General features: G+C 42.0%; 2 protein-coding genes across 3 annotated transcripts in view; one reads left to right on the top strand and one right to left on the bottom strand.

The window, feature by feature from the left end:
* Positions 1–10778: 10778 nt before the first annotated feature.
* On the top strand, positions 10779–113467 carry ANKH (ANKH inorganic pyrophosphate transport regulator). 2 transcript variants are annotated; one of them, XM_082499673.1, is made up of 12 exons: positions 10779–11006; positions 70651–70867; positions 79126–79244; positions 80356–80439; positions 82964–83134; positions 83859–83993; positions 86337–86429; positions 90277–90372; positions 108585–108714; positions 109708–109831; positions 110402–110501; positions 112782–113467. In XM_082499673.1, the coding sequence occupies exons 1-12, from the start codon at positions 10911–10913 to the stop codon at positions 112896–112898; spliced, it is 1482 nt and encodes a 493-aa protein (XP_082355799.1). In that variant the 5' UTR covers positions 10779–10910; the 3' UTR covers positions 112899–113467. The 2 variants fall into 2 exon arrangements, with proteins under 2 accessions (XP_082355799.1, XP_082355800.1); XM_082499674.1 differs by lacking the exon at positions 10779–11006 and adding an exon at positions 38966–39056.
* Positions 113468–130372: 16905 nt separating this feature from the next.
* The window catches only part of OTULIN (OTU deubiquitinase with linear linkage specificity), an 18106-nt gene continuing 4299 nt past the window's right edge, over positions 130373–144179 (bottom strand). Inside the window, exons 3-8 of the mRNA XM_082479295.1 lie at positions 142568–142641; positions 141656–141750; positions 140255–140398; positions 134993–135118; positions 133621–133890; positions 130373–132327 (exon numbers count right to left, since the gene is read on the bottom strand). Of these exons, the coding sequence (XP_082335421.1) occupies positions 132133–132327; positions 133621–133890; positions 134993–135118; positions 140255–140398; positions 141656–141750; positions 142568–142641 (904 nt within the window). The 3' untranslated portion in view covers positions 130373–132132. The remainder of the gene's footprint in view (positions 132328–133620; positions 133891–134992; positions 135119–140254; positions 140399–141655; positions 141751–142567; positions 142642–144179) is intronic.

Here is a 144179-nt window from a genome sequence, read left to right on the forward strand (position 1 = left end):
CCCCTTTCAGCTGCTTTTCCCACCGATCCATAGCATGGATGCTGGATGGAGAATGGACAAAAGTTTGTGCTTTACTTTCACAGGTGAAAGCCCTGCCCTGTCCAGTCTGCTAAGAGACGCTGAGATGTCAGAAAGACCAGTGCGTGACCGAAACAGGACAACAGGTCTCCCCATCTTTCGTCCTCCCTCATACCTGCGGGACTGGGGCAACTTGGACCCCCCTCTTCTAGACTAGGCCTTGGCAGCTCAAACTTGTTAATTCTGGTTGGAGAAGCCCTGATTCACAGAGTTTATGTCATATTGTAGTACTTTAAACAGTGACTGTGATGTATTTTGGATGTGAGGGAGATTGAGTACCGCTACAGGATTTTATACATCAAAACAGTCTTTGTTCAAGACTGACCCAGGTCTAACACAGTTCTTCTCAAAATATTTATTTATTGCTGGAAGGCTCTTTTCTAGAAAGGAAAGAAAAATTCGGTGATCAGCTGCTGAATACATTGGTGAGTCTGGAGCTTGTCTACACCAAATTCCTTGTGGTTCATCACCAACAGCCAACACACTTGTTAGAAAGTTTTAGTAAGGCATCCATTCAGCACACAATTTTTACTTTCAGGAGTAACCAACTAGATAAATTCTGTTTTATTCCATTGGATATGACACATCTTTCTTGCAATTTAAGACAAAAAAAATGTTAATCTGAATTCCCATAGACAGAAAAGACTATGCTATAGTGCTCTTTTTTTAGGCTTATCTTAGCACAATGTGGTTCAGCAAATAAAGTCTCATTCCACCCGCATGCAAGAAACGATTCTTTGACTATATCCACATACAAATACTGGTTTAGACTGTAAGTATAAATCTGGAGTCTGAGAGTATTAGCAAACTGATTGCACTGCACCCGAAAATTAAGCAAACAATTGAAAAGTTTGCTAACCTAACTCAAAACATTTAGGTTTCCTTTTGGGAAGAATGTGAATCCTGTTAATGAAATCTCCAGAAGGGAAAGGAGGGGAATTTTGAGAGAATCCCACCTCAGATATTTCGTGTCCACATGCAAATGACAGCCAGTACTGTGCCTAGTCTCTTCTCTCCCTTCATAATACTGTTTTGAAACTAGAGAAAAAAAATTACAGCAAAAATTTTGGGAGAAGGGAAAATGCCAATAGTTATGTTATTCAACAACCTTTGTGAAATAATAGATTTCTGTACTCCTTTAACATGCTTACAGGTGCTCTCATACCAGATTTGAATGTAAGTGCAAGAAAGTACTTGAGATTTTTTTAAATCTCAAAGTCATTTTTCTATGTGGGAACGCATTTGATCAACATAACAAAATTTATCACTGAGTGATCGTCTGCTGAAATTTATCGGCTACTAAGCAATTCCAATATTAAAGGGCCATGCAAATGGAATTCTCTTTCATCTTTCCATCGCTATTTCCTTTTTCAAAGGACCTGACCGTCTTGCCTTTTTGTGTAGTTATAAATAGTATAAAAAGAAGAATTTTTGTACTGCTGAAGTTTAATTGCTTTTAGATTTTTACCATTTATTTTTCATCAATACAACTGTCTTCGTTTGGATAGGCCAATATTGACTTTGTCTCTCTAACCAGAGAATGAAAATTAGACTTCCTTCAATTATCCAGTATCTATCCTTCCCGTATTAGAAGAGATGAACATCTTGCAGGGACAGAGAGAGATGATCAAGGGCCAATCCTTTTTCCAGGGGTAAGCATTTTGAAAAGTCATGTATGATACTAATTAGGTTGTGAGAGCAGCTTACATTCTTCTACCAATTACATGGGCTGCTTTTTTTTTAAGAATCCAAAATATCCAGGCCTTGGAGGAAAGATTTTCAACTTTCAGATGAAGCTGGCTCTTTTTTCCTCTTTTAGTTCTTTTTAAGAGAAGACAACAGTACAACTTTATCTATAACAGAACAATAAATGTCTGAGACCTTGGATAAAGACATTATCCACCCACAAATAACAGACTATACTTGGCTTTAAAGTTCTGATTGTTCTCTAAACACTTATAAACTAACGTGGCAGATTAGACTCCCTGTCTGTGAACCATTTTTTCCCCTTTTTTCTTCATTTAGTTCAGCAGAAAAACTTGAATGAATCAGAAGATGCAAAAGGGTCAGTTGCAGGTCTGGCATACACGTCCCCCTGCCTAACCTGCACAAGTTATTTGTTTCTCTCTGTTTTGTCCATGTGTAAAATAGGGGTTTTCCTTGCCCTTGGTTACTCTGGGATTGCAGCATATATCACGAGGGCAACTCAGATTTCTAAAGCACTTTGGGTTTGGCAGGCAGCAAGGGCAATGAAAGTGTTGAAAAGTGTTTTTGTATAGTTTCATAAACTGGCTGCCCTGGCATCTAAACATTTCCTTGTATACTCTTGAATAACTTCCTTATCATAAAAGTATGCTCATTCCAAAAAGCAAATACTTCTTAAAAGCTCCCTGTGGGTAAAAAGAAGTTAGGAACAAAATCTCATTTCTCTAAAATAAGCAAATTTTATCATAGTTAGATGGCCAGACAGTAGCAGTGTCTTAAGATGTGAAAGTGCAGTACTGTACATTTTAAAGCTAAAACTTACTACTGCTTTTAAGTTCTAGAGTACTCTGGGAATACTGGCTTTAGGCATGCATATACTACAGAATTTTCAGTCACAGAAGCACTAATAAATAATGCTTATGCATTTGCATATTACTATCTTTTCACAAATACATTCGATTTCTCATTACTCTACTATAGGTGCTGTACGGAGGCTATTTTTATGATTCCTACAATAACACAGCAGCCGTATTTGGAAAGACAGATATTTAGGATAGACTGGCCCCCTTCTAAAGGAAACTGGAGAGGATGAAGTATCACAAGCTCATAAATGCATATTTCTGAAACATTTAAACATATTCTCAGCAATTAATCTAATTACTGAGCTCAACATCATAAAAGGACATAGAATATGAGAGTTTGGAACACAAATTCACGTCCTACAAGTTTTAGTTAAATGGTGTTCAACTACCCCAATTATATCTGCAGGCAGCTAAAGTCTAATATTGATTGCTGTTTTAATGACATACAAAGCCATAAAGATTGACCTTTGTAACATTACATTATTGGTAAGGTTGTGTGCTTATTACATTTCATATATAGCACAACAAGTGATATTACATGCAGATGTTTTAGTGAGAAGCAAACAGGCTGCAGAAAGCCCTAATATGCCCTAATGCTTGGAGCAAAGATGCCAAACGTACATAAAAATGAACTCTGAATTCAAGGCAAATCTAAGCTTATAAAGAATATAAATTCATTTTAGTTTATTAACTAGAAAAAAGTTTTGGAAAATATTTTATATTATTACTTGCATACCTTTCAAGATGTTTGAACGTATATGTTATAATCATTAAATAAACTGACATTTAGAAATTATGGGAGGTAAAACCCTGCATGCAATACAAAAAAAACCCACCCTGTGTTTAAAGACTTAATTTCTCCCATGCTGAGGAAACACAACATTTGTATATGTTTGCTTTGATGAGGAGTAAGCTTCTCTCCCTCTGATCATGAAACAATGCCAGAGCCTCAGGCCTGATGTGAGGACAATGCAAACCCCTCTGTAGCCCACACAGTTCATAAGCACTCAGGTCCCTCGGGACCGCAGATGCCACACTACAAGCACTTGAAAGAGAGAAATCTTTAGCTCGGGCAGTGCCTGGTCCAGTTAGCCTCCTGCAATGCCATATTCACATTTACGCAACGCCAACACCAAGGAAGGAGCTGTTGGGATTAATCTGCTGAGAAACAGCAGAGCATTGCCTTCAAGAGTGGAGCTGCAGCTGGACATCACTATGCCTCCTCACCAGCAGCCTGCAGCTTCAGACCAGATGCTCCCACCAACTCCCTCCTTTCCGAGCTGCCTCAGTCACATGCCCCATGTCTCCGAAGAAGAAGAAGAAGAAGAAGAAGAAGAAGAAGAAGAAGAAGAAGAAGAAGAAAGAAGAAGAAGAAGAAGAAGAAACAGTTTTGGACTCAGAACACAAGCCCAAAAGGTCAATTAACTCCAGGATCACAGATCGTGCATTCAGCTGGGATTATCCCAGACTGTGAGCTTGAGTGTGTGGTGGAGCAGACACAGTTGTGAAGATGGGGGGGTAAAGAGTCAACAACGGTCCCAGATGGCCTGTGGCAGAAGACACCCCTGCTGCAGGTGACCGGAGCCAGCACTTTAATTCCCACCTGAAAAATAAGTCAGGCACTTCTGACTGACCTGGGTCTCCTCGTGCCATTGAAATCCAACATTCTTTTTATCTTGGTTTATTAAGCATTAATAGGAAGCTTCTCCTACTTCATCAGCTGGGAAACAGTTGTGCCTGAAGCTGCCAGTGCACTTGTGCCAGTCAAAAAAGAAAGACATGGGCTTCCTGCAGGGGCACCGTCCTTATCATCTAACTTGACAAGCCAGCTGCGGCTGGAGCAGACTGGCCTTGGGGAGGGGACACAGGTCGATTGTAAAGACCATTTTTATTCTTCACACAGAGCTGTAGCTAAATTGGGATTGGATTAGTCAGGACACTTGCCTGACTGATCAACCCTGATTCCTTCAGCTGTTTTCTGATCTTTCCAATTCAGCTCTACCCATTCACAGAATAAAACGTTATATAAATAAACAGACTTTCCCTGCCGCATTTCTGTAGCCTTCCTGGTTATGGAGTGCAATAGCCCAGACGTCATGGCCAGGCACACAGCCCAAGGACATAGTGCCCCTGGATCCTAAGGCTGATGCATGAGGAGTAAGACGAGGAGAGTTCCACCAACCCTTTGAAATGAAGGCTTTCCACACAAGTCACAGTAATTGCAGTGACATAGGCTTAGTTTACAGCTAGGAAGAGAAAATGTTGTATGTACAGCTCTCCTTTGGCTGCAGGAAAAGAAGAGGCTGAGTGTACTTTTTTCCTAGGCCCATGTAACTGGCTTTCTGCAGAACTGGGGTCTCAGGGAAAGAAAGAGACCTTCAGCTGGGTCATGAAGATTACAACGGAGCTTGGTCTCTGGCCAGTCCTCTAAAAAAGTCAGTGGGTAGATGATTTTTGCTTTGTGTTCCTCAATACTAACTATGAATGCATATTTTCCCACTAAGTGCACAAGACCCACATTCTAAGCATTCCTGCAGTAACATTCAGTCATAGTTTGACAACATTTTCAAATGACAATCTTATTGTTTTAAATATTGTTATATAAAGAGCTGGAAATATGCATCAGACTCAGTTTCAACTTAAAAGTTGTGCCTGCAAGAGGCAGCTGTTGCAGCAGGAAGAGTAACTCAAGATAGACGCAGACTATGACTGTGGAGATGTTCTTCCACTTTGACAGAAAAAGACAGTCGTCATTTGCTCTCTCCCAGCCCAACGCCATACAGAGACCAGAATCATTTGACATCCTGTAGGCTGGGAAACCCAGTTCACCTGCCCTCTTATGGAGCAACTGGCTCACAAATTCTGTTGTCCGCTAGTTTGAATTCCTTATACAATGAGTGCTTCCCAATGGCTAGACTATAAGGAAAAAAAAAATCCTAGGTAGAAGATAAGGTTTGGAAGACAGCCAGTAGCTCCAAAAAGCAGGGGTGACAGCTAAATAGCCAATTGGGGATGGGAAGACCAAGCACAACGATTTAAAAAGAAAAAGGAAAAAAAAAAAAAAGACAACTCATTTTCTTTAGGAGGCAATTAGCAGCAACCTCAACAAGGAAACAGAGGCATCTTTCCAAAGCAAGACAATACCATATCAGGGTCCTCTCAAGTTTCCCATCTTGTAGTTGTGGTGAGGGGCCTGCTTTCAGTTCAGGAAAGGACTGGGACTCTAACACATATTAAAGCTCATGTGCTGATCTGCAAGTTGGGTTTCTGATTCTGTACGGAACGCTAATGTGCCCTGCCCTGATATGATCTGCTACTGGGGACACCTTCAGACTTTGATCCTGTTGCTTAAGCAGCAATTACAGACACATTTTGCTACCAGGCACTGGGGAGCTTTCTGATACTGGAGTACTGTGCCCAGTTCTGGGCTCCCCAGTTCAAGAAAGACAAGGAACTGGAGAGAGTCCAGCAGAGGGCTACAAAGATGATCAGGGAACTGGAGCACCTCTGTTATGAGGAAAGGCTGAGAGAACTGGGTCTGTTCAGCCTGGAGAAGAGAAGGCTGAGAGGGGATCTCACCAATGCTTACAAATATCTGAAGGGTGGGTAGCTAGAGGACGGGGACAGACTCTTTTCAGTGGTGCCCAGCGACAGGACAAGAGGCAACGAGCACAGACTGGAACACAGGAAATTCCATCTCAACATGAGGAAAAACTTCTTTATATTCAGGGTGACAGAGCACTGGCACAGATTGCCCAGAGAGGTTGTGGAGTCTCCTTCTCTGGAGATATTCAAAACCCGCCTGGATGCATTCCTGTCCAACCTGCTCGAGGTGAACCTGCTTTGGCAGGGGGGTTGGACTAGATGATCTCCAGAGGTCCCTTCCACCCCTGACCATTCTGTGATTCTGTGACACATTTCATTGTTTATACTGTAACACATTACAGCACTGTACTTGATTCTTACGAACCTCTCCAGTAAGATGCCTCCATTCGAGATACTTCTGGACCAGGCCATTTTTCTATCAAAAGCAGAGAGATTAATGCCTAATTATTTCCTGCTGTCCTCTCTGTGTCTCTTTTATTCCATTAAACAAACAGACAGTGTTTGGTATATGAGTAAGAAATGTAGTGTAACAGAAAATATGCTAGAAAGGAAATGATTACTAATCACTGCTTTTTTGCCCAAGACAGCGAAAATGACCCATTTCCTCATCTCATCAGCTGAGCAAACTACTGACTTCGAGATGTGGGAAACCATCCTTGTTCTTTGGTTCCAAACACAATTTTGTTTCTGTAATGAATTCGAGGAGTGAATGACCTGGGCTGAAAGAGAAGCACACAAGAACTACATTCATCCCATAAACAAAGACATGAATGGGAAGCAGACAGACAATCCTACAACATAGCCTAACAGTTTATTAGGTAAATTTAATGATTTTGATCTACAGGACTCAAGAGAGCATCAGTTAGGTTAACATCTGCCCAGGACATTCCACTACATGTTAGGAGGAAAAATGTAAACTACTCTTAAAAAAACCCCTACACTATTGCTTTGGGCAGCAGGAAGATAAAAAGTCAATCAGAGCTCTCAAGCGACCGATCAGATGGAAATAATTACAGATGTAAGGGACCTGATTCATAATCTACTGGAGTTAAAAAGTATCAACTACCTTATGAACACATAACAAATCCCCAAATGGGTATGCTTCTCTTATACTCCATTAAACTACTTGGGTGTCTCAGTATTTCCAGGATTGAACATAATTTTGTGACAAAGTAATTAATCACTATGTATGCTTTATAATTAGTACTGTGAGCAGTGTTCAAATGTTTTGACTCAGGAAGCTTTAATTTTGTGGTGGCTTGTTTTTGCCAGGAATGAGAGGAGGTAGTCCTCAAACATCAGCTCACCTGAAAATTTCAAATGGCAAGTTAAAATAATGTATTTACAAGGGCTTTGGGACTTCCCTTTTACTTTTCTCCTACTCAAGAACAGCACTAAATGTTTCCTTCCCCTAAAAAAAAAAATAATTCCTCCAAACTGAAACAAAATAGGGACACTTTACTGAGAAAATATGTAAAAATACAGAGTTGTAAACAATCTTCTTCCATATTTCCAGTTCTAAGTTGTTCTCAGACCTACGGCAAGGAGAAACAACCTCACTCCCTGTAAAATCTAGTCTTAGCAGAAAGAAATTAGTTACTGGCAAAACAGTTACCTAAAACAAAATACTGTCTTAGGAAAACAGAATTTAGTATCGATTAACACTTTGAAATATATGCAGACTTGTCTTCAAAAGCCATGAGACTTGCTTCAAAGAAAGGGACCTACTATGCAGATTTTCTACGACTTACACATAAGCGCACACACAGGCAATGTCTAAATTGGCAGGTAACGCAGCTCAATGCAAGCGAACAAGCAAAACAAGGCAGCTGGTGCTAAGATCCCTGCATCTATGTGAGGGTTTCTACTTCAATCCAACTTTAATCTGGTTGGTTGGAGACTGAATGTGCCCCATCATGCACATGTTTTGAAGCTGTCCGATGGACCAACCACGGGGCCATCTGGAGATGACTGGATGCATACCTAGAGCAGAACTTCCTGTTTACCTTCTTCAGAAAACAAGATACTTTGTGCTTTCCAACATCAGCCCGATAGATAACCGGACAGCATTCACATGGATGCAGCCATGAATTATGCTAGGGCCCCAAGCTCTGGGTTTCCTCTTGTTTATACTTCAGTTCACCAAGGGAAGAAGAGGAGGATCTTCCTTAGGATGACGAAGGTTTGGTGCTGTTAATTCAAAGACACACTTAGGCAATCACAAACAACTTCTGCTCCCCTTCTGCTTTATTGTCCTCTCCTGCTTTGCACTGCTCTGCTCCATCATCCCTAGGGCATCATGCCTGCAGGACAAAGGCAGGTTTGCACTCTTGTGTGACTCATAAGAGCTTGAGTTTGCTGCTGCATGCCCACAGGAAGGCTGTACCAGCATAAGGGCTGCTGGGTGAGCCAAACTCCAGCTGTAGGAGGGAAAAAACCTCCAGCAACAGCTGAGGCTGACTTTGCCAAGTCACCCCGGGAACCAGGGGCTCTCCCACTCCAACCCCACCCCACAGCCTGTCTGTCATCTGCCTGTGCAGGATTTTCAGACCTCAGCTCCTGTTCAGTTTCCAAAATATGTAGAATGGCTCTTGGTTACAGGAACATTTTAGTACAGGAGACTTCGGCTAAGGAAGGCTGTCCACCACTTCTCCACTGGCCACTGCTCCTCTGAGAATAAGATACAGACATCTGTATACATCACAGGGCTTCCACCTTCCTGAAATATTTTGTCAACCTTCCTTGAAAGTGACAAGGTGAAGGTGACACCACAAACCTAAATGCCACAGAGAAACTCAATTACAGCAACACCCCCACCCCCTGCTGTGAGTTTGAAAATGTTAAGAAATTTTCACAATGCATTCAGAAGGGGTTCGCTGTCTCTTCTTTATCCCCATCCCTGACGCTGACAGAGCCTCTCCATCTGTCAATCTGTGCTCCTGGCCAGCAGGGACCCTCCTGTGAGCCAGCTCGGGGCCACAGACACATTCCCTTGTGCAGGACTCGGGGAGAGACTTTGAAAAATAAAGCAGTTGTGTTGGCAAACCTTCACCATTTATTTATTTTGGGTGTTTGACCAGATTTGGGGGCAGTCATAGAATTGTCTAGGTTGAGAGGAACCTTTAAGATCATCGAGTCCAACCATCAACCTAACTGCCAAAACCACCACTGAACCATGTCCCTAAGCACCACATCTACCCGTCTTTTAAATACCTCCAGGGATGGCGACTCCGCCACTTCTCTGGGCCTCTTCCAATGCTTGATAACCCTTTTGGTGAAGTAATTTTTCTTAATATCCAATCTAAACCTCCCCTGGCACAACTTGAGGCCTTTTCCTCTTGTCCTATCGCCTGTTCCTTGGGCGAGGAGACCGACCCCCACCTGGCTACAACCTCCTTTCAGGCAGTTGTAGAGAGCGATAAGGTCTCCCCTCAGTCTCCCTTTCTCCAGGCTGAACAACCCCACTTCCCTCAGCCGCTCCTCGTAGGTACATCGGCGTTAATGCCTCATTAAGGGCCCCCACCCTCCCTGTACCCCGGCAAGCGCACCTGCCCGGGGCCCGAAGTCCACCGCCGGGAGACGCCTTCCCCTGCCCCCGGCTGCGTGAGGTGGGCGAGGGTCACGCACACGGGGGGGAGACCCCACTGCGCCCACCGGGACCCAGCGGGCGGCCGGACGGCCGGAGGGGGGGAAGGGGGTCGGACAGGTGCCCGGCCCGGCCGCTGCCCCCTCGGGACGAGGGGGGGGGGGGGGGGGGTGCGCAGCGCGGCCGCTCCGCCGTCGGGAGGAGCCGCTCGGTGCCGCTCTCTCCCCCGCCGCCGCCGCCGCCGCCGCCGGCCCGTCTGCCGAGCGTGTGTCAAACCCACGTGCTCCGGCAGCCCCGCGCCGGGGGAGCGGCGCCCAGTGGCCGGGCCCCGCCGCACCGCCGCCGGCCTCGACCCGCACCGCGCCTCGCCGGCCCTCACGGGCACCACCCGCCGGCGGCCGGACCCGCGGCCTGCGCCGGACCCGCAGCGGCGGCGGTGCAGAGGAGGAGGAGGAGGAGGAGGGCGGTGTTTTCCTGCGCGCCGCCGCCGGCGAGCGTCAGGCCGGGGCGGAGGGGGGGGGGGGGAACGGGCGAAGGGGGAGGCCCCGGCCCGGCCCTTCCCCTGGCCCCCGCGCCCCGAGGATGGCAGCGCTGCCCGCACGAGTGGCTGGCGGCGGTGTCCCTCCTCTTTTTTTTTCCGGCGGCGGTGGCGGCGGCTGCGGCGGCAGCAGCGGCGGATCATTGTTGTGTGGGAGGAGGGCGGCGGGGATGGACTTGATCTCTCGGGTCTGCTGCTGAGGCGGCAGCACAGCGCGCCCCGCCGCCCAGCCAGCACCCAGCCAGGGCCGAGCCGCGCCGGGCAGGGAGGGACCGACACCCCCCCTACCCCCGCCTGCTTTATTTTTGAGGGGGATCTGCTGCTCTGCTCCCTCGCCCCTTATCCACCACCACCCCCCACACTCACACACCTCCTCCCCGCTCGCACACACGCAGAGGGACACGCACGCACCCTCCTCCTTTGCCCTTTCATCCTCTTCTTCTCTCTCCCCCTTCCCCCCCCCCCCCAACCTTCCTCCTCGGCCCCGCCGTCCTCCCGCGGCAGATGCGCTGGGGGTCACGGCGCAGCTGGGACTATGGTGAAATTTCCAGCCCTCACGAACTACTGGCCCCTGATCCGGTTCCTGGTCCCCCTCGGCATCACCAACATCGCCATCGACTTCGGGGAGCAGGTAAGGCAGCGCCCTCACACCCCCTCCTACACCCCCCCACCCCCCATCCTTCACGGGGGTCTCAGCGCCTCAGCGGGGATGGGAGAGGCGGGCCGGGCCCTGCCGTGCCGGGGCCCCTTTCCCCTCTTCCCTTATATTTTACGATTATATAATCTCAAATGACATCATGCGTTTGCCGGGTGGGGGGGTGTGGTGTGGTGGTGGTGGGGTCGTTTTGGGGGTTTATTTCTTCTCACCCACCCCCACCCCCCCCATCCTCATCCAACGCTGACAGGGCTGCTCAGGTGCAGCAGCCCCTAGCGCACTGCAGCGCGGCGAGGAAGCCCACGGCGGGGGGGGGGGGGGACGGGACACGGACGACCGCGGTGCCCCTCGGCAGCGTCCGCTGCCGAGGGGCACCGCGGTCGTCCGTGTCCCCCCCCGTCCCCACTTTCACCTCCGGGCGTGCTGGCTCCCCTGCAGCATCCCTTACCCGCGTCCCCCACCCCAAAAAAAACCCAAACCACAAAACACCGTGTTTTGTGCTTGACGTGCCCACTCCTCCGAGCTTTCCACGCAGGGCTCGGCCGCGGCACTGTGTGTGTGTGGTGATGGTGGTGGTGGTGGTTGGGGGGGACGGACGGACACGACACCTTCTCTGCTCTCGTTTCGGGTGTTTATGACAGGTTGAGGCACCCCGGTTTTGTGTCGGGCTGCACCGTAACTGTCGTTACGTTTTATGTTATATTTGCATTACCTTACCTGTTGGAGCGGGTCCAGGGGAGGCCCACAAAGATGATCAGAGGGCTTGGGCACCTCTCCTATGAGGAGAGGCTGAAAGAGTTGGGGTTGTTCAGCCTGGAGAAGAGAAGGCTCTGGGGAGACATTATAGCGACCTTCCAGTACCTAAAAGGGGCCTACAGGAGAGCTGGAGAGCGACTTTTTACAAGGGCATGTAGTGGTAGGACGAGGGGTATGGCTTTAAACAGAAAGAGGTAAGTTTAGATTATATGTCAGGAGGGAATATTTCACTTTGAGGGTGGTGAGACACTAGAACAGGTTGCCCAGAGAAACTGTGGATGCCCCATCCCTGGAGGTGTTCAAGGCCAGGTTGGATGGGGCTTTGAGCAGCCTGGTCTGGTGGGAGGTGTCCCTACCCATGGCAGGGGGATTGGAACTAGATGATCTTTAAGGTTGCTTCCAGCCCAAACCGTTCTATGACTCTATGATTTTTAGTAGGACGGTATACACTACTACTTTTTCATGAATGTTAAAATGGGCAGCCACAGTAAGTATTGCATCTCAAATAGCTCTTACCCTTGTCATAAGTCAGTTTCGCTGAGAAGCTCTTGTTTTCTAAGCAGAATTGTTCCCATGCTCCTTGAGCAAAGATACCAAAAAATTAGTGAATACTTTCACCAGTTTGTAAAGGAGAAAGGGAAAAAATAGCTAACATTAATCATATGTTTGTCATGGCTGTGTTAATCACATTTTGCTTCCTAGTCCTTTAAATTTAAATAAGCTGTGATACTAAGAAATGCAATTCCATCCTTGTCTAACAACTACATACTTTCCTACTAAGTCAGTCTTCTATAAATCATACTTGGGGGGGGAGTGAAAACTGAAGACAGAAATGACAAGGGGAAAGTTGACTTAAATGCTAATAACTGTGCCACATTAATAACATACAGCGGAAGTTAAATTGAAAGCAGTTCATTCAGCAAACTGTGTGACAGGTGTGTATATACAGTTTGCTTCATACAAGGTTAGCGTGATGCAAAATCCGTGTCAGCCCATAAAAAACATCCCCTTGGCTTCAGTGTGCTCTGGACCAGGATTTCAAGAACTAGCAAGCGAGAGATTACAATTTTTTAAGTGAGGGGCCTTCTGTTTTTCTGGGTACCAGTGACATGGGAGGGATGTTAACATGTGGATGATACATGTAAACACTTAATCTAACCAACTTTGACAGTGTTAGGGACAAAATGTCTCAGAAAATGTGTTTTATTTGGTAGCCAAGTCATAGGATTGGCCCTCCAGGAGAGTCGGGCTCTCAGATGGCAGCCTGGGGAGGTGTTTAATTGAAATCTAGCGAGCAGAGAGACTCTTGCAGAAAACCCCAGCTCAGGAGTGGGAGCTGGTAAGATGCTTTTTGTACCAGCCTAGTGGGAGACTTGCCTACATGGAAATCAGGAAACCAAGGCAGGGACAAAGTTACTTCAGGTCTGACGAGATCCTCTTACAGACAAAAGGGCAGGGATTTTGTTTTCCTATGTATAGTACATGAAGTTATTTTTTACACTTGCAGGGCATTATTGTTGGACTTGTGTTGCTGAAAATATACTGTCTTGCTGAGCCAGTCACCTTTCTGCCCTCCAAAATTGTAATAATTTTAATAACAGGGGTGAATGGAATGAACGTAAAAGAATGGGTGTGCCAACAGATAGCTCTGAAGAGGCTGCCGTACGTCTTTCTGTGAATGTACGCTGCAGATAAAGATTTCTAAGAATGATAAGGGAAGTAAAATTTGTATGAAGTAATGTAAACCATAATACTGTAAAAGAGACAGGAGAACCATAGGTCAGGAATAAGAGATGATTGTAAAAAAAATAGGGAGAGAATGGACCTTGCCTGACCAGGGAAGAAGAGATGTTTAAGAAGGGCTGTGAGTCATAAACCCTTTTGATGCGTCGCATTCATGCATTGCTCTCTCAAGCAGGGAGAGCATTTGGAAGCAGCGTGTTCAAAGCAGAGCCTTTTTAACAAAACCTAATATTTTTAGGTACCTGAGATTGAAGAGTGAGAAACAAAGAGAATCTCACTTTTTTTTTTTTTTACCTTGAGAGACTTTTCTGGGTGTTGAATAGTTTTATTCAATAGCAAACATCACTAGGGAATTGCCAGGTCCTTGGTATGTGGCTGTCTCTAGATTCCTTGCTGCTTTAAGGGAAATTTACAGTAAGTTTAGAGAATACTTGCAGAACATAGTTTATGACTGTCACCATTGCCCCATATGAGATGTTTGCTATGGCAAGTCTGTTTAGTTTGTAGGAAGTAAAAAAACCCTGGAGCAATGCCCCTAAGAACTAACAAGCTCAGCTCCTGCAATCACTTCCAGAACCACTATAAGCCAGTGAAGAGCCTCCTGTCGACCCTTGAACCCTAATCCAATAATGCTATAGGATGAGGCTATATTACAGAGTTGTTCCAATCTAGTCAGCTAACCTCATCTGTTCACCTCATAAAATCTTCTTGGACAAATACCTGATTCGTTTCCCCCCCACACACACTAAAAAGGTAGTTCTGATGCATGACCAGGTAAATTATCAGAAGATTAGAGAAATAAACCATTTATAACCTATTTCCATTAATTCCTTCTGCAATCTATTTCCCTTACAGTATATTTACGGTACTACATAGTTTTTATGAAATTTTCTTCTTAGAGTAAGGCCTTCAGGAAAATAGTCCCAAATATTTTGACTCAATGTTCCTTCTTCGCACAAATATATGTGTATGTGTGTGTGAGTGCGTGGGTGTGCATGCATGTATTTGTTTATTTTTCTCTAGGTATACATACACACAAATATGCACAGCAGAGCATTTTCATCCGAAGAGCTTAGCACCTACCACCAGAAGAGAGATTCTCCCTTTCATTCTGCTGGTGAGAGCAGTCAGCTCTCAACATCTTATACTGAGATTCACAATAATTAGTGTTTTATTTAGAGCTCAGCTGTTGGAGAGCAGAGTTTGAATTAAAAATCCCAGCTCCTGTGAAGAAAATGTTGTTGCATGTACTTGCTTGGAAATAAGTAAATAAACTGCTCCCATGTGATGGAGCACAACACAATTTCAAACAGCTCACCCAGCAAATAATACCACTCTTACCCCCTGTGCTCAAAAATCCATCACCACCTATCTCAGTTTTCCTTTTAACACAGTTTTAGAGCTGCTCACATATGTTGTGGTGGCCTGATTGGCAATGTATGTGTACATTTGCATTATCATTATTATAAAGGAGGGAAAACTGAGGTGCACGTTAGTTCACTGACTTTCTCAGAAGTGCCAAATCAGCCCCGGGCAGCGTTAAATACAGTTTTGAAATGTGGCTGGTAACTCTCTCTGTTGCTCACGGGGTGGCAAAGGCCAGGCAGAGAGCAACATTTTGAACTCAGGACGTGTCTGCAGTAGTCCTTTAATTATCAACGGCAACAGTAGCAGGGTGGGTTTTTTTTCTCCTTTCTCACTATCATATAGCCCGCCCCTGAATCATTAGTTTCAATTGCTGTCACTGTTGGTTGGGCATATTTATTTGCCAACCTGTTAGGTATGCGGACCTAATGTTGTTCAGCGGCTGCGGGTCCTTGGAAACTAAAACCAAGCAAGCAGCGTCCTGCTGCCGCTTTCTCCCGAGGTCATTCGGGTGCTCTGGTACTGCAGAGAAATGGCCATACGTCACACGCAGTGTTGTAGTTGGGATCAAACAGACGAGCAGTAAAGGAAGTGCTAAACGTTTTTGGATTCTAAAATATTTTGCAATAATGGCTTCAAACCCCCCCCCCTTTTTTTTTTCTTGTATTTGAATGGGTTTGTGTTTTTTTTCCCTTAAGAAAAAAAGTGTTGCCAGAAAAGGAGAACAAGTCATGAATAACGTATCAAAAAGAATTAGTGAGCTTATCGGCCGCCCATGCTATTTGCAAACTTAGTAGGGGGTTAGACATTTTGATTAATGCTTTATGAAGCTCATTTTTGGGGTAAGCGTTATTGTCTGGACGTTCAGAACAAGTGCTGGGAGGGTTCACATTCCCAGCTGTTCCCTGGGGATTTGGGCCAAGTTGCGTAACCTTTCCGTGGCACAGTTCCCCTGCCTTTGAAGTGCGCCTAGACACCTACCTGTGTGTCACAGGGATGCAATGAAAATGCACGTCGGAAGCGCTCTGAGATGAAAGGTGCTGCATGAGAGCAAAGTACTCCAGTTATTGCTGTTGTGAGAGGTCAGGGACTCATTTAAATCGTGTAGGACTTTAGTACCATATAAACAAGAAAGCTAACAAGGTCATATAATTGCTGTAGACCATGGCTGTATGGTATTACCACAACCACATTATTAGTATGGTAGGTTGATGGAAGTGCTCTACTTGCATGTTACAAATTAATGTGAACCGTACAGCATTTTAAATTAAATTTAGATGAAATTGTGTTAAGAAGCAAACATCTACAGAGTATGCTATCAACAGATTTTTTTTATTTTTTTTTTTAAGTTTTTCTAAGTTTTAAGTAATATTTTGAAGGAATTAACTTCTGCAGGATTCACAAGCCAAATAGTCAGGGAAGCGGCTGGGAAAGATATCTAACTTCCTTGTTTGGAGTGAGAAAATCCAAGTGAGATCTTATATGAAGAATCAGAAACCAAACCTCACACACCTGAAGTAGTAATTTTCAGAATTTGTACCCCAGTACTGACTCCAGAGACTTTCTTCTAAGCAGCGCAGCTTTACTTCCTTTTATTCACCAGCCTGAGCCCTACAGCCTTAGCTCCTAAATAGTTGTCTGCCAAGCACTGGGGGTTTTCAAGACAGTGCTAAGTGCCCTGTAGACCACATGGACAATTCTTGAGACTACCAGAGTGATTAATTAGGCTTATATGTCTACGTTAGTTGCAGTGGGCGTTAGATACCAGGCATTGCATTCCCCAGTCATGCAGAACATTTGCTGGAGTTTCACAGCAAGCAATGCACACTGAGATCTGGGAAGAAATCAATGATCTCATAAAACATTTGCAGATAAAAGCCAAATCTCAGCAATGCATTAGTGTTCTTAAAGGTAACAAAGGCACGTGCTCCCAGCAGCTAAACCAATATATATTTGCATTTTATGGCACATAAGGTACAAAATAAACAGGTTATGAAGAGCAGTGAGGCTATCACTGCTGAAGATTTCAGATGATACTAGAAATTATGAGAATGAACCTACGAATGAGGAGTCCATTCCCTGCAGCGCTCCCATGTTGGTGGAGTGTAAAATATATAATTTAGAGCTAGGATCTGTGCTATACCTCATTTGTCAGTACCTTCTCTTTTTTCATCTTACCCTCTCCTTGCTTCACAAAACCCTCCAGGGCCCTGCTTCCCCCTCATTCCCTCCCACCTCCCATGGCTGTGTCAGCTCAGCTGTAAGGACTTCTCTGGACTTTTTTGTGCTTCACTGTTAGAAACTGGCAGGTTTTGTACTTGGCGATACCCATTAAGCATGTCTGAAGTAGAAAATACCCCGAGCCTAATTTTAAAACATGGGTTCAAAATTGAAATTTTGAAAGGGTTTTGAACCATCACATTCTGCATTGGGGAGAGAAACCCCCAAAGTAAAACTTCTGGTTTTGGGTTAAACTGACCATTTGATTTGTTTTAGGGCTTTTCTTGTTCATTTTTTTTTGGTTTCATTTTCACAAAAGCAAGATAGCTGCTTTCTCTTTGCATTTGATTTGGTCTGAACTGATTTCTTTTTAATCTTCACTCATTTTGCTGCTGCGTGGAGAACTTGGTTGTATACAAAGGCTTATATGACATGACCAATCTTATGACTGTTTGAAGATAAGTGACTTTTTATATGCAAAGAAGGCATATATGCAAGGCTCCAGCTCTGAAAGTGCAGATTGTAGCTATTAATTGACTTCCTATCTTGATCCTAGACAAGACATTTATCTCTCTCTTTGTGTGAGTTTTGTCAGTTCTAAAATAGTGCTGTGTTTCACAAGTCAGTTACAAAGTTTATTCCTTCATGTTTGTAAAACATGGGATGTAAGTTGCTGTATAAATAGAAAATTTAAATATATCTGCCAGCTCATGCAGAAACCTCCGTGCATAAAACTGAGCAATTCCAAACAGATTTTGCTTTGTAGCTACTTTCAGAAATCTGTGATGTTTTTAAATAACATATATATTACTGCTGAGCTCAATTCCAGTTTAAATGGCATATCAGAACATGTGTTTCTTTAAAAAAAATATGGAAAATTTGTAATGACCTTATATTTTTACAAGCTAATCTAACCTCATCCTGTTTGTACTTGGAAACCTGTGGATTTTGGGGAGAGGGAAACAGGAGTGTTAATATGCAATTAGATCATCAGATTACGCTTCCTCCTGCTTGCTTTATTTTCTACTGACGTGATATTGCAGTAGCTGTGGTTTTAGACACCGCTGTTGCCTTTTCAGATAACCATTAGCTGGAGAATTAAAAAAGAACAAGAGACCTAAATGACCCATGAACTTCAGTGTCTGAATCAGCAAAGCTCTGCAGTTCTCCATTTTCTGTCTCCTCTATGGTATCACTTCTCGTTCAGATTTCCCACAGAACTTTGCTACCCTGCTTTAGCGTTTGTCTGCATATGCAGTTTTTCTTGATTAGTTCCTTTCTGATGTCGTGCAGAATAAAAGTGCCTGCATGAAACAATAACTAAGAATAATTCCAGGTGTCTACACGCATTTGGTTCCAAAGAGGGCTGAAGTACAGCATTGTTACTTGCAAAAACACAATTGATTTCCATACCCTTTTCAAGAGCATTCTAGACAAGGACAAAGGAAAAATACTGGAGAGTTAAGAGCAGTTTGTTAAAAATTAAATGCTACAATGGCATGAAATCTCAAGTGCCAATTTAATTATTTTCCCCAAGATGATGCAAAAAATTCACTGTTTCTGATTTGGCAGGAGTGTTACTGTTGCCTAGCATGCCCAGTGTGCTTTACTGATGTAGTGGTTCAGCGAGAGTTCAGCTCTTAGCATGGGAAGCGAATAAACTGCAAGACGCAACTTATTTTCAAGTAATTTGCTTCACATAACTTTTTTGCATTGATATTGGATCACTGAGGCAATTGTTTCCAACCTTTTTTAATTTTCAGAGCCCAGAAAATATTCCAGTGGAGATGCAGAGAAAATTCACATCCATACAAGCTCGAAAGCGTATTTGTGTTTACTTCTTTTTTAGTTACCTGCCTCCGACTCCTTGTAAATGTTCCCTAAGGTACAGGGTTCTGTGGGGCTGAAAGCTCACCGCACCAAAGCACGTGTGAGTACGTTTGCTGACAAATACATTTGAAAGGCTTTTGGCAAGGAGACGATCTGCCTTCTTGGCTTCTTACCTGTGTTTCGTACTTAAATTAGTGAATGAAGTCAGATGCAGGCCATAACTAAGCTTTCACGTGCTGGCCTTAGATCTGTATGTCTGCACGGCTTTGACCTCCTCTGGCTGAAGAAAGTGTTGACACGTGCCAGCTGGGACTGATGTTTTTCCTTCATTGAGCCAATGATCAGCATGTGTAGGTATAAGGGGTGCAACCACACTGCACCCACTGTTCTTGCCCTGTTTTTTTTAATGGCAGTGTTTGACATTTACTTCCCTGAAATTTCAGGATTTATATTTAGGTTTTATTAGACTGTTTCCTGTTTGCTTCCTACTCACACTGTGTTACCCCTCTTTCATTCTGCTGCGTACTGGTGACCAATATCTTATTTTTATAACCTCTCCGTCTGTGAGCAGCAGCTGCTGCTCCAGCAGCCATGGCCAGCTAAGGTGAGGTAGCTCTGATCCACCTCCAGCAGCTCCCTCCTCATTGCGAAGGCTTTCCTTGCCCCAGCATACCAGCATGCTCCAAGAACTCAGCAGCCTTTGATCTCACATCTGCCATCCTGCAGATGAAAGACAGACCCTTGCACAAGTCCATTGCTACCATTTCCTCCCTCAGCATCCTACCAATTAAAAAGCGTTTAGCCCATTTGAAAAGAAAATGAATAGTTAGCAGCATTACAGGGCAGGAAGACACTTCACATTGTCAGTTCTGGTGAGAGGGGAAAAAATGTCAGTTACATAAGAGGAAGGATTATAGAAATGAAGCATTTATAGCTTGGACAAAAAAGGGAATTTTATAACTGGCTGCAGTTGTATGAACTGCAGTGTGGTCGTGAAGGAGAAGAAACAGGGTTAGCCAAGGAAAAAGCAGGAGTTGCTCCCTCTTACACGTTACTTCTTTATAAAATGTGACATGAAGAGTGCTGTGCTTTAGATGGTGTTAGGTGGTGCTGGTGTTTTATGTAAGCTCAAATTCAGTGAATCACCAAAAGCAGAGTGTTGTGATCATTGTGAAGTGCTGTACATGGCGGGTCAAACCTGAAGGCCACATCTTCTGGTGAGGGAGACAGGCAGCTTGGGAGCCACATACTCCTCAAAGACACTCAGTTCAATCTAGAAGGGTAATGTAGTTATGGGCTGTTAGCATGGCCTCTTCCTATTAAATTGTACACGCTAAGGTAAAATATACAAAAACTGCAACTCAGAGGTGCAGAATTTCCAGTATTAATGATCGTGATACAGTTGTCTTGTAGCCTTCTGCTTTTTACATGACACCTCCCAGGTTCAGCATACAGAGAGCACTTTCTAGGAAAAGAAACCAAGTTACCTAGTTAAAGTATTGACTGTGAAACCACTGTCTTATTCATTTTAGAAGTGTGTAACAGAAGCAGCATGCCTTTTGTTGCCTGAGTGAGCAATACACAGCACTGGGGTCTCCCCTGAAGAGCTGAGGAAGAAAAATCCAAACAATGTGAGCTTATCAAAAGACAGGGACCTTTCCAGTATGAGAGAAATGGAGTGTTGAGATGTGTGGAAGTAAGGGAGATCTTGAATCTGCTTTTAAACTGAGGCTTGCTGAGTTTTTTAAAGGGCTTAAAGGCATAGCTGCCTTGAGATGGGACTCAGGAAGCACAGGGGACGTTTCAGGTCCTGCGGTGACATAAAATGCATGCTCAGCCCTGCACCCTTACAGTTTGGTTCTGCAGGTCCTTTGCTTTGCTTGGTTGTCCTGCGGGTGCTGGAGTGGTTTGGTTACACAGACATCTGCATGGCTTTGTCACCAGGCTGGAACCTGCAGTGCAGCTCCTCACCCTAATTGCCACCAGGGAGCCCATCCATTTCACCCTCATCCTGTTATTAGCTTTGGTAACTTAGTCCATCAGTCCATCCCACTTCCTCCCCCACTGTGGCATTTTGGAGATCACTTTGAATGCTGGGATTATTTGCAACCCGCTGAGCCCAAGAAGCCAGCTAAGGAGATGAGTTCAAACTGCCCATCAATTCTGCCCAGCAGAAGTTGACATACCAGGTGATATACTTGGAAGGATAGCTGGTTTTCCCCATTTGCATGGCCTGTGATGGTGGGGAATAAACCATCCGATCTGAGTATTCGGATAATCCTCTTCATTACATTTTAATTTTTGCCCTTTCTTGCTCATAGGTTTTTGAAGCCTGTCAAAATAACCTCAGTTGTCCTTGGTTTTGTACAATCACAGAGACATTCTTCTTTGCACTTCAGTAGTACAAAACAACCGGTAATGTGGGGCTCCAAATTTAGTATGACAGCACTGTCAGCTTCCCCTGTGTTTATGTTGGGGCGTAACGATTTCACAATATCTTTAAGCATTTGCTTTAAAAGAGAAAGGAAGTCCAAACCACAAAACATTTTTCAGACCCTTAAGACACTGAAGGTAGTCGTCTACAGAAAGCTTTCTATTTACCACAGGTAAAAATGTTTTTCAAGTACTACTCTAATACAAAAGGTGCACCCATACACATGCACATGTATGTAGTGTGTCATGAGCAGGAGACTGCCTTTATAGGAGAATTACACACTGAGTGGTGCTAAAGTACTGTCTTCATTACTTTCTGGCTTATACACAAGGCAAAATGGTTAAGGTGATAAGGACAAGAGCTGGGCATGGAACTATCTAGGTAATTGCACATACACCTGATGTGTCCCTTATAGTTTGAGCTGTCTCTGATTACATGCTATTATGGTGGTTGCATGTGCAAACGCTGTTTTATTTCTGAATCAATGATCTTGTGCATGGATTTGATCTTTTCAAATTGTGACCTTGAGAGCACTCCTGATAACTGCACCACTGTTCTTTATATACTTGTGGGCAGTCATTTTGCTTCAGAGTGTTTTATTTCAAAGCATGAAAGCATGACGACCTTTCAGCATTCACCGTCTTGTTCTTATATGAGCTTTCTGAGATGCAGTCAACGGTCTACTGGTTAGGACATGCTCCAGCATTGTAATAGTCTTGGGAAGAGCTTTCGTCAGCAATGCCTTCTGGATCTAATATATAAGTAAGTAGTGTGCTTTTTTCTGCTAATACTGTGCAGAGGCCAGCGTTTCTCTCTTTAATAAATTCATGAGAAATCACAGCAGGTAATCTGCTTGACATTTTCGTATTGTAGGCTTGACCTGTTGGTGAGCTTTGAATCGCTGTCCGGAAAAGGCCAGTATAGTTGTGGGCTAGCTTTTCCAAATCAAGGCATGCCTTTTTTGTCAGCTGCAAGCACCTACTGCATTGTGGGTGGTTGCATCACTAAGGAGAAAATAGCTAGCAAAGGCACAATCATTGCCTCGGGACTTTGTCAAGGAAACCTCATGTTAAGTTGCATATTTGTGACTTGAGCTCCAAGGGTTCAGTTGTGCTTGCAGTAATCTGCAGATGTGGAGCCTGTTGTATTCTGTGTGCATCCATTGATTTTGAAAGGGGATATGAGTAGTAAGAGAGAGAATTTCAGATGAAGGGGGAAACTGCCTGCAAGGAAAAAGCCTGACAACTTTGACTTCAGAAGTACCAGCACATCCCAGAAGTCCCAATGTCCAGCAAATGCCTGTCTTGGGTCATGAAAGCTTTTCACCACAGTAGAAAGGCTGAGTTGCTTACGGACGAAGGGGATGTGGGCCGTAACTTCATCACTGATAACTTGCTGAATAACGAACTAGATATTTTTTCCTCCCTCATCCCACTAGAAGTCTGAAGTAGACAAAGGAGGCATGCCAGTGTAAATTTAGCTCAACGAGAAGGCAATCAGGTTCTCTATGACCAGCACCGAGAAGAATGTTAAAGCAATACTCATACAGCTGGTGATAAAGGATAACCTGTGCTGAACTATAGAAATAAATGGAGGAAAAAACATGACTCACTAATATCCTTGACCTTTTTTTAAGAGCAGATAAGAATAGTCACGGCACCTGAAACCATTAGATATGAATACAGTGATTTCTAGATGAGTTTGCCTTATCTCTTCAGAAGTCTGAGTATGGAGTGCTATGGCAAGAAATAAGCAAATTGGTTGGACAGGGAATATGTCCACAACCAGAAGAACAAAGGTTATTTGAATTTTTTTTTTTTTTATTCTTAACATGCTTGTAGCATTAGGGACCCTAAGCACTGTTTCACTTTGCTGTTGACACAGCATAGGGGTGACGGATGCATAGACAGCTTGGAACGGTGACAAAGAAGGATTAGGAGCTGTTTTGCAAGAGGTTATTATTGCAACTTCTGGGAGTTGGTTTCAAAGGAAACTACAAGCATGAGCATCTCTCATTTGCTCTCCGTAAAGAATAGTGCCTCTATAGTCTCATGACATTTAGCATCAAATACCTCTACACTTTTCTTCTTTCTGTTTTGGTCAGATAAGATTCTATAAACTCAAATCTTCTGTGTATATCCCTTTGTTTTGTGATTCCTTTGTGAAAGAAAGAAAACATTCCATTGAGAAAGAGAGAAATAGGCTATAAAAACAGGGAGCTGTGCACAATTCAATTCTTTTTTTCCCTTCCACCGAATCCCTACATGGCAGCGCACTGATGCAGCACCATAACCAAGAGTCTGGCTTCTGCAGCCTGCCAAGCTGAACCCAAAAGGATCGAGTGTCACCAATCTCATTTTTTGCCACCTTTTTTTGGCTCTTTGTCTATGCATATTTATTTAAAACTGGGGATTTTGGGAGTTCAGCCCTGGGCTGGGGCCTCCTGTGCACTGCTGTGGTTTGTGGCTCTGGACAGCTCCTGACCCTCCTCCCTGCCTCCTCCTGGTCACGCTGCCACCCGTTTGCTGCCCTTTTTTTCTCCAGAGTAGTCTATAATCTTCAAATATCTGCTTCCCTTCTGTCCTCTCTACTTTTCCTTTTCTGCGCCTGTCCAGGGGCTGCCTACAGAGTATGTCCCATTGCTATTTTGCAGGTGAGCAGCCCACCATCATCATGACAGCAAGGTTCCCACCACCCGCCCCCGGCAGATTCCTTCCCTGTAAATGAGAGGCCCGGTTCAGCAAGAGAAATGCCAAACTCAAAATCTTTTTGATGCTTGTGGGCTTTAAATTTATGCCTGAGTTAAGCTCATGTGCAGGTATTTATCTCATATGAGGCAGCCAGGCTTCAAGTGAAGAATGTGAGCTTTGTAAAGCTGCGAGACTTTATCTAGCAAAGGGTCCGTGCGCGCCTCTTCTTCATCCAGACACGCAGTTGCCGTACCAGGGAAAGTGCTGCCCAGCTAGCTGTACGCCTCCTTTCACATCCCACCGTGTCAGGGCCAGCTCTGGGTCAGTCTGGTTCGGATTTGTTTTCTCCAGGAGCAGGCATGTCGCAGTGCTGGCGAGACGTGGCTGTGACTGCTCTACCACTGCTGGTGACCTGTGGCTCCTTCTTGTCCTCACCCCAGTGGCTTGTTTTGAATTCCTGCTTAGCACGATGCTGTGTAGGAGAGGCAGTGAAATTTTTCTCCCTGCATGCCGGTGTCTGATGGCACGTGGTACATGCCTGCTGTCCTCACTGGTGTGGGTTTTTTAAAGATGTTGCAAGTGAAGGTCAGGGTGATTATTCTCTCACTAAGTCTTAAAGCCAATTTCTGGATCACAGACGAGAATAACATTGCCGGCATTCCTCACATGCCTGTTCATCCTGCCATAGAGGTCTCGTTGATGTAACTGACCGGTGATGTTTTCTTACCTGCAAGGTCAGAGATAAAGATGTTGGAGTGCTGAGAGAATCTAATCTCAGCAAAGCCTCTTTTGGATCAGAGGGTACTTCTGCTCTTTGGTGTATTCTTTCAGTCCTTTGAGGAAAGCTGGGAGAAGCATGTCAAGCTCAGTCATTTTACATGAGCATAAAAGCATTGTGCAGAGAGGTCCAGGTGTTGTGAAGTAGGTGTTCAGTGTAGGCTTCAGACAGGAATGTATCCATTGTGAACCTGTGCATCACTTGAGGGACTTTGGAGATGTTTGTAAACATTCTTAACATTATAAATATTTTTTAAATGCTATATATAATTTGGCTTCAGACATTTTCAGGTCATAACTAAACTGCTAGGCTTGTTCCAAATCAGGGACGGATGGCACGAATAGCACTGTGTGAGTCAGCCCCATCACATGTTCTAAATTAAACTTGCGCTGAGCCAACGTTGATCTTAAGGCTCTTTTTGAAAATCTCCCCGCCTTACAGAAATTGCCGATAGGATTTCTACAGAAATAATGAAGAAAAAAATAAAGCAGAAGAGGGGAGGAGAGTAAAGAAGCAACAAGCTGACTGGTGTAATGGGAAGAATCAAAACATGCAACTAGGAGAAAGCATTCTGAACAAACAAGTTAGTGAAATAACAGCTTCAGTAGCAGATAGCTTTTGGCTTGCCTAGCGCTCTCAAGAGTTCAGATTGCAAATCTCTAAGTTTATTGAAGCAGGGTCGTCTCCTAACGAATACAAATGGGTGTTTCCCTAGCTAGGTACTGCAAGCAGGCTGAAGTACTGCCACAAAGGGCTCCTGTTCTCTGGGGGGAAAAAACGGAGAATATGAAATGCGTGAGGATGACATAAAGATGAGAAGATTGGAGATCTTGGAGGATTTATCTGATTACCTGTCTTCCAGTAGAGATAATACATGCCTCAAATGAGATTTCACCTGGGATAGTTCTGGCCACACGTACTTAAGGCAGGTCAATTCAAGCTTGTTCAAAAGATTAGGCAAAAGAAACACTGGCTGTTAGTTGCTCCATTTTTCATCGTATTTGAGGAGAAACTGAAAGACCTTGATGTCTATATCCCAGCAAAAACAGGTAGAACATGAATAAATTTGCTGTCTGTACATAGGTAAGGGAAAATGTTAGCCTACCTGCAAAGAAGAGCTACCTGGGTAGCAACATTTGACTGTAAACAAACTGAGTACTTTTAAGCTGGAAATGAAGAAGGCTCCAGGCTACCATAAGAACAAGGCTCTGGAAGGAGTAGGGGCAGGAAAGCTGATTAATGAAAGTCATTCTATTGTACTCGTGCCTGGAGTACAGCAGAGGACTGAAGCCTACGTCTGTGGAAGTTTTTTCCATTCCCTGCAGGCTGGGAAGAAGAAGAGAATGCAGAACTTGGTACAGACAACTATTATGTCGTGTGTATATATATCTCTCTCTCTCCGATATATGATCCATATATACACAAAAAGGAATGGGAGGCCCTGAGTGGAGCTGCAAGAAAGCAGGTGCTACGTCTTCAGCTTATGCTTTCCAGTGATTACCTAAGAGAACCTGCTATTGATGTTTAAGCCCTAATTTTGAATGCTTTTCTGTTCTCAAAGCAAATTTTTCAGTCTCTCTGAATACATTGTCATTCAAAAATGCTCACTTTTGCATCTCTCTTCTTTTTTTTTTCTTTTAAATCGTTGCTTACTTGAGACCTCCACAAACCCTCTTCTCTCAGAGGAACAGCAGTTCATGGGGATGCACGATTCCCAAAAATGCGAGGTGTCCCCTCAGCATGGGCTGCGGAGGCAGGGCGGCTGCTTCTGCGGGGCTGACATTGCTGCTGCTGCTGGCACCAGCAAACAAACGAAGCTCTGTTCATTTTCTGCTCCAGCAGAATGAGCGGGGGGTGGGGGGCGGGACAGCAGAAGGATGAGCTTGGGGATGGAGGTTGCTCAATCGAATGAGGAAAAATATAATGAGAGAAGACAATGTATATTCAGGTTTATAAAGAAGTGCTTTCAGTGATAACATGTTAAACAAAATTTGGAAGGGTTTGGCAATGCCCTTTTATTGCTGTTCACAGGACAGCTTATCTGTTCATTTTTTCTGTTTTACATGCTAATGTTAAATCAAAGCCAAGCATTAGTGTTTGCTTTGTCGTTGCCATTGACCCTGATTTAGCACAATCTCAAAACATGAAATACCTTCCCATTTTCTCATTGCTTATGCCTTCTCCCAGCATTCCAAATAGCAGGCTGGCGTTGTGATTTGAAAATCCTTTTAAACATAAAACGCTGTAGCGTATTCTTAGTAAAAGACAAGAGTGCCAAAAGTACGCCAGAGAGGGAAGCATCCAGACTGCGATGAGGGTACCAGAAAAGAAATGCTTAACCCCCATCAGCCACTTTGAAAATCTCAGTCTGTATATTTCCATCCATTTGAATTAGGCTGCTTTGGTCCTTCTGAAAGCAAAGCAAGCATTATTACAGTAATGAGATATTAAAAGAAAAAATCTATCACAAGTTTTCAAAGACACAGCACCTTCAGAAATGTGGCATTTTAGAAGTGCAGGTATTAAATTTGTTGGCCACTGTCTAAATGCAGTGACTAAGAAGCCATATTGGTGTTGCTCTAGTTAATTAAAAATGTGATTTTAAAATGTTTTCATGATGTGACTGGAACGGTGCATCCTGTAAGGAGAACAAATGCTGAAACATGAGAGGATGGTTTCTGCATCTCAGAGATTGAACATTTTCATCTGATTGAGTTGAGGTTGAGGGAAAAGGGAGGTTTTTTTGACTCGAGGGCTTCTGTATTCTCTTTAGTTACACCACATACATACGAGTGTCTGAGCGCTGATTGAGCACGGTCTAATTACTCTGCTGACAGCAGATGGAAGCAAACGGCCAGACCATCAGGTGTGTCGTACCCACTTTGACCTGCAGCCATCATCTGCCCCTACTCCTTGTTCAACTGTGCTGAGGGGGAATAGCGTGCAAGAGGGGGAGGCAAAAGGTTTGTCTCACTCAGCCCACTGCTGTATGTGCAGAGGGGTGAATCCTCCTGCCACCCTTCTTCTCAAGGACTTTTTTGCAATCCCGTGCTTTTATTGCTGGGAAGGGACACTTGTATGGTGGGATTGGCCACAGACCCTGGCCTGGGTGCAAGGGGGCTGGGATGTGTGGCAAGAAGATTCCTGTTCCCTGAATGCATTGGGATTAATTACTGTTGGCACTTAAAAGATTTTTGCAAAGTAGCCGTTGTTGTCTCCGGCCATGCCCATCCCTGGGTGCCTCAGGAGCAAGTAAGATTTCCCACAGTGCACTCAGTTGTGCGGACTGTCTCCCACGGGCAGACGTACCTGCATCCAGCTGCATTCAGCTTGCGTCCTCATGAGACATGAAGGCTGTTGACCTTTATTTTTTTTTTTAAATCAGGACAGAGTTCATTCTTCCACAAATAAAGTGTCAGATCTGTTTACTTTATACTTGCATCCTAGACTCGGAAAGGTTAAAAACTTTCTGCAGTGTAGCTATTCCCTCTTCATCTCTCATGATAGCTTTTCATTGCTAGACTACTGCATAGGGAAATGGGTCCCTGAATATGTTCCCTCCTTGAAGAGTCATTATGCTCCCCATAGCCATAGGTAGGTAGCAATGTCCTGAGAAAGTGGAAAACTGTTTTTTTTTTTCTTCCCCAGTCTTTTCAAAAGGCTGATCTTTTTCATTCACTGTTGGTAGTGAATTAGAAATTTGCTGTATCATTGTTAACTGAGCAAAATAAAGACAGTCTGGAAATAGAAATTGCTGCAGCCGGTGCAGAGAGATGTCAGCCGTTGCTCAATGTCATTATGAAACTGTGAAGTCATCATAAATAGTCCTCACTGGGAACGTGAATATTGGGCACAGTGGTTGATTTCCAAACTGAAAATATAGATGGAAATCTGGGAAAAAGAAAGATGAGGAATATCACATGACTAAAAGCAACTTCAGTTCTTTTTGGCTCACTGGAAGTTTTTGGCTGTCTGTAATATCTGATACCCACAGAAAAGATACCTGAAGATCCATGACAAATAAACGCACTCTTAATCCAAGACGGTCTGTAGAGTTTCCATAGGCTGGGTGGGAACTTTCTGCACATTGACACTAAAGCCATGCAAAAACATGACCCTTGAAAGCGAACAGGAGGAGGAGATTCAGGAAAGGATAACTTATCTTGTTCATGACACCAAAGAATAAGACACTCAGGAGAAACCCAATAGCATCAGTGGTAAAGGTCCCATTACCATTAACAAGGATGAAAAGGAACGCCTTTAAGAAAAAGAGGCAATAAATTTGCTTTCCAACTCCTTTATCACCCATTACATAAAAAGCCTGAGGGAACGAGATCTTACAATTGGAAAGAGTCTTAATGGCCCAAAACTCAGCCCAGACCTTGGAACAAAAGCTATAGTCATCACATTTCTTTGCTTTCTGGACAAAGAACGTATTATGTAAAAAGCAGAATAAAACTCAAGACCCTGGGATATGCCAATAAGCAAATCTCCCTTTACTTGGACAATAAAAGAAAAGATCAGGAGAGAGGAACAAATGCAAGGCTTCAAACAGCAGTCTGTTAACCCATCAGGCCAATGTGGATTTAAGATGAAGATCCACCAGTTTTTAACATACAGGGACTGACACTGCCTGTGCCCTTGCAGTTCCTCTTTAACATCAGAGCCGATGGCTCTAATGACTCCACAGCTTCTGTCAGAAGTTAGTGCTGATGTAAAAGTGGGGGTATGTGCTTCTTCATATAGCATGATTCAGCTTTTTTTTGTTTCCAATAATGTACAGCTGAAATCACTGCTGAGTGCTTATTGTGTATTAGTGATGTTTCAGAAGAGAAAGAGAGGAAAGAATAGAGAAACTAGTAGTTGAAACACTTCTTATTGTATTATTGTCTCAAAAATGCCTTTGTTTTGTATTAAATGTATCACCAGGACTTGTTTGCCATAGACCGAGAAGTCAGTGATGAAGGAGAAGGTAGCTGGCACTCATCATTGACAGAGAAAGAGACAGCAGGAGTGTGTGAAAAGGCACCATTACTTATGAACTATTACCAGATAATCCTTATGAGGCTGCAGGATGTCAATTGTAGAAAGCAATAGCCAAATCTCACAGATTTTAAAGAAACTAACAAAATGAGGCAAAGGATGTTCTTTCTTTTTACTGCTCTGATAGCCTGGTCTTTATTTGTAACTGAAGGCTACTTCTGTGGAGAAATCATTATCTTATGGTAAGATACAGAGCTCCCAGAAGAGATGAGGAAACCACTGCACCTGCCTTCAGCGGGTACCTGAGGAGTGCTGTCTGCGATGCCTCTGTCGGAAGAGGTCATTTTGGCCCACTGGTAGAGCTGGACAGCGGCTGCTGGGAAGAGCAAGCACACACCTGAACAAGCAAAAAGTTGATTTTCACTATCAAGAAGTGTGAGGTATTTGCTGGAAATAAAGCTCAGATAAAGTTGATCCCTCATAACTTAAATGCCATGAAAATGGAATGTAAAGAAGTGATTCAGGCAAGCGCGTAGTTTCTGTTTGAAACTCTAAATTGAGAACTACTCTATGTGTATAGTTCTATTTTTCACATTTTTCTGTACAGATAAATGTTTATATTACTTACAGAAGAGCAACAAAACATACAGCTGACTATATCTGTTCTTAAGACAGTTAAGCAAAGGAGGAAGGCTCGTTAGAGCCATGAAAAAGACTGCTCTGAAGCTATAGCCAATACATTTCACTCCTTTTTTGAAGACGAATAAAGAAACAGTGTTTCAATATTGTATTGTCTCAATTATATTTATAAAACTCATAGCAGGAACAGAAAACAGCATTAGTCTACCCAAATTCAGTAACAGGTAGTGAGCAAACCTCAGACAGCTCAAAATTGGTAAGGCTACACAACAGCTGTGGAGAGCAAGCAGCATCATTTGCAGTATTACGTTTCAGGAAAAAAGGAGAGAAAAACATTGCAGATTATGAGAATCCTGCACAAATGTACAGTCATACTCCAAAAAAAAAAAAGAAAAAATCCCCTACAATACAATCCAAGTGATTTACTAGATCCATCTACATTTAGGGAGTCTGTGTTTCAGCTTTTTACTATAGAATTTCAGTATCTCCTAAGAAACAAACATACAGACTTACAGATACTAGAGCAAAGCTTAACACAAAAATTAAGTGTGCTTATGCAGCAAAAGGGATTTTTTCGTTACGATATCTTGACTGACTTACTGCGTCTGTGTCCAGAGAATTTAGACTTTGAAGACAGGACAGTTTTTGTGTTTAAATAAGCATTGCTATAGTTCAGTTACAGTATTTTGTATTTTAATACCATGATTTATTGTAGATCACCTAGACTGTAGTTTCTTAGTGTCTGAACACCCAGCATCTTCCGTTTAAAAAGAACCACAGAAAGTACTAATATTTTTCTTCTAATGTTCTTTCTAGTTCATATAATGCTGCAACTGTAATCTCTTATTTGCTGTTACAGCAATAGTCAAAAAAGTTTCCTCCAGAAACCTGAAGACCCACCTTTTCAATGGAGCTCATTGCTTCTAAAGTTCACGCTTTGCCTGCTAGCAAACATCTGCCTCCAATTTCTATGCAGATAGTCTTGATCACATGTCTCTGAGTCATGCTTCTTTTGCAAACATGTAATGAATTCTCTAAATATCAAGCTGACCTGATGTCACACTGAACAGCCACCTATTCACTCCTTCTTTTGCTGAAGTATCACTGATGTCAGCAATGCTGCTGTAGTCTCAGCCTAGATGTCAGCACTGGGGTAATTCATAGCCCTGCAGTCAGTATCCTTTAAGATGAAAAATGAATAAAATACATGCCTGAGAGAACTTCATAATCCTAAAGAAATTTCCTCTCTTCCACAAAAAAACACCTCCCCCTTTCACCAGATCTCAGGAGTTCTTACTCAGAAGGCGCCTAAGTTTCTTTCCTTCCCTTCCCCAGACATCACCGGGAACCACTGATGGATGTTTACACTGCTGACACCTGGGTCCCAAAGCTATCTCTGGCAACTTCAGCATAAGTGTGCAGCTAATCAAGCCAGAACTTGGATCACTTTGAACTGGGGACTAATGACAAACAAGAGGACTTGGTGACAGCACAGTCCCCTGCAGCTACTTCCTTGTAGAAAAAAGCTCATTAGCGTTAAAACTAACTTTTGCTTAAATAATTGGTTTACTTGTTAGGTCATCAGCTGAGGAAGTAGAAGTTAGGGGCAGGAGTGCTGTAAACAAATAAAATGTTAATTATAGTTCACTGCTGAACAGTTGTCACAAGAACTCTGCTTTCAGATTTTTCTTCACTGTTAGTGACTGTCAGCGTTTCACCTGTCTTGTCTAATACGTGGAGTTGTGTGATGCAAGTCACTCGCTGCTTTGCTCAATTTCTTCCTCCCTGTTCAATAAATACTTACCTGATCTAAAAATAAATGCAAATTAGTTTGTAAATACTATCCTTGGACTGCAGTCTGTTAGGTAGAGGCAAACTCAGCCAATCGTTGCGTATGTATGATAAAATGAAATCTGTGCATTGATTTTTTCCTGCTTTTTGGGAAATTTTGAAATTAGTCCATTTTGTATTTCTGGCTGCTGCTAGCAGAATGAGGCTGTATCTGACAACAGAAGTGGACTTTAAAAGGCAGAATGCAAATAAGGTATTTGGAATGTGCCCTAGGAGATGAATCTTGGTTCCTCCTTTTTCCCCTCAAGTTTCACTTTATGGTTTGTGACAGTCAGCCTCCTGCTCTTCACTGAAACAGTGAGAACTGTCCTTTGCCAAAATTCAACTCGGTGTTTTTGAACTGAAGAAATAAAGCACATTGAGAAAATGTGCCACCTTAAAAAAAAAAAAAAACAGATCTCCTGCTGTGGATGTGACAGTTCAGTAGCAGACACTTGGTCCTGACCATCCTGTGGTGGGCCGGAGGGTGGAACCTCCCATGGAGCCTGGGAGCTGTGCATCCAAGGCTGCAGAGATACCTACACATAAGGCATACCAGACCTGGTACAATGAGGTAGCTCTGAAGCAGTCATCCAGCACCCGCTGTTACTGTTGAGGATCTGATTGAGACTAAAGAGAAAACTTGCAAAGTAATAGGTGAGGTTAAAATGCTGCCTTTCCCCCTTTCCCACCATGCTAAAAAGAAAGGTTGGTGTTTCCATTGGTGAGGCTGACTGTGCCAGGTGAGTGTGGTGTTGCACCACTGCTCATTCCTTGCTTTCCTCGTGACGAACGTGAGTGCTGGTCACTGCGGAGTGGAGAAAGGATTTCTCACTTGTGGCTGTTTGGGGACAGTGCAACTTGTGAGCTGCATTTTGGGGATTATGAACTCTGTCTAATCGCCTTTATCGTACAGCAAGCTCCATTTTGTTTGTAAGCCCAGTCTCTCCTGCTATCTTAATTGCCTCCACAGTCCACATTTGGATGCAGTTGCAAGCAGTGGTGTCACAAGGTTGTCCACAGAAGGTTGCTAAACCTCAATGACCCTTGGTTATCAGGAAGAACTTATCTTGCCAGCCATTTTCAAGAGAAGAGATGCAGAAGGCAAAGCTATGTCAGTGAAGGTCCCTGAATACTTTAAAGGCCCCCAAATTCCATAGAAAACAATGATCAAAAGGAAAAATTTCCAAAGCTGGGAAACGCAAACAGCAACTTTTGTTTTGTCTAATTCTGTTTATTTGTTGTGCAGCTGTAACAGAATCTTTTGCAAAATCTTCGTGCTGTATCTCAGCCATATCTGCTCCTGCATTTACTAACCACCAACTGGCAAATGCACAGAAAATGAAAAGTCCAGTGCTCCAACAAATGAGGATGGTTGTGCATGTGTGTGTATGTAAAGGCAGGCATGTGGGGTCCGAGGAGGATAGGAATAGCTCTGACTGGACACTTGGACCATGAAGTTCTACTTTCTTCTATGTCAACAGACTGAATTTGTGTGAAAGAAATAAGTCTTGGGGCTACTGGGGAGAGGGAAAAAGGTTCACCCCTAGAGCTACCCCAGGCCAAGGGAAAATAAAATATACAGGTCCACATCCAAACTCAGTTTTCTGGTGAGCATAAAACTCTGGAAACTTTTTAAGTCTGTATCATCATCTAATAAAAAATTTTGATACACTAAAGTTGGCTGGACACAGAGGAGCTCAGAGGTAGCAGCAAGCAAATCCAAATTTGAAAGCCTGTTCGTTCATTTGTTCTTTCTTTCACATGCTGATGTTATCAGTGATGGCTGATACTTCAGAGTCAGATTTTAGGTTAGTATTTCTTAATATGTAAACCTACATGTTCAAATAACAAGTAATTCTCAACAGTTAACTAATTATTAGCATGGCATGACTTATGCAGTGTTAACATCACTTAAGGATGATCTCCTCCACTCCCTCTTGTGAAATTTTGTTTCAGGAGATAGAGACGTTATCTACACTATTTCTTCCATTTTACCTTAATTCCAATTCCATCGTGGCTTAAGCTGATCTTCATAAGACCCTAGTTTGTCTCTTCGGACAACCTACAGCTGAGTTAGTGTCTGTCAGGCAAGGTTATGCAATTTTACATGTTGTTTTAGGGCTCTGGAAACTCAGTTATTCAGCATAAAAATAAGAGTTTCAGTTCCAGGAATCTGGAAGCTTTCTCATTTGTGAGGTGCTTTGATTCCTGCCTCAAAGCCACCAGCAGATTTGATACCATTGGGCGTCTCCATTCAAGTGAGGAAAAACACTTGCAGTTGTAGAAATATAACAATATTCAGCTAGAACCTCTTAATGTTGCCAAGAAAGTCTAATCCAATAAATTATGTGACATTTCTGCCTTTAACTCCTAAGCATCTAGTCCATCCTGCCCCATGTCTCCTTCTGGAGTGTTTTTTCCTGCCTTTCTCATGGACAGTTTCCTGTGGCCTCACCTATTTCTTGACAATTCGGTCTTTCCCTTCAGAAGAATTTGTGTATTTTCCATTTACAAGCAGGAGAAAGCTCTCTCTTCCATGCTACCCACTTACTTCCTACCTCATAGTAGCTAAATTTGTAGACCTTGTTGTTGTATGTCACGTTTCCATCTAAAGCTGCGAGGAAGACGGGAAAAGTATTAAAGATGGAATATGGTCCTTGCCTTGCTTCAGTTCTGGGGTGAGCCAGACATTATTATTGTTTTTAGAAGACACCAAGTCCTCATTATTGATACTTAAGGGGAATGTGCGTAGAAATGGCTATATGTGACTAGCACACTTGAAAGTATGCAATGGGATAAAAGTGGCTTCCTAATCCTTCCAAACATTTTGTACCTCTTCAGTGATTTCGGTGAACAGTGGATTAGGCAAATATGTTGAGTTGCGTAACAGAACAAGGGAAATACAAAGATCTTTTGCTTGTGTGATTGCCAAACTGATTGTGAGTGACAGCACAAGTTGAGATAAACATACAGACTTCATCATTTGTAAGCATGGATGTTTTAGTTAACTTTTTCACTTCCACAGTAGTTTAGAAAGGCAATGTTACTGCTTTTCATATGGAGGGAAGGAGGAAAGCAAGGTTCATAATTTCACAGTCCAGGAATAAGCATTCTCTGTAGTCTTAATATTTATTTTTTGTTGCCATTTAAAAAACACCTATGGAGCCAATTTTATCTCTTTTACCCCAGCTAATAACCAGCTCACTGTTGATTTCAGCATCAGCCATGAAGTGAAAATGATACCATAAATAATTCTAAAAGGAGAATCAAGTCCACTGAGTCCACAACTTTCTCCACACAATGCAATAACCATAAATTTCACAAATTATTTCGATTTGCCATATATTGAATTAAAAATAGAAAGCAAAAATGCACCATGTGCTTGAGCAGCTTCTTACAAGTAGTCTGCAAGTAATATTGTCATGGTCAGTGTCAATGTGGTCCTGGCACATGATGCATATGAGCAGATGCTTGTAGTGCTCCTCTGACTTCAAAACAGCTTTGTACACCCCTCAAGAGATTGTTTCATGGTCAGGCTTGAAGACACTCAGTTCCAATCAAGTTTGATTGAATGTGGCTCAGAGGTAGAATAGCAAAAGGCACTGAGGGTGGTTTACGGATCCAGTCCCAGGTGAGCGTGTCCTTGCGTCACAGCCCGGGATGCCAAAATGCGTATTTTGTCCAACTTGATCTGGGGTGAGTTTTGCTAAAGTCATCTTTCCTTTTTCCATGCAGTCTTTCCCACAGTACTTCCTACTCATCTGTGTTTCTGTTCACCTTCCTTCAGCACCTTTACCTACCTCTCTCCCCCTTTCCTGGTGTCCCTTGAGTATCAGCTGTTTGACAAGCTGCTGGCCTGCCAGTGCTCTGAACTGCTCATTTGCAAGAGTTGACTTGTCTAATGTCTTCAGTTCATGAATAATCTTTTGAATTCACTATGGACATCTGTTTCATTTCAGTGAAATTAATTTCATCATCTGCAGTGACTCTCCCTGGCAAAGTCTTAAGGCTTTTGCTTTCCTCTTACCTTTTTCTTTCCTTTAGTCTGTATTGCAGTTCACCACTCTTTACTGCATATCCTGTCCCTTTTTAGTCTCCTTCACAACTTTTGTTTATTCATTTTCTGTTTTATTGTAACCATCTGTTATCTCGGACTCCTCTTTTAACATTTTCCTTTGTAATTGTACCTGTTTTCATGGACTTTCTTATTGGTACTGTGCATCTGACCTGCCAGCCTGCTATGCAAGACACCCAGCATCTGCTCGTTCAAATCTATGGCGAAGCCATATTTATTACCCCCCCCCCCAAATGACAAATTCTTTCCTCGAAACAAATATTGTTAAAGGAGAAACGAGACTGAGTGGGACAGTCGGTAGGAAAAAAACACATCCAAATGAACATATGTTATTTTGCAGCATGTCCCGTATATCATTCAAATACTTTTTGGCGTATGCAAAAACTGCCCAGGACACATGGCTCTGCTACCTTGCCTTCTGTCCAGCTTGACTGCCTCTCTGGCCCTGCTGGCTGTTCTCCTTCCCCTAGCGACAGTATTTGTGTTGACGTTGCAATGACAGTGCCTGGTAACAGGATCCCATATTTACATGTACAGCAGTACATGGCTCTTGCCCTGGCCCTGCTCTAGGAGTAAGGTCTCATGCTCTGCACACTGAACCTCTGCAATTATTTATATGATTGATAAAGAGAGTTAAAACCCCATTGGAAACAGGGTAAGCCACTGTTGATTTGAATTTTGTTAAGTTTATACTATTCCCAAGTTTCTTTTTGTTGGTAAAAAAACATTCGCTCTACTAGTCTGGGTAAAATTCATGGGGATAATCAGCAATTACAAGCAGATCACTATTACTAATTCACTGCAGCATTCTTGGAACATACTGTTTCCATTCCTGGATTGTTACATTGGCATTTAAATTATTAAAGCTGCATAATAACAAGTCATAAATTCCCCCTGGAGGACCTGAAACATTCTGACATTTTTATTAATGGAAATACTTCAAAAAGATTAAAAAAAAAGTTTTAATGAAGTACCGTAGGAGCATGCAACCATGCTAATGGGTTAACTACATGTCCACTCAATTTAGGAAAAGATTAGTAAATTTAAAGTAGAGAGAGCTTGTTGGGATGCCTTTGAGTGCATTTTTCATTTCTTCATTCAGATACGTATATATTTATGTAGGCTTCTCAAGCCAAATTCAGTCCTCTTGAGTCACTATTTTTAAGGAGCGTGTTAGGATTGATTTAGTACAAATTCTTTACAGCACAGCTCTGCAATGTGTGTTTCCAGTCTTGCTCTTTTACCCCCATACACATGACTCGGTTTGGACCAAAATCGATTACTGCGTCCACATTACGGTGTTTTATCCCAGACTGCTTCCTCTCCTCCTCCGTGTGCGCGAGGTGGTTGTGCTCAGCCACCTCTTGTGCGGGCCAAGCGGTGTGGAGGGCCAGCGTGTTCCCCTGGGTTTGTGCTGCTGGTGCCAGGGGGAGGCAGCTCCCTGTCACCTGCAGCTGACAGGGCATGAGCGCATGCTTCTTATGACTTTTTTCTGCCTGAATTTAGGTTTATTGCCATCACTTTTTCTGCAAATGCAGAAGCTGCTCCAGAAGAAAACAAACAAGTTCACTCAGTGATAAAGGCTGAGGGAATTGGGTCTTTGTAGTCTGGAGAAGAGAAGACTGAGGGGGGATCTTATCAATGCTTATAAATACTTAAAGGGAGGGTGCCAGGTAGATGGGAACAGTCTTTTTTCAGTGGTGCCCAGTGATAGAACAAGAGGTAACGGGCACAAACTTGAAGATAGGAAATTTCATCTCAACGTGAGGAGGAACTGCTTTACTTTGAGGGTGGCAGAGCACTGGCACAGGCTGCCCAGAGAGGTTGTGGAGTCTCTCACTCTGGAGACATTCAAAACCCGCCTGGACGCCATCCTGTGCAACCTGCTGGAGGTGATCCTGCTCTGTCAGGGGGTTGGACTAGATGATCTCCAGAGGTCCCTTCAAACCCCGACCATTCTGTGATTCTGTGATAGAGGACCTGGTCCAGTATTGATGAAAGCCAAAGAAATGTTTCCATTGACTTAAGTGGAGGCTGGGCTGTCGGAGGAGGAAGCTGACACGGCAGAGGCTGTGTCAGGCAGCTGCCTTGCCTTTGGCCGTGCATCCGATGAGACCAGCCTCTTGATGGGCAGCTTCCAGCATCTCCACAACCAACGTTGGGGATTTTAATCTGTATTTTAAAGAAAAGAGCAAGGGTTGTTCATATATGATAAAGCACTTTGCCAAAAAAGCTATTGAGCAAGACATTACTTTTATTTCACTGTGAGATTTCTCGTCACGTGCTGTCCTGATATGGTACACAGCAAAACATAATCCACCAGTGAAGACCTTGCACTTGGGACACAAAGACTGTGAGATGTCTCTTCTTCCCTTGGGATGTGGGTTATTTTTAAGCTTACTCCTATCAGGCAGTTCCTTGTCCTGAACTTTCTGGACTACTTACCCATGTAGTATTTTTAGCTGGTGTGCCTTCTGCTCCTCCCAAGGGAAACCACTTAAGATTTACACTGGGAGCTGAAGGGTGGAATGGTTCCTGCTGTTGAATGACAAAACACACCTGAGGTGAGAAGCAGCTTTTTAGGAGAGACCAAAAGGCGCCGGGTGCTCCTGCCTGCTGAAGGAGAACAACCCACCACGCTTGGGTTCAACAGCGTAGCGATAAGGAGAAGGTTGGAAAGGTAACAAATACCCTGACCCTGCATCAGCTGAGGGATTTAGGCTGCCTGCTGCTGCTGAGAGCCCGTAGCAGCTGGGTGCCTCATTCTCTGGAGGGTTTTTGGAAAAAAACCCTTGTTCTCCTAATTGCACTGAGGAAAAATAAAAGACTGGAGTGTCAGCTTGAGTATACATTAAAAAAACAGATCAATTAGTGCGATTTGTTTGATGTCAATTTATTAATTTCTATATGCATAATGTAGATATCAGAAAGTATCTGAAAGTATCTGAAAATTTACAGATGTAAGAGTGTGACTTGATGTCATTTTTCCAAAAAATTAACCCTGCAAATGCTGAATGATCGGGGCTTGTCATTTTTCTTGTCACCATTGTTTTTAAGCAGACCGGCTTATATGTCTTCTTCTTTCAAATACCTTCACAGACAGATTACTTCCCATAAACATAGGTGCATATTTTGTGCATGTGACTCTTACCTCAAAGCACACCTCAAATATCAGTAAATACCTCTGAGGTAGGTTAGTAGTATTTCAAGTGGTGTGAATAAGGAGTAAATTTATATCATTAACAATGGAGCAGCCAGTGTCTCTCTAGTTGTCCATCAGTGTCCACTCAGTTGTCCATCTAGTCTAGCAACTCCTTCTGACAGTTGTGAACGTTGTGAGAAGCTGGCACTGAAGGACGTTTGCGTAATAACTTGTCCACTGGGGAGGTGTTGTCTGTCTTCGTTAGCGCCACTGCAGTGGACGTGGGGGCTCACATGCACCCATATTGACAAGAAAGATCATCATATTTGTGTAAAAGATCTCATACTGCTCAGCATCAGTTTCCTTTTACTCTGTAAAATAAAAAAAATAATTTAGGATTCAGATCTGAATTTTATGAACTCCAGTTTTGTTTAACTTGTATAGTGCAGAGAATTGCACAGACTTTGTTTTTTGTAGTCTTTCCTCATGAACATGCCTTATTCCTCCCGCCAGGGTGCAAAGCCTCCTGTCATTCTCTAAAAATCACAGCTTTTGCATATAGAAATCGGATATCCAAATCCACACAGTGAAGGTCAGCATGGGGTGTTATTTATTTCTTTATTACTATTGCATTTTCCACTATGTGGTTTCTACATACTTAAATTCTCAATGCTCATTGTAAAGACACTATTATAATGAAGGTCATAAGTCCATGGCCAGACAAGAAATGGGACCCACTGTCTTCACTTCAGACCACATCCTTAGAAACCCTGGGCCATGTTTTTTCTCCATTAATCAGCTCATTCTTCAGCAAGGTATTGTTACTTGTTGATCTTTCTTTTTAATACAGTCTGTGGTTCTTCCTGCTGCCGACTGAATGTGCGCATCCCTACAAATATGCATGTCTTTATTACACCTGTGTTATCTGCAGGCCTCTATTTGAGTCTGCTATTTTTCTCAGAGTGAAAAAGCTACAAAGTCCTTTAACTATTAAAATAGTATTTAAATTAAATTTAAGAGAAGCTGATGTCACTTTCCGGTGAACAGTCCTTAGGTACAGAGATTGACAGAGCTCTTCTTTTGCACATGGGGCTGACTTCGGTTTATATGATGGTTCCCCTTGTGATATTCAGGATTCAGATGAGTAACCTGGGGACACATCACGCTAAAGCTTTTAGTTGTGACAACCACCACTAGTATCTTACTCTGTGCTTTTCATATAATGTTATGCTTCTAAGCTGTTGCGGAGTATGCAGAAGTGATTTAAGATGCTTGGCTGAAAGGTGCAGCTCTTTCCTCCAGGCCAGCTATGTCACGGTTGTTGTCATTTATTTGCTCTCCTCATATAATCATAGAATCATAGGGTTGGAAGAGACCTCTGGAGATCATCTAGTCCAATCCCCCTGCCAGAGCAGGGACACCATAGAGCAGCTTGCACAGGAACACGTCCAGGCGGGTTTTGAATGTCTCCAGAGATGGAGACTCCACCACCTCCCTGGGCAGCCTGTTCCAGTGCTCTACCACCCTCAAGGTAAAGAAGTTCCTCCTCATGTTTAGGTGGAACTTCCTATACTCAAGTTTGTGCCCATTACCTCTTGTCCTGTCACTGGGCACCACCGAAAAGAGCCTGGCCCCATCCTCCTGGCACCCACACTTTAAGTATTTATAAGCATGGATCAGGTCCCCCCTCATCCGTCTTTTTTCCAGACTAAAGAGACCCAATTCTCTCAGTCTTTCTTCATAAGAGAGGTGTTCCAGTCCCCTAATCATCTTGGTAGCCCTATGCTGCACCCTCTCCAGCAGTTCCCTGTCCTTCTTGAGCTGGGGAGCCCAGAACTGGACACAGTACTTCAGGTGTGGCCTCACCAAGGCAGAGTAGAGGGGGAGGATGACCTCCCTTGACCTGCTGGCCACACTCTTCTTGATGCACCCCAGGATGCCATTGGCCTTCTTGGCCACAAGGGCACATTGCTGGCTCATGGTCATCCTGTTGTCCACCAGGACTCCCAGGTCTCTTTCTACAGAGCTGCTCTCCAGCAGGTCAGCCCCCAACCTGTACTGCTGCATGGGGTTATTCCTCCCCAGGTGCAGCACCCTACACTTGCCCTTATTGAATTTCATAAGATTCCTCTCCGCCCAACTCTCCAGCCTGCCCAGGTCTCTCTGTATGGCGGCACAGCCTTCTGGTGTGTCAGCCACCCCTCCCAGCTTTGTATCATCTGCAAACTTGCTAAGGGTGCACTCTATCCCCTCATCCAAGTCATTGATGAATATATTGAACAGGACTGGACCCAGTACTGACCCCTGGGGAACACCACTCGTCACTGACCTCCAACTAGACTCTGCGCCCCTAACCACAACCCTCTGAGCTCTGTCTTGCAACCAGTTTTCTATCCACCTTACTGTCCATTCATCTAACCCACTCTTCCTAAGCTTCCCTATGAGGATGCTGTGGGAGACTGTGTCGAACGCCTTGCTGAAGTCAAGGTAGACCACATCTACCGCTCTTCCCTCATCTATCCATCCAGTCACACCATCATAGAAGGCTATCAGATTAGTCAGATCAGTCGTCCTTTGTCATGTCCCCAGTAATGAGGCTTAGTTAGCCGGCAGCCACAATCTGACTGCACAGAAATGCTGGCTGAGGAATATTGATTCTTACCTCCACTGTTGTCAAAGGTTGTTCCTGTTAAGCTAGGTATAACGTTATAAATCACAGCAGCAGCTATTTCTACATGTAGCTACCTTTATGTAGCTCCACACTCTGAGCAGCTCGCATGGAAGGTGCTGTTGGTTTTTTCCATTGTAAATTGCATTTCAGCAGCTGATGCAGGCAGATCAATTTTGGCTCCTGATTTTCTTTTTCTTTTTTTTTTTTTTTCTGTTGTGCCACTGCACTGCTCTCTGTTTTTCAGACATTGTGCCAAACTCATAATTAATCCAGTGTCAGATGAGAGCAGTAAGAATTACCAACAAGGGAGACTAAAGCAAGGTACAGTTTGAATACTGGCAGCAGAGGAAGGAAATTCGCTTCTCCCACTTCAATCTAGCAAGTCTCCCGGGTGAATTATTCATGCCATTTCCCCCCCAGCTGTATTAGAAAAGGTGCAGTAACTGCACAGCCTTGCCTGAGAGTCACTTTCTTCCCATAGCCTTTCACACACACTCCAAGGGATGGCTTTTTAGGAATGACCCTTTTTTAATATTGTGACCTCCTTTTAGGCAGCTCAGTCCCTGCAGCTGCAACACACATCCGACAGAATAACCACCGTAATAAATGTAACCCCATCTCTCTTGTTGTTGTTATGTACAGTATTCCCTCCATTTGCTTTATTTTTTTACCCCTCAGAAGGAAAGCGAAGGATAAGACTAGCTGGGAAGACTCTTATCATTTCATGTAATTTTTCTAATTAGTCCTTAGGATCCTTCCAGGAGTCTCCATGGGGCTGAGCCTAATCAAAGACTGGAGATGCCGTAGGGAAGCAGTGCGTTCATTCAGAGAGCGTGCTTTCCTCCTGACACTGCTGATACTTCCTTTCAAACCCTTTTAAGTATCCTTTTAAGTCCTTTTCAAGTATCACTGCTCTTTTAACCTCCCTGTTCTCCTGCTGCTGTCAAGCAGCAAAGGAATAGGAATTCTCAGCAGTTCCTGCAGAAATTGCAATACCAAGGGGAAAAGACTGAGAAGTAACAGGACTTTTAAAGAATATCCTCCTGCAGCCCAAGGATGAAACATCTGCCTTCAGAAGCAAGCTCCAAAATGACAAGCCAAGTCACCAGCAGATTCCACATATTTAATTTTAAGATTTATCTCTTCAAGTATATGCGTTCGGTGTAACGCCAGTGGTATATTTTAGCTGTGTCATTTTGTATCACTTTAATTAGATATTTTTAAACAATCAGTCTCTGGTAGGAAACAGCAGTAAAGGGAGGAAAGTGTCTTCTTTTGAACAAAATATGGTAAGATTAAGGCTTAGGAATGGCACATAGAATTAAAGACAAGAATCCTATGTGGACATTAATAGTAGTAGTATTAACTTTATAAGTATTTGTATGTAATAAGCCTGTATTGGTCAGCATAGTGAACATCTCTCAGTGGAAATCAGCACAGATGGTCTTATAGAACAACCCAGAAAGGAGCAGGCACTCACCTTTCTTTGAGAAGTCATTTATATGAATAAGCTCGTGTATGTCTTTCTGGGCCTGCTACTGTAGCTTAGTGAGACTTTAATTATGATATGAAGAAGAGAGATTTAATGGCAACTTTTTAATGTATTTTATTTAGGAAAAAAGTTCCTAAAATGGAGCTTTATCCTCCTACAAAACCGATCTGGGTCATTTCTCAGCATGCATTGAAAGCGAAATATGATGGGGCTGTCAGTCAAGGAGCACAACCTCTTTAAAAGCAGACACCACTTACCAAACTTCAGCAGGAAGGAGTGATGAGCCTAAGTGTCTAAGCAAGAAGAACCACCCAGACATGGTTCTCATGCCAGTTCAGTCATGAATTCTGAAAGAGATCAGTCCTCTCTTAAAACATAAAGTAAAAACATTAGGTTTTCTAACTAAAAAAAAAAAACTAAGCTAAAAATCACGGCAGTTCATTTCAGTAGTAGAGGCTGGGTGTCCATTCCCTGATCTAGTCTCTTCTCTACAAGCAGTTTTCCTGCTTTGGTTTCCATCCCACTTGCTCTATTTGTACTTTGTGACTTGGCAGGGGCAAGGTATAGGAGCAGAAGACTTTTTAATAACAGTCCTCTCTGACTTCCCACTTTTGTAGTACTCTCTGTTTTCTGAATTTAAGAGAACTAATGAGAACTTCGAAAGAAAGGAGGCAGCAGCATGCACTGCAGCTCTTTGCAGAAAATCAAGTTTTGCAACAGTAGAGCGGTGTGTGCTTTGGTAATCTTTACCTAGAGGCTGTCATCTTTTTATCAGTGTGATCCTTATGAAATGACTCGCTGGCATTACTTATTTATCAAATTAATTTTGTTGTTTTGCTTTCTCTGAAAGTCTGCAGCCCGTGAGAAGGATATGACATAAGTCTTTCGTCTTCCAAAGCTTTTGTCTTCCCAGGACAGCCGCAGGCTCTTCTGCAATAGGTGCCAACTTTCCTTCAGCAACAGTAGCAATTCAGTTCCATATTTTCCCCACAGTTCGCTGCATCACAAATTTGCATGCTGGTACTTAATTTCTTTCTCCCTGCCTATAACCTCACTCCCATCTCCACTAGTGATTTTTGTTAGCTAATAAGATGCTCCGGTGTTTAGTTAGTGCCAGTTCCCTGTTTTGTGCTGTTAGCTTGCTGCAGGAGCCCTTGTTTAAGGTGTCAGCTTGTGTAAGATGCAGTTTTTCTGCTGCTGAAAGACAGATTTGCTGTTACTACAGTTACAGTTTTAAACACAAGAATTCCCAAAAGAAATTCTGACTTTATTCTTATAAAGCCCTGCTGTGCTTTTGCACAAAGAATATACCCTGTATGCTTTCATACTTTTTCTAGATAAACATGAATCAGCAAAGCCACATATGCTTTCAATGCAACAGAAGGTTGTTGACAATATTTTTCTTTTTTTTATCAAAAAAAGGCCCAAACCCAAGTTTTGGCAGGAGCAGCGAGAGAGTTTTTTAAATTACCATTTTGGGGCATCCTGCCATCTTTCTCAGTGTACGCTGCCTTCCTGTTTATGCCCTTCACTCCCCCAGAACCCACAGGGGGAAAAAAGGCTACAACTAATTTCAAGCCAGCCTATGGAGAAAGGTGGGAGATTGAAAGGAGTTTCGTGGTAAATACACACGTCCTGTTTAAAAATAAATAATTTTTCTCAGCAATGCCTTTTCAGCTTACTGAGCTTTCAGAGAGCGTTAAGGGCTATGACAAGTTGGCATTGCTGCTGCGGTATCGTAGCAACTCCAGCAAATCAAGACGGCGCCCTCCAACAATGAATCATTCATTTAGAAACCATATCTCCTCTTTCCCTTACTTGTGAAAGATTTATTCCTTTCAGGAGGAAAATTTATATCCACCATACAGATGTGGGCTGCGCAATACCTCGTGGAGCGTGTACAATAGCTTTGGAGGGATTGCTCAGGGCATTGCCTTCTGCCAAGGCAGTAGTTTGGAAGAAGTCTGAACAAGGCAGCAGTGGTAGCTGTTTGGATATCTGCCACTTCCCAAAGCAGCTCCCCTTCAACCTCTGCATTTTACCTGTCTCACTGAAGGGAATGAACATCACATCATTATAACCTTTGGTTTGTCTTCTTCTGGTAAGGTGGGTGAATCACTTAGTGAGCCAGCAGCAGAAAGTAATGATACTGCCAAGTTAGTTATTAATGATCTGCCTCTAAAAAGCATCTAAGCTATAAGCAGGAAAAAAAGAAGTAATTATTTTCTTACTAGGAAATCCCAGCTGAGCACATGGCTAAGAAGCACATCAGAAGAGTCTGCTTAAAGCAGACTAAGTCAGATTTCCTAAACACTGTTAGACACGTTTGAAATCAATTAGATGGCTGAGAACCTTCGTAAGAAGCCATCCAAACATGAAGCCTGTGAAGAAGAAAAGTGCCTTTCCAGACCTATGCCTAATTGATGGAGTTAATAACAGCATCGGAACACATCCTTTCTTTTTCATTTCATGTGCAGATTGGAAGCCAGGACTTGGGTTAGGACTAGTAAGCCAATTCAGTTAAATACAAATAGAGAAGTAAAATGTCTTTGCACAGTAAGAAGGTATAAAGTTATTCTAGCACTAGAGTTCAGCACTTAAAGGAAGTAATATAGTGAAGTAATTTGATTAGATTAATAAGTAAAGGGATATGTCATAATTAGGCTTGTTGACAAAAAAAGTAAACAATAAAAAAAATTGCGTGGGCATTCAGTGTAATCAAATTTTATTACATTTGGGATTTCCTAGAATGCTATTTCTTCAATTTTGTGATTTTACCAACAGTTCAGCTTTCCAAATTTGACAGCAATCCAGATTCAAAAATCAAAACCAGGCACTTCAAGGGGTTAAAATATACAAACTTTAATTTTTTAAGCTAATCAACATATATTTTTATATCAGATGTAGATTTTTTTTTCTTATTGCATCAGTGGTTTTAAAGCATTAGGACTGGTATGTTTTGGTTTTTTACTTTTAACTTGGGTATGGCAAGTTTTTGAGTAATGCTGGTTGAAAGAATTTACTAGATTTGAAAGAGAAGGTGAAAGAAAATTTAGCAAAACCATTTCTTCCATGCATGGCTGAGCTTGTCAATAAAAACCCCCTCATGTCACCTTTCTCTGCCTCCAGCTTTCTTACCAGAACTGCACAGGAGAACAACGATGAGGGAATAAAAGGGTAGTTTCATTGGCAAGTTCTCTCTTTTCCATTGGGCACAGAAAGCCTGATAATTCAATTAAGGTACTTTACATGGAAGGGCTTGATATCTGCTTCATCACAGTGTGCTAAACTTTAAACATAGCAACTCTTTGTGCTTTGTTTAAGCCGTGCAGTAGTGGAGAAATAAAATGAGTTCAATCGTTCATTGCTGCCTTAAGGAATCATCAGGTTATCTGTTACACTTCACCCTAGAATAGGATAGTAGACAAGTGACAGATAAGCTTTTTTGAAAAAGCACGTGGAGATACCTTTCAAAGATATAGTGTCCCAGGTTTTTTTATCTGAGGGCTTTTTGCTCCTATTTCAAGGTGAGGGAAGTATTAAATGCTGAAAAAGTCATGATCGGGGTTGAACCTACAAATGTTTTAAATATAGCAGTTGAAAAGGACTTATGATGCACATGAAACTATTCAGATGCATCTGGTTCTAAGATCACCGTCACAAATCTGAGTTTCAGTTAGTGCATTTCAGCCCTTAGTTTATTGTCTCTCTATCATCATAAAAGACTGGGAACAGTATTTTCAGTTATCATGATGTCTTCATTAAAAATAAATGTGTGCAGTGGTGCTAAGCAGTGTTCAAATATAGAGGAGGCGCTCCCTGTCCTAACAGGTCTGGTCCTTGAGGAGCAAGGAAATTAGAAGAAAACATTGCAGTATTTATAAGAACAGCTGTAGTGTGGCTTCCAGTTCCTTAGAGTTATATGGTGTATCATCTGCATTATTTTCTATTCACCACCCTGGAAAAAGTTACTACCTTTCTAGGGAACTGCTTGTATCCTCACTCTTATTTGGCAAATAAGGGAGAGAGGTTTGAGAAGTTAACCTCTAACAGAAAGGCCTGTCAAGGTATGACTGTTCACTAGGGACGGAGGCAAACCACCTCATTTTCCATTTCAGATCTTAAATTGTTCAGTTGAGTTTCAGCCTTAGTTAAACAAAACTTCAGAGCAGTGGTTAAAGCCCCACCATTTGGTTTGGCTCCCAGATCAGAACTTTGAAAGCGTTGTTAAAATTCGTAATATAATTCTGTTTGGGAGTTTTTACTTAAAGGTGGACGGATATTTTTTTTTCTTAAATTAATGTCATCGTTTGTCTCTTGGCTATTAGTACCTTACAGTGCCACCTCTGAACAGAAGCAACACTGAACTTCTCTAGGCAAAGGGGGAATCAATTTCTTTCTTTAGAACCCGTATGACTGCTTAGACCATTATATTATCTTCACTTAGAAGTAGTGAATACTCTCTTCTCTCTATCAGAGATCTTTTAAAGCTATTTAGGCTTTACAGCTCTGGGGAATAGAATGGTAGGTTTTCATTCATCCTCTGCCAGATTGGCTGTATCAAAATTTCAGGTCTGGCATTTGAAGTCATGCCTGCCCTCGTGCCCATGAAAAACTGAAGACACTTTCATAGGCTAAATGAAATCTTAGTCTTGATGACCTTTTCCTGTTATAAGAGAATGTTTTTTGGACTATGGCCTCTGGCCTTCAAGTGTGGTATCAGATTTTTCCACTCGTGTGCTGTGAGTACTTAGTCATCAGGAAGTACACTGCCAGACAAATCATAGCTCTGCCTTTCCTGTTGTCACTTTTTAGTACCATTCTTTGAACTGTTCATGTGCTGATGAGTTTTTCAGCAATGAATGCAGGGGAATAAAGTTCATGATTCCCCAGTGAACTGCTCACCGCTCATCACATTTCTTCAAAGGACTGAAAAACCGGAGGAGATACACACTCCATTTTTAATTACTCAAAAGATGTCCAAGTTTGCTCCTCCTTCCTCCAGACATTTACAGGATGTTTATCCTCACTTTAGCAGTCATTCGCTCTCTCAGACAGGCAGATGAACACCACTCCCAAAGGGGCAAATTGAATAAACTTTGGTTCATTGACTGGCCTGTGGTAGGAAGAAGCGAAAACTGTAAGAAACCTTTCCATCTAGGTCTATTTGGCAAGAACGAAATAGGAAAAAAATACAGGAGTTGCTATCTTCAGGAATTCAAGCCTTCTGCCCTGGAGTATATTAAATTTAGAAAACATATTAACGTACCGCAAAACCCACAGGACAGATTTCAATTGACTCCACCTAGATTTTGGTGGCAAAACATCCTGGCCACATAAACCAATGGAGCATTTTGTGTGGAAAGGTTGGCTTCAGCAGTTATTACTCACAAGTCAAAACAGAAAGATTTATTTCATTTTCCATTTCAGTTCTCCTCCATCTTCTAACCTCAGGAGGAGAGCTTCCTTCTTTTCAGTTTAGCCAGATGCACATACCTATAGAAAGTAGAATGCAGTGAAGAATACTCCCTGAAGCTTCCTCCTGCTGTGTTTTTCATGCAGAAGCCTGTTGGAAGGGATTTCTGAAATGAGAGAGGATGCTTGGGATTCTCCTCTGAAGCCTCTGCAGCTGCTGCAGAAAACAAATGCAGCCACTTTTATGATTGGGCATTTTGGCTAAGTTTGTCCCACTATATACTTTAAAGCAGGTAAATGTATTGGAGGGGACTGTGAATTTAAGGTGGGCAGGCTCTGTAGCCCTTGAAGATCAAAAAGTCACATGCAAAAAAAGAAAATAAAGCAAAACCAAATAATGGAAAAAAAAAAAGGAAGGTGGGGGTGGCATTAAGGAAAATAAGTATTTCTTTCTAGTGGACTGAGGTACCAAACTAACCACGGTCTTTTTAGTTCCTAGCCTAGAGTGATTTTGAGTGAGCCTCAAACTGTTCTGAGGTGCAGCAGCTGGCTCCTATACCAAGCTGGTGTAGGAGGTTTCGTGCCTTTCTCTATCTTTTACCCACTTGAAGTCTTTCTGAGATTTAAGCAGGGGGAGAAGGACACAGATCCTGTCACACTCTTACTAAAATAAAATTCAGAGCCTGTACCCTTCCAAGCCTGAGCACCTTATTAAATGCAGAGTCCTCATGATACTTCACTTCTAAAAAACACAACAAAAAGTCCTTAATCAAATTTCTCATTATCTTGGCTTGCAGTGCACACACAGTTATCTCCATTATATCTTTTAATATATATTCATCTGTTCTGTTTGCACATGTAGTCAAGTAAAAACAGCGATGCTGATAAAATATTGGTTTAACTGATGCTAGAGGAGATAACTTGGGGAAAGGCTAATAAAAGATGAAGCCAGCATGATTAAAGAAAAAAGGAGGCGATACCTGCAAGTATAACAGTATTGAATGGTGCTGGCAGGCTGGTGCGATGTGAACGCAGTGTGCAGAGAAAGAGGAGCCCGGTGCCGTGGTGGTTGAGAGCACGGGAAAGTAGGGGCGATGTGGTTGTGACCCATCCCTCCCTTACAGGCTTCTTTTGAAAGACTATACATTTCCTGTTGAAGAGAAAGAGAAAACGGGGAGGCAAAGAAAGAGGAAGCTGTAACCACAGTGTGGGGTGACAGGCAAAAAAAGGACTATCCAAAAAAACCAAACCCCAGCAACCTCCTCCTACGTAACAGAGCTGTTGCACACACATACCAGGCTCTCAGCAGCACTGAAATGTGCTGCCTCAGAGGCCAGGCCAGCTGTTTTGTGTTAGAAAACAGCTGGAGAAGGAGGGGAAAACACCTCTGGGACAGGACCTGGAGCACCTAAGCTAGAGCCCTCTGCTGAAGTTGTCTTTGGGAGCATCCTCCGCAAAAGCAGGCGAGCCCCCTTGGTTGAAAACTGGCTTTTGGGGGTGGTTTCCTGTCCTCATGCTGTGGTTGTACTGAAAGAAGGGGTGAAAAGGAATGAGAGATCCAAGCAACATTAGTGCTTGTGGAAATAATTAAAAAATAAGATGCGGGCACCCCTTTGTTTTTCCAGGTCATGTTTCCCTACCTTCCAGCACACAAGTTATATATTGCTGAGGGGGATTATGCCCTGTATCTTTTTGCCCTTGCTACCTCTGGAGGAAAACCAGTTTTCTGGTTCGGTGGTTAGAGAGCCTCCTTCTAAACTACAGCCAAAATGTATCCAAGTTCTGTTTATACCCATTTTTTCTAATGCCAGCACTGTCTTCTGAATTAAATGGCTCTTCTTCCCTGTTTTTTCCATCATGGTTATGTTGAAACAGAGCAGCCTCTCAGCCTTCCCTTTGCTATGGAAAACAAGCTCTTCTGGTTTCCTCTCACTTGATCAGGTTTCTCTGTACCCCTGGATCAGCTTAGTAACCTTCCACTGAACTGGGGATGCTCTGAAAGCCTCCTTGATCCGCTGCAGAGTTATTCCTGCTGTCGTCTTAACAAGGCCTTAAAACGGTAAAAATATTTCTCAGTCTCTACCAGAAATGCCTCACCAGACCCATTCTCCAGTTGCATTTGCCTTTTTCCATGGCTGCATCGCACTGCCGGTCAGTCATTTGGCAGTGTATTAGTAGACCCAGTCTAACTGATGAGTTCCTGGCGGCTCGTGGCAGAAATTCTTGTTATTAGTCCCCAGTGTTTGCCTTGGCATTTTCTACTTTTTTTCATCCCATTTTTATTACACAAGTCTCAAAAGTCATCTGTGCCGGTGGTGCTTACTAGATTTGCATCCTTAGCATATGTAATCTGCATATTCACAGTCTTTGTAATATAGTGAATGAAAATTAATGAAAATGCTAAAGAATATCAGCTTGATCTTCAGGAGCTCCACCAGTAAATTCCTTTGAGGCCGGAGCATCTCCTTTCAGCATTTCTGATTGCATTTCTCTTTGAGCCAGCCCCGTAAGCATTTCAGAGGTCCTCTTCTAATCCATGTAATTATTCAGTCTGATGAATCCTCTCCTATGTGATACCATATCAGATGCTGTTACCTAATCAGATTGTACGAACACCAGCATGACAAATTAATTAAACCCCCTGCAATTTCATGCACTGGTTCTTTCAAAGGTTTGCAGTGTAGACTGTCTGGCTGTTGTTGTCTGGACCCTGCATTAAGCTTACTGAGTACAGCTTCAATTCTCAGCTTTGCCTGTGTCTGACATGGCTGTATTTGCTGAAAATACAGTGGTGAGATATTATTTTAATTTTGGAATGATGTTTATTATAGTTTGAACCATTTCAAGTAATAATAAGAGGAGGAGAATCTTCTACTTCATTGGCCGTTTTCTGAACCATTCATCATTACTTTTTCTCCCATGCAAGAACCGCTTGAAGATTTCCTCCCATTTTTTTGTTTTCACTGCTGCGATATGCAAGCGTGCTTGTTTACTTGATGTGGGAAAAGTATGTAATGTGGTTAGAATGCACTGGAGTACCAGCGCCAGCAGTACTCCCACAGACCTGTGCAAAGGCGTCTGCAGCAAACTGGCATTTTTTGCGAGCTGAAACCAGCAGTCCTGCTTCCCACTGACTTGGTAGCGTTCCACCATGAGATCCACCATTGCCTCGAAAATAAAATGTGCGTGTACAGCCAAATAAGCTCGTCAAAAGAACATCTGTGATAGGTGTGCAGCTTTATTTCCCCCGGTTGACTTCACGGTCTCTGTTGTTACTGCTGTTGGTAGAGATGCAGAGGTAGAGATGTCTGCCACAGTGGAAAAGGGAAAGATAATGACTCTCTGCCCAAGCCATACCTTGCAAGCATTTTTTGGTCTGAAGTCTCCACGTCTTTTCCTTTGTAGGCCTTTTCTCACTGCATCTTCGAAACCTGTCCTCTTCCTCCATTCCACATCTACCAGCACAGGCATGACTGCTGTATGTTTCTATATGGTTTGCAGCCTCCCTGTGTGTAACAAATGGCTTTCCTATCGCAGGCTTCCTGGTGAGTGGGCAAGCTTGGGAAGCTTGCTCAATTCACGTTGCTGAGCATCCCAAAGAACTCACTGACTTGTTAACAAATCAATAAACCTCAGAGTCCAAAAATGTTTTTAATGTCATGAAGCATAAGGACTTAGATGGTATGTACAGCTTCAAAACGGAATATCCATTCTTGCACTGACCTGGATTTCACTTTCCTCTGTTAAAATCTGTTTATTCCAAACTACTTTGCCCTGATGGGAAATCATAATCGTGTATGACATGACATAATGCTGGCACTGAAATAACTAACAAATGTGTGATGTTGTTAACATCAGGTTCTTTAGGAGCAGGAAAAAGAAAAGACTTCTGGTTAAAAGCAAATTATTGAAATAACGTCTAGCACCAATGTGATTAAGGTGTTTCATCTCAGGCTTGCTTTGCAGTTTATTAATTTGCTGTAGGCAAACAACCATCAGGGAGAACTCCCAGCCTGGAATGAGAAAGTTGGAAAGCCCCTTGGCGAGGGCTTCCAGAGTCAGAGGGGCAGTGGCTTGCTCACCAGCCTCTGCGTAGTTCCCACCATAGCTGTGGCACCTTGCTTCGCTTCACATGGCATGCAGTAATACAGTACAAAGCCTTCTAAGTTCGTGGGTGCTTTAAGCCACTTTAGTTCTTCCAGTCTCCAGGGAAGAGTGGTAATCCTAATCTGAATCAGTATTTTTAAAATGAAATAAACAAATAAATGGCATTTATACAATTCTTTCATCATAGCACAACATAAACTGTGAAATGCTCCAAATAAGCATTGCTCTGAAATGTGTAGTTGCCCAGAAGATTACAGCACCTTTGTGAACAGCCCTCAAATATCCAACACAGTAATTTAGGACAAAAAGCAAAGGCAGTTATTTAAGTGAAACTTCAGGACCATTTCACCTAACAGCTGTAAGAAATATATCCAAATCATACAAAAAAAATCCTTATGATAACAGATTGCAGGGTTGAGAGTTGATAGCACTCTTTAAAAGATGCTTGCTTTGGAATATTAAAAGCAATATTAAATTCAACAAAGCCAATCTTATCATCACCACTTCATGTAGAACTGTATCATTCCTTCTTTCCATTGCTGTTACAATTTCATCTGCCTAAGTTTGTGAGGCTGGACAAGATGAGAGGAGGAGGTCTCAACTCTCAATACATCCTTCCATGTCTTCTGGTAAGACACCTGGGGAAGCAAAAACACTCAAGAAGTGTTATTCCTCAAGTAAAAAACATGTTTGAGTTGCAATGAGTTCAGAGGCTACTGGATCAGGTCTTACCATTTGCATAAAATAGCATTTTAAGTACAGTTACTTTCCATTCATTAAACACGAGCTTGAAAAAAGCAGCTTATGTTTCAAGTTATTACCGTACTACCAGTTGGAGCCGCATCTTGAGAAGTTCTTGCAGCTGTCATAAAATTCTAACCAAAAATATAATGGCCTTTCTCAAAGGCCTTTACCTTTTTTCCCTTTGTTTTTCACTTTATAGCCCTTGTTTCTTTCCCAGAGATGCTTCTGACAACGTGGCTTGATATTTAATGCAGCTTCATTGACTCCTCCAGAACCCCTTCTGCCCATCCCCTGTCACCTGCCCCTATGTGGGCTGCAAGGGCGAGTGCTTTCCCAGCGCAGGCAGCAGCGATGGTCCTCGCTGAGTGACCACCCTATCGCTTCCCAGCCCCGAGAAATGAATGCTGACTGCAGTTAGTCGGGAGACCTGGGTGTACTTTCCTGCACCCTCAGCCTCAGAGCTGGCTTGAATTAAAGGCTGTCACTGCACCAGGTCTGCTAGGAGGGGTCCTCTGTCACTGAAATGCCTCGCGCAGGGCCGGGGCTGGGACAGGGTCTAGGCTGAGTGTTCGCATTGCGAATCTCATTACACAGGCACGAAGAGCATGTCAGTTCATCCCGACACAGCCCTCTGGGGTTTAGCAGAAAATTTTGGGTATGACCATCGTCAACAGTACCTCCATCAGTGCTGTAGATCTTTCTCCAAAAGCCTGAGAGCAGAAAGGGAACACAGCTGTGCTAGCCCGAACTGGGGCTCAAGAGTTGATCCCCAAATTGAGGGTCAACTAAATACCATGACTGAAAGAGGTTCAAGCTATTCTTCTTTGTCTTGTGCTATTTGGGTTTCAAGATAAGCATGCAACAGAGCTTCTCAGTAGAATTGCCTTTTAATTTTACAATGCCTCTAATTCAAGGCTCTTTGGTTATAAATCCCCCCAGTTTCAGGGAGAAAAGGCTTAATCCACTAGATACCACTGTGACAAGCATCTGCTTCCTCAAAGGCATCTTTATTAAAAGGAATCAAGATAGTCTCCTGGGGGAAAGACATCATGAAAGCTCTGTAATAAAAAGAAATACCTTATTTTCCTTAAAACCTTTTGATCAACAGCAGCAGCTTTGTTACTGGCTGCAAAAAAAAAAGAATTTATAGTATTTGAATATGTAATTGAGTCAAGCCTATCTTTTGTTCAGAGTGAAATAAGTCTTATAGCTAAAAAAAGACATGAAATTCTCACCCAGTTTTTAACTGTATTTTTTTAAGAGATTGTTAATTCAGTTACAGAATTATTGCAGCTCAGTTCATAATATACAATGAGATTTTGGCACTCTTGCCTGGAGTTGACAAATCGGTCAAACTGGGAGCTTACGTTTGCAGTGACAGCAACAGTTCTCCTCCACTTTAACCTCAACAAACGATTTTCCCCAATCTCAAACACTAAAATGAGGTTGAAACATAAAGTCACGTCTTCCAAAAAGACAACATAGAAGTAGTAAGGGAGTTGCCTCACCGAAAAGGAAATATGTGCATATATATATATGCGCGCGCACGTGTGTGTGTGTATTTCCACTACTTCTAATTTTATGGAAATACAGCCTTTTTCTTGAGTTTGAGGCAATTAGGTCTTGCCCCATGGCAGGGCAGGAGATAATCTGCAGTGCTTTTAGAGCTAGTTCAGCTATCTGTGATGAGACCCAAGACATACAAACGCCTGGAGCCCACCATGGTTCATCTCTGCCGGTGGGCAGTGGAGCATGTACTTACGTACCTGCCGCATGCCCAAACAAGAGCTGCCAGGGATGCAGTCGAGGAGGGAGAGGGTGAAAGGAGGAAAGTGTGAAGAATGTCTGAAGCCTCTGAGGGTGGGCAGCAGTGAGAAGCTGTTTTCTGTGACACCATCTACTGCTCTTTGGTAAAGTGCACAATGACCTAAAGAAAGCTGAACCTGCTGCTGAAACTCCTTGGGATTTGTATGTTACCCAGCAGCAACAGGCGCAGAGGTATATTTTTCCGGGGATTGGGCTCCAGAGCTCACTGGGGGTTAAGAATCCTGCCCTATGCTGTCGTCACAGCAGAGTAACCAATTTTGGGAAATTCACTGCCTGCAGTAAATTTGGGGTGACCTGAGGGAAAGGCTCTTTTTGGATCATCTAACCTTCAGCCTAGACTATTCAAGAGAGGTGTCATGACACCTGCTTTGACTTTGCTCTTATCACAGTCATGTTTTTGACTCTTTGAGACAAAGAGTTTCAAATAGAGAGTTTAGAAAAGATATGTGTTGTGCAGCATCGCTGAAGTCTTTAAATACCTGGAATACAGAGCTATACATTTACAGTTCTGGTTTTGAACATCTGTCTCTTTAGGATCACCACTTCCGAATGATAGTGCTTTGGAGGACCAGCCTGCAATACTCCTACAGCTCTTAGACTGCAGTTCCTAAGCTAGAGCACTTCTTGCATTCCAGCAGAACACAACCTGGGTTTAGCTCCAGTTATAAATATTCCTTTGAGACCTGTGACTAGTATGAACAAGTTTCTTATTCTAGCCTGCTCAGAACAAACATACTAGATTATCAGCAGGAACATGACCAGAGGGAGTAGCGATTAAAACCATAACACAGCATTATCTCAAAGAAATTTTCATTTTCTTTGCAAGCATACCTTCCAGTTTTTGTTGTAGGACATCAGCCAGAGTTGACTGCTTCAAAGTGTTTGCTCCCACTACCACTCTACAAGGTCTGTTCCAGGATCTCATTTCCCTGATGTCCAAAAGAATTTATTTGTGCAGACCAGCATAGGCTAGTTTTTTCCTGACCTGCACCTGGAGATTCAGTAGTCTTTGTGCCTTCCCGGCACTTACTTCCCAGAAGTGTTCCACAGTGGCTGTGCATATCCTTGTTTCAGCTTTTCTACCCTGCAAGTAAAATAGCAGAGTTCTGTCAGGATCGCTGGGTGCTTTTGGCTTCATGCATGTGTCTGCAACGTTTGTATTCTAGTGTTATGCACCACACCTACAAGAGCTTCAGCATTCTATTTACCCCAAGATGGTATGCACACTGCGGTCCAAGCTGGAGGCCTTAGCATCTTCGTGTTTCAGAAGCTGTTTTGGGAGCACTTAACACTTTTGCCTGACTGCCCTGCTAAGCTTGAACATGCTTTAAAAAGGAAGTATGCACTGTGGATTTTATTTTTGGTAGAAAAACAGTGCTTCTAAATGAACAGATGAATGAGGATAGGATATGTGTGCAAGAAGGGTTTTAAACCCTGTTGTTAAGCCTCAAGGATGAAGCCATTAGAGTTTCTTGTGCCACACTTCTCTGAGAACCTGAAAATACAACGTAAGCTATTTACACCCACAGTTTTAGAAACCAAAGCTGAGCTGAACCGTGTCCTTTGTTTCCAGCTTTATTGCTAAGCCCTATCAGAGTTGTCAGTACAGTCAGACAGAATGCAGGTAGTTTGGGTAGATTAGTATAGAAAAACACCGTGTTTGGGTTTGTGTCCCCCCCTGCAAGTTTTCAAGTTTTGTTAAGGCAAAATACAGCTAGTTAGAGAGACCATGAACTCCTCCATAGTAATGTTCGTCCTTTTGTTACCTGTGCATCCAAGGCTTTGCAAATAAAGGTCTTCTGTTTTTTTTCAGCCTTGTACCTTGTGTTGTGTTTTGTCCTCTGACTTTGAAGATTTCAGCAAAGGATAAATTGCAATCTATTGTTCTTGTAGACAGAGAAGCGCAGTGAAGAATTCACTGAGTAAGACTAACTTATAGGCCATACTAAGCTATCAAAGCAAACCAGCTCAATTTTTCGATCCCCACAATGGCAATAGTGTGACACTCAACTCGACTCTCTCCCTCTTGGTAAGAGTCTTGGCAGGATGCCCATGCGAAGCCAATTTTGTATTTCATATTAAAGCAGCTCAGAGATAAATTATAGCTGTGCTGAATTATTGCTTTACACCCTGCGTGCTCCCTTGCACACCAGCAACAGGACAAAAAAAAAAGGTATGGAGAACATAGAAAAGAGATTGCATCTCCTCTGACTTTGTGGAAGTAGGGTGTTAAATGACTCAGGAAGCAGAACAAGACTGGTCTGGAGGTGGGGGGACTGTGATGGGAGGCTGTTTTGGTGAAACCTCTGCACAATGTAGAGTACTACTGTGGAAGAATGGTAGATAGTCTATCTTCATTGCATTTCTTACCACTTTTGAAATCCAGGAGTAAGGAAATCCATCATTTAAAACCAGTGACTCAGACAGAGAACCTACTAGGCAAAATCACCTGTTGCACTACGGTGTTTCATCATCAGTTTCACGCAAGCTTCTGGGAATCCCTCAGTGTTTTTGTTGAACTTAAGAAGTCAAGGTCTTGTGCTTGTGTAAAACAAATGAAAATGAGCTAATAACTTTTAACTATGCAATTCAAATTGAGGAATTAGAGGGAGTGGGCTAGTAGAAAAGTGTTCATTGCTATTGAGAGAATCACTTCTAATAAGAAGGGATCATTGCATCAGGTCATAAGGAATGCAAGAACAAGAAAGAATGTCAATAAAGATAATTTTAAGATGGGAACTGTTTGGTGTGGGCACAAGGCTAAGAGAGCATTGAGCTTATATGTCAAGTGTCTCCTGCTAGCGGGTGCTCTGTTGCTGAAGGTGCCTGTAGAGATGCTGCTAGACAGCAGAACCCATTTAAGAATTACTGCAGCACCATTTACAGTTCCTCAATTAGTGGAGGAATCCATTCACTGTGTGTCTGATCACCTCTTCAGCTGGAAGACATTTAAGAAGACATATTTTTTTAAATTTGGATTTTGTGAACCCAGGGGTAGACAGCTCTGAAATTAAATTAAGCATCAAATTATACCACATATTTGGCATAATCAAGAACACTCACAAAGTCATTTGTGGCTGCACTTCTGCTTAAGATGCACCCCTACCAGACACATAGAAATCAAAGTTAAAAGGCTTGCTTCAGCTTCACAGGTGCTTCCAAGTCTCTTCTTCCCTGAGGAGAAGGCTGCCTAGGTACTGCTTAAGGAATTCTGAGCATTAGCCAAGGATTTGGTGAGGATGTAACAGGATCATTTATTGCCAGGTTACTCCAGTGAACCCCAGGCTCTAGGGTTTGTATGACCCACTATATTCAGAAGAATGCTTTTTTGTCTCCCTCCATAACTTATGTGTTCCCAAAATGTACAGAAGAAAAGTTTGAAGCATTGCTACGTTCCAGTTCTCCCCTTTATTATCAAATCCAGTAAGGACAGAGCATATCTAGTCTGATTGCATTTCACATTAATTGGTATTTTACCGGTATTTCCATTATCATGGAACGCCATTTATTATAAGAACAGCAATTGGGCTCCCAGCTGCCATGAGATCATGTTAGCAACAGTAATCAGGTTCTCCCATGGCCTCCCACTCCACTATTTTCAGCGTTGCTTGTGTAGAAATATTACTATACTTCCCCTTGTGAAAGACGGGGGTTCAAAAAGAGTGCATGATTTCAGGAGAAACTTCTTAGTTACCTGTGCTCCATACATCCACTGCCTGGAAAAAACCATGTGCAATAATTTCATTGTGAGTTGACTTGTTGACTTCATGTCACTGGATACTGAGAGAACCAGTCGAGCTATTTTTAAAAGGAAATGTTAGGCAATCTTGTCAACACCACCTGCAAAAACCAGGAGAGAAGTTCAAGGTTCTCAAAACTTAGGCTGGGCACATAGAAGATTAGATTTTCTGAGAGTAAAATTTACTTTAGAGAAAGTCTGCCCGTTCTCCTTTCTGTCTTCCTCCATTCCCACGTCTTTACCACCCACTTCCCATTTATTTTAAACAGATACATTAGGTCAAATTCTAGAGGCAGAATTACCGGTTTAGTGAGACCATTGCTTTCTGCAGGTATTGGAGTATTGGAAAGTGCTGTAATAACTGGAAGTGCTTCAAAGCATGTTTTGCAATAAATTCACCAGCCCTAGAGAAAGAAAATAACTGTCACTAGCCACAGTTTGTTTCCAGTTCGACTGAATAACTTCAATCTCATCCTAATAAAGCCGGTACAAAGAATAAGAATGGAAGGGAAAGAAAAACAGGTACAAATGAAAGGTTTTCTTACTGATGTTATGGACTTTGTTTACAATGGGTGTTTCCAGCAGCGGAAACACCAAGTTTGTATTTAGGCTGCTGATCTGGGTGCCCTCTATTTGTCGCTTCTAAGCAGTTAAGACATGAGCTAATCTGGCAGCTCTACACTTGCCGTCGCAGGCCCTCAGACCTAACAAACTCTGCTTTGTGAAGCCCAAACTGTGCTTTGCCTAGCCGGCCACACGCTGGAGGGAACAGCTGCTTAATGACAGACCTTAACCAGCCGTGCTCCCTGCTCCTGACACAACAGCTGATGCAAATTACAGACCTCAAATATGTTCTGCTCCACTGAAGTTGGGCAGAGCCCTAGAACATAAGTAACAAGTTGGTGCTGGCCCACACGGGGAGGTAAATGCTTTAAGAGGAAGCTAATGGATGGCAGGTAATTGCATAGTGGGCTAAGTACACATAAAGGTATGGCTGTACTACACATTCGGGACAGCTGAGCAAGCTCCCACTTCCCAAGTCAGGCACAAAAGCCTTATTTGATGGTCATGTGTATTTTTTGTAATCATAGTAGCTTTGACATGTACTTTATAGATGGTTCTTTTTTTTTTTTTTTTGACATCCTGCAGTACTGAGGAGGATGAAAGACCAAACTGCAATTATTTACCTTTTTTCTTCTTAAGCCCAGCTATGTGACAAGTCAAGAATTTTGTGCATTTGCTCAGCAGGCTCCTTACCTCTCCTGTCTGCAGTGAGAGAGGGAACATTTACCCAAGCTGAATGAACAAAACCTGCAGACACTTGCTTCAGTTTGCTTTAGCCTTTCATCATGTACAAGTAATGTTTGTTAAATGGCAGAGACTTGGTTGCTTTACATATTTTGCCTAGCAGACATGTGTGATGATGCTTCCAGAGAGTGTGGAGAGTGACTAGGGGGGCCCTACTGACAACAGAGGGGTTGCAGTTTGCAAGCTGCACTTGCTTTGGTCTGGTGCTGGTTACTGATGAATTTGAACGACCCTGGGAGAGGGAGGGAGGGAGCAAGGGGCAGACAACAAAAGGTAGGGCCCCCTCATTCTGACACGTTCAACTTTTGAGTAACTAACTTGCGCCTTAGTCACATCTAAAAGTGATTTAAGGAAAAAAAACTTTTTGCACAGTGAGTATCTTTCCTCACACCCCCATTATCTGAAACCATTTTGGTCCCATCCTTCACATTGTCACTGAGGCTGAACTTCACCATCTTCTGCAATCCGAACAGCCTGGATATCTATCACTGAACTAAGTGTCTCAAGGGTTTATTTCCCAAAGGGATCAGCAGCTGATTTAACAGAAGGTTCCTCTCGCAGGACATTCATCTTGGGAGGCTTCCACTTCTTTGTTACACCAAACCCCCAAAACCCCGTTTGCATGGGCATACTCCAACAAAGTAACCCACCCCTCCCAGCTGACTACCCGTTCTGGCTGTGGCAAAATTAGTAACTATAGTGCATAGCAGCAGTAGGGTAATCTCTGGAGCAGCCATCAAGTTGTAAGATAGCACATATGATGATACTAAAATATTTTGCTGCAGTATTGACAGACTTGAATTTGATTGTTTGCTCTTGCAGAATTTGCTGGGTAGAATTATTACATCCCTTCAATTCCACATGGAGGGGGAATTGAGAGGAAATGCAAATTATTTGTCTTCCAAGTAGGAGGACGCAGGATCTTAGTCACTTAGAAAGAGTGGAAAGTGTACAGAAATAAGACACCTGAAGCAATACAAGTAAATTTTACAGATTTGGCCTCCAGGGTCATTTCCACAAGAGCCAAGATGGGAGAATAAACCACCTTACAATTCCTGAGAGAAAGAAGTCTTAGCGGGGTACTGCAGCTTCAGTCCATGGAAAGAGAAATGCTTTCCCTTTGCTTTGAGCTACTGATACAGGTAGTGTTTCCTTGTCTTCTGGTACCTTAAGGACTTGAACCTATACGGTTTTTGTTGTGTGGTGCTTCACTTTCACTGCTCAGAGCTTAATGCCCAGGAGCACACTTGGCACAGCTGAAATATAGACAAGATTTCTGTGCAGTTGAAGTAGTTTAACAAGTTCTACTGGACGTGTGCAACTCATACTTTGCAGATGCTTGGCCAAGATTTGGCCTGTTTTAAAGGCACTTTTGATAGCCTCTGCCAAATATCACCAAATGCTGCATGCGTTAAGATTTTTTTTACATGAAATTTTTAAGGAAAATAGTTAAAAAATCTACAAAGCCAGGGAAAAACCTCATTAATTTTCCCTATTCTTGCAATTGACAAAAGTATTTGCTTGGATTTTTTTTTTTTTTTAATTTGGGTCTTTGCCTAGGCTGATTTTTTCAAGGGGGAAAAGCAGATTTAGCCTAAATACAGGATCTTATAATTGGGAGTTTCAGGTGACCATATGTGAAAAAAATACCACTTAAGAGAACTACTTATAATATGTGAAAAAATGAGAAAGCAAGAACCTAGCATCATATGCAATGCATGAACTTAGAAATACACAAAAAAACAAACACAACATCTAAATTACTGAAAAATACTGTTCTACTGAAAGTTATATCTATGAAAAAGCCAATAACAGCAGAACAGGAAGGGTGAAAATTGGAAGGCAAGTGGAGTTAAATATTTTCTTGCCATGAGGTGAAAATAGAGGTGAGTTATTGTCAAGGACAAGATCATTGGTGAAAGCGAGGAGAGGTGGAACAGAGCAGGTCTTTGCAGCAGCAAGGAGAAGTGGTGCAGAACAATGAAGCAAAAGATCCTTTGGGAAAAGAGGGGGAAATGTGAGAAATGGAGGTTCAGGCCAATGCTAGCAGCATGAGTTTCGCAGGCAGGAGAGCGTGTTTTAATGTGCAACGGAGATGGCCGTGGTTCTTCAGATGCCACTTCTGGTTACATTTTAGGGTTCAGAGTGAGGGTGGCCTCTCAGGGTGGTGCCCAGGGAAGGTGTGGTGTCCTCTACGACATTTCCCAGGGGGGCAGCGCTCTTAGCTGGCCTTCAAGGACCCCTTCCATCCCAAACTTGTCTGTGCGCTTTGGAGTTCAGTGAGAAGGTGTGATCATGGAGAAAGTGGCAATCTCCATTTCAGGAGGAGTGAGATGCAAGGAGTATTTCAGCAGAGACTGAGATAATGCTAATAAAAAGGCAATATGCCAGAGTTGTGAGACACTGACAGGTATGGGACCTGTGTAGATTAAATTTGCTGTGTGCATGCAAACAAGTCTTATAACAGTCCTTGCAGAGATTTAATTTATAAACATGAGAAAATGTGATTTTATGAAATATGCAACTGATAGTAAATCAGCTTACTTTTTACTTTGGGGATATAATGTGAGGAAGAGAACCGAGTGTGTTTCTGTGAGAAATTAAAAACAGAAGAAGGAGCATGGGTGCAGGTATTGTATCACTTGTGTTAAGGCAAATATTCTTTGTGTGTAGGTACATGTGATATGCATTTGTGTCCTCCCTAGTGCTTTCTACCACTTAAAAGTAATCAAAATGGAATTTGGTAAAGAAATAGCTATTCCACTGGGCATTTTGATGAGACAGGGAGCCGACCTTCTCCTAGTTTTATGTGTCTCAATTTATGTCTCAATTTTATTTGTCTATACTCATAGGCTTAGAAACAGAAATAGCTTTTGAGAGAAAATGAGTCTCTGGCCTCCACGTGAGGAAGATCTGAAGATAAATAAACTCATCCTGGAGTTAGCCATACTTCTGTAACATAATCACAAATGCTTCTTACCTTTGTAGATGAGCTCCCAGGGAAACCTGAATGAAAAGCTCACATACTGCTTTGAGAGCAAAGCATTCCCGTGTGAGTTTCACCTTAAATACGTTTTGGACAACTGATTAGCATCACCCAGAGGATACCAGGGAAGTCATAATGCAGGGGAGTATCTCTGGCCTATTGACTTTGTTTCTGTCCTGTGCCTCCACAAGCACTGCTTGCCTAGAAAAGGCCAGGAAAAGTTAATGGTTATAGTCTCACCGCAGGGAATAGGTTTCTCCACAGCCTTCAGTGGAAATGGGAGTGGTTTAGGTCTCCTTCATACAGGTGTCAGCCATTCCTGTTCAATAGATGCTACCTGGGGAATACATCCTAATGGGCTTCCCACCATCATGGCTCATAGCTCTCTCGGCTTCGGGATCAGTGTTCTCCATATTCCCCAGGGAGGTGACCATCTGTAGCAACTGATTCACCCCTCCAACATCGCTCCCTGTCATAAACATTCTGGCACTTTGTCAAATGTAGTTTTAAATGAGTCACGTTTTGGCCTCACTGAGTCTGGTTTCTTTCCCGTGGTCCTGCACCATTATCTTCTCTAGCCCCCCGGTGGGTTTTTGTATTATTCTCTGTCTTGTGCTGGTTGTTGTGCATGAATCTACTCGCAGGCAGTAGGTGCCCAAGGGTAGTGTGCCATAGCTACTCTTCCAGCTTCTCAGCGTGTCCTCCTCTGCCTTAGTCTTGCACTGGGAAGGAGTTCCTGTTTCCACCAACTTCACTGTTGCCACTGCTGCCCTAATTATTCCTATGCCTCCTGGCTGTGACGGTAAAAAGTGCTGTTCCCTGATGTATCCCAGGTCGAGTGAAAGCAGGGACTGCTCTATAATTATGTTATTTGGATTTAGAGTATTTATTTAAACTCCTCCCAGGACACACTTTCATACAGCCTTGACATTGGATAGTGAGTGTATAGTGTAAACAAGTAAAACGGGGAGCCTGATAACAGTTGCGGAGTAGCAGGCGTTTCAGGTAAGAGTAGGAATCTTGCAAAAGTGGTCATTCTTGCTTTTCATTGCTGCTCAGGAATGTGAATGGGGAAAAATTGTTACTGATTGCATTCTAGTCTTCATGGGTTGGCTTTTGTTTCACACGGTATTATGGGCTTTCTTCTAGGCCATGTCCTCCTTACTTAAGCAGGCAGAGTAAATTTGATTGAGATGTTTCTATATTAACATTTTTTTAAGATAAAGCCATGACACCTGCCCTTCATTTCCAGTTTATTTTGAATTGGGAAGCAAGCAGCAAGAGACAGGAGAACTTCAGCTCTCACTTTCAGGGCAGTCCTAATGCTCTGCCAAGGGTGGCCTCTCCAGAGATAGGCCACATACCACGGGGGTTTCTAGGTGTCCCTCTCTCAGGACGGGTGTCTCTTCTTCACACCGGGTTTCAGGGCTGTCGTCTCTTGCTGGGGACTGGGGTTATTTCAGTAGGTTGAACCGATGTCAGCACTTGCAGTGTCATGGACAGGGAAAGCCTGAGGGGGTTCTCTTACGGCCAGCTTTAGTAAGGGGATGGGGGGAAGTCAAGTATTTTAATTAGTGGGCTAATAGGAATTGACCTTAGATGGCATTTTAGTCATCTGACACATGATCTACAGCAGATGCTGACTCAAAATTAGAGATACTGAATAAAAGCGTTGCAATACAAAACCCCAAACAAAACAAAACAAAACAAAAGGCCCAAAACAATGAACACTCCTCAGTCATCATTTTCAAGCTACAAGGTCAGACGCCCTCTAGCCCTTCAGGGCTATCTCTTCATACACTACATTTGGGCAATCCTTTTGCACCAGGATAAATGTGTGCGTGCTATTTTTACCCCATTTTCTCCCACTTCTGCGTCTATGTCCATGGAAGTCTTACGCAGACCTGTGTCAGAGCACTAGCTTTTTGCCTCAAATTGCCCACCAGCGGCTCCTGCCTTTATGAGAAACCCAGCCGGAAGCAGAGATGCAGATGGGACAATGCTCAGGTAGCACCAACACAGTGCTCTGATTATGCCATGCTTACAGAGCATCGCATCTGTCGGGGGTCCCTCTGGCAGTGCAGTTCCCGCAGCGGTGACGGGGGAGGCAGAACAGCCAAAGCCAGCTGGTGCATTTGATACTGAAGATTTCAATGTGACGGGATTTAGTAAATGAAAACTCAGCCAACAATCATCACGAGAGAGATTATTTGACACAGGAGAAAGACTGTCCCCTGCGTCAGCTTGCTCTTTAACTGGATGCTTTGGCTCTGTTCCATTTTCTTAGGGGAGGGCAGGTAGGAAGAAAGATGTAGGGCGAGGGGGAACAGCTTACAAATGTTCACTGAACCGAACATACAGTTGGCCATGTTACTGTCAAATTGAGCGGGTTTTTGATGTCACCCTTAGGTAGATAACTAACTGGAACAGACTTGAAAACATATCAGGCAGAATCCCAGCTTCAAACAAGCTCTAGGAACGTGCCAGCTTCCACTAGGTCACAGTCTGCTTTTTCAGGATAAGCAAAATTGAGGACTGACAAGAATTACATTTCTTGGATTGTACTTGCTCTTATTTGAAACACATGCACTGGTCAAGTATTGACTGCATAGTCAATAGTTAACTTCAAACGAAGTAGAAAATGTGCCCTTCTAGTTAGACACAGACTATTGAAATTCTATGCAGTTCGTAGGTAATAAAACTTTTTTAAAAGCAGAAGAAAACATCTACAATAGGCGTGGTTTTCTCAGTGGATTTTTTTATGCTTTTATATGTCTAATCCAATGCAAAATAAAACATCAGTCATCCAGTAGTCTCTGTGAGAGGAGGGTCGTGTGAGAAATGGTGAAACTCTGTAGAACCAGCTTAACTGATGGACTTTGGATTTTTGGCAACAGAGGTGTGTAGCTCTAGATTGGAACCAAACCTTTTCTGCCAACGTTAGTGAATAGTGCTGAAACCTCTTGCAAAATAGGACAAGACCCTTCACATTTTTCTTACAACTGTTGCTTCTTAAATCACTGCTTTTGCATGCAAAAGTTTGTTGGATTCATCCATTATGCATGTCCTGGAAATTTGATAGAAGTCTCGTGTTCCTTCTAAGAGTATAAAGCCAGCTGCAGAACCAAATTGTAAAGATGTGATTAGTGGCCGGAAATGTCATTAAGTGTATTATTTGGTTTTCCTCTAACTTGAATCTTTTGGGTGGGAATTTAAAAATGCTAGTCCTCTTTGATTTTACTGAACATTAGAAACAACACAGTTATTCATAAAGAAGGGCTCAAGGGGTTGTTACCGGGTTCTCTGGCAAAAATTTCATCTTCCTAGTGATAACATAATGTGTTACAAAAGACGTTGCATAGAAGCAGCTGTAGATCTTGGTGCCTGCCTTTTTGAGAAGTGTATGAGGAATATGATTTACTTCAACTAACCTGTTCATGTACCTGCTCATGTGCTCAGCCTGGAAGCATTTTGTGCTTTTTTCTGTTATTTCTAAAAAGAAGGGTCATCAATGTCAGTGGCTTTATTTTAATCAGGTTTGATGAATAGTGATTTACTGTGTCATTTTCACCTACTACCATATTAGGTTAGCTGTTCATTTAAACTCAGGAGAAGGTGTCATCACCAACAGTCTTTCTTCTAGCATCTGGATTTCCTAGTTCTCCCTTCAGGTTTGGTGTGAATAAGTCATCTGAAAGTAGGATGACATCTGAAATATGTCTGATCAAGCTAACTTCTTATATTAAGTATTGTGATGATTATTATTACTACATAGTTCTGTGTGATTTTGTTGACAAGCTACACAAATCTTTGTAGAGATATGCTCTGTTGTGTGTGAAACAAATATGGAATACAGATGCTACTGATGAAATTTTGTTATTGATTTTTGTTCACACAAAAAGTCTACAAAATTGAGTCAGATAAAAAAATGGAGACCTTGCCCTGGTTTATATTTTTCTTCCTTTATGAGAGATTTAATTGGAAATCTAACAGGAAATTAGACTGGAAGATTACCAACTGCATGGCTGGCATGCTGTGAAAGATCAAGTGCCTGTGTCTTTCATATTGCACCCAAAGCAGTTTTATCGGGTATCTGGGATTTCTTGTGGATTTAAGGATATCAAATATGACATCAGCAGCTTCAATAGCAAAAAATATTTTAAGGTACACGGGGTAGAAAAGCTACATAAGTTCTCATATAGCATTTAGAAGTTGAGGATGAAGAACTTTCTGCATTGTCATCTTAAAGTGAAAAAGGAGTAAGAAAGCTACAGAAGCTAGACCATCTGTACACAGCCCAATTGACTGTTCATTTCCTCAGGATCTTTCCAAAGAGGCATTTAGGAGGATTGCTTTTTCAGGGCTAGCCTCTAGAGTATTTCACCGTGTCAGGCAACCATTCCACAGGAGTATAAATTAATGGCAACATACCTCTTACAAAATCCCTTTTGGGTTTTGCCAGTTTACCTTACCTGGTACGCAGTGTGTCTCTGGGGAAAATTACTCAGAAATATCTACTTGGCTGTCATTTGTTCACACAAAAGAGATCAGAACTCAGCCTGTAAAACCAGAGAAGGAAGAAAGAGGAGTTCTCAAGTCTTTGTGTCTGTTCGACTTAGGTGGAAAACTTAGTTACCCCAGAGCCAAAGTCACACAGAGCTAGTTTCACTGGCTGAGCAGAGATTGTCTCTCTGTGGAGGGATCATAGCGCCATGCCTCTTGACAGAACGTGATTTCTTAAAGCCACGTTTATCCCAGGGACCTTGTCAGAAGTGGATTACCATCCTCCACAGACTCTGGTATTCAGTAGTTGTGCAAACCAGGAAGGAAGCACTTGTGCTTGTGAATCTGTGCTGGCAACAATTCAGCTATTCACACGTGACAAAAAGCTTTTAAACCAGACTACCTGAAATTGGTTAGCTGTTTCTTTTTAAATTGAAGCTGCCAGAAATACTTCACTGTTGACAAAAGGAAAGAGGGGGAGAAAGCCCTGATCAAGGAACCCTCTGTATGGCATAATCTAAGGCTATTTGCCTATTACTGACGACAGCAACAGGGAGATTTAGCATCTTTAGGAAGCTTAAATGAAAATATTATAACTCTGTATACACCTTGATATCAATTAGAACAAGTATCATCACAAGTATCATCACAAAAGACAGCTTAACTTGACTATTCCTTCCAGTGGCCCCAGTCTTCTCAGCAAATTGTTTGAGTACAGTTTTAGGCACTCACTAGTGGTTTTGGTATCTGCAGATTAAATATAATTTGAACTCTTATCAATGCAATAGATGGAATTATCCCAGAAAAAAAAAAGGTGGCATATAGCAGCTGCAGATATTCCATATCTAACACGTGATATTTTCAGGAAGGGACAAACTGGAGCAAGACAAATTAAAACATTTGGAGCCTCAGGTGTTCAAGTCAGAGCACGCTGCAAGAGAGAGATACAGCAGATATCAAGGATGGAGAAGTTGGTATTTTCTACAGCTTTTTGCTATGCTGATAGTGCAGCTTTAGTTTCAAAAATTAAGCACATCCCACAGAAATAGTGGAAAAGAACAGTAGGACAAATGCACATTTCTGCTATGGGGATGGAGTTTCTTTTTAAGTCAATGGGAGTTGCTTGCTTAGATGGTCTTTGAAGGGGAAAAAAAGTCAAAAGGCTGCAACAAAAAGATTCTGCTTGCATTTGAAATGGAAGGACTTCACCACAATTACCTGATGATACTCTGCCTGGTTTGTTCATTTAGAAAAAGCGGTATTAGAACTGCTGCATAAGTGGATAGACTGAGATTTGGAGGGTGGGTTGGAGAGATGTTCCTGGGTGGCCCCATTGCCGTGGCCCTGTCAGCACATGTCAACTGTAACCCACAGGAGCTAAATACTTGTGAAAACAAAACGCATTTCATCCTTCATGCTTTTTGAATCAAATCTTTTTTTAACAGTGTGCTGAGTGTATCAGATGATTGATGCTGTCACACTGCAGATACAATTTATTATTCTGTCATTTTAATTCAATATTTTAGAAGTATTTTGGTGCAAGCTGGAATCTAAAGCAGTTACACATTTTTCTATGGTTCACCTTAGTTATAAAAATAATCCATCTAATTCTCAGTTATTCATTTCCTAAATATGGACCTAGAATGAATTAGTAGATTAGTTGAACCTTAATATGTCTTGAAATACATGTGCTATATTTCTTTTTAAATATGCTACAAGGAGATGTGAAATACATGAAAAGAGAACAGATATATTTAGTCGTGTGCGTGTTTGGCCCAGTTTCATAATAAACATGATAGAATAGTATCAGCTATTCACAACAGTTTCATGGGATGTAGTAAAAAGCTCATTACCCTGAAAAAAGGTTTGAGCTCCTGAAATTTCAGCATATAATAATGTCAGAGTTTTTATCTGTACAGATGGCCTACAAGGACTGTGCTTTGTTCAGTTCAGGGTTAAGGCATCAAAGTGGCATTTAAATGGTCTTGTGTTATCCATGATTATTAGCTGGTCATAAAATTACCCTAAAAAGGAAGGAGACTGACTTCTGGTATAGCAGGAGTTCCATTATATACTTCAGAAATAGATATTTCCTTAGTTCCTACAATACAGTTTATCTTCAAGTCTACTTGACTTGAACGTACTGTCCATATGAAATGATGAAGTTGTCTATGTCACAAGCCACAAGTTGCTGCTGCTGAACCAGAGATACAAGGTCCAGCTCGGGGTGAAGACAAGGAGAGCTGAACTTGTTTGTTCCTTCAGAAACCTGCTGCAGAATATTGTTTTTGATACACTTCCACCTGTGCTACATTATTTTCTCTCTCTGTGTTTCAACAGGCCTTGAATAGGGGCATCGCTGCTGTCAAGGAAGATGCTGTGGAAATGCTGGCCAGCTATGGGCTGGCATACTCCCTGATGAAGTTCTTCACGGGTCCGATGAGTGACTTCAAAAATGTAGGCCTGGTGTTTGTGAACAGCAAGCGAGACAGGACCAAAGCAGTTTTGTGCATGGTGGTGGCTGGCGCTGTAGCTGCTATATTTCATACCTTAATAGGTAAGGTCACTTCACATCTAATTAATGTCTTTTAATTTGCTTCCCTTGCCTGTTCTTCAAACTGATGAATCTGTGGGCTTAAGATTTCACTTGTAAGTGCAACAGGAGATGCAAAAGAGATTAAATCCCTTAGGCTGGTGTCATGCCCATCCATGCAATTTTTATTACTTTTTAAATAGGTTGTTAAATGACAGATTCCACCTCCAGGGCTTGCCTGCTGGGTGGCTCAACATGCTGCTGATCTCTTTCAGTCAGGTGTGTAGGCAAAACTTTGGCAAGGTTGACAGGTTGCATGAAGCTGATAGCTCAGTCTTACTGTTAGGTAGTGACAATCAATTAGCAGTATCTGCCCAAATGGGTTTAGCAGGTCTTCAAGGTGTGCTTGGTAGGTCTGTTTGTCAGAACTCAGTGGTATTGTTGGTGTACTCCCTCTGTACCAATCCCTTTGCTACGTATCTCACAGTACAAAACTCTAAGCAAGTAGGTGCCAGCATCCTCATGGAAGTATCAGGTATTACTCTCTACTAGCACTAGTCATCATCCACTTTTGATGAATTAGTCTCTAAGAGAAGTAGTTACTAAGAGCGCTTTATGCCAAACTGAGACCAGCTCCCCGAGTTTACTCGGAAGCAAAGAAAATACACAAGCAGATATGAACTGAACATAAGAAATAGGGCAGACACGGGATTTGCCAGTTCCTAAGAGCCTGGAGAAATGCAGTATCAAGCCAAGCATCAGCCGGTACCATAACAATAAGAAGACATGTGACCTGGAAGGCTTCAACTTCATCCCCTCCAAGAACTGCACCAGATTCCCTGCACCTTCTGGCTCATTCTACAGACCTGAGACCTCTGGACCTCAGCAACGAGGACTAGGAGACCCTGGAGGAAGAAGCAGAGGGTGCATTGCATTCAACAGGTACAATCCTAAAAGCTGGGAGCTCTAAGGGATGGGAGGAGGGAGGTAATGCAAGAGCCTATGGAGGCATGTGTTGGTTGACAGGCAGTAGGACTGAGTTGGATGACCAGCAGTAGGGGGTCATTCTATTGCAGAAAGATGGGAAACACGAGTGTGATGGCAATATCCAGAATTGCCGTGAAATTACGGAGTGACCTGGAAGTGAGGCACCGTTCATTATAAGGCTGTTAGTATCTCAAGAGCAGCACGTGCTGCTGGTCAGCATGTAGTTCCTGCCCGAGTAGGTACAAGAGCCACCTGGTAAACACAAATGCCCCCTGCTCTTATCCTTTAACAGGCTGCCAGCTATATTCACCAGCTTTATGTGCCCCCCAAGCATTCGTTTGTTTGACCATCATGTCTCTTAGTCCACCACTGATATGGCAGCCCTGTGCTGTTTACCTTTATGTTACAGTTGTAATAAATGCTTACTGTAGTGGCTCACTAGCCATGGCAGCTCTGTGCCAGGGATAAGCTGTGGCTGATTTTATAAGCTGAATCCATGCATTCAAGTGAATTTAATTCACCAGTATCTATTCTTCCCTTCTTCAATATGTTTACAGTTGAGGCTGCTTTATTGAGTCAGTATTATAAACTTTGGGCCATTTGTACGTTTGGCTCTCATATTTCTTTGCCTGGAATGTTTCTTCAGCCCCCAGAGCTGCTGTTCTAGTTGCTCGCTTGTTTTCCTGCCAGTGCTGGTCAAAGCTTCTGGCTTTGCCAGCTGGATAAAGAAATATTTTCTAGTCATCCAACATTTTATTTTAAGCTATGATAGATGTTAAGAAAATTCAAAGTATAACAATCAAATTTCCAGGTGAAATATGTAACTGGATTTTCCATGTGGGACTTTTTATTGAAGGGAGTTGTTTGGGGCAGCCATTTGAAAAGCATGCCAGATAAGTTTCTTGCCTTTGCCTGGAAATAGAGCCCAGCTGAGTTCAGAACCTCCGAAATGCCCTCTCTGCAGATATATTGGGGAAAAAAAGAAGAAAGAAGACTGTGCTTACCATGCTTTAAGGTCCTGAATTAAAGGGCGTCACACAGTCTTTCAGTTGCTTATGGTGGCAGACTGCAAAATATTTTTTAGTATTTTAACTTGTCTATGCCTGAAAATATGCAAAGGCCACAGCAGAGACTGGCAGAGTGCCCGAGAGAATGGAGTTAGTCAGATTCTAGCACCAATTGCCTGGGTGATGTTGCCAAGTTTTATGTTCCAAGTTTCCTTTGAACATGTTTCAAATTCTGATTATTCTTCTCTGACCCACAGATGCACAACCTGCCTAGCAGGAGGAAGAGGAGTCCAGTGACAGACAGGCAGGCTCCTAGGACCTGCAGCTACTCCCCAGCAGCTGCAAGCCTATCACAGACTATCTACAGGAGACAAAAATACAGGTTACTGATGCTCAGCAGATGAAAAACAGAAACAAATAGCACTCAGGGGACTGAATTTCTTCCACATGCCATGTGTACGGGGCTAAGGAAGATGACATGACTGGCTGCTGTGGACTGTCAAAGCCCAGGAAGGAACGGGGAACAAAAAGCCCAATGAAATAAGGAGGAGTACCAAAAGTCAGAAGGAAGAAAACAAGTAGTGGTAGAAACACAGTGACCACAATGAATCACCACATTTCCAACTGTGATAGAGACTATTTGCAGTCTGCACACACAGGTCCTCACAAACAGCACCCTCTACGCATTTAAAATATCAAAACAGATCATTTCACCCACCTGACTCATGCTTTATTGCTTCAGCATCAGCTCCCCACTACTGCTCCCCCACAGGGGCTAACGCAATCCTTTGTGGGAGTGACTGGCCGAGCCAAACCACTGGAACTCACAGTTGCAAGCTCTGGGTCCCTAAGTTATCACCCCACCACATTCCCATGAATGTCTGCAAAGTCCTCACCAACAGTTCCTATCCCTCTGCTGTACAGGTAGCAGTAAGAACCAAGAAACGAGTTGACTTGACCAAAGGGATTTGAAACCATATTCTCATCTCACTTGTAATGCTGCTGCAAACCTTGGTCAGTACAGTATTCCTGCGTTTGCTGTTTCACTTGTGATCTGGAAATAGAAGATAGCATGCTGCCTTCCTTCCCTTGTGCTATTTTGGACACAGCGACTGCCACCGGTTAGGTTTTGCTGGTGGGCAGTTCGCTACGTAGCCAGGGTCTAAAGCGTCTTGTTATTTCGGAGATTGGCTTTTGGTAGGAATTTTAGGCTGCAAGAGAAAGGATTCAAGATGCTAAGCCTTTCTGTATTTTTGACTTCTTACAAAATTGCCAGCTTGACAGAGGAGAGGAGTCATATAACATTATGCTGACATAATGCATTTCATGTTGCTGCTGAGCATGGTGTGCCCTCCTTACTAAGTGGGTCCCTTTAACACCAGTGTCATGAACGGCAAGCACATTTTCTTTGGCAATTAAATGGCATTGTTCAGCCTTTCACTAGTTTACTGAGAAACAGTGTACTGAGAAAGTCTATTTCCTTTTGCATGTTAATAATACTTTGCACAGCTCCCTGAGGTTGTGGAAATGACAAGGCAGATGTTACTTCGAGCAAATATCCTCTTTGCTTAAGCAGACATCCTTAAGTGGTGCCCACTACACCTGATTAAAAACTACATGGTGGATCATTTGTCATTACCAAGAAAAAAAGGTTGGAACTTTAGTAACCAGGCAAGCCTATAGCACACTGGATGGTCAAGATATGCGAGTGATTTGTTCTTTGCCAGTTTATTACTGGGTCACTCCCTCTAGGGATTGCACAGGGGAAATCTTTAGCAGTTACTAGTAATTCCACTGATATTTTTTTTAATTTCCCACATGCACGGTCACTTCATATACATGAAAGATCTGCATAAGAAGTGAGCCATAGGTGTAATCCCACCACTTCCAATGTAAGACTACTGGAATTTTCTAGAGATTAGGAGTTACAGAGTGGCTTATGATGACCTGATCTATTTTTTCCGGTCAGTCTTGTTCTGATGTGCCCACTGTACTGGCTCATAGTAAAACATTTTGCCCTGGAAAAAAGGTGATAGCACAGGAACACAAATCAGAATATAATCGAGGCTTTCTTTTTTTTTTTTTTTTCTTTCAAAAAGATGATAAAATTTTATTCATTAAAAATGTGTCCTACTTCAGCATCTTCAGATGGCCATTGCTAAAACAGTAACATGCTTCCCCAGCTGCCGCAACCCTTCCTCCACAACAGGGGCAGTCTCTTATCAGCAAGGAATTCAGGGCAAAGAAAGAACGAAGAAAGCCTATGACCAAAGCATTTAGGATAGCAGTGATTGTTTTTTAAGTTAAAACAGACTAATTTTGAGACTTATGAGATGTTGGCCTACCTAAAGATATTTCAGAGACCATTGGTCATTGATAGATTTGGGAAAATCAACCAATGCCATTTTGGAACTAGAGGTGAGCACAGAAAAAGATTATTGCAGTAATCAGTCTGCATTAAGATGCTCCTAAGCTGTTTTTTTTTTAATTAATTTATTACTATGAGCAAAAAAATCACAAAGCCTCAAACACTCTGATCATCTGGGACACAGGCTTTTGCTTCTGCTTTTAGTCAGGCTAATCAAAGACATAAAGAAATCTATGTACCCTATGCCATCTCCAAATGAAGATTTGCCATTCAGGTTTTGGGGGATTTGGGGGTTTGGGTTTTTTTTTGCAAATTGGCATTTTCTTATCTGCCCAAATCACTCAGCTGAACAAAATCCTGACCAGCACCAGTTTTGGCCATGTGAGCCATCTTTCTGACAAGCAGCAGAATAGATTTTTACTTCTCAAGTCACCAAGTTCATTTTTAAAACTGGCAGCAAAGTATGAAAATGGAATGCATCTAAAAAGAACACTCTTTAACCCAAAAACATTTTTTGATTTTTTTTCCTCCAGTAAAGCTAATATTGACATATGTAGCTCTGTGTCTGGAAGTAAATGGTATCACTTCCTATGAGGGTTTCTTTTTGTTTTCTTTACGATGTGAGTATAACATGCTGGATAGTAGACAGTTCCAAAATGACTATGGTACAGCTATTTGTTTGAGACTGCTGGCACCATTAGAAGTGTTTTCAGTTGTTCCAAGAATGTCTGAAGTTTATGTGGTGGCAATCAGGTTGTTAGATAAAGAAATCAGTGTAGTGAAATGGAGATCCAATTAGGTATGCAGTGTTTCAGTGTCATTCCTTAAGCTTCTGGGTCTTAAACTCAACTGGAAAGAAAAAAGCAAGAATTCCTGCTTAAATGCTGTAGCAAAACTAATCCGTAGATGTATCAAAATAAATGAAGTATTAGAGGAGAGCAAACAGGCAGCTTGTCTTGGAGTTGGACTTCTCTGTTTTGGTTGAAATGATGCAAGGAATGGGAAGAGCCATCTGCTTTAGCTTCATGTAACACTCTTCAGCTCTGTAATTAATTTTGTACCATGCTTTGTAATAAGTTTGTAAGGTTGGCCAAGGTTAAGTTCTAATTGCATCAGCAATTGCTTTATTCACGGCTCAGAAACATATGCCTATATATTTGTCAGTAAATCTCAGCTTGCTGAGTCCTTCTTTCTGAGGATGGAAACATCATTGACATCAGCAGAAGTGATTGTGTGCTTTCACTGACATGGGGAAGAAAATAGTTGACTATTTTAAAACTTTTAAGTTTAGCCATTACGATTTTAAAATCAAAATCACATTAAAAAGTACAGTTAGACTTTTTTGGGGGGTAGGAGGCGGGGGGGGGGGGGGGAGAGAAAAAAGAATCCTATAACTTACAGAGCACAGCAGTGATATCCCTAGAAATCCTAAAAATGTAGTGCTGTGGGCTGTGGTGGTATAAGTCCCTTGAAATTGTCCTGCCAATCAACTACAACCTTGTGGTGCACTGCCTGTTCCTACAAGCGAGAGTAGTTCAGCCTCTGTACCCTCTGATTCTGTCATTTTTCTGTGACGGTAAACTTAAAAAAAAATAATTTAAACATCTCAGTGACTTTTAGAGCCAAAAAAAATGCTTATTGCTCACTTTCTAAACAGTTTAAAAGTTTCCTTTAAAGCAGGAGAAGTCCAGCGGGTGAAGTGCATGGAGAGCACGGAGGGTGGCTTCTGCAGCATGCTATCTTCCCAGCACTGCACTGCTGGTGGAGGCCCCTCCACAGGAGCAGGTTCCTCAGCGCCTGGACTCTGATTCTGTCAGTCCCCATGGGGGGAATTACACTGCTGTGTTTTCCTGCTGCAGTTTTTAAGTTTTTGTGCAGAAGAAGTGTAAAGCAACTTCAGTGGGACTAAAGAGACAGCTCAATGAATCTGACCCTCACAGGCGCCTTGCCTCACCTGCTTTGCAAACAACTTCTCCTTCATTCAAATAAGTCAATTCAGAAGCATCCCTGTACTGCCCTGCTGTAAAAGCGGCTTTCCACAAGGACTTACCGTGCAAAAATCCATGCATAACAGACAGTTTTCAAAATACTGAGCAAAAAGTGGTGTATGGATATTCATGCAAAAATAAAAAGAGCCTGTGCTTGATGTGTGACTGGACTGCAATAAGCACATGAACACTTAAAGAACTAAACTAGCCTCCCTGGCCTCAGGAGAGGTTGGAATCCCGTTTCAAAGATTTTCCCTAATCCCGTTCAAAAGGAAGCAAGGCTGGGACTGCCTCAGGAGGACAGCCAAGCAACTATCCTGCTCGAACCAGAGGCTGCGAGTCTCTCATAGTTCAGATGAAAGACATATAGATAGGGACCAGCATAGGGAAAGGGAGTTTTTAACATTTTAGCAGTCTTGGTTATCTGGAATGAGGCTTATGCCTGTTCCCTGTGCTGTCATGCCACCTTTTTTACTACCTTGTTTACTCTATCTTGTTCAGACTTAAAAAGGCTTTTCAGTCCTGTTAACCATTTAACTGCTGTATCCCTAGGCCATCAGAAAACAATGACAACTTAAACTCCTCTTTAATTGCTTCCAAACACTGTTTATGAGTTACAAGAGTTAGTTTTAGGCTAAAAAGATTGAATTGACCAACTAATGTTAGCATTTGTCAATCCAATTATGTGACCTGCATGTGTGAAAAGGATAACTTTCCTGAAATACCGTATAGGAAGGCCTGTGCAATTATAATAGAGTTGTAAATGGAAAAACAGATAGATGTTAATGTTTGAAAGAATTATCTTAGAAAAGCCACAAATGGAAGAGAACTGAGGTAAGATTCCCCAGGCACAAGTAATTCTGATGTTACGTGTGTTGGGAGGTTGACTTTACAACCTAATCATTCTTTTAACAGCTATTACAAGCATATAGAGGAAACTACATAATAATATGCAGGTCTAGAACATGGTTTATAAAAGGTTAAAAGCTATTTGGATTATTTAACTGTGCATATTATTTAAATCCCCATAGTTTAGAGACTCCGGTCATAGCTTGCTCTTCATTATTCCTGGTCATGGGGAGGACTCTGGGGTTATTAAAACAGCTGGATAACACGGGCACTAACGATGTGTGGCGAGTCCCTGTGTCTGTGCTGTCTTCAACCCAACACCTTGGCAAGACAGACCGGGCAAGAGCCATGTTGCCCAACACTAAAAATTCCCGTCTGGGTTTGAAACAGGATGGCAAAATAACATACTGGCGATTGGAAGTGGCAAGTCCCTGATTTCCAGCAGTGCCCTTCTCTGCCTTGTGGCTCCTGAGATGCCAGCTCTAGATAAGGAAGGAAACTAAGGCTGGTCGAGGCTGCCCAGAGACTGTACAGTGAGCCACGCAGTGCCCTGACAGGTCCCAGCAGAGGTGATCATTAGGCAGAGTAAGGGAGAGGCGTTGCACGTCTTCGCAATTCATAGTATCCTTTTACAACATTGGGCAGGTTTACAGGTAACAACATGAGAATGCAGTGGTGGTAGATGGTTTCAGCATTTATAAGGTACTACAGCCTATGAAATACACAACGCCTGGTGAAAACAGCTTTTCAAACAGAGTCTTGAGTTAATGAAAGAGCAGTAGATTTTCTGGAGTATCAGTGTGTTCATTTAGGAAACAGATGTGACACTTACTATACCCACCTCCCAACCCAGCCATTTATCACTCCTCTGCCAAAGGTTACTTGAAAAAGAACCATGAGAGCACTCCTTACTCATAAACAGCAGCTGGTGAGGCTGTAATATCCTGAAGCCACTGCAGCTGTTTGCTAAGTGGATGCATGTCTGAGCTCCTAGACGTCACAGTCTTTCAGGTACTTCTGAGTATCTTACCCAGAGTCCATATGTAACCTTTATTATTCATTCCTATTCTTCTGTCTCTACAGCATATAGCGATTTGGGGTATTACATTATTAATAAGCTGCACCATGTGGATGAATCAGTGGGAAGTAAAACGCGGAGGGCTTTCCTTTATCTTGCTGCCTTCCCTTTTATGGATGCCATGGTGAGTGCCTGATTCAGAACTGAATTTTAATATGACTGGGTTTTGGGGTTGGGTTTTTTTTGTGACTTTAGACCTGATGGGAAACTGGAGGTGTGCAGAAGGAAGGTGTGTCCTTTGAAAGCAATAGCTCTGGATATAACTGGACACATCATCTCCTGCTGCCTGATTAAAGCATCTGGGTGGACTTTGAATATCCAGAGATCATCACAAATGTAAAAAGCCTCAGCAGCCTTGTTAGAGTATGTGCATGCTGGAAAGCACTGGTCATCTTGTGATGAGCTGCACCATTTGTCTGTGTCCTCTCATTCCAGTTTGCAGTGAAAGAGCTGGGTTTGCTTTGCATGCCCAGATCACTTGCAGAGCTGAGAAGGAATAAGCTCAATATTTTCTCAAAGCAAATTTGTTGAAAAGATATTTCTTACCAATTTTTGCAAGCACAGATAAGTCCAGTATATCTCAAATGCTTGGGCAAGAGAGCCATGCATGTGGTTGGGGGGCTGCTTCCCAGATCACCAGGCTTACTGCTTGTGGCCTGCACAACATAAAAATATGGCAGCTCTCTTTAATGCCTCCGCTTCTGTTTAAAACTGGTAACCTTCTCATGGCATGCCTCCACGGCTTTCTCTACCACTTTGCTTGAAACAGTAGCTGACAGTAAAAAGAAGTTGGACCATTCGGTTTTCTTTTCCAGACAGGAGTCCATATAACTCAGTGGGCCGATGATTATTACACTTCAGAGATGCATCCAACTGGTGAATGAGAAGAAACACTTTTCGCCTCAGATTATTTAGTATGATAATCTATCCTGTGCAGCATCTGTTTTATGAAGAAGGGGCAGTTTCTTATTAGATCTGCTCAGAAATTTCTATACACTCTGTTAAATTATTCCAATTCTCCCTGTCATCCATGGCAATGAGGAACTGAATGCAGCAGTGCTTTCTCTGCATTGCTGGCTTAACATTTGCCTAGGTTCATAGCAGGTACTGCTGCTGGAAAAGAGCTCTATAAGTTGTTTGTGTACAACAGAACGACCAGCAAACAGTATTCTGGGACTCGAAATCTTTCACAAGTATCATAATCACTTCACAAACTCTTCTCTGCCTTTTTTCAGGCATGGACCCATGCTGGGATTCTGCTGAAACACAAGTACAGTTTCCTAGTGGGATGTGCCTCCATCTCAGATGTCATAGCTCAGGTAATGACTCCTCGTGGCAGTCACTGTTTCTTTGTGTTATGGACTAGGTGCTTTCCTAAGCAGGGACTGTTTTGTACAGAGACCGTCTTCGCTCACTGCCGTGAACAGCACACCAGAGGAAGTAATCTTGTGTGCTGTTCTCTGGTTGTTTCCCCATTGTGTGCAGGCTGTTTGCTGACTGTTGTGGTTTCTTGACTGGTCTCACTTGACTGGATCGAGTCAGTCCGAAAGCAATGTCAGGAGAAGGGAACCAGGATTGTTTGGGCTAGGGTCATGTCTTCCAGCACCTCCACAACCCTATTTCAGAATGGCTGAGAAACAAGCTATATATACATGCGTACATCTGGGAAAAAGAAAGGTCAGGCAAAGAGACCGATGGCTGCTACCAATTCTGAGGCTGATGGAGTGCTTTGAAAGAGACCCTTCTGCCCCATGTACATTCTCCCCCACACTTTGCACAGTTGCAGTGAAATCCTAAGTGGGGCTTGTAGGGGAGAAAGTGAAGGCTTGATTCTCCAGTTCACCTGTCAGTTTTGCACATGCTCTCTGATCCAGTGAAATGCAGCAGTGTCAGCCATCTTCAGAGTGCCAGTGTGGCACTGTTCTTGTTCCTGGTCCAAAAGGTGAAGGCTCAGAGCTCCAGCAGAAGGGATCTGTGGTGATAGCCCCTGGGTGATGCAGAGAAGACCAAATGTTGTTTGAACTTTCATTTGTGAGGGAGGTGTTAAATATCCCGTTGGTTTGTACTTGACACACTTAAAATACAACATTCATCCATATTGCAGATGGCCAGTGTTGTATTGTTTCAGAACCAATATACAGCCCTCTTTTTAAAGCACGTATAAAAATATTACGAAATGGAGAGTCCCAGCACCTGTAAAACAGTTGCTATACTGCTCCATTACCAGCTGAATGGTGTAATGACTGGGCAAGAAAGAGGATAATAACAGTAGAACATCAAAGAAAATATAAAGTCAACAGCACTTAGTTCAATTTTCCATAGCATTTTCCTCCCACTAAATATGAGCAAACCATAAACCAAGTTGAACCATTCAGTCAGCTGCTATTCTATGTTTAGCATGTTTGCCCCTCTACGGTACTGCACTAAATCCCTGAAGATAATACCAACTGCTGTAAATGACCTTAACTCTCTGGATCTGCTCTTGTTCTGATGTGACCTACAAAGTTTGCTGACTCTAGATGCATGTCGGGTGATATACAGCTAAATACAGATGCAAATTCTTATATTGGTGATGGTACACGTGCCCTTTCCACAATGGTTGGTGAGTGGGGTGCCACAGTTGTGAAGAATAAGACACCTGTCGTCTTCTCTCAACAAAATATTGAACAGAGCAAGAGCAAATCCGGTAGACAAAAAGCAGTGGTTCTCCACACCCCGAAATTCCCTACACCTACAGTTGCTCCTCACACAAGCAATAGGCGCACAGGCAGTAACTAATTCTCCTTGGGTGGCTTCATATACACACTTTTTGTGACTGACTTTGCTTCTGTTTACTGAAAAACAATTCTTTCGTAGGGTTCAAAAGAGCAGTTTTGCAAACCTTCATAAACAAAGTGGCCTGCCTAATAAACATTTGCATGGTGTGATTTTTCTTAAGGATTTCTTGAGCTCTAGCAGTGAAGGAGAGAACATGCCCCTGAACACTGTGTTTTGTATTTCTTATAGCTCACTTGAATGCCAGAATGACCCATCAGGGTTGTCCTTGATTCTGCTGTTGACAGAATGAAACACAGTTTCCTTCCCAGTTGTGCCCCCCCCATCCAGAGCCATTTGGAATTTAACAGGCACTGTACTCTGTACTTAACAGAAGAGAATAATATCACGTTAATCAATTCCTTTGCATTTTCTGGTTTGTGCATTTAATCTTATGAGACTGAATTATGAGCTGTTCATTAGCCCCAAAATTTCCATTTCAGTTACATCAATGTGGCACTTAGATAGCTGAAGAGAAAATGATGAAATACTGAAATTTCACTCAAAAAAGTAGAAAATTAGGATGACATAAGACTTCCTGCTTCTAAATGCTGAAGCAAATACTTCAAAACATCTGTGGTTTTAATTGCCACTGCCCCCTCACCCCCACCCCCCCAGAATGAAGTAGGGCTTAGAAGCTGACCCTAGAAGCATGTCTCCAGCCTCAGCGTATATCAGAATAGCACATTCTCCTGGGGAGGGTGACACTCCACCACGTGCTCTCTGCCAGACCTTGCCAGGCTTTCATGCTAACCTTCTCCTATTTATGGCTCCTAGTCTGACACCTGCCCATACCTTCAAGTAATATTTAACAGAGCTTCTGTATGATGTTAACTCTTGTTCTTCTCATTTGTACGACCGAATGCAGGGGGGTCCTGACTAAAGTTCCTAAATGCCACAAGCTCCAAGTCAGAAACTGTAGTCGCACAGGGCTGTTGGTTCAGATGGAGTAGCTTGGAGTCAGACAGGAGATATGTTGGCCCTGAAGAATCAGACAAATTCCTAATCATTAATTTGTTTGCCCCACAGGTTGTTTTTGTAGCCATTTTGCTTCACAGTCACTTGGAGTGCAGGGAGCCTCTCCTGATCCCAATCTTGTCCTTATACATGGGAGCACTTGTCCGATGTACCACGTTGTGTCTCGGCTACTACAGGAACATACATGATGTCATTCCTGACAGAAGTGGGCCTGAAATGGGGGTATGTCTTAATACTTTGTGCTTTTTTGAATTCAATAATTTTAAACTTCCTTTTTGTGATATAATACTGTGTTAAACCACTGTACAAGAAGGGCCTCCTCTCTCCTGCAGGGAAAAAAAAAAGTCAGTTAGAGAGACATGGTAGAAACTATTCCAGCAGCAGTGCGCATAGGGCAATGCTTCAGGTGGTATTGATGTGCTGTCTACTGACCACCTCTGTACTGAGCTCTCTCCTTCTAGTGCTGTAAGACAGCACAGGATGAACTAAGTGGACACCTTATTTCACATGGAAGAAGGTCTCAAAATTCCTCTTTTTCCTGAAATGTCATATTTGTGTTCACATATCTTTGTCTGGTAGCTGGAACAAATTATGCCGATAGATACCTTTATGCATTATTTATGGAGAAGCGTAGAATCATAGAATGGTTTGGGTTGGAAGGGACCTTAACGATCGTCTAGTTCCAACCCCCCTGCCACAGGCAGGGACACCTGCCACCAGACCAGGTTGCTCAAAGCATGACACAGCTTCTTTGGAATCAGTATTGCTAACATGGGTGAAAACATTTTAGGCTCCAGCTATTGAAAACGAATGAAATGAATATGCCAAACTGACTGTGGGTGGGAAAAGCAAAAATCTTTTCTCTGTGCTTTTGGTTCAGTTCTGTGTGTTTCTTTCCAAACCCACTTCTTTGGTTTTTTTTTTTTTTTTTTCCTATCTGTTGCAGGGAGAGGCTACAATAAGGAAGATGTTGAGTTTCTGGTGGCCTTTGGCATTAATTTTGGCAACTCAGCGAATAAGTAGGCCTATTGTCAACCTTTTTGTCTCCCGGGACCTAGGTGGCAGTTCTTCAGCCACAGAGGTAAGAAAGTCAGATCTTTCCATTACTGCAAATGACCATTTGCAGAGTTGCCTTTGTGTTTTTCTTCTCAGCCATGCTGGCAAGAAAAAAATTGTCCTAAGTACATTTCTGTTGAGTGCTCTCTTTACCCTTGAAAAGAAGACTGCTTGGACTCTTACCACGAGTGTTTCTGCCAGGCTTAGTGGGACCTCACCCTCAACAAGGCCAGTAGAATTTTTTTCTCTGAACAGTTCCCGTGTCCCAGGTTTTCATTCTCTGCATGTAGGTACATAGGCTCTGGAGCATTCAGATCCCAGAGATTTTAGGAAAGTTGTCCGTAGTCCCATGTTCCACTCTCATGTCATATATATTTATGGGCAGACAAACCAGTGTGAAACACTCCTACTGTTAGCAGTCAGTGCATCACACAGGATAGGGTAGATGCGTAAGGAAGCACATTAAAAAAAGTCTGTCTCCTGGTTGGGATATGAAATGCACCCTGTTTCTCTTGAGGAATTTCAGATTACTCTGATAGTCTCCAACAGCTGATGGGAGCCAGACTTCTGATTGTAATGCAGATCCTTCACTAATGCTTACCATGAGCTGACCTACTCTTAAGAAGTGTTGAGGGCTCTTTGCTGCCAGTTTTGGTGGGAGAATGTCTATATCCGCATAGTCATTAGCACATCTGTCATGTTTTTTCTACAGGAAAAACAAAGCTGTAGGATACTAAATGGAAAGGAAAATTCAAACAGCTGATACCTAACAAACATTCTCTCAGCACTGGTCATTTGTCATATGCAATGCTGTGTATTTCACTTGCTCAGGAGTTGCCAGTGACTCCAAATAAACAGCTGTGGAGAAAGAATTTAGGAAACGTTAATGCTTCTACATGTGAAAATCAGGGATTGGGCTATGCATTAGTAGCAGTCTCAGTACAAGGGAAGGCAGAGCAGGTTAGCAGAGATGAGTTTTGCATTTCTTGGTGACTTTTGATTTTAGATGCATCACATTTCATGGCTAGCCTATTGCATTTCGTTGCTATTAGCTTTACTGTAAACACATGTCGTAGCTGGTGGTTTGCTGGCCTTTTTACACAAACAGTAATGGTCACATTTTGACTTTCTCTGATTTCTGAAATAATTGCTTCAGAAAAGGGAGGTGCTGGCAGTACAGATAGATAACATCAGTGCCTGGAGCATGAGTATACACAGAAGTTTTTTAGGTCCCCTGTTCAATAATATCAGCAACTTTCCATGTGGCCAGGGTGTCCCTGTGAAGGGCTAGGCTGTAGCACGTTCATAAGGACAGCAAGTCCACTTGCATTGGCCAGCTCTCACTGCTTCTGTTTGGACTGCCGTCACAGTTATGATGATTGGCGTACCTTTTTTGGTGTTGGATTTGGTGAGGGGCTTTTTCATTTATCAAATACAGGTTCTAGACATTTAGGAAAGCTTTCATGCACATATTTTGGGATCCCAGCAATTGAGGAAAAATACTGGAAGAAAAATCACTGCTAAAAACTTCAATAATTTAATGCAAGTGGAATCTAGCATACAAATGTGGTAGTGAAATATTGTTTTCTTTAACAGTTACTGTGTCTTTGCAGTCTTTTTGGACATCATCATAAAAATAAGAAAAATATCTTTTATATTCCATATTTGATTTAACCTAGTTAGGTTTCATACAGATGGAAATTCTGCTGAAAATACAATAAGGGTAGGGGTGATTGCAATTAAAAAGGATACTGTCTTAAAATTCCAATTTGTTTTCTTTGAACCAATTACTTCTGCTAGGTACATTAAACATTAAAACTTTTATTAGCAGAGAACAATCTATCCCACTCTCTTTGTTTGATATCCAAAGTCAGCCAGCCACTGAGCCCTACTGTTTTGTAGTCTGTCTCTCTTGCTTAAAACTGTTTTACTTATGAATAACCAAGTAAAATGTATATAAATTAAAATTATGAAATATGATCAAAAGCTATCGTGAGCTGTAAGGCATTCTGCTACTCGTGTCTGTAGGTAAAATAATTCAGGAACAATGTGGGAGGGAGGTATTCAGCTGGCTGAGGGGCCCACACCAGCTCAGGTTAACTATTATCCCAAAATATCAGAGTGATGGTGAAGCAACAAAGCTGAGAAACGTAGCTTCACGGCACGGAAGATTTCCTAAGTTTAAAATACCAGGCGAAATGATGTTCACTCTGATGGTCTTCCTGAAACAAAGAGCTTCCAGTCGCCTGCCTGGTTTCTCACTGCATCAAGGTCAATGTGGTGATACGGGTGGGGAATGGCACCCTATGTTAGTTTAACTGTTCTGTTCAAAGAATTGAAGTTCATTTTTCCCTATCTCTTTTCATAGGCGGTGGCGATTCTGACAGCTACGTATCCTGTGGGACACATGCCGTATGGCTGGCTGACAGAGATCAGAGCTGTATACCCTGCTTTTGACAAGGTGAGTGCCCATGTTAGGGATGTAATAAATGCCTTTCGCGTGGTTTCACGTCCATGAACCTCCTCTTTCTCTTTGTTACAACATTTTAGTTTAGGGTTGGCTTCAGTGATGTCAGAGGCATTTCTGCCAAACAACTATGAAGAAAGTTAGTTCATAGCTCCATAATCAAGTGTAACGGATTCTTTAAAAAATAAACCAACCAAAGATTAAATAAGGCTGTATTAATGGCCATCTATTCTTTTGCTTCTCTTTACTTTTGCTTTTGATGCCTATTGTTCCTTGTCCCACTGATAAGGTTTTCTTAAAACCCTTGTTAAAATGAATTGGGTTTTAATGGCTTCAAGCTGTTCTCTGATTTATTATTTTAACCTTAACTCTGTGTTACAAGGTATTAAGGTACCTTTTGACTAGATAGGTGCTGTATATTTAAGGATTAAAAATATCCTCACTTACTCACTATGATGTAGCTAATTAGCTAATGAAATGATTTCTCACAGTGTCCATCAGTGAGTGAGCAAGCTCATGTCTGCTCCAGATTCTGCTGTCTCTTTCAAGTGGGTTTGGGTTTGTTTGCTTATGTTAATATTTAGCAAAGGTTATTTCACAGACTGATAGTAACATAGGTAACATACATTATTTTAGAAGTGCTGACTTAGCTGACCAAGGCGATGAAGATTGTTGTTGGCAAATCATGTAATTACTTAAGAATACAAGCACTGCTCCTGGAACTGAGCACAGAGTAAATACATAAGAAAAGTAATGTTGTTTAGACTCTTTTTTTGCTCTGTCTTAGAACTGATATTCACTAGCCCATATGTTGTGTGAAGAACAGTCGTGTCCTGTGACACTAATTCAAATGCCAGATCTTCTCCTTCCCTTTATTTACCAATTAGTAACTGAACTTTCTGGTTCCATATACTGATGAAAAAAATGTTTGCTTGCTCAGGGATATACTTAGCTGAAGCAAGCCCTGTTTTATATGATCCACCATATTTCCAAGGAGAATTTAAAAACAAAACAAAGAAAAGTCAAATTAGTCATAACTTCCTAACCTGCCTGTGTACAGCTAAATTGACCTGTCAAATAAAATACAATATGCAGGCTTCCTTAGAGGTCATGCTGCTGAAAAGGAACTGCAGATGCAAACCCAATAAACTGGGAGATTTAAATGGTTTAGGACAGGAAACACAGGGGCTGATAACCTCATCTGTTACGAGCTACAATCAAATGCACTATTGCCAAGCAAAATTAACAGCAATTAAGACTCCTAAATTCAGGTCTCATTTAGCCAGTGGAAGATGTGGTGACAACTTTAGTGGTGATAGGATTAGACCATGATTTGTCTTGTTTGTTTATTTCAGTTTAAAGTCTTCTCATAGAGCTCTTGTGGAACAAATGTGAGGAAGAAAAAGCTAGGGTAAGGCACAGATAGGTATAGTTTATCTAATTGCCAAAAAAGAAGTATATAATAGGGATTTTAGTTGCATGTTTTAAGAGCAATTTGGCGTAAAATGTGCTAAGTGAGGTAGCAGCAGTATAAAGGGTATCTCATCCTGGCAACTATGTATGCAAATGCCACCACCATACCTTTCAGACAATAAATACCAAACCCGAAACCCACAGTGGGTTTCTTCAGATCACTGTGAAAATTGGTTTACCCTCAGTCACACATCATTTTAGTGTCATTGTGCCTTCCTAAAGCTTTGTTTCCCTAAGCTAAGGCTTTGTCAGAAGAGTCCGGATAGAAGCACTTTTTATGTCTGGACTCTGTAAAGCCTCTGTTGTGACGTTCCGATGCTAAAACAGTTTGCATGCATGCAAACTCCCATTTTCTTTTGTCAGTTACTCAGAAAGTTGGCAATGCTGATGGCCATCAGAAGCACACTGCATTGCTTTAACTAACTGATGGGGTTTGGGATCCAGAAAGTATGCTCCTCTTCTCTGACTGTACTGGAGAAGTCAGATGCTTGTCTTCACAGGGAAATCATTACTTCTGTTCACATTTGTAAGAGAGATGCAGAGTCCTCGTTAAGTCTTCTATGAGGCTCCATGTCCAGAGGAACCCCATGGCCTAGCAGTTATGCTCTGGTTAAGGGTTACTACTGATTTGCTGAAAGAAAACAGGCCTATCCTAGTTCTGTGCCCCGTTTGCTGTTTTATACAGTGATAATGCCATTACTCTTAATGGACTGTGCCTGCCATCTAATTCAGAGCAACAACACCAACGTGAGAAGACTTGTGAATGCTGTTTATCTGATTAATAGATGGGAGTGGATACCCTTTTTGCTCTATAATCTGCGTAGTATTTTGATTCAAGAACTAAAATGCACAAGAGAGGAATAAAGAGTACATGGTCAAGAGTTACAGCAAAGGGCAAAGTACAGCAAGGGCAGAGTTAGCAGCAGCAAGGTAGGATCAAACAAGAGCCCTTTTTCTTCACAGGCATTTTGGATTACTGGATTTGGGTGTGCTTTCTTTCCTTCTCTGTTATTTTAGCCTTGTTAGAAAGTTGAGCCATGCAGCAGAGTTCTTTTAAAAACTGGTGAATGATGTAAGCAAGGCCTATCCTCATATATATCAAAACTAACAGTAACAAAGTATTTCTTCAGAAACACTAGAAATAAGAAAAGATGCGTGGAAAAAATGTTCACAGAGAGTTTTCCTAAACTGTTCCCAAAAAGGGCAGGCGTGGGACTAGCTTCCTGCCTTAGGGTCTGGGTTGCATACATGCGTCCTCATACACCCAAGGAGATACTTAAGCAGGAGTATGGGGCTGTGCAGGTGCCATCCCTGCGCTGATCACCATGAAAGCTTTAAATTGCAAAATTCCATCAGCTACTTGAATGTGTGTGAAGCGGTGTACCCTTCACAGAGATCACATTCGGTTTGTCCCCTCCCAAGATGTGTTTGCATAAGTTCCTATTTCTCTTGCGAGTAAGTTTAACCTCCTTTAGGAGGCTGACCATGTGACAGTTACTGCTGTTCTACCTGAGTTACATCAAGGATGAATAAATGTTGTGCAACGTCTCATGGTACGGTTTTTATCGGCGTGGGCACATACCTTTATTTCTTAAACAGCCACAGGGTGAGTGCAATAGATGACCCAACAGCCTATTGGTACGGGGCTCCAAATGGTGCCCTGCTTTTGATGTCCCGTCCTCACCTTTCACAGTTTTTTAGTTTGTTTTTATGTGTTCTCCAAGGGCAATTTTAAATCTTCAGCTTCATTTGCTATATTAGACATTTGGAAGAGGGTTTATGTTGTTGTTTTAAATAAAACTTTGCTACCATGTGAGTACAGAGCCCATGTTCAAGGTAGAACATCTAATAGTCCTAATTATGTTCTCTTCATTAAACTGCATTAACGGAGCCAGCTGTTCCAGGACCTTTGTTTATATTACCTACTTGTCTAATTGGATCAGTAAGGGTGCTTGCATTGGTGTACCGATTTGGTACCACTGTGTGGTAAAAAGGAATAGAATCCTATTTTTACTGTGAAAACATGCTACAAAATTCAAACTAAGGTAAAAAAAAAATCATGTAGAGTTTCCTTAGAAAAAGCTACCACCATTTTTCAAAGCTGAATTTGTTAAATAGCACTTACTCCTTGGAAAAGCAGGGAGATTACTCAGCCCTCAGTGACCATAGGAGCAGTTGCTGTCAGTTTAAGCGGAAAATATTCTGTGATGTTACAAAGTACTCAGAAGGCTCTAGGTTAAAAAGCAAACCAGCAAAGACAGGCTTGCACGCGCACAGACAGTCAGGTCCAACACATGACCCTGGTGCCGTCAGCCTCGCAGTAGTCTGGAGCCAAGCTAATGCTCGTTATCTCTTTCTCTCACCCTAGAATAACCCCAGCAATAAACTGGTGAACACCAACAGCACCGTCACAGCGACACATATCAAGAAGTTCACTTTTGTTTGCATGGCATTATCCTTAACGGTAAGAAACCTTTGTTCAACTCTGGCTTTCATCTCAACCAGAAAATTATCATCTCCTCTACCTAATAATGCTAAAAGCACTAGCAGTTCAAGAAAGATGAGTTGTCTTTTCTTATGAAGCTCTGTTGCTTTTATCTGGAGGAGGGAGTGTGATCATAGTACTGGAGTACTAAGAAAATCAGCTATCATTAGCTCAGGCTAGATATCTTAAGGGCTAGAGTTATTTTATTTAATTCTCACTACCTTTCATTTCAAGTCAGCCTCCACATGCAAGGAGATATCAGAGATCTGCTTTTCTTTTTTTCTCTTTTTTTTTAATGAGCAAAACTTCCGGTAACCAGCATGTCAGGAAAATGAAAAGCCACATTTGTCTCATGTGCAGTGGGATGGCAGCCGGTCCCTGGGCATCCTTCATCTGTTGTGGGCGTTGGGAAAGGCAGCATGTGTCGAAAATGCAGTAGCTGTTCCTTGACGCCTTGCATGGTGCTGGTCTTCCATGCTGGGGGTACTTTCATGCATGTTGGTTTTGTTTACTCTCAAACTAAAAAGGGCCATTTTGGAGATAGTGCTGACACTGACAAAAGGATCTTGTCTGTGCTGGGAAACATTGCAAGGGGCTGGCATTCAGGGAGAAATTTTCATAGAATCATAGAGTGGTTTGGGTTGGAAGGGACCTTAAAGATCATCCAGTTCCATCCCCCCTGCCATGGGCAGGAACAGCTCCCACTACACCAGGTTGCTTAAAGCCCCATCCAGCCTGGCCTTAAACACTTCCAGGGATGGGGCCTCCACAGCTTCCCTGGGCAGCTTGTTCCAGAGCCTTACCACCCTCAGAGTGAAAAATTTCTTCCTAATATCTATTGTAAATCTACCCTTTTCCAGTTTGAAGCCATTACCCCTCGTCCTATCACTGCATGCACTTGTAAAAAGTCCCTCTTTATTTCCTATACTTTTTCCCTAGACAGCTACAACTGGCCACCATCAAAGACAGAATTGCATGAGTTGATGTGGCATCTTTTCTGTCTATTAATTTCTAGTCTTAAGCTTGAACTCTTTTCATGTGGCTTAGAGACCAACAGCTCTGGCTCTAATTTGTATTTCCTACATCACGTAACGGAGACACACATATGCCTCCGCTGAATTGGCCATTGTCTGGAGGCTTTCCACAGCTTTCATGTTATCTTCCATCACACACCTTAAGGTTTTCTCTTGTGTGCTGCGCCAGGCCAAGGTTATGTTCTCTACAGCTGGAGCCTCCCTTGAAGTCTGTCCGTATTGCTAGAGACCCACGAAGGGGCAAGCTTTTGTCTTTATAAATTGTTCTGAGAATACTATTTCAATCTCAAAGCTTTCTCTGAACTAACTGTTTTCTTAACCCTTCTGGCCATTTGTCAGCTTACTTGAGTTCTGTAGATTACGAGCTTCTCACATTACCATCAGCATCCTCTGCAGAGTAATTTTTAATTACTGCAATAGGCTTTTCTTTTGTAACTTTTCAGAGTGTTTTTTTTTCCAAAAGGTTCTCCATAGTACTCTCAAGGGCAGTTCTTTCATAAGCTCATCATGACAGATCTGTCCACACTGAAATTCCAGAAATGCTTTTAAGGTCCATAACTTTTCCTGTCCTGTTTCTATTTTTGCCTACTAGTGACAGATTCTTAGGATTGCTTGTCAACAGGCAGAGCAGAAAAATAGACACATGAGCTTTAAAGATTCAGTTTGGTTTGAGGCTTGAACCTGTAAATGCTTCAGCACACAAGCTCAGTAGACGTTGGTATGACTCAAGTTATTATGTGCCACAGGTTCTAAGGAACTTGATTTCAAATTTGCCTCTGTTGCAGCCAGATCAGATGGCCACTGTAACTGAACTCCTGTGGCCATCAGTGGTTGCCGTGTTTTTCTGGAGACGATCTACTTCAACAAATGGCAGTTAGTCTAGTGGCATCGCTGTAGGTAACATCCTGTTCTTTGGGATCAGAGGGAAAGTGGGAAACAGGCTCCCAGGCTGACCAAGAGATCAAAACAAGTCAAATTGTTAGACATGTCATGTGAATCCATTCTTCAGTGGATGATCTATAGAAGGATTCCAGAAGATGGAAAGATAAAGAAAGTCCATTAACCACCTGAAAAAATAACAGTGAAACGTTTAGTATGAGCAGCAACCATGCAGGAAAGTACCCTCCCAGTATAAAACCCTGGGAAACCTCCCAGTCTTTGAAGACATGCTATTTCATAGATTTGGAAGCAAAATGTCCTACCTCCTTCCACAGACCAGTTATGCCTGCACAAGAAGTATTGTAAACGTACTACAGCAGAAGCACTTTTTCACCTTTGTTGACAGAGGCAGTATTGGGTAAGAGTAGAAAAAAAGGCATAATTCCATTAAGAAACATAATTTTGTGGGTTTTTTAAATCTTCATGGCATCTGAAGGGCCACACTTGAGCTTTCCCAGGCTGACTGGGCAGCACGCAAATGTGTTCTACGGAGTGTGATCATAAGTACTGTCTCATGGCTTTGAAGCATCAGGTGAGTATTAAAGCTGCTTCTTCAAAAATGGCAATTAGTTGCATTGCTTTGAGAAAAACATGTAGACAAGCTGTTTTATTTAAAGGCTCTAAATAGAAGCCATTAGACTCCCAATCTGTAAGAGATCCGATGTGATTAGTCATATTGATGTAGTTTTGGTTGTAAGCGGTAACTCCTTCCAACAGCCCTGTTTTGTGGCTATGTAACTGTATGTAAAATTTATATAGCAGAGGGAAGGGACTAAGCTGAAGAATTTTGCCCATACAATTAAGGGGCTGGTTCTGATTTTAGAAAATAAGGCACGCTTGGTAATTTACTCTCAACTTAAAGAGTGTGCATAATGCTGCTTGCCATTATTTGTTACTTCATTGCCCTTAGGCACTTCAGGCAAAAATACTTCTTTCTGTATATAAGTAGAGATAAAGCTCCAAATGCAAGTCTTGCTGCCATTGCTAGATAATGCTGTTGAAGAACTAAACATTTTGGTTCAATGCTAGACCTGTTCAGATGACCCTACAAGTCAGCCCTGCAGTCTTTGCGCAGTTGTAAACTAAGCGAAGACAGAGACTCCCGAGAAAGAAAGCTGGTGCATTTATAGCACACATCCCTTTGGTTGTGGGATGTGTCAGCCTCCGTACAGTGCAGAAATCCCAAAATAATTTGTCCGGTTCCAAAATACTGCATTTCTCCATTGCAGCAAAGGTTTGCTCTGTCAGGGGAGAGCATTCCCTGGCTCGTGAGCTGTGCGTAGGGGGGCAGGCTGTGCGACGAGTGAGCTACTCAAAAGAACCCTGCCTTACCCAGCAGGAGTAACAGCAAATAGGCTGCTTTTTAGCAAGGGCTTTCTCAGAATAGCAGTGGTGTCTTTGAGCTCAGACAACACAGTGCAGGACTCAGGGGTTTTCCAAGGCAGCCTGAAGGGCACAGCTCCTGCCAAATTACCTTTCTCTTTCTTTCTTTCTTTTTCTTTCTTTTTCTTTCTTTTTCTTTCTTTTCCTTTCTTTTTCTTTCTTTTTCTTTCTTTTTCTTTCTTTTTCTTCTGTCCCCATTTCCCAGTTTAGCTCTTCGTTAGGTCTTCTGTGATGACACAGAAGTTGCAGTCAGTTAAGATCTGCTTCCCTGGCTAACGTTAGCTGCTGGCAGCCACATGATTAGCATTTGGTCATCTGCCTTTGGGCTGCAAGGCCTCCCAGCCTGATTTCATGTTAGTTAGTACTTGCTATATGACAGCGATGAGCAGAGGGTTCCTTTGGGAGGGCACAAGCTCCTTCACTGCACCTGCTGCTGCCGACTCCATGCGGCGGTCACAGCCATGCCCTCACGCACACGTCTGTGTGCAAACCCTGTGCAAATCGGTGAAGTTGTGTGCCCTGAGCACTAGGGAAATTGGGACACAGAACTCTCTGAGGAGACTGGGAGCAGTGGCATCTGTTCATGTCTCAGAGTCAGCTTGGAAGGCGAGTGATGTCTTACTTAACAAGAGCTGTGAGCACCCTCATTTAAGTCACTGCCATTGGGCTAAAAACGCATCCGGTTCTACGTGGCTGAAGCAACATCACTGCATGAGGAGCATGCAAGATGCTGATCTGAGGAAGCCATTACTCAGAGACCACTGTGAAAGCTCCCTCGCTCACCGTCACTAAAACCGACCCAGAATAGCCTGTAGTTACCTGTTTGTTTATACGGAAGGAGCAATCAGTTCTTACAGCAGTAGTTAGTGAACTGTGCTATTCAGTTCAGCTTCCTCTTCAAGCTGGGACAGACCCAGCTGGGACAGACCACAGTGCTTCAGGGATACGCTTCCAAACACCAGCTCCTGTTAGCTGCATGGTTCCTGTTAACTAAAGTGTCAGCAAGACACGTGGCCAGTTGTATCTTCATATTCTTGAGTGCTCTATGTGTTACGACAGGTTTTCCCTTACCAATAAGACAGGCTCAAGGTGCCAAGGGTGACGTGCTGTGCGCGCCATGCCATTTTCATCCGTTTGTCAGCAGGAGAGCTGCACAGTACTCCTCAGTTTTATCATGTGTTCTATTAGAAACTGCTCAAAGCACTTTCCAGCTTTAAGTATAATAGCACCAGTGCTCTCATAAAAGGAATTTCAATGCTGCTTTGCTCTTTTTTCAAATGGACATGTAGTTATGGACAAACAGGGAAAGTAGCAGTTTTCATGAATAAACAGACTGATTAAGGGGAGAAGCTAATTGTGTAGAATACTATCTTATACTTAATTAGCAGACACTGCTTAAGAAACAAAATCCAGATGTTCAAGGTTGCCCTGTGATTTCTCATTCCTTTCTATCTCAAAAGGAGACTGAAAGATACAGCGGAGGGAAAGCTTTCACATTTATACTCGTGTGTGTGTGTGGTTTATGCAAGGCTTACAAATTTCACACTTAGTTGTTACAAACCACAGACAAACTAGTAAAAACTGTAAATCTCTTTTTCAAAATGAAAAAAACCCCAAACATTGCCATGAAGTTTCATCTAAAGTGAAGACTTAGGCACTTAAGCTGAACAAATTGATATGCATCATTTGTCTTGTGGTAACCAAATTCAAATGCCAGGTAACCTGCATTAGGTTTAAATCTCAGTGAAAGTTTAAATTTAATGTCCTTAGGAGCAAACAGTCAGCGTGCTGGTCAGTTTACTGGCTTATATGTTTGGGCCTGAGAGTTGATTAAGTGTGTGTCAATACGTGTCAAAATGTCACTTGCTTTACAGTCAGGTTTGTCCATTCTTGAGGAGTCTAACGATAGTTTTAAAATGTTTCTAATACTTACAGTACTACTTCCTATATTATATGATAGGACATTTTTATATTCTATAATAAAAATTACAGGTTTTTTGTAAATAGAATGTAATATTTATATTCATATCTGAACTTATCCTTTTGACAGGGAGAAAAACACATATTGATTTCTAGGGGCTCCTGCTGATGAGCATCTGTAGTTTAAGGAGTTACTATTGGCAACTGTCTGTTTCTTTCATTTGCTGGATGTTATCAGCCCCTTAGGAAGAGCAGCACGCAGGCATTGTGTCAGTGCTTACATCTTGTAGCACAGCAGCATAAGCTACCATCAGTTGGCCGCTATATTCATCTTATATAGTGACATATAGTGTATGGAATTATATGTATCTGATAAGTATATAATCATATGCAGAGTGTAGTAATGTATAATTGTAAGTGGAGTTTTTTGTATTATAATGATCAGAAATTTTAACCTGCAGCATTTAACATGTTGACTTATTGACCTCTTATTTCCCCCCAGCCATGGGCAGAAAAGTGGGAGAGGCTGCTAGGGACCGTAGGCTCTTTAACTGATCTTGCAAGATTCAATAGAGGGATCCCGTCCCAGTTGTAAAACAGCAGAGAGGGCTCCAGAGTGACAAAGTTTCTTTTGCTGGGTCCCTGTGATGAAATAAGTCAGTTTCAGCCTGAAGAGGGGAGAAGGAAAGTCTCTGTCCCATTTGATGACAGTTTACTGCAAGACATCCCATCATTTGCCTAATCTCCAGTCATCATCTGCTTGGTTATCTATAATTGATCATCAAGCACATAGGAGATAAGAAGAAAACCCTGGTCAAGAACAAGGAAGCCAATGTAGCAGGGAAAATTCCCTATATAAAAGCATTAAGGTACAGAATACAGGACTCAGTACTTGCTGCATTCTACTTAATTCTGTAAGAGCTAGACCCAGTCACCATGGAAGAGAAGCAGCTTTGCTTCATTCAGGCTGAGAAGCCTCATCTGTTTAAAAGGCAACTCCAGATGCCCAAGCTTTTGCGCCCTGCTTTGGATTTGGTTATGCCAAACTAGGAACTGCCAAGTGGCAAGTGGGTACCATCTGCCAACTCTCCTGTCCTGTTGATCAGCAAGGCTTCACCAGCCAGTGAAATGTAGGCACTGGCGGAGCCCACGTGAGTGGAGACAGAATATTTGTGCCAATTCAGTGTATTATTGAAATAGCATTGGTTTATTGACACAATCCCACGCTGATGATATGCATCTGTCAAACAGTTTTTACTCAATAGTTGTTTAATTTCCAGTTGAATTCAGCAAATCTTGTTATTTCCCAGCTATCGGTCCTGCAGCTGATTTTTCACTTGAGGGTCACCAAAGACTATCCAGTTTTCAATAGTCCCATTTGATCTCAAATTTTCAATTTCTAGTTTAATAAATATGCCATTTCATAGCACTTTCTGCATTTACCTATGAGTTCATTTTCCGCATGACAAAGTATCCTGAGTAAAGCTCTTGCATATGTAAGACAGTGATATATTTGATGTTTTCAGCTACGCTGTCCTGCTAAACAATGAGACATAAAGCAACTGTTGGTAAAGGACAGAAGTTAAAGGATTCCTTGCATCTCCACAGCAAGACTTGACTGCTGTCCTACTAGGCATCCTTAGCTTGCATTCAGGGTAGTATGAATTAGGCTTGCATATTGAGAAACGCCAAGGAACATGTTTCTGTTTCACTGATGAAACCTGTCAAAGGCAGAAGTGTCCATAACGTGATGTAACTGCAAGGCAGTTCCATGCAGTAGGCATCTCTCGCTGCCTGTCACCTGGTTGCTTTCTGGAGTCCCACACAGGCTGACTTTTAGCCACCATGAATGCACTTAATGTGTTGCAATACCTAAAAATCTCTCATGCGCTTCGCTTTGTTTCCATTTTTGGAGACCAAACACCCGAACAGTCGTATTTCAAGGCTGAGAGACCATAAATTGCATTCAGGACCCGACAGGAGATTAGCTTTAATTTTTAGATGCCTCAGGCAGCTTCACTGTAGCCAGAGGGTATGCAAAGAAGTTTTTTGAAATGGAATTTGCCACAAGCAGTATATGTAAACATACTTTCACAAAAATGTAGGGTTTTTTTTTCCCCTTTCTTAAAGAAAGTAAGGTCAGTTACCACTACTACTGTGAAATCAGTATTAGACTGTCAGCTACCAAGAAAATATAGGAATACTAGAGTTTATGCCCGCGCCTTCATGCATTTTAGCAAACAGAGTGAGAAGGTTTCTGTGCACATGCTTGGTTAAGTTTGGTAAAGATCAACCTAGATTAGAGCAAAGTGATTTGCAAGTTATGACCGATGCAAGACACTGTCAGGGCTTTTACTTCATTATTCCTCCTTCACTCTCACTTAAAAGACCTTCATCCAAGTATCTGCTGCCTAATCTCCATGGTTTCAGGTGATACAGGTGCTGGAAAGGGGAACAAGAAAAAGCAAGGGATACTGTTTCTATTTCCTTGTGACTGATGCCACAGTTCTTCTCTGCAATTGAGAGAGGGTTGCTACCTGAGAAAATCACCTGGTTATTACATCTCTTACAGCTTTGATAGCTGTATACATTCTGGGCTGCTAATGCTGGTTCTTAGTCCACGAGCTAAAGAAAGCTTTTTCAGAACAAAGTGGTGATTTCTGTAGTCTTTAATTTAGGCGTTCCTCTCTGTGCTTTACTCCTGACCTGCAGGCAATGCTGAAACCTTCCCACTTGCACATCTCACCTCTCATATAGATGAGTGATAGCAGATGTTCAGAAGATGGCCCATCAGGGCCAAGCTGGGAACTGGGAAAGGGGGGCGGGAGGGAGGGGGAGTGAAATATAAGAGTATTTAATGCTAAAAAGAGACACAAAGATGTAGACTTTGTGCAGTGATTGTGCAGGAGAGCCCAGCAGCTGAACAAGTAGTTACAAATGGACTGAAGTTAACAGTCTCATTTTTTCATTAATTTTTGACTCGTGGTTGAAGGAATAGCATCAGGGTCTGAAAAGGAGAAACCGTACTTTAACTTCCTTGGCCTTTCCAATACTCTACATCTTTCCTGCAATATGACACCCAGTTGTAAACTTCATTCATCTCTTCTGTCTTGAGGATTTGGCTACTGTAGCATTTCTGCCTCACTAGAGGAAACAGCTTAGCCCCACCATGGAAAGCAGAATTCATCATGATGATTTTTTTCATGTAAATAATGAAATCTGTGAGTTTATCAGTGTTAATGTGCTCAAACTATAACATTGCACAGGCTAAGTTACTCTGCAGAAATAAAAAATTTGAATTCTGGATCAAAAAGGTAACACAGCTTCTGATGGCAATAATGCTTGCCAGTTTTTGAGGTGCTAGTGTTTTAAGAAATATGGCCAGGGACATGAGCTGGAGCATTTTGCAGCATTGTAGTTCCAGCATATCAGTTACCAAACACTGCATTAGAATTTATAAATGGAAGATTATTTAAGAGCCAACTTTCTTAAAGTGGCTTGTGCTACTACATTAACTAGAGCAAGCCTTTGTTGTTTTCTAAAGCTGACCAAGGTTATATGATTTTTGTGGGGGTTTTTGTTTGTTTTTTTTAGGGAAGTTAAGTCTGGCTATGGAACTTTAGAGTTTGAATAGTAACTGAAATTTTTCAATGCATCACACAATATCAAATCATAGATTAATACTGCCTATCCTCATTTCCCTTCCACCACATTTAAAGCAACTGTACTTTATAGTACATTGTCCAGTTCATCCAGATTAAAGCAGTAGTTCATCCTCCCCTATCCAAGGTCATGCTTACAGCTCTCCTCAACTGGAGATTTTCCCTGAATATCTCCTTTTCTGCTTGTGAAAATAATTAATTCCCCTTGTGTGGTGCTGAAGGGCTTCAGACTCAGAGCAGCTGCTGCAGTGTATCCCTTCGTTCCTGGTATTTGTTGCTTGCTTTCAGGAATACCTTTTTATAACAAAGAAGAGCTTAGGCATGGCTAGCAATTGGCTTTAAGAAACAGTACAAACTGCTTTTTCTTCAGAACCGAAGTGCTGTATAGCATTATTTAGCTTTCCATGCAGTGTTTCCTTCCAAGTTTGAAGATGAATGAAGGGAAACATGCATGGGAACCATGTTCTGCTGCCACCGTATGTACATGACATTCAGTGTCACAGGTCAAAAAGCAGCCAAAAGTTTAAGGCATTGCAGAGGCCACTGGGTTTGTGTTCAAGGTTCATTCATGTTTTCTTATCTTTTATTGGCTGTCTTTATTTTAAATTTCTGCATTGCTTTATTGTGAAGGGTTATAACTGGGCTTTATTAGAGTCATGGGATAATAGGGCTGAGAGGCAGTAAAGTCCACAGGAAGAAATGTCGTGGCAAGAAAATGGTCCCTCTCAGAGAACACAAAGCCAGCCACCAACTGTGCCACTATCTGGAATTCCCTGGGTGACTGAGTTCAGTGTCATTATCTGTCATGAGTATACAAAGAAAGGAAATAGAAAAAGAGGGACAGATTTCCCCCACAGTCCGCAATCTTATTTCATCAATGGCTTCATTACAGCCTCAGTGTATTGATCTCACAAGTCCTAGCTAGGATTTTCACATTCAAAAAAACAGCATTAACTTTTCAGACTAAATCCATATTCTTTATACTTTACTTTACAGTTATACATTATATGAATGCCAAGGACAACTTTTAAAATAATACCACCCATCCAGTGGATGAGCTTGTTTTCACTGCTTTGATTTTGCCCATCTCTTAACTCCCAGATTATTTTTTTTTTTAATCTTCAGGCTGCTGGCTCAAAAATAACAATTGGAAAATGACACGTTGGCAGACAATTGCTCAAAAAGCTTTTTACCTTTTCAAGATCAGGTTTAGTTCCCGCTTCAGTAAAAATTATTTCAGACACGAGTGGAAGCATTCCTGCCTGCTCAGGAAGATGCTGGACCACCAGAGGCTGACTTTATAAAATCTTCACAAGGGCCTTGTCCCATCCATGGTACCGCACTGACCCTTTGTCCCAGAACAAAGGACTTCTGTTTGCTCCAGTGAGGTGGAGACTGATGTCTCCTTCATGATTGTTCAGGTTTCACACAAAGGGTCTATTCTGCATGAGTTGCTGGAGCAAGCAGAAGAGGAAGGGTCAAAAATTGTCACTAGAGTGTGTTTCTGCTCAAACTCTGTAATCGCAATAGGAAGTAGGAAGGGCTGCAGAAAACTCAGGACGGAAGAAAATGTCTAAGTTGTAAAGTCGACAGTTTTCACAGAGAGATTAGGAATCTGCGAGCTTTGGTTTATTCAAGCTTTTTTAAAGTGAGGCTGTAAAATATCCTGCTTTCTATAAAAGTTAAAGCAACATAATTCAATGAGGAGATACACTGACTAGCTTAAACAATGTAGTGACCCAAACCAGCCTGAAAAATACCACCTAAGGATTTTCAGCAGCAGTTGGTGAGAAAGCAGATGTGGTATCACGTTAATGCTGTCAGAGAGTCAGTGTATTCTGCAGCTGCTGGACCTAGCTTTATTTCTGAAGAATGTCGTGCACTGTCACTCTGAACTATAAGGAAAGCTGAGGGAGGCATGGGGAGACTTAGATCTGTAGAAACCAATTATTTCAGGAGAAGATGTGAAGTTAGGGAGTTTTCCCGCAGGCAGGCTCAGGTTTCTTTTGCTCCCCCTGCTGCTTGACAAATTTTATAACAGCTGTTTTCAGCTGTACGCCACCCTTCGCAGAACACAAATTTCAGAGAAATCTATACTGACTTGTATGCGCCTGAGGGATAATTGCTATAAAAGAATGTCCTTGTGATTCAAGTCATCAGCATTACAATAAACTGCTTTCAAATACGACTGTGGTCTGACATTTTTACTGCGCACAGATCCAGGGCTTTTTGCTTCATAGGGTCACAGGATTATTCAGGTTGGAAAGGCCTCAGGAGTTCATCAGGTCCAGCCTCTGGCTCAGAGCGGGGTCAGCTGTGAAGTCAGGGCAGGTTCCCTGGGGCTTTGGCTAGTCTGATCTTGAAAACCTTACATTTCACACAGAAGAAAAGGACCCACTTTCTGCCTGCTTCAGAATTACAGGACACGTGAGCATGTCATCGTGATACCCCAACAGAGTGTCAGACTGTGGGAATATTCAATGCCTCCATTTAGACTGATCAGATTTTTATTTTTTTTTTTATGTCAAAAGCTGTATGTCAAAAGCTCCTTAAGACTGCCAAAACTGGGGTAGCTGTGCTAAGACCGCTCTCTGTCATGATTTACAGCAAAGGTAGCATAGGATTCTGCAGGTTCATTCTGGTGTGGGCCAGGCAGTGGTGTGCAGTAAGCTTCCATAGGAAGCCAGTGATACTGGCCTCTAGTGTCGTACCATGCCCAGCAGTTCCTTCACAGCTTCCAAAGAACTTCATGATTATTTATAGCCACATGCTTAAAAAAAAAAAAAAAGCACTAATAAAAAAACCCCAAGTCTTTAAAGGCAAAAAGTTTTTCATTTGATTATTTTCATGTTAAACTCACATGTGATTTCCGATCAACAGGGAATAATGTCTTTAAGATAAAGCCTAGACTTCTTGATTTCTTGGTCCGCAATAAAACACAAAATCCTTTATTTGTGTAAATCGATGAGTAGTTGGATCTCCTTCCTTCGTAAGAACCGTGTTGAACACTTTCCATGTTGTTCAGCTACTTGAGAGACTGCATAGTGGAATGAGTGCTTCAGGAGGTATTAGGAATTTGTATTCTATTGCACAGCTATATACAACATGGAAACACACTCCACCTGTAGTCTGAAAAGGGGTGTAACTAATAACTAGTTCTATAGTTTCAGTACTAGTAGTTAACAGTTCAAAACTGTTGTTACTTTTATTCTTTTTCCTAAAAATACAGAGGAGAAGTGCGGTTTCCTTTAACATTGAGATACTAGAGTAAGTTTTTGAGTGACAAGTCCCAGTACTACAGAGTCATTTAGAGAACTAAATTTTCAAGGTCAATGAAGGTATGGATTTGGAATAGCCATAAGAACAGCACTAACAAATTCAACAAATGTATTTTTTTCCAACATCTTGCGAAATAGAATGTTGAACAGACGAGTCAAAATCAGTTTTTCACACTGATGCAAGTTAGAACAAGATAGTGTTTTGACTTAGAAACATATCTGCGAGATTAGCTCATCTTGTAAGTGTGATACAAGCACTGAAAGGAGATAGAATTATGGAAGTTCTGCTTGTGTGAGAAAGAGAAGCCATAAAGATGTTTGGCAAATCATTCTTCCATATTAATAGAAGCGATAAACTTAACTGGTACTGTCCCAAAGATTTGAGGTGCAATTCAAAGCTGAGATGTGTAATAAGGTATGAAGTAGATTTCCTCTGCCCTCACTGGGCACCACATAGCATAAATGAGCATAGAGAGGTCATGAACAAGCCATCAGTTAAATTAGTTAGGATGCAATCCCCAATACATACATAGAACAATATTTTGAGGGTAAAACACTGCTCTTGAACAGCCATACATCTGCAAATATAGCAAGTTCAATAAATGATAGGAAACATCTGCTGAGAGTTGTTTTGCAGGAGATAAATATGAACTGCATATCATCACTGAAAAACCTTTAACAGGTTAACTATACCCTTCCTCCTGGCAAAATCTGTTATTCCCGGCTCATTCCAGGCCGGTGTATGTCTAGCATGTTTTTAAAAAAAACATCCATTTTGGATTCCATAACTTTTTTCTGAGGAACGTAGAGCCATATCGTGTCTTTGTCATCAGGCTGTATTTCTTCTAACTGGAGACAGCACTGAAGTCTAGAAATGTTGCACTGTTGTTCGTAGCTCACTGGAATACTCTTTTGTGCCTTATATTTATCAATGGATGTCCCAAAAGACAGGCAGCTTTCTACAAGTGCCTAAAAGCAAATCAGTCTAGCACCCTGCAGATTACTATACACACGACAATAGCCTTTGTTAGCATAATGTATTATAATGCATTATGTAGTGGGTCTCTGAGGTTTAGTAATCCCTGTCAGCAACCAGAATAAATGGAAACAGCTTCCAGGAGATGCAGAGCCTATGAAAAGACTGTTAGTTTTCAAGAACTACTGGCATTCAAACTTGCACACTCAGCATCTGAAACAAACTCTCATGAACAGTCTTTTCTCACAATCATTTGTGAAAGTCAAATGCATGAAGTGTACTTAAGAAAAGAGATTACAGAGAAGTTGGACTGAGCACTAGCAGTTTGGTACTTTCCCTGCCATTCTCTCAGGCTTGTCCACTGCAGAAGTTTTTGATGTCTAACCTTTTAATATGCCTAGACATTGAATTTGCTAGCTGAGGTTCCACATGAAAGTAAGGACACCTACTTACTGAGAGTGTCAAAGCCACAAGTGAGAGGGTTTTTTGACTTTTTTTAGTGCAAAACTGGATTAAAAAAAAAAAATTAATATCAAGATATTTTGTATGCACAACGTAATGCTGCATGGGATGAAGGTGCACCACAGTTATTGAACTCCTGAAGCTGTAACTGCCAGCAGCTCAGACCATGCAGCCAGGGGAGTGCGTCCCTTACTCTGTGCTTGCCCTGCTCTTTGTGCCCTTTCCTTACGCAAACGCCCAGTGACCTTTAGCAGGGAGATGGCACTAATCTGGCTGGAGCTTTGGTCTGATCTAGTACAGCTGTACTGAGTTTCTTATGCCACTGTAAGTTAGTAACATATTTAATAAAGTCCTTCAAATTTTACTACTGTACCTCACTTAAAGACATGTTACCCAGTTACCAGTTCAAATTATTTAAAACGCTTCCAGAAATGCTTAGGCTACTGTTGTTTATACAGAGCTAACACCACCATAATAAATACTGCTGTCTTTACTCAGGTCTGCAGATTCTCTGTAGTGTTCCACTCTGCTGTTTATATCTTCAATTTTCCTGTATTTTTAAAACGCTCGTCACCGCTCAGTTGAAGTTCTGTTTAAATGATCAAAGGCTTTAACAAAACTATCCTTTAATATCATGCTGCACTCATACCATAACAGAAAATCAAATCAACTCTGTTACTAGAATTCCGCAAGAAAAATCCTTACTCCCAAAGCATTAAAATGCCTCAGCCGAGTTGCCAAGTACAATATTCATTACTGTATAGAGTCATTGCAGTCAACTGCAATTTGCAACCTGAAGCTGCAGTGCCATTATACATGTGTGTTGCTAGCCTGCGCGGAAGCTTTTACTGTTTCATCTTCACCTCTTGATTAGATTAAATGAAATTATAACTGTAACCCTACCCAAGCCTATTTATTCTATTTTTAACCTTGCAGACACATGCAGAAAGAAGTAAGGGAGAGGGGGTAACAAACTTTCTTTTAATGAAAAGAAAGATAGGAGACATACTATAGGTAAATCTGTTTCCTAGAATCTTTCCTGAGTAGATCCCGTCTCTAACTGTGTGTACCACTCTCCCTGTTTCACTGGACTACTTGCATAATTTAATCTTTTACCATCTTCTCCAGCTTCCTTTCTCATCACTCCTCGCCCTTTACCAAGGTAATTGCAAACATCGTGCAGACCACTCATCATCACCACAAAAAAGCTAAGACTTCATCCTATTTTCAGTATACCTCATCTGTGATAGAATCACTAGGCGGGATACCTTCCCGCCTTTGCAGGTTTAGTGTTACTGTTTTCCTGAAGAAGAGCCTATTTCTTTCTAGTAGATTTTGAACTTGGCTTTGAAATAATATGGAAACTTCCCAAGTCGCAAGTGCTCTAAAAGTTAAATAGCAGAGGGCTTGCATGATGCGAAGCATTAATTTCTTTTCCTGCAGCTTTGTCCCCTGTGGGCAATGAGAATATCATCTGCCTATAATACGACAGAGAAGAATCTCTTTGGAAAATGAAAGTAGTTATCAATATTGCAACCAAAAAAGGGAAACGTTGAGACAAAAATAGAAGGTCCTGCTGCTGCCATGCCTCACCTCCTCAAACTGCTTATTCTTGAGCTTAGCAGCCACAGCTGTCTGTGCCCACTAGCTGCTATATAAGAAGTGCTCTTTGAAGCCATTTATCAGCACTGACTCTGCTGATGAGGGGAGCGGGGAACACTGCAGTTTGCAACAGCTGAGGAGGAATGACTGCATACCACCTGGGCATAAGTCATTACGCCTGATTTGCAAACTGACCTTCCTCTTGTAGGAGCTGGATGGAGATTGAGTCTGTTCTTATTAAGGCCAGAAACAAAGTTTAACTTCAAAGAGAACAAGATTGAAAACAAGGCTTTTGGTCACTTATTTGTGTGTCTGTCTAACTGTGTTAGAATACTCTTTCAAGTGGCTGTTGAAGGAAGAAAGACTGCTGTATTTGCCTTTTGCTAGCAGTGGGCAGACTGCTGTTAGCATAATTGCGTGGAATCTTGCAGCAGCAGTAACTATACTGCTCAGTAGGATACTAATGGCATTGTGCAGTACAAGCAGTGTAAAGGCCTTTGCTTTCATGAAGACAGCAAATTATAATTGAAGAGTGGGCATCTTTGCATCTTATTTCGTTAGTGGACTTTGAAGAAAGATTTGACAAGCTATGCCCTGTGTGGTTGCTTTACAGGTCATATGCAGTAAGAGTAAAAATCACTGCAATCTGCCTAATGATGTCTGCAACAATGAAAGAATTTGCTCTGTTACTGTACAGTTACTTTTTAATAATTGGATTCTCAGCCACACAACCTTCTCTGCCCTGGATTGTCCCCTCTGCTTCAGTTGTACCCTGTGCAAGTAGTTTGGCAGGGAGAGAGAAGTGCTGGCTAAAGCAGAGAAAAGTCCATGCTCAGTTCATCTTCTGCTTTTACCTCCTCCACTTACTAATCTCTGTATAGGTGGTGGAGAGACACTGCAAGACACCATCAAATTAGTCAAGTAAAACATTCAATTGTGAAAAATAAATAATGGATTTTACTGTAAGAAGTCGGGAAGAAAACTGAGGATGAGCCTTTTTGCAGGGAGGTGAAATGTTTTGTTCACCGCACAGGCTGTCAGAATGTGAGACCTCCCACAGGCCATTCGGTCAAGGACTTTGGGAAACCTCTGCGGTCTGGGGACTCGCAGGCTAAACAGAAAGGACAATCTCTGGCACACAACCAAAGAACGAGAGTGAAATCCCAGCTGCCTTGGAGGTAATGGGACTTCAAAGACTAAATTTAAAAGCCATCTGAACCTGTAGGGTTGTGACAACTGGATAATAAGAGAAAAGCTAGAAACTATGATGCTAGCTTGTAGGCTAAATTATAAAAGAGTGGTTTTACAGACCCATCAGATTGTACAGCCAGTGTGCATAACTTACTTGGTACACTGGTTTGTAACCTGACAGGAGTACCAGAGCATTTAAGGTTCCAAGTTTTGCCCTGTTCAGTCAGCTTGCTTCCTTAACATCTGCTTTACTGCAAGAATAACAGGAAGAAATCACTTTTTTAATTGCAAAACCCAATTAAATAACAAAGTAATTATACTTGAAAGGATGTCAAGTACCCCTTCTTACAGAAAAAGTCCTGTAAGGGCTGTCAGCACTGTTCTTCGGTGAATGCCTTGAACCGAATCTGGACCTGCCAGCTGCTGAGAGCCCCCCACAGCCCGGCCTGGAGCCCTGCCTCAGGACTGACCAAAAAAATGAAACAACATGTACTGCCTCTGTACCATTTGTTTTGGGTTTTTTATGGAAGTTTTCCATTCGTGTATGGACTAAACAGCACACTCTTTAAAATAAGACGACCTGGCAGATTTGTGGCCTGAGGGCACCGTGTCTGCAGAACTATACTGAACACCTTTGCCTTGGTATCGGGCATATTACATACTAACAGTAATAGTATCAGCAGCGTGTTTAAACCCCTAATCTTAGATTTAGGTGAGATCTCTGGGTCTTGGAGTACTTCAGATATTTAGTTACTATAACATTTGATATCTGTTTAGGAATATGGGTACCTTAACAGAGCAAGTACTGTAAAAACCAAGTGTCTTACTGTTTTTATAGCAGTTAGACCTTTCAAGTACAACCATTTGCAGGCACCATAAAAGTTCTTTCTATATGCATCAGTCTTGGTATGTGAGGAGCCTGAAGAGTAGGAATTGCTTCTGAAGTCGACATGCTTCTCTTTTGGACAGTTGTGTACTCTGTGTATTTGAATGCAAGCTGAGTATAAATATACTGTATGTACACTAGAGTCTTACTGCATTTAAACATTTGAAAATGTCTTTCAGTTGTTGCAAAAACATTGCTTTGAATACATTTCTCAAAGTAAAGGAAAATCATTCTGACTATGTTTATGTTTTGCTGGTGGTTATTTCTTTTCCAGTATTTTTTGTCTGTTTTCTCTCCTACTAAGAGCAATAAAGTCAGTCATGACTTTTGGAGCATTCAGCATCCTCAACAATTGTTGATGGTTGGGGTGGTTCTCTGAAGAATCTTTTATAACTTTCCCTCCAGTTTCTTCTTGGTTACAGTCAGGCTGAACTGTAACATTTGAATTGGTATAATCCAAGTCCAGCAAATATTCTGTTAGACTTGCATGCCTGTGTTATTTTTATTTATGACTGCTTCATAAACTGTTGAGTCAGAACTGTTGCTTAACATGTAAGTTTTGTTGTTTTCTTTCCTCAGTCTATGTGCAAAGAGGCCGAAACATAGAACAGTTAAATAATGTGATTCATCATAAAATACACCTGTCTTAGTGATGATGAAAACCTTGTTCCTTGCATCATACCTCTGAACACTGTAGAAAAGCAAACTTATTTTTATTACTTTGTATCCATCTTCTTCCTTCATTTAAAATCAAAAATACCCATCAGTAGAGTAAACAAATCTTTTAGACCAGGACGTTCTGTCTTTTGTTATGCTTCCCTTCTGAAATAGAAACATTTCTTAATTTTGTTTTCCTAGCTCTGTTTTGTGATGTTTTGGACGCCAAACGTGTCAGAGAAGATTTTAGTTGACATAATTGGAGTAGACTTCGCTTTTGCAGAGCTGTGTGTTGTTCCTTTGCGCATCTTCTCCTTCTTTCCAGTTCCAGGTAAAAAATAAGAAAATAACGATCTGTAACCTTAAAACCAAACCAGCCTTGAGGTGTGGTCATAGAGCCTGACATGGCTGTATATACAAGAGTAGCTAAATGCATGTCTATTATAAGTAATATGTTTTTTATTGAAGCTGGGTGTTGACCACGACTATTTACATGGGTAGTCAAGATACAAATGTTGCAGTAAGAGCAGTCTGTCATTAGGCAGATTTCTGATTGTCAAAAGTCTGAATTCCGGCTGTTGCAGCTGACCAAGAACACACACATGAATGGCATAGTGATACATGCATGCCAAGACTGAAATAAACTGTTTGGAACAGCATCTAGGACAAGCTCCGCAGTAACATCACCTCCTTAGTCTCCCCTTCTGCTCGCAGACTCAGTGGCACTTTCAGGTATCATCAGAGCACAAACAATACAGAATACAAGTTTATGCCCTTGTTCAAGAGAGAGACAGACTTGCAGCAGTAATCAAGATGTTTACCCTCAAAAAATGTGTAACTTCTGTAATCAAATGCTGCATCATGTAGTGTTTTCTGCTTGTATGACGAGACAGTTTTGTAATAAATGTAAACTCCAAATATAAGAATAGGTACATGTAGCTATCTTTTTTTTACGCCTGGCTGTTACACCATATGCCACACAGCAGCTAGATAGAAAATTTTCCTTGGTATGATTTCTTTAGGGAAGGGAATAGGTTTTTTAATGAAGAAAACAGAATGGACCTTCTAATAAATTGGTTGTAAGAGAACAGCTCTTTGGAAAGATTGCTGTCCATAACTGGCTTTTTTTAGTTTGGACACAAGATCTGCTTCGTTTCTAGTAGGGTTTGCCAGTGTGCAAAGTTACCAGGACCAAGTTTCACCATGGTTATTTCTGAACAGTGTTCTCTGCATGAAAAAGCTTCACATGAGATGACTGATTTTTTTTTTACTACTTTTGCCTCCCTTTCTCCCTATCCCCTCCCCTTCCCCTGTTTATGAACAGTGACTGTCAGAGCACACTTGACTGGTTGGCTGATGACTCTAAAGAAGACATTTGTGTTGGCACCCAGCTCAGTGCTACGGATCATCGTCCTCATCGCTAGTCTCATTGTGCTGCCTTACTTGGGGTAAGTCATTCTCTTCTCCACAGAGCTGATGGGTTTGCTTTCCTCTTCATTCCTGTTTCCTGTCACTTGATAGCTGAATTTGCATATCTCAGAACATTTTCCCCAAATACTAACTGTAATATAAAGCCTAAATAGTGTCAATATCTGAAAAAGAAACATCTACAAATTTACAAGTGTGACTTTGCTCTAGGCAGGCATGATAATGATGACCCTTTTGAAAAAATATGCAAATGCGAGAGGCGAAAACGTGTCCTAAGGGGAATTTATTTCCATTCTATTAAATGCACTCTTAAGAAAGCTAATGGAAGAATATCTTGTTTATAAGTTAAATAATCTATTCTGCAGCACTCTTTGTCCATAATTTGATTCATAATGTGTTTCTTTTACTAAACAGTGAAGCCATTAAGAAACAAAGTCCTTTAAAATACCAGTTATTTTCTTTGCCAGTGTATTATGTCTTTGAAGGAAATATTTCTAACAACAGCTTGATTCTATATGCCAGTGGAAATTTAATTATGAATCATGCATTCTCACACAACCGTGACTACTTTCTTTTTATGCCGCCCACAGAGTTCATGGAGCCACGCTTGGAGTAGGATCCCTTCTAGCTGGTTTTGTAGGAGAATCCACCATGGTTGCAATAGCAGCCTGTTACGTCTATCGGAAACAGGTAAGAATTAGGCTCTGCGGGACCTGGTGAAAGCGGATTTCAGTTCAGACTGAGAGTATGCTTTTGAAATGGAACACCCCAGCATCCCCATTTACTGAATTTGGCTTGCTTCCACATGCAGTTTCAAGAGTGTGCAACTTGGGAATTCTTTGGGTTGAAATAAAACCAAAAGGTGCCCTTCCACTGCTAGTGGGCATTCAGGCCATGGGACTCAAAACATGTATCATGGGTATTATCTCCTTGCCACCACCTGTTTTGCACTGTAGATCTGCTACTACCGTACAACATAGCTTCTTTATGGAGACATAGGAACTACTCATCCAAGCTTTACAGCATGTTGTCGTGGTTTAGGCTTGTACATGTAATAAGCTTGGATGAGTCATTCCTGTGTACATGGACATGTATATGTATATGAATACTTTTATTTCTTTACAAAACCAGCTCTGTTGGAAATGGACAAAAAGTACAGTTGCGCTTTTTTTGCCATCTGGCTTAAAACAAGATATACTCCTGCAGCAGTAGAGGATAAGAGCTTACAAATACTTAAACAGGCAAGGATTTCTCATAGGCATACTTCTACATATTTCACACAGTACAGGCCTGCATATACAGAGTAGTAGCAATACATGGGTTTCAAAGAATATTCCACTAAATGAAGTCAAACATAGGATAAATATTGGCTTGGTGACTGGGTACATCCCAGTACCTTGTGCAAGTTGTGCCTTTCCAGTTACGCGTTCAAGTCACTGTGTAGGACAGCGGGATTGACTCCAAGCAGAAACAGCATGGTGTGTACATCATTCCATGGTGCAGAAGGACTCTGTGGATGGGAGCGGAAAATATAATCGATGCATTTACTTCTTCTTTTTCTTTAATTAGATTTCTTACTAAAGGCCAAGCAAAGATGCCTACCACTTCTGTTTTTAGAAAAAAAATACGGAAGATGGAATACCTAAAAGCCTTGTGTTGGAACCAACTAAAACGAGTTTTGACACATATTAACAGTGCAGGCTACAGCAATAGACCAAAGTGTACAAGGTTCATAAGAAAACAGAAGACCCTGATCTCAGTCACAATTAATCTGTCGTGCTTTTCTTGAGCACCAATGAGTGGAACCTGTAGACTCTGAAATGGCTGTTCTTTGCCTGTGGTTTCACAACATATATCTGTTTGGACGAACCTCCTTATTGCATGTTAGTTACAGTAGTGGCTCGTAGAGCATTTCTGGCTGGAGACACGGTGCTTAACTTTTTGCGGTGATGAGTGCAGGTAGTAGTAGGAATAACTGTGCCAACGTAATTTATTCCCTTACCACAATTGGTATGTAACTGACAGCATCATCTCAAAAAACAGTGTGGAAGTGGCAGAGCCAACTGGTAGCTGTATACACCAACTTGTTTTCACCTACAGTGGTAATAAGCAGGCAGCATTTGAGAGCTGCAAATCAAGTGTTGTGTAGACACCTCTGAAATTTTGAAACTCTGATATGCCCAACTCAGCTGAATCAATAATACCTGTGGGGGATTTTTTTGTCAGCTGTACAAGTGTTTTCTGTAAAACTAGTCAGCCTGCTGAGAAACGGATAATAAGGAACAGATGCTTCTACTTGTTTTGTAGTGGGGCTGAATACTCTTTAGCTTTACTAATCCAGGACATCCTGGATGAATCATAGGACTCTTGATTGCCCTCCTGCTCCTGCTAGCCAAAAATACTCTAATATTACTTGGCCCCGGTGGGGTGGGGGATCACAGTGCATCAGCAATACCAAGAAAAGCCAGAATGCTCACATCTGGTAAAATTCCTGAAGTTTGATGTTTGAGAAATTAGGTTGCCACCTCTCTCGCTCGCTCTCCCTCTAGAGGACCTTATCCTCTCTCATATTTTGTTTGCTTTTCTGTTTTGTTTTGTTTTGTTTTGTTTTGTTTTGTTTTGTTTTGTTTTTTTAATAAAAAGTCTGTGATGTAAAAGGTTCCAGATGCCGTCTTCCCTCCAGTGATGCTGAAGCCTGTTTTGGATGTTGCTTAGCATAAGAAATGCCTCTACTATTGCATTTACGTTAGAAAGGAGAAAGCTGAGCCCCAGGAAGGTTATGGAAACCTTCTAAGTTAAGACAACTTATTAGTAATGAGCCGTGAACGTGACACAAATATTCTAGATCTTAATAACGTACTAAAAAAACCCTCCATTATTTGCACCTCGCTTCTCCCAGTGCCCAAAGTTTGTAGGACTGTGTTCGTGCCCAGCTTACTGATCGGGTTCTGAATGCTTGTTTCAATCTAGAAAAAGAAGCGGAATGAGAATGAAGCAGCTACAGAAGGTGAAGACTCTGCAATGACTGACATGCCTCACACAGAGGAAATGACGGACATCGTAGAAATGAGAGAAGAGAATGAATAATAAATGGGATGCAATTGTTCTCTGCAGGGACGATTGGAGTGACACTTCGGCATCTTGTCGTCTCTCATACTTTTTTGTTTGTTCGTTTTTATTTTTGTAATAAAGAGGCCTTGATTTAAAAGGTTTCAGATAAATTCTCTAGCATACTGAGTATGCTCTCACTGATGAGGGACCTAAAAAGAGGTCTTTGCTTCCCCCCCCTCCCCCCCTTCCAATTGAATTTGTTTTCTCACTCCATGCAAACACAAAAAATACAATTGCATCACTGTAGAGTCTTCCTTACTTATGCATCCACCTCCTCTGGACAATCTGCATTTGTCAACCAAAGCCCTGCTCTCTGTGCACTTGTGTGTGCGTGTGTGCGTGCATGCACTTGCACGCTCGCACACGCACATGCACGCGTACCACTGGCTCAATGCTACTGCCATAATCCTACTCCCTCCCCTCTTTCCTTTTCCTTCCTTTTCTTTATGAGAAATGTAAAGGAAAAGAAGTTTGGAATACAGAGCTTTATTTTACTTGCTTGAAAAATGACTTTGCTACATAAACTAATATACTATGGTGAACTATATCTTTTTGTTTGGCCTCATCACTAGAGCTTATACTGCACAGGGTACAAGACAGGGAGGAATGTGTGAGTCTTCATGTACAAAGTGGAGAAAAACAGATTCCTCTCTCGTGTTAAAAGTGTGTGGATGTGTATATACACACACAGGTACATAAACAGAGACATACATATATATATTTATATATATATATGCATATGATAAATAAAATACACATGGGACAAGAACTCTATTTAGCTTTCATTCCATCAGAAAGATAGTAATCTTTTGAAAAATGTAAACATTTAATTCAGAATTTTCTTGAATCGTTAAGCCCCACCTTACGTATAATTTTCTTTAGAAAAAAAAAACATGCACTTTCCTCTTGTGAAGAGGGTGATGGCAACTGATAGACTTTGACTGTATTTGAATTTAAAAATAAATATTGACAAGCTTTACCAAAGTTCTTGTCCACTGATTTGACTTTAATTTTTAAAGGTTGCTCTATATACTTATTTCTGGTGCCTATATATTTAAAAAAAAAACAAACAGATAACGTATGCAGGATACCATGGTTTATGGCATTACTACACATAGCTCCATGAATTTTTTTATAAAGAGATGTACACATACTCACACCCACGTGTGCGTATGTATATGTACATGCATATATGCACACACACACACATATGTATGTTTTGCTATAATATATTTACCTATGCAGTAGATGAAAATCCATATGGTGAAGCTCAAGTACTGATGATCCTCCTCCAAGTTGTTAATTAGGGACCTTGATCATCTGTTAGCTCTCAAGGCAAGAGTTGCGTGGAAGCGGGGAGCTGCTCACATTCGTCAGCAAGTGCGGTGCTGAGCTTTGCGAAGGCGTCAGGCGCTGCATGGCCGGAGTGGGCCGTAAATGGCAGCGCGTGAGGGTGGGTGGGTGGGTGACTTGTATTGGGTGGAAACGCAGTCTATATAAGAGGTGACCGAACCAGAGAGGGTTTGGGTGCCACCGATGATGGCTGCAAGAGCAGCTCGTATTTCTGCCCTCTTCTGTGCTTGGCTGCGGGGCAGCATTCGTTACCGGTGTGTAGTAGCTTGGGTCCTTTCAGATTTAATCATGCCAGAGTCTGGAAACTGTTATTCTCCATGCTATATCCATAGGTCAGTTAATTTAAACCTTATTTAGTAAAAGTATATTTTTCTAAGTTGTGGAGATGATTATTTAATTGTGGACAAATTCCGGTTCTCGGTTTATTTGCCAGGTAGTCCCAGCTCTCGGAGAACTATCGAAACTAAACATTACTTTAAATGTTATATCAATATATGTGTATGTAGACATACACATGTGTATAAATATATATATTGTATATTATGTACATTTATTTTAAGCTACAGTACATTTCCTATTTTTCCAAGTTCAGCTAAAAATGTCTCTAAAAAACCACAGAGTTGGCTGGTAACCGATTATGGCCATCATGAAAGGCATTGTATCAATGAACTTTACATTTTCTTGTAAACATTTGTACCAATTTGTTACATGTACAAATGCAATAAGAAGAAATGTAGAAATTATTGTGTTAAATGACAGACTTGCAAAATCAGTTCATGGTTAATGAGCAGTGGCACTAGGAGGGTAAGACTAAATCCAGTAACCACACGTTTTCCGTGCCACCACAGGGTTGTTCTCCTCGGTTTTGACAGTAGTTTTTTTAAAAAAATAGATTAAAAACCCTGAAACAAATGAACTTTGTGCAGTATGTAGACTGTACATATTCATGAATACAGGTTCTTAAACAGTCATATGTATATAATATGTATATAGACTGTTACAGATCCCAGCGGCCATGTGAGGTCTTCTCTGTTCATGTAGTTTTGGTTTCTCCACTACGTTTGTACCCAAGTCCATGAGACGCAGATTTTCAGGAACTGTAGAGATAAAGCAAGAAAATATTTTTGTGTGATGTTTCTTTTGGTACCTGACTAAAATTCAAACAGCAGTATTTTTGAAGAATTTTGAGCATTTGAGAACGTAGGTTTCAAGGTAATAATTGCACCAAAAAGTAAAAATTGGAAAACAAATTAAATGAAACACTGAGGCTTTTGCTTTACAGAGAAGATGAACAATATCAAAAACTAAATTATTGGTCATACACAACTAAACTAATAGAATTGTGAGAGATATATTTTCAATTGTTTGGTTAATACTTAATAGTCCTTTACTTTGCAAGATCCCCAATGAGCGCAGGAGTGGTGGGATTAGGGCAAGAACTCGAGCAGCGACGTAAGGGCGTGTGCAGCGCATCTCTTTCCCACTTCCTGCGGGCCACGTATTTCTTTACGCTGCTCTGCTGTATTAACAAAACGTGCTGATGTTTCTGCGACAAGAGAGTCCAAACCAGCCCCTCGGTGCCGGGCAGGCAGGGTGCTGAGCAGGGACATGCGTGACCGAGGAGCACCCTGTCCCCTGCAGCCTCTGCTTCTGAAACCTCGCTGCTCCCACTCCCGATGGGTGGCAGGTCCAGCTGGGCTGGCGAGGCAGCCGTCCTCCTGGGCGGAAGCCCCAGTCAGAGCGTTACTGGTTCCAGTGTCTCTGTGGGGCAGATGCTGGTGCGCGCTGCTGGGCTGCACCTCTTCCTTCCCAAAAGTACTTTCCTGACTTCTAGTAAAATGGCTTAGCTGTCTCTCTTGTGTTATTGCTTAGGAAATTGCTGTCTATCTCTGTGATAAATATTTTCCAAGAGAAATCTGTTCCGTTTCTGCTTTGGAGAGCCAGAGCACAGTCAGCTCAATGAGTTCATGTGGAGACTTTCCAGACTTTCTTGAGAATTACTGAATTATACAATTGATGTTACAATAAAAAGAGGAACAAGGTTGATCTGCATCCTACGTCTTAAATTTCAGAACAGCTCACACAGTGGGAAATCAGAGCCGAACACCTATAAGCTGTGGATTAGTGTTCCTCAGCTTTTCGTTGTATGTAAAATTGTGTTAACTTGTCTTGAGTTTTCCTTTTGCAGAGTTAACAGGAAACATTGAGGTGGGTTTTTTTCCCTCCTCGCTGCCCTGAGCAGCCCTCTCACGCTTACCAAGCGGTGGACATGATGAAAAGGGCTCAACGTTTCCCAGCCAGTGCTTGAAGCCACGTGGGCACACCAGCGGGTCCCCTGGCGTGGGGCAGCCCCGCTCCCCGTCCCCCCGGCACAGCCGTTCCCAGCAGGAGCGCTCAGTTGCCTGCTTGTTAGATAGAGCCACCCCGAGTGAGAGCCTTGGGTGAGTAACAGAGCAGTCTTTTGTGTTCTACTCATTTCACTGCTAAATATTTCCTTTGAGCGGGAGAGATTTATATCTGGCTCTTGCTCTGTGTTTTGCCGAATCTGCAGCCAGGGAGGGAGCAGCCCGAGACAGAGGGCGAGCTGATGAATGCAGCCAATTCAGGGCAGGCCACGACGTGCGAACAGAAACCTTTTGAAGGCGAGAGCGCCTTCTTTTGTGGGACGGCGCCTCGTGCTTAAAAAGCAGGGAGAAAGGATGCTTTCAGGTCCGGGTGCCCGGAGTCACCCGGCATAGCTGTGCATTGGGCTGCAAGGTGGCAACAGGGATGGGGCGTCCTGCAGCTCCAGCATCCCGGACCTGGTCCTGCCACCAGCATCCTCGGCGAAGTGACGGCGCGGCGGCAGTATCGGCTCTGTCTGTCACTGGGATTCTGCGGTTGTGGCATGACCAGCACAGGGTTGAGCGCAGCTGGGTGTTGGCTGAGTATAGCTGCAGTAGCCATTAGTGTGTTGGAAAGCCATGCGTAGGTATATGTGTGTGCATATGGGTGTGTATACGAGAGTGTCGTGCAGACGTTTTTATTTTAGCATGTATATAGTTCATTGGAACAAGGATTCAAGCCTAAACATGATCTTAATGCGGGACTAGTGCTAAGCCATTTTAAAAATTGCAATTTAAAGCTACGTAAAAGAGTAAATAAAACACCCTTTCAGCAAACCTCATGCCAGTAAGCTAAAGCACGATTTTAGATGAGTAAGGTGGAATGAGGGAGAAAGGGGAAATGTTGAAAAGTTTGTGGGTATTGTATATCCAGCCTAAAGACAACAGCATGGCCTGGAGGTGAGTGAAACTGAGAGCAAGAGAACACCAGAGCTGTGGCTGCCGCCATCGCCCTTTCAGCTGCCCTGGAGAGGGACGGGAGGGTGAGGAGCAACGTGGCTGTGAGACATCACTCTTAGAAGAGTATTCAAGCAGAAATAAATCGGCATGCAGGTTTCAGACCATGCGAAGAGGAGGCACTGCGTAGCTGGCTGAGCAACTGGCAGGACTGCCTTGAGGAAACGTCACATCAACATCACTTCAATAAAAGATAAAATTATCACAATTTTGGTATCAAATTGGCATCTCCCAAATACCAGTTTAACCAGAAAATGTTAGCATTCCCTTCCCTCATTCATGTTTGCTTTTTGACTAAATTCAAGTGCAGCATACCGTATTTTTTTGAAGGAAGCAAGCTGCTGCGGAGGGAGAGGGGCTGCGGTGCAGAGCAGGCTTGGGGGGGTGGGGGGGGAAGGCTCGTGGCAGAGCCCTGGGGCGGGAAGAGGAGTTCCAAATTTCTTCTGCGCCCTGCAAACACACTGTATTCAATGGCAGCCTGACAGCCGGATGAAACACGGCGGAATTGTCAGCTTAGCAGCAAACTCGGTCCAAGCAGAGTCCTGGCTCTCGGCTGCAGCTCGGACACCTCGCCTGGATGTGCTTGAGAGAGCCAAGTTCAGTTGTGGGTGCGTAGATGCACCCCTCAGCAAAACCATTGCCAGACTTCTCGGCAATTGGCACCTTCTGAAGAAAAATAAGGCCCAAGACAAAAGACGGGGGCAGAGAGGCCGAGCTTTAAGCTGGGCTTAGAGCGCGCGCTCACACAGAAGGGCATTTTGGCGGCAGCTTGTGCGAATTAATTATATGGTTAGAAAGTGAGCTTCAGTCTCAGCTTTTCATAATCAAGATGTGCACTTAATTTCAGTAAAACAGGAGACGTGGTATATTTTTAGGTGCTCTTTTGTCTTTGTAACTCTGAGGGGAAAGTTTTCCTTAGTATCACCAAGCCTTGTCACTGCTCAAATCAATTTATTAGTTTTTCCTCATCATTATTTTCTGTCATTTTCTTCAAACGTTTCCTTATTTTCTTCTGAAGTCTCCTACTAGGCTTATTCTGTCCGTTGGCATTTTGAGAAGGAAAATGCAATCATGATGCTGACTAAATGTCAAGTAATGCCGCGATTAAAAACTAGCTTACAACAGAACTCTTCTTTGACAGACTGTTTTTTACTTTTGATTTGCTACGCTGAAAAGGAGAGTCAAGAAGCAGAAGGAATTGGGGGGTTGTCTTTATTTAAAATCAAGAATTAAAAGAATTAATTCAAGTTCATTGCTTAACTCCAGCCACTTTGTGACTTTGTAATGATCCATAAGACCATGACCCAAACTTTTGCAGCAAAGTTAGCACTGCATCCCCAGAGCAGCACAGAATAGTTTGAAGCACTGGGAAACACAAGACCATGTATTTCACAGCTAACTGCATAACTTAATGAGTTGGAGAGCCTTATTACTAGGGACAATCAATCAATGAAGTTTAAAAGTCAGTTGGACAGGAGCAGCCTGATCCTATGTCTAAGGTGGCCTTTGCTTGGGCCAGGGGAGGGGAGCTAGGGAAGATGACTCCTTGCGGCCCCCTTCTGACCCAAATTGTTCTGATTCAATTAGGAACGTGGAGAGGTCCCTTCATCTTCATGGACTTGAGGCTGCTTTGGTTTTTTTAGGCTTTCAGTTCAGGGTTGAGAGACAGTGCCTTCTAGGGCTCATCTTAGCAAAAAAAATCTGAGCTGCACAGACTCTTTTGCTGATGACAAAACTCTCATGTTGCAGAGCCAACTGTAAAGTACCCTCCCACCCTCTGGGAGCCCACAAGGAGGGCAAAGCAAAAATAAGCTATTGTAGCTGCAGATGAAATATTTGAGTACTGTACTGCACTGCACTTTTTCAATTAACTCTCTAAGCAAAACCGCCTGAAAGCAGCAAGCAATTGCATCTATTACCTGCGTCCTCCCATCTCTCTTCATGTGCATCATTCAGCATTAAAAAAAAAAAAAAAGCTCCCCTTTGTAATCAAGGTAATGCAAAGTAAATACTTACATTTGTGTAATAAACCAGCTTGGCCTATCTACAAATGAAAGCAGATAAATCCCCTCTTAGGAAAGGATGTCTTTTAAAATTGGCACAACAGCTTTATCCATAATTCAGCAAAAACACAACAGCAAAGCAAAGGAAAAATTGCAGAACTGAAAAACATAATTTTAATTGCATTAACTTTTAATGCAAATATTGCCTGGGTAGAAGGTAAAGTGTATATACACATGCAGAAAACAGCAGAGCCTGGAACTAACATGCATTGCTCAACTTTGTAGTTTGCTCACCAAAGCAGCACTAATGTAACTCTGATTTTGCGTCCTATTATGATAAACAAAATATCCTTCCTAAGCGATAATGAAATAATTGAAAGGCTACTGGCAATAACTTTACTGTTATGTAGATCAACTGATTTTATCTGCAGAGTTTGCAAGCACCACAAAGTTGCAAAAGCAAAAACTCCAAAAAAGTTGAAGGTACATATGTATGTTTGTAGATGGCATACGCTTACTTATTAACACAAACAACGTTTTTAAAATAAACCTAATCACTCTTTAAATAAAGTAGTTCAAAGTGCACTTCACTTACATTAGGTTTAATAAAAATCTTCCTGCAATACCTTGTATATTTTTAAAAAGCTAACACACAAGATGCAAAATTCAACCCATGCGTTTAAACAGGGCAGAAACCCCCGCTGCCGTCATAAAGGCAATCAAGCTTAGAGCGCGTCGGGTTTTGATTTTTCAGAACATCGTTGCTTTCACTGCTCCATTATTTTAGATCAGCTCTCGGTGTTGCTGCCTCCCCCCCTTCGTTTCTTGAAGCCAGGAGCCAATGTCGGGTTTGTGGTAGGAGGCACAGGCATGGCTGGAGGACCCCAGAGCCTGTCCGTGCTGAGAGGGAGGATGGCTTGAGGCAGGAGACACACGGCTCCTTTAGAAAGATGTGGTTTGATGGCTTGTCACTCCACCGTTGGGCGTGAGCTGGCGGCAGCGATCCTGCCCAGAGCTGGCTGTTTGAAAGAGGAGGAAAAAGTGGACGTTGCCTGTTGCTGGTGGACTTGAAGTTGGGGGTATCGCAGCCCCCGGTGCTGCTTGTACGATTTGTTCTGCGACACTGGCAGAACACGTTACTACCACAGGACGCAGAAACGCAAACTGGAGACCAAGGACTCAACTCTGTGGGGTGGAAGGGGTGAAATGTGTTTGATGGCGCTCGGGCAGCACAGCCTAGCGGGGTTGCCAAGCGTTGAGGAGGCCTTGCTTCACCTGTGTCAGACAGAAAGCTGCTGGGCATGCCTGAGGAGGAGCACATGCGAGCGAGTGAGTGTGGAGGAGTGAGTGTGCGTATGTGGAGAGGGAGGGAGAGCTGGCCTCCAACGAACCAGCTGGAGTGGCTTTTGCAAGCACCCCACGCTGCATTCCCCTGCGAGGACCATACTGGTGTGCAGAGCGAGCCGTAACCCCTTCATTTATCATCTTCAGTGAAAGGTTCAGTGACCTTTAAAAGTTATCGGGCGGTGTTACCAGACACTAGTGACTAGGTAAAACCAAACTTCATAGTGCCAGGAGCACAAAACACAGCAATCTTTGCCACACCCTTTGCACTGGAGAAAGAAGCAAGCTTCACGCGTCCTGCTCTCTCCGCCTTTGCGTACTTGAGCAGGGCCAGCCATGAGGTCACTCCAGAAAGAAGCTACAACGGCGGAGCAAAACCTAAAGGGCAGAGTGGAAGACGAGGGCTATCTGATCTTCACAGCAGGAAATCGTCATAGAGGAGAACCAAATTGTGTAGAGGTAACCCCCGGAAAGTCTCCCAAAGGAGATGCAGTTTCTGAACAGAGGTTCAAGATAGCTTTGATCACATTGTGTGAGGTCAGACTGCGCCATTTGTAGAGTAACACTACAAGGCTAGCAGGTTCTCCAATCTCAGAGAGGCGCTATAAGGATAAAATTCACTAATGCTGGTGAAAGATGCTTGGATACTACAGGGAACAGCACCGCAGAAATGCCTCAAAAAAACTGAATTCATATTTGCATGTTTTAAATGTGCCTTTGAGTTCTCTAAAATTGACTTGGTTTTAGTTTTATGGAAATACTTTTAAAATTTGGAGCGGGCAGTCGTGTCTGGAAGCAGCATCCTAAAAAAGAGCAGCACAAAGTCTACTCTTGCTTGGGAAAGAATGCTCGGGGGCCTTGTCTTTTCCCCACTTGACCCTCGGGCCATGTATTCTGGAGGATGACTTTTCTGTTCTCAGCAGGCTTACAACACTGCAAGAGGCAAGAGCAGTAGCTGACCACCCTTCAGGGCATGCTGCAGCTGCATTGGGATTAAGGCCAATTATCTAACACCCTTCTGTAGAGAAAACACCCTGGTTTTTTCAGTTAATTTCTGTAATCTGAAAGTAAATCTGAGGACTGGGCAAATGCGTATTTCACCTGAGAGGTATCGCTTGTTTTTCATTTCTTTCAGAATATTTTTCAGTATCGTATTCAGATTCTTTCCTTCAGGATAAAGCTATCTTTATGCAAAGCAGCGTGCCTAATAGCCATCCTCGACTACTTAAACAAGTCAATTTTACAAGGACTGTAGGTGTCAAGCCAGAGCACTGTTTGGGACTGCATACAGGGATCCTAGATCTTAAATGAAATGTTACCTCGTGCATTATTTTCTGTCATACTTGTAGAATTCCAAATTTCTCAAAATAAATGTTGCTTTCTGTAATTTGTACATGTGCTAAAGCTACCGGTTGGTTTTTTAATGACCGTTTTGTTTTGCTTTAAACACGTGGGTTTTCTTTAAACTGTAAAGAAACCAATGAAGGTAAAAACTTTGTACATTTTTAAACGACTGCTAAGGTCAAAAGTATAAAAATACATGTTGCGTTAAAATTGAGTGCTGTTTATGTATTTAACAGAGATGTATGGTTTTGCATTGTTAAAAAGAACGATCTATGCTTTCTTTGGGAGGGGTGATCTGTGCTCCAATATTGTCCAATAGCTTTCATATTCTAATTACTTTAAGTAAAGTTCTAACAGTTTGCATATGATTCATGATTCTGATTGCTTCTGTTTTATTAATTCTGATAATCTGACATGCTCTAAAGTGCTCTTCTCATTTGGAACAAGCAAAATATGCCTCCTGGTGAGAAATTAATCCAACAAGCAAATTGTTTTGGGATTATGAGCATGATGCTGCCAACTGCAAGGTCTTAACTTGAAGTTAATGAAATCCGAGGGTATCCATAAAATGATGCAAGGAAAGCTCTTTATTTCTACAAAGCCTCCAAGTGGTGTTGATATGGAAACACCACGGACAGAATACTTTTTCCACAGCGAATCTAAAACTTTGATCATTCCTGTTAAAAAGACACTTAGTACTTAAAAGGAGAGCATTATTCTCATCAGGGCAGGGCAAACTCAAATGTCATGAGAAGATGCTTCATCCATTCATCTGGCAAGCCACCAAAGCTGTTCTTACGAAGCTGTGAAAACATTCCTTAACCAAAAATGTTTAGTGTTTGATTTTGAACAACGTGTCCCTTGGGTACTCCCCAGTGACCTAATCTGAGCCACCCACAGCCAGCAAGGAGGCTGACTATGGGACCACAGCCTTAAATGTCTCTCCCGACACAACAGTTGAGCAGGCACTGTTTTTAAAAAGGTCTTGGAGAGCTACGATGGTAGGGCTTTGTTCACACCCACGACCAACTCCCCCCCGGGACTCTTGCTGCCTCAGCTCTCTTCACGCTGGTCCACAGTGGGGATCCGGATGATGCCCTCAGAGAGAAGTCCAGCTTCTCCAGCCCACAAAGTGACCACCTCACACACTGTTTTCTATTTTCAATTTTAGGCAGCCTGTGATCTCCAGCACCCTGTGTCCATGAAGCCTGGCCTGCCTCAGGGTCCTCCATGCCTTGTCAGCCCTTCGATTCCTGCCCGCCTCATCTTGTCTCCTCTCCTTGGGGCTCCCCAGCCACCATCTCATGCTCCAGCACCTGTGGCCACATCCCCCCTGCAGTGCAGGGGTCGGGGGTCCCCCAGCCTCCGTGGGGCATGCTCTGCCATCCCTATGATGGGACTGGGAACAGCAGCTCTGTTTTTCTTGGCATGGGGGCAGTGCCGGGGGCCTTTGGAGACCCCTGAACTGGCCACAGCTCTCGCCATGCCCAGCTCCCCCTTCCCACTCTCCAGCCACCGACTGCTGTCCCCATGGCTGGAGAAAGGATCAGCTCACGTCTGGTCACATTCCGGCCTGAGACCAGGAATGCCGAGCGAGGCCGAGAATATAATTAGGGCATCTAAATCAGCAGACGATAACTGCCTTTGCCAGACACAGGCGCACACCCGTTAGCTGCCGGCACCCACCGCTGCCTTCCCATGGCCTGACCTTGTCCAGCTCTCCCTGCCCAGAGCGCTGGCCTGGCAGGAGGCCATGATAAAAAACAATAGAAAAGGGGAAAAAAAAAAAAAGGGGGGGGGGGGGGTGGAGGGTCAGATGGATAGGGCTCAGAAAAAGATACTGCCTTTGCGCCTGCTGGTTCTTCGCACCCGCGAGGTGCGGGTAGGGGCACGCGAGGGCACCCGTGAGGGCAGGGGTAAGCAAGCCAACGTCCCCACGGCTCGGAAGGCCGCAGCCCGTTCAAAAACAGGTATGAGGATTACTGCCACATTGCTGCTTTTTGAGCGGATTGAGCATGGTCAAAAAAAGCATAAACAGGGTCACAGGTGGTGAGTTTGGCTTTCTCAAATTAAGCTTTCTCTTTCAGGGACCACATGGGCTTATTTTTCCCTCCCTAAGCAAGAAAAGGTCAGATTGTAAGCAGGTAAAAAGTAAGACAAGCAGCGTGATGGCAAACGGCATTATTAATTCACCTTCTTCACTTGCAGTCTTGAAAGTCTCCTCTCCCACCAGCAGACCCTCCTATGACTGTTGCTCCATCAGTAATGAGGACAATTAGTTCTTCCCTCGATGAGGTGTGCCGAAATATAACCCAGTTTATTTCTCCAAAGGACACACACAGACCTCAGACGAGAGAATCCTCAACCACAGAAACCCTCCTGCTTGCAGACAGTGCTGTGCAGCATTCGCTTTTGTGTCTAATAATCAATAATGAGGGAAGGGAGGTAGGGAGGAAAAGGTGGGAGAACTTGGCTCTGCTGGAGGTCTACAGAGTACGCACTACTGGATGAAGAGGAACAGTAAAGGTCTCATTACCACAGACCGGTGAAGAATCCCAAAACTGAGAGGTATAGCACAAAGGGAGTGAAAGCACCGCTGTCGTCTTTTGGCTGTGCTTGTCTGAAACAGCACTTCTGAGCGAGGTGTCAGGCCACCATGGGGAACACTCTCCCAGTCCCTACCACTCAGCAGAGACACCTGCAAGGAGGAAAACCGAAGCCTAGGAGTGGCTGCTGAGGGAGATACTACCCAGAAGAAAATCAAGCAGTAATTAAGTCCCTGCACAGGCTGTTCTGTAGCCGTGAAAAAGGGAGCCCTGTTCCTCTATGTGACTTAAGAGGTGCTGCATCTTCCCGTCTCTCATGAGCAGAGGAGCATTGTCCCAGCAGCCGGAGCCAGCGCTCCCAAACCTACAGCCAAAATGGATTGCTTTGTGCTGAGCCCACCTACCACAAGCGGGTAGATAATTCCAGTGCAACATTACTTTGAAGAACCAGGTGTTTCGGTGGCAAGCCCCACTGATGACAACCTAGCCCCTGTGGTGCAACAGGACCACCTTCACAACTGCAGCTCTTTTACCTTAGTTCTGCAAAGGAAATTTCCCACCATTATTTCCTTCGAAATTTCCATGAACAAAGATCTCTGTTGCTGCTTTCCATCTTCTTGCTGGAAAGGCAGACATGTCGGAATGGGGCATCCTTGGGGTGGGGTGATGGGGGGGATGCAGTAACACCTGGACTTTTCATTTGGGTGTCTTACAAACCAGGCGATTGTAGAAGCCATCACAGATTTGCTTTAAACAGCCCTAAGCATTGCTCCAACTTAACTTTTTTTTTTTTTAAAATAATGTTTCCAGTCACTTACTACCTTTAAAAAAGCCCTCGGTTATTTGGTTAATTAAAAGAGTTTTTTGTTTGAGCATGAGTTTGATGAGACAAAACCCAGCAAGTCTGAGTGAGGAGAGAGCTCATCAGTAAATTAACGCCACGGAACCACTTGATAGTCTAAAAGTGACATTAATATTAGATACTAAAAGCTAGTACGTAAACACCATGTGCCAGCCCCCTGTGGCAATACCCACAGGAGGTCAGTGATGCTCCAGTTTGCTGTTTTCGGGGGCTTTCTTACGGGGCCTGGACAGAAGATGAGAGTCTGAGACACACAGCAGGAGACAGCACGGCCTGCCACCCTGCAAGGGAAAGAAACTCTTAACTCCCTGAAGTTTAGGGGTTTTCTTGTTGTTTTAGTTATAAAAATCCCCTTCCCTCTTTCTTTTCAACCCTATTAGCCAAGCAGCTTGATGATGACCTCCGAGAAGAAATTTTATTACTGGTTCTTCTGCCCCCCTCAACAATATAAATTCAAAAGACAAGCTCAAGTGAGGGAACAGAAGCTGCTGTTTACTCCTTCTTGCTGGCTTGCTGAAAGGAACGCAGTCCTCCAAAATGCCAGTGCTCTCTCGCCGCAGTTCGGTACGCCCTGGCACAGAAAATGAACTTCGGCAAGAAGAGATGAACCTGCCGGAGAAGTGGCAAGAAGCAGGCTCTCACATGAGCGGTTACTTTCAGCTCTATAGAACCACTCTTTGAGCAAAACACCCAGATCTTCTGCTGTAAAAAAAAAAAAAAAAAATCCACTCAAAGAAGGGGGCTCTAGAAAGAGTTTGAGTGAAATGGCCGCTGTTTCCTCATGGCCCATAAACCTGCAGACTGTACATCTTCCTTGCTCAATATAATTTATTATTTCTCTTAACCTTTAATGCTAAAAAAAAAAAAATAATAATCTTATGAAAGAGAAAACACTCAGAAACACAAAAGAGAGTAGCAGTCGAGCAAGTGCTCCACCTCTAAAGATACAGCCTGTTACAGTTACATCCATTAATTTATGGATGTGGTGTTTTACACTGAATATATTCTTCTCAGAAATAATTTTTGTCATTTCAGCAATTCATGAACAACAGTATAGGCAGTAACAGAGGATTGTTATCATGTTATTCTGTTTTTCTAAGCACTTTAAATCTTTATAAAATGTCTATGGCTAGAACTATTTTTTGGCCCTCTATAATAAAGGCAGTAAAAATAAAGTATGCTCTGCGCACCTGCAAATGTAGTTGGAAACTAATAAATTCATACATTCTTAAAGATATTTGCTCTTGGAAAATTTGAGAATCCAACCACACTGTTTCTCAACATACACTATTCTTGACGCTTTATAGGCTTGTGTTTGTGTAAAAAGAGTACGCTATCCCAGAAACGCTGCTCAGAATCACACCGTGTGTCTCAGCTAAACTTCCAATTCTTACAGAAATCAGTCCGGCCGTGAAGACTCAAATGTGTCAGTACATCAACTGAAGGTTTGAATGAATACACAAACAAAACCAGATACTTCAGAAACCAAAGAGAGGGCTTGCTGTAAATTTCAACCCCTACTAGCAGATTCTTATTCATCATATAAGCAGAGGAACTATTTGATACTCAAAAAAGATTAAAAAATTAAATATAAAAATTTCAAGTCTCTTACTGGTTCATTTCACGGCATTCCACACATCTTCAAAATGTCTTTCATCTACATATGCACTGTTACGTTTAATTGATGCATCCCTTCACACGAGTCTATGAAGGTAACCTGGTGCTGCTGAACCATGACCTTTTGAGATCACTGCATCGGAAGGAAAAGCATTTTGGCCATACTATACTTACTGGGTATGACGGGTAGTTATGGATCGCAAATGCGTGTCGCATTTGCTGTAGTATGAAGGTGAAGCGACAAGTCGGCAGAACCCCCGGCTGTGACCAGGGAAGGAAGGTCTCCCACTGCCACCAGCGGTTGCCCTTCTGTGCTCCCCCTGGGCCTGCAGTGACACCTGCCGGCAAACACACTCCCAAAAACACACACACACACGAAACACAACAGGACTGTTTGAGAAGGATGATACTAGTTTCATGATTATTCTAGCAGCTTTTCTTTTTTTTCTTTTAAATAAAAGACGGGTGGGTGCACACCAGATGGAACAAAGGCAGTGTCTAAATTCTGTCCCATCTCAGCAAGCCAAACACTTGCAGAATTATCCGATTCTAGAAAAGCAAGAGAAAAGGGGAAAAAAAAAGTAATTGTGCCTCCCACATAACAACATTGTTTGTACAAAGTGAGGAATCTCCCCCCCCTCCCCAATTAAAAAAAAAAAAAAAAAAAAAAAAAAAACAAAAACCAAACCAAACATTGGGCTGACTGGTCTTGATTATCAGATGGAGAGCTTGATGGTGACGAGCTCGTGCAGAGGCTATGGTCCCTGCAGCAGCTGGCTGCTGCAATAGCCCAAAGGAAATATATCACATCAAAGACGTGGTGGGCAGGGGTCTAAAAAAAAAAAAAAAAAACAACCCAAAAAGGGGCAAACTGGGGAAACAATCCTCTGGAAGAGGCAGCTGGTGATCACGCTCGATGTGCCGCTGCTTCCTCAGCATGCCACAGTACTCACCCGACAGCTCTGATAAACCAATTTTTAGTCAGTACTGACTCACTCTTCTGTGGCTCAATACATCTCGGGGTGTTTTTTTGGCATCCCACTGACTTGGATAGAAGCTGCAACCAGAAATAAGAGCAACTCATCAGCACCCATGCAGAAAATGAGTGCTCTGGGGAAAAGGGACACTAGAGAGCCACCTTTCTTGAGAGGCCTCTACTATACTAAGCCCTCCCTATTTCACTTTTAATTCTGTAGAATTAATAACATTGCCTTTCCATTTCTCAGAGGTTGAGATTCTCCTCCTCAAGAAACTTATAAATGGAAATATTATTTGAATCTCTCTGGCTTGAAGCACATTAGTCGATGTCATAGCACAATTATTCATCTAAGAGCAAGCTTCTAGAACGTGCCGCCTGTCATCTTCCACCGTTACCAAAAAAGGGAGCATTCATAAAGTACATTTGGCCATCTTCAAACATTCTCAGTCCTACCCTGCCAGCTGGGGGAACAAACTGCAATTATGTCCAGAAGACACAAAGATGCAGGGGCTGCACAACAAACACTATTAAACACTAAGGACACGAGATCAGTAATCAAGCCCTGCTCTCAATAATGCAAGAGCTCCCTCTCCCCGCTTCTTTTAACGTCTAAAATGAGATCTGTGACCATGTCCACCATTCTGGTGAAGTACAAGTTCCCACCTTGCTCTTCACCTTCCTTCACTAGTTTTTGATGACACAGCTGTCGCTGCCACACAAAAATAAACTTGGTCAAGCTCTGACTTGGCTATCTGAATAGTTAGTCCTTAACCAAACACGCCTGCTCTTCCCTGGGTCAGCTGGGTTCTGGGGCAAGTTCCCACAGGACACCATCAGGATGGTCGGAGCCATACCCAGCCTAAGCTTTGCTACCTTGCCTGCTGCAGCTCCAGCTCGGCACATCTCTACCCCCAGCCAGCTATTCCCACACAGTATGATGCCATCTTCTCCCCTTCCTACCTGAACCTCTGTTTTCATTCACACAAAGAACATCTGCTGTACACTCCATCAACAGAAAGGAAGCTGAACGATAATTATCCATTAGCTTTGTAACATCTTTCTTTCTAGGAGACCAAATAAAAGCAAAATAAAAGCTTTGCGTAGACCACAACTGTGTTTATTGAAAAACATACTTAAATGCTTTTTAAAAAGCAATCAGATAGCCCAAGTCAAAGCACTAAGATAGAAAGCAGGATGTTTCCATCTAACACCTGAAAATACGCTAAAATGGTTTTAAAGAACACCAAGAATGTGCACCTCCTTCTCCAAAAAGGATAAATGGTAGAAGCTGGATGTAACAATAATGTTAAAGATGGGCTTAAAGTGGATGAAGTATTTCTTACACAAAAAAGCACACTAACTACAACAGCCAGAGTGAACTTTCTTCATCCCTGCAAACTCCTAGGAGCTCACGTATTACAGTATTAAAAACCTGGACTGCACCTAACAAAGTATGCCGGGTGTCAAGTAAAGCATCTGCTTCCTTTAGCACGTTGATCTTAAAGTACGGCAGCTATTACATTTTTATTCACATGAAGACTCACAGACATCAGAGTGGGGGGTAGAATTGATTTGACCTCTAGTCCTCTTCCACCCCTCACTTCCATTTCATTTATTTTATCGAGTCTTTCAGTTTATTCAGTAGAATTTTCAACAGAAAAGCAGTATTTATCCATTGTGTAAGTCTAAATGAAAAGCTGTCAGCTGTCAATTTTATATTTAAAATTTAAGTTAAATCAAAATACTTCACATCGCAATACACTCATTGTGTATCTCCAAAATAGGGATGGAAAATACAAGGCAACATCAGTCTTACTGTTTGTTACCCAGCTTCTGCAAGAACAATACATGACTGAAGGTATACACGTACCTTGTGCTCAGTCCCACCTGTCTCAGTTCAGCATACAAGCCAATTATGTGAATTGTTTACCTCCCTAATGGCTGCAAACTCAGACTTTAAAAAGCCTCTGCTTTAGAGGCCTTTGTCATACATTTAGAGCAGTGGTCAATGTATGACAAAGCCGTCTTTTGCAAAGAGGCGTTAAGTTTTAATCTCAAGAATATATCACTATTAGAAGACATCAAGATTTAAATAATTTCATTTATTTAAATCATAACTACAAGTTTTCTATCAGAGTTCAGTGAGTTGCAATGGTTAATTTATTTTTCTTTCCTCTTCAGCCATACTTGGATAACAGTAATTCAGGGAATTTCTTTTGCTGTCCATGTGGAAGCAGCAAGCTGATAATTACTTGTTTTACATACATTACCACACTTTGCAGCTTTCAAGAAATAATTGACTTGAACAAGGATTTCAAAATTAAAAACTCAAAAATATAAAGCTAGGGAGAAAACATAAAACAAAACAAGAAAAAAAAATACTGCCGGATGAATTGGTTTATTTTTATTCCCTGTAGCTCCCAGAAATTTTCAGTAACAGATCAAATTAGTTGTTTTAAAAGGCAAAGACAACACGATAAGCATAACACTGAGGACATGACAGGCCTCATTAAGATGTGTCTAACACACATTTTAGAACATGGTGAACACATTCTCATTGTGTAACTTCCTTTCACAATAACAGTTAACAAACAAATTAAGTAGAACAAAACAGATCTGGAAGTTTTGCACGTCATTTCCTCCCGAATACTTGAAAAGTCGTTTTTATAATCTTATTCCTTTTATATAATAAGGCCTTCCAAGAGAAGCCAAGTGATCGGTGTATGACCAGCATTTCATTTAAATCAACTGTCACTCTCTTGTTCCAAGAATCACCTGTAGGGCATACTTCCCACTTAAAGCCAAAGGCAAAGCCTTTATTATTAACTTATTTTTTAAGGTATGTCAGCACTCGCAGCATCTGATATATTCTGTATTCCTTCAATTTAAAGCATAATGAATAATTCTAAGCAGAAACAGAACCTCCCACGTACTCCTCCCAAGAGTGGAGAAGCCGCACCAGAAGTTTACTTCTATCTACTGCACTCCCTGGACAAATTAAAATCCTGATGTTCTCCACAGCAGCTGCCAGCAAGGATTAACATCACAGAAACAGTAATATGAATAGACATGGAAGTTAGTGGGCACGTGGTTATCTCATACCAGCTGCTATAACTGAAGCGGGAATTTTGTGTAGGTTTGTTAGGTGGTCACAAATTCAAAACAACTTCTATACTCCATAGCAAGTCTCTCTGCCATGATCCTCCCAAGGGGCTGAAAGGGGAAGAGCTCTTTATTTTCAGCGTAACAGACGACTGGCTTCTAAATAGATATTAATATTGGAAAAAAACCCAAAGCATTAGAAAACTTTAAATAACATCTCCCATAGCATAAACCATGGCAGGCATTAAATTCCAACTGCAAGAGAATTATATTGCTTCCTGAGATCCAAGATTCTTACAAATTGCTTCTAAGCAGCAATACAAATATCAGTCAGGACACCACCACCTTACTTTTCCAGAAATTTCAATTCATCATTACCTTGTTATTTTGGGGAGCAGAAGGTCAGCTCATGCCTTACTACAAAGCCTCACCTATCTTCTTAAAAGAAATACATCGATAGTTTTTGCATTCCTATTCAGAGTAAGGCCTTCAAAAAAGAGATTGCAGAAGGTTTTTTCTTGGCAACAAAAGCCATACTTGCAAAAATGTTACTCTTTAAGCTAGTACCTATCTGATATTTTAGTTCAGATGTAAACTTCTACAACATGGCTTTCAAGTTGTTGTAGATTTAATAATGCAGATTTCATTATCATCCTGTTTCAAAACAGCACTGGAAACCTCAATAAGCAGCACAGGTTTGTCTGCCAAAAATCACTTGTTTACAGCATGGTCTCTTGGCACATTCTGACTGGAATATTATAATGTCTGTCATCTTCAGTTATGAGAGTCACCACAGGCCAGTCCTCCTCTGGGTCATTGGGATAAAGTGTGATGAATTCATCAGTACTATGTTTATATAATCGATACACTTGGATGGTATACTGCAGAGCGTAAGCAAGGAGAAACATTTCCACCTACATTGGAAAAAAGCAGAAATATGATGTGTAAAATTAAATGTACATTTTACAAGATATTTCTCATAAAAATACTAAACTAATACCTATCAGATGTAATTTTTCAAAGAAAAAAACATGAAAGTAAATGAGAATGCATATACATGGGCATCTCTCATTCAGCAGCTCAGTCATTCCAGCCATTCTTAATTTGCTGCACAAATACCTCTATGATACCATGCCTTTAACATGGAGCTCTTCAGACCAAACAATGGCATAGCAGGATAACAGTCCTAAAGAAAAGCTACGTTATACAGAGAATACCACTTCCCTACTGCCACGAACAGGTAGGAAAGATGTTCTCTCATATCAGTATTCATCCCGTTAAGTCACTAAGTCAAGAATGGGTTTCAGGCACTGATCCTTTCTCTCTTAGAGGATACTCTGAACTCTCTAGCCAAGTAAAAACCAGGCTGAAAGCCTTTACAAAACCTGATGATATCAGAAGGAATTCAAAGAAGCTGTCTTTTGTCTTGTCTACTACAGTGGCAAGCAAATCCTCTGTTCTAAGTAACAGCTTCCAAAGAATAGCACCAAAATAAATAAATATAGTCAGCACAAAAATATGCAATGCTACTTTTTGACTAAACTAGGCAGCAAAAAAGTCACCAAGTAATCAGCTAATTTAACAGTACCAGCAACCCGTCTGATCTACATTAAGAGTCATCAGATTTTTATGCTAATAAACAAACACAACATAAATAAATACTTCCATGATTCTAGTGTCTATAATCAAGAAGTGAATCTAGCTACAGTATCACACTTGTAACATATTCAATAGGACTTTTAAAATGGATGTTCAAAATCTTTCAGACTATTCAGCTCATTAACCACTATATTTTGTTTTGGGGCTTGTGATATGCATGTCATTCCTGCAACATACAAGGCAGTAACTGCCACTAGGTTATCAGAATTCAACCAGTATATGAACTACACATGCTCTTCTCTTCATAATTTGAGTATAAGCTTTTTAAAAAATATCATTATAAGAGCTAAGGATTGAGAGAGTAATACAAATGTTTCTATTAAAAGAATACCATACTTCCAAAGAATGATGCTACCTAAGTGTCAGCCGCCACACAAAAAAAATGAACATTTAAAAGGAAGGCCTTTACAGACCCTTACTACAGGTATGCAGTTCTACTATATTTTTCCAAATAAAAGACCAAACAAAAACTGAATGATTTCTTACACCACATGAAAGAAAAAACCCCAAAACAGGAAAATAACACTGTTAAAACAATCTCTCCTTACTTGTTCAAGGCCTCCACTGTGACCAATATGATTCAAGTGATTATGCATTAACTGACAAGGGTTGCTAGATGTATCCCGTGCAAACAGTAACCATGAGAAGACAGGAACTCTCCTTCCATTTTTATCATCATTGTATAATTCGATGGCAGTGTTCAGCATCAAGAATTTCAGTGCTTCATACAGACTATACTCCTCCTCTTCATTTTTAAACAATTTATCACAAGCTTCTTGCTTCTCACTAGGACCCTCGATTTCACTTATATTCTTCCACTACAAAAAAAAATTATATAATTTATATATAATTTATAATTTATATATATATATAACACACACAACATGTATCAATAGTCATCACTGCGCAAGACCTGCAAAAAGCTGTTTGTGAATTGTAAGATGCATAGCATAGGCACTCAGAATTTAATTTATGAAGTGCTTTGTGACTTTTTAAAAACACTCGAGAGTACTTCCACAGCTGTAGTCCTATCAAGATCAAGTTGAGTTAGTCTGATTTTGCTTAAATTAGTCCTTAAGCAAAGCAAAAGAAGGGGATGTTGGAAATTGTTGTAAGGTGGCAAAACAAGTATTGTCATAGGACAGTAAGCAATAAGATAATAACCTGTTTGTTTCCTGTCTCATAAATCCTATTGTTACTCAGAATGCATATTTCATTCATTCCCACCCTCAGAAACTGCTTGAATGCCACTTTTAAAAAAAATACTTAAAAGCCTTCAAACAAAGAGAATATGCATACATAGTAAGACAGGAACAACCGAAGAGTCTTTAAATAGGTTCCAGAGTTTCAAGGGGGTGAAAGATGGGCCTAGGTAATATATTACAAACACTGAAAGGGCGTAATCATTTTCCTGTTACATTAATGTAGAATAAAAATGTATAAACACAGAACAAAAACTACTCCTTTGAAATTACTTCAGCATTATCATACGTTTTTTTTTTTTTTCTTTCCATGACCTGTTCCATGACCTAGTTTACATCATTCCTTCAAATAAATGCAAGAAATAACAGAGGAAAAATATTACTTTGTTACATTACATTGGGGGCTGGACTAGATGATCTCTGAAGGTCCCTTCCAACCCCAACCATTCTGTGGTTCTGTGATTAATTTATTCATTGAAACCCATCTAACTAATAGTTTTCTGCAGAGCTTACAAATTAATTCCAGCATCAGGCTAATGCAAGCAGCTGAAGACCAGAAAACTCCCACAGACCTGATTCTTTTCTTGATTTCTTTTTTCACTAGTAAAATGAAAATTTCATTAGTAAAAGCATCCTTATGCTAAATTCACCACATTCAAAAATCTTTGTCATTTTTCTTATTTGCAAGTGACCAAGAATAAACAAATACTTTTCCAACCTTTTTCTTTAGCAGTATTAAATATTCTTTAATTTCCTCACTTATTTCTCCCATCTTCCTGCCCAGTTTCTGTTTTAGCTGCCACTGCTTGATCCAGTCATATTTGCTCAGCAAATTTTCAGGAAGCTGGAAGTTGAGAGAAGGCAGAATAAGTCAAATATCTGGAACGGAAAAGCCATCAACTTGCATATTATTATTATTTTTTTTTCCCATAAAGATTTTGCACCTTAAAACAATCCCCTTAAAACAGATGTCGTACTATGATGATTCTACAACCATAATAGAACACAAATGGCTCTTTATAATACTTGCTGGATAACAGTCAGAATACTGGTCTATAACTATTTCCAGATCTAACCAATACATAAAGCACTGGAAAAATTAATCATTCTAAGATACTCATGGCTTTTCTTTTCAATTAAAAGAAACCCTCCAGCACCAGATGACAGTGACTGTGTTTGAAAGTGTTCCTGAACCAACAGAAAAGAAGGTTAAAGATGTGATGACATCTACCAAATAATCCAGAAGGCTTGGTGGAGTGCACACTACTTAGTCCAGAGCACACAAACTGTGTTTTCTTTTCAGGGTACATAATTAAAACACTATGGGACCGGTTTTCTTATAAAGCAGAAAACAATCTGGGGATCAGCTGATGCATCACATCATACTTTAGGCTCAGAACTGCCTCTTTTACTGTTCACATGCTACACTTGCTCATTTAAGAGCTTTTACACTTCTCTTGAAGGACATCCTGATAGTTGCGTACCCAGTTTTTTTACCTTCATTGATTAACTCATTTTACTGCTAGAACTGGAAAAGCAACTTGCGTCTCACAAGGAATGAAATATTTGGCTAGAGCAGTACATATGCCATCAGCCATTACCAGCTAGTTTTTGTTTTATCAGGACTCCAAATTAGTAATGTGTTCTCTTTAATGGCAACCAAGTATTTGTCAGATATACACAGACCTTTGTCCAACCCAGCCTGGCATCCTATGCTAACTGCACATATAGAAGTAAATAATCAAAGATTATATACCAGTAACTTCTACAACTAGAAATGGGCATGTGAACGCTGTTGTAAATTTAAAAAAAATACCTCAAAAACACAGAAAAAACCCACAACTTCGTTAAAAGTTGTACTGCTAGCTGTCACCACGCACATTTCTCTTATGTGCCTTCTGTTTTGATGCATTAACAGCTTATTGTAATTGGTTCATTTTATAATTGTGCAGCTTTTTAAACAAAATGTTAATTACCATATGACATGTTTTCCTCTCTAAATCACCAGGAACAAAGATATGTGAACATCATTAAAAACTGCAAAGTACACCATTTTAAATAGTTTGCATGTTCTTTAAAGGAGCACTGGGAAACTATCTTCTATAGTTTGATAATGTGGACATGGTTGTCAGTGGGGAGAATTCTTTTTATAAAAAGGATATCTTTTTACAATGTACTGCTGCTGTAAGAAACATTTCATAGAAATATTTTCATCGGTAATTACAAAAAAAAAAAAACAAAAAAACAAAAAAACAAGCCAGCAGATATTTACTTAACAATGATAGTGACCACAATGAGAAATTTTAAGACGACCTCTAAAGTTACAGAGAAAGCTAATAAGAGGAGTTTGATTCACGGAATCGTGGAGTTTCAGAGTTGGAAGGTACCTCTAGAGATCATCTAGTCCAACTCCCCTGCTAAAGCAGGATTGCCCAGAGCACATTACTCAGGACTGCATCCAGGCAGGTCTTGAAAATCTCCAGAGAAGGGGACTCCACAACCTCCCTGGGCAGCCTGTGCCAGTGGTCTGTCACCCTCACCGTAAAGAAGGTTTTCCGTGTATTTGAACTACTGGGAACCATTGAAAAGAGCCTGGCTCCATCCTCCTTCAACCCACCCTTTAGATACTTGTAAGCATTAATAAGGTCTCCCCTCAGCCTTCTCTTCTCCAGGCTAAAGAGTCCCAGCTCTCTCAGCCTTTCCTCATAAGGCAGATGCTCCAAGCCCTCAATCATCTTAGTTGCCCTCCGCTGGACTCCCTCCAGCAGATCCCTGCCCCTCTTGAACTGGGGAGCCCAGAACTGGACACAGTATTCCCGTTGTGGCCTCACCAGTGCAGAGTAGAGGGGGAGAATGACCTCCCTCGACCTACTGGCCACACTCTTCCCTATGCAGCCCAAGATTCCATTGGCCTTTTTGGCAACAAGGGCACATTGCTGGGCCATGGATAATTTACCGTCTACTAGGACCCCCAGATCCTTCTCCTCAGAACTACTTCCCAGCAGGTCCGCCCCTAACCTATACTGGTGCTTTGCATTCTTCCTCCCCAGGTGCAGGACCCTGCACTTGCTTTTGTTGAACCTCATTAGGTTCTTCTCTGCCCAGCTCTCCAGCCTGTCCAGGTGACGCTGGATGGCAGCACGGCCCTCTGGGGTGTCAGCCACCCCACCCAGTTTGGTATCATCAGCAAACTTGCTGAGGATACACTCTGTCCCCTCATCCAGGTCATTAATGAATATATTAAACAAAATTGGACCGAGTATTGACCCCTGAGGGACACCACTGGTTACAGACCTCCAACTAGACTCTGTGCCGCTGATCACAACCCTCTGAGTTCTGTCACACAGGCAGCTCTCAATCCACCTCGCTGTCACCTCATCTAGCCCATACTTCTTCAACTTCCTAATGAGGATGTTATGGGAGACAGTGTCAAAAGCCTTGCTAAAGTCAAGGTAGATGACATCTACGACTCTCCTCTCATCCAGCCAACCAGTTATAACATCATAGAAAGCTATCAGATTGGTCAAGCATGATTTACCCTTGGTAAATCCATGTTGACCACTTTCAATAACTTCCTGTTCCTCAACGTATTTGGAGATGGCATCCAGAATGAGTCGCTCCATTACCTTCCCAGGGACAGAGGTGAGACTAACTGGTCTGTAGTTCCCTGGGTCCTCCTTCTTGCCTTTTTTGAAGGTCAGAGTGATGTCAGCCTTCCTCCAGTCCTCATGCACCTCTCCTGTTCTCCATGACCTTTCAAAGATGAAGGAGAGTGGTCTAGCAATAACATCTGGTGGATCTCTCGGCACTCGCGGGTGCATCCTGTCAGGGCCCATGGACTTATGAATGTCCAGCTTGGCCAAGTGGTCTCTGACCCGGTCCTCCTCAACTGAGGGAAAATCTTCCTCTCTCCAGACCTTCCGCCTTGCCTCCAGGGTATGGGATTCGTGAGGGACAGCTTTAGCAGTGAAGACCAAAGAAAAGAAGGCATTCAGTAACTCTGCCTTCCACCACTAGGGCACCCGTCTCATTCATCAGTGGGCCTACATTTCCCCTAGTCTTCCTTTTTCTATTGATATACTGAAAGAATCTCTTCTTATTGTCTTTAACTGCAGTGGCCAAGCTGAGTTCTGATTAAGCTTTGGCCCTTCTCATTTTCCCCCTACATAGCTTTGTTATACCTCGATAATCCTCATAAGTTGCTAACCCCCTTTTCCAGAGAAAGTAAGCTTTCCTATTTTTCCTGAGGTCCAGCCAAAACTCTATTTACCCAGGCTGGTCTTCTTCCCCGTCTGCTCGTTTTTCAAGACACACAGATAGCCTTCTCCTGTGCTTCTAAGAGCACCTGCTTGAAGTATGCCCAGCCTTCCTGGGCACCTTTGCTCTTCAAAACTGCCTCCCAAGGAACACTCTCGACCATGCTCTTAAACAGGCTAAAGTCTGCCCTTCAGAAATCCAAGGTGGCAGTTCTGCTGGCTCCCCGCCTTGCTTCATCAAGAATTGAAAATTCTATCATTTCATGATCACTCTGCCCAAGACGACCTCCAACCTTTACATCCCCCACAAGACCTTCTCTGTTAACAAACAGTAGGTCCAGTAGGGCACTTCCCCTAGTTGGTTCCTTCACCAGCTGTGTTAGGAAGTCGTCTTCCACACGCTCCAGGAATCTCTGGGACTGTTCCCTCTCTGCTGCGTAGTATTTCCAGCAGACATCTGGGAAGTTGAAGTCCCCCACAAGAACAAGGGCAAACGATTGTGAGACCTCTGCCAGCTGCTTATAGAATACTTCATCGGTTTCTACATCCTGATTGGGATATATATAACAAACTCCCATCACGATGTCCGCCTTGTTGGCTTTCCCCTTAATTCTTATCCATACACACTCAACACTGTCATTCACACTGTTAAGTTCCAGACATTCAAAACAGCCCCTAACATAGAGGGCCACCCCACCACCTCTCCTTCCTTGCCTATCCCTTCTGAAAAGTTGGTAGCCATCGATTACAGCACTCCACTTGTGTGTGTCCTCCCACCACGTTTCTGTGATGGCAACTATATCATAGTTTCCTTGCTGTACAATGGCCTCCAGCTCCTCCTGTTTATTCCCCATGCTGCGTGCATTAATGTAGATGCACTTCAGCCGGGCTAATTGTCCTGCCACTTTCTTGGGGGGGACTGGACTGCTAGCCTACACACAGAGCCTGCATCAGACATTCACCATTTACATTTCCAGCAGCAACCTGGATAACTGGAGCCTTACTGCCCTGAAGCAGGCCACTTTTGCATAGGCAGCTTCTCACATGTTTCTTCCGTGTTCACTGATATCACCAAATGGACTTCGTTGATGCAAGACAATTTCTGGAATATTCTTCTACTATTAATAAGACACCTTACTTGCTTATCCTTCAATGCTCCATAAAAACTGTCCCTTGTGTTGTGTCAGGCTGGAGTTGCTCTTTCACTTATTTTAAGCAACATTTAAGACACAGGTAATACACACATTCCTAAAAGTCTGCAGCATCCAATCTGTTAAACCACTTTTCTAAAGAAACCATATATAGCACATAAGAATACATACGATAATTTTGAAAAGCTGTTCGTTTTTTTTTCAAATGTGCTTAGAATAAGTTGCTTATATTTTTTGTTATTACCAGCTGTCTTGTGGGAAACCTCTTACTGCCATATTACATGCGGTAAGAAGAAACCAGGAGGGCAAGATGAAGATAGACAAGTTGCATTACAGTCACCACTACAGTAACGTTTATATATCATAAACTGGAAACTAGGGGAACCTGGACTCAATTCCAAGTTAAAAGAATCACTGTAAATGTACAACAAAACTAAACACTACCACTTCTCAATTCAAGGGATATTAAGAAGTGAGCATATATAGCATAATAGAGAAATAAGATCATAAAATTATCAAATAGGTTAGAACCAACATTCATCTTCTGTCAGAAGATCAGAGTTTAACACATACCATAGTAAAATCCTCACTCTGCAGCCAGTTTGGTAACTGGGTAGCTTGGCTTAGTGCCTGGAAAAGAGTTGCTCTGAGAGCACAATAGTTATCACCTCGTACTCTCCTTATAGATGCAAACTTCTGAGCAACTGCCTCATATCCCTAGGAAAAAAAAAAAAAAAAAAATCCAAGTGACATGAAAGCATTGATAAGATATTTAAGTCATGCAGTGGTATCATAGAAGATATTGGAATATTAGCATCCAAATGCTAATATTTTAAAAAAAGGGTTTCAATCCACTACTAATTTTGGAAGTTCAAATGCTTTTGTCACAAATTTTGCTTTGAAAAACACTTCCCTAGTTGTGTTGAATAACAAACAAGAAACCAAAGAAATCTAAGCAGATAATTGGTTGTGGCATTTATTTGATGACAGTGCAGAAATATCATTGAAACGTGGGTAGCTGACGTACTTAGGTTTCAAAAAAAAAAAAAATTCAAAACACACAAACATACACACACAAGACCATAAATCTAAGAAAATGTATCATGCTTACAAGAAGTTTCAGCAATAGTTTATTCTATTTACCTAATACGTAGTTTGCTTTTGCCTTCGGGAAAATTTGTGTGTATCCTGAAATATCTTGACACATGCCTCAGCATGTCTGTCCTCTCCCTGCTGTTCCCATATGTACACTTTTAGCAGAAGCAGCAACGTTCAAATGTAACTTCTTAAGCTCAGCATGTCTCTTCAGCTAACCTAGCAAAAGCCGATGCCCTGTGCATTTCTCACACTAATCTCTTGAAGGTGACACATTGATCTTTTGATTTACGGAAAGTATTTTTTACTTTTATTCATACATACCACTAAATTTGCAAATTGTGTTGAAAAAACAAAACAAAAAACCCCCAGCCAAGGTTATGCTTTATTTTCTACCATTCTAGCTCAAGATTAACATAAGAAAACTAGTCCAAAACCTACAAAAAATAAGACTTCAGGAAAAAATTAAGGAAAACTAAGCCTCTTCATTAAAGCTCTCCATCTTAAAATTCAGGCAATTCATCAGCTTCGGTTATTTGCCTTCTGCCAAAAAGTTTGGTTATCTCTCCGCCATTTCAACAGCCCCAAAAATTACCATTTTATGGTAATAAACCAAATTTAAAACTTCAATTGAAAACAGTAACAAAGAACAATATTAATCAAAACCCTGAACTATCAACAAGCAGCCTTATTAAAAACCACATTTTGAATGAGTACAAACAAAATAATCTTCCAGTTGTCAGCCACTTTGAAGAGCAGACACTGGAAAACACTGCTATTGTGTTTCCTGTTTTAAGGATTGTTCCCAGAGGAAGTCACCTACTAAACATACAAATGAAAACAAAAAGCCCAACAAAATTCAACAAAAAGAACCCATACCTTTCTCATCCTTTTTGCTACTGGTGTATTTCCTCTCCATTCTTTTCTGCAGTACTCCATGATGTCCATTTCAGGTGAAACACTTAGTTTATGTTCTGTCAAAACAGAAGGTAACATACTGAGAACTGTGAAACAGAACATAGAAAAAGCATTGAATTTCTAAATCACTTTAAAATAACATTGGTGCCAAAAGGAGACTGGCAGCACAACCTATAGCTACTAAGTAATTATTAGTATTTGAGGGGAACAACACTCTTAAAATGACAAGTGAATAAAAATAATGATATAGTCCAACAAAATAGAGAACACTCTGCTCCTCTCTTCTGCAAATGATTAACTGGCAAAGAGTAGAAATTAGTAATGTACTCTTAATTTTCTTAGCAATCAGAAAAATACTTGGTGAAAGCTCCTCTTCTTTCAGCAGCCAGACTATAAGGGAGAAAGATAATAGATCTTTCTGAATAAATCATAAGTGGTAGAAAGATGAAATACAGTTTTCTGTCATAATCCCAGCAGCCTTCATTCCAAAACAGACAGCACTAAGGTTATCAAGAGATTCCAGCAACAGATGCTGCTGTAATGACTATAAATCAGTAATTTTCAAGCACACTTATAACATAGGCTATATGACTGCTTTCTAAAGGATTCACATTCTCTTGTAAAGTAACTATAGAATCATGGGAAAAATATACTAAGACCAACTAGTTTTACATAAAATTGATCTTTTCATGAATTAAACTGTACAATGTACTCAGCCATGATAAGTAATTTCTATTGCACAAATACATCTGTGCACAAAAATCCTTGGAACAAGGGTGTCAAATCATCACAAATTAGTGTGATGGTTTGTAAGGAATTAGTGTGATGAATTGTAATACTGTATTTGAAACATCATACAAAGCTCGAATGTACCTGAAAAGCTTGTCTCAGAAAGTAGTATTTTATCTCTCTCTATTTCTTCTGCGTCACGATACATGTCCTCCTCACTGCAATAAAAATCAACACATACTTCATGTAACAGCACAACTCTTAGTCATTTACCTTTTCCCCTTTTTACAACTACAGGCAAGTAATTCAGTCTTTCCCCAGCTGGAAAGCAAATAGAGTTGAGCTTACATCTTACATGTTTTCATAAAAACAATGTGAATTATCAAAAAAAAAGTTTAAAAACACCCTCTCAACTGTTCCCCTCCCTTATTTATGACACCTACATTGGTAACGAATCACTGCCTGAATTTCTCCTCTACTGGTTATATGGAGACTACAGAGTGCTCAAGGCCCTTTGTATTTGTGAATTTTACAGGATAAATTTGCAAAACACACAAGCCAAAATGCCTACTTGCTGAGTATACAAATACTACAACCTATGCATGCAACTAAAAATACATTACTCACTGGAGCTTTGGATCTACGCTCCAGTGTGCCTGAACCACCTGCCTAGTAGTGAGCAGAATACGTGACAGAGTATCACGATGAAAAGTAGCCAGCTATATCTGCAGCTGGTTTGAATGCTATGAACTTGAAGAAAGCAAAAATTCTAAGCGCGATCCAAACTGCAGCCTACATACTAACTGAAATCCAGACAAGCATTTCTTCCTCGAATAATATGGGCTTTTTGGTCAAGGTACACTGTCTTAAGAGTCAAATGTCTCCACCTGAGCCTATTTACAGACATTCTGACATCAAGTTATGACCATGAGGAAGGAAATGATGGCCTAAAAGGATACTGTTTCTATGCGCAGCCTAGCATTATCAAGAATAGATCTCGAAGCCAGGGTGTGAACATTACTGTTGAGAATGGAGGTCTATGCAGTATTCAGAAAACAGACAACATTCCTTTAAACTTGATTCTGAGTGCCATTTGTCATCTAATTACATCTAGCAAATAAACATTAAGAACATCACAGTTTCACAGCTAAAATACTTCAAAAAACCATACACGACTGAACATATTAATAAATCATTTAGGCTTATCACTAAAAGAAGGTTACATTAAAAAAATTGTATTTTGAAGAAAGTACATGTGCAGAAAAAAACTGTAAGTATTATTCATTGCCCACCACTATTAGTTGCTTCTCATCTACTACTTAAAAAAATTCAAACCACAGTGTGCTTGCAAAAGATCAGGAAGAAATTAAAGCAATGACCCTGTCCTATCTTACACTACTAAGAGAGGACAAGACCTTGAGAAGACTGCAAGAAAGGGTTTAAAGTAGCCATCTGGTAATTAGATTATTCTCATTAAATCTAAAAGAATACACTGACAAATTATGGCTCTCTCTATTTCTTTATATCCAAACCAGCTTACCTTAAAAAGGTAGCATTTCTAACTCATTTGCATGTACTCCCCTTGAGAATAAAAAAAGTGTAGTACCAAAGACAAATATAGCTAATACCAGAAAACTGTCATCTACTGTGCAGTCATATGAAACTACAGTTTAGTTTTTACTCAAGTTTCAAAGCTTTGACTTTCAAACTAGGTTTCCTGGGTGCTCAAGTAGCTGCTTGAAATCCGATTCATAAT

Source organism: Vanellus vanellus (assembly GCF_965231255.1).
Source record: "Vanellus vanellus genome assembly, chromosome: 2".
Lineage (NCBI taxonomy): Eukaryota > Metazoa > Chordata > Aves > Charadriiformes > Charadriidae > Vanellus > Vanellus vanellus.

Excerpts from the sequence above, each read along its gene's own strand:
- ANKH (XM_082499673.1), top strand. The coding sequence starts at position 10,911 with ATGGTGAAATTTCCAGCCCTCACGAACTACTGGCCCCTGATCCGGTTC. Across the intron at positions 11,007-70,650 it reads CCATCGACTTCGGGGAGCAG|GCCTTGAATAGGGGCATCGC; the intron begins GTAAGGCAGCGC and ends GTGTTTCAACAG. Across the intron at positions 86,430-90,276 it reads TATACCCTGCTTTTGACAAG|AATAACCCCAGCAATAAACT; the intron begins GTGAGTGCCCAT and ends CTCTCACCCTAG.